The 144,179-nt window shown below is 31.6% G+C and overlaps 10 protein-coding genes across 16 annotated transcripts; 3 read left to right on the top strand and 7 right to left on the bottom strand.

Annotated features, from left to right (window-relative positions):
* Positions 1-291: 291 nt before the first annotated feature.
* On the bottom strand, positions 292-5,417 carry LOC126833656 (uncharacterized). Its single transcript, XM_050565103.1, has 6 exons — positions 5,238-5,417; positions 4,744-4,849; positions 4,280-4,365; positions 2,416-2,530; positions 2,252-2,319; positions 292-681 (listed from the first exon to the last, which is right to left on the bottom strand). Exons 1-6 carry the CDS (start codon positions 5,292-5,294, stop codon positions 427-429), a joined length of 687 nt encoding a protein of 228 aa, XP_050421060.1. The 5' UTR covers positions 5,295-5,417; the 3' UTR covers positions 292-426.
* A 2,956-nt stretch (positions 5,418-8,373) lies between these two features.
* On the top strand, positions 8,374-9,301 carry LOC126833866 (uncharacterized). The gene is made up of 2 exons (XM_050565425.1): positions 8,374-8,442; positions 8,570-9,301. The coding sequence occupies exons 1-2, from the start codon at positions 8,374-8,376 to the stop codon at positions 9,299-9,301; spliced, it is 801 nt and encodes a 266-aa protein (XP_050421382.1).
* A 3,177-nt stretch (positions 9,302-12,478) lies between these two features.
* On the top strand, positions 12,479-20,709 carry LOC126833255 (kinesin-like protein KIF15). The gene is made up of 13 exons (XM_050564471.1): positions 12,479-12,620; positions 13,342-13,420; positions 13,502-13,618; positions 13,683-13,844; positions 15,620-15,860; positions 16,136-16,219; positions 16,536-16,700; positions 17,207-17,349; positions 17,438-17,661; positions 18,034-18,204; positions 19,570-19,668; positions 20,361-20,537; positions 20,597-20,709. The coding sequence occupies exons 1-13, from the start codon at positions 12,556-12,558 to the stop codon at positions 20,616-20,618; spliced, it is 1,749 nt and encodes a 582-aa protein (XP_050420428.1). The 5' UTR covers positions 12,479-12,555; the 3' UTR covers positions 20,619-20,709.
* Positions 20,710-21,014: 305 nt separating this feature from the next.
* Positions 21,015-23,663, bottom strand: LOC126833256 (aminomethyltransferase, mitochondrial). The gene is made up of 6 exons (XM_050564472.1): positions 23,374-23,663; positions 23,064-23,309; positions 22,427-22,587; positions 22,042-22,364; positions 21,889-21,971; positions 21,015-21,574 (listed from the first exon to the last, which is right to left on the bottom strand). Exons 1-6 carry the CDS (start codon positions 23,420-23,422, stop codon positions 21,231-21,233), a joined length of 1,206 nt encoding a protein of 401 aa, XP_050420429.1. The 5' UTR covers positions 23,423-23,663; the 3' UTR covers positions 21,015-21,230.
* A 78-nt stretch (positions 23,664-23,741) lies between these two features.
* Positions 23,742-26,130, bottom strand: LOC126833257 (protein D3-like). Its single transcript, XM_050564473.1, has 5 exons — positions 25,682-26,130; positions 25,063-25,186; positions 24,607-24,744; positions 24,452-24,527; positions 23,742-24,093 (listed from the first exon to the last, which is right to left on the bottom strand). The coding sequence occupies exons 1-5, from the start codon at positions 25,844-25,846 to the stop codon at positions 23,955-23,957; spliced, it is 642 nt and encodes a 213-aa protein (XP_050420430.1). The 5' UTR covers positions 25,847-26,130; the 3' UTR covers positions 23,742-23,954.
* A 6,912-nt stretch (positions 26,131-33,042) lies between these two features.
* LOC126833756 (delta-like protein 4) lies at positions 33,043-41,167 on the bottom strand. The gene is made up of 6 exons (XM_050565270.1): positions 41,077-41,167; positions 39,238-39,289; positions 37,089-37,265; positions 35,536-35,709; positions 34,842-35,101; positions 33,043-33,786 (listed from the first exon to the last, which is right to left on the bottom strand). Exons 1-6 carry the CDS (start codon positions 41,083-41,085, stop codon positions 33,199-33,201), a joined length of 1,260 nt encoding a protein of 419 aa, XP_050421227.1. The 5' UTR covers positions 41,086-41,167; the 3' UTR covers positions 33,043-33,198.
* Positions 41,168-47,628: 6,461 nt separating this feature from the next.
* Positions 47,629-64,465, bottom strand: LOC126833600 (vascular endothelial growth factor receptor 1). Of its 4 annotated transcripts, none has more exons than XM_050565026.1 (27): positions 64,138-64,465; positions 59,557-59,687; positions 59,316-59,484; positions 59,047-59,177; positions 56,680-56,824; positions 55,961-56,121; positions 55,693-55,879; positions 55,460-55,586; positions 55,212-55,390; positions 54,977-55,140; positions 54,760-54,904; positions 54,487-54,648; positions 54,030-54,185; positions 53,830-53,960; positions 53,447-53,615; positions 53,263-53,372; positions 53,032-53,182; positions 52,721-52,945; positions 52,281-52,413; positions 51,967-52,201; positions 50,973-51,098; positions 50,780-50,909; positions 50,625-50,706; positions 50,443-50,548; positions 50,167-50,359; positions 49,903-50,014; positions 47,629-48,349 (listed from the first exon to the last, which is right to left on the bottom strand). In XM_050565026.1, exons 1-27 carry the CDS (start codon positions 64,199-64,201, stop codon positions 48,340-48,342), a joined length of 3,834 nt encoding a protein of 1,277 aa, XP_050420983.1. In that variant the 5' UTR covers positions 64,202-64,465; the 3' UTR covers positions 47,629-48,339. The 4 variants fall into 4 exon arrangements, with proteins under 4 accessions (XP_050420983.1, XP_050420982.1, XP_050420984.1 ...); XM_050565025.1 differs by lacking the exon at positions 56,680-56,824 and adding an exon at positions 58,093-58,252; XM_050565027.1 differs by lacking the exons at positions 49,903-50,014; positions 56,680-56,824 and adding an exon at positions 58,093-58,252.
* A 1,317-nt stretch (positions 64,466-65,782) lies between these two features.
* Positions 65,783-71,829, bottom strand: LOC126833290 (cytospin-A). 4 transcript variants are annotated; one of them, XM_050564538.1, is made up of 12 exons: positions 71,815-71,829; positions 70,850-71,230; positions 70,178-70,333; positions 69,991-70,100; positions 69,378-69,897; positions 68,415-68,855; positions 67,859-68,021; positions 67,619-67,795; positions 67,381-67,548; positions 67,131-67,241; positions 66,532-66,806; positions 65,783-66,306 (listed from the first exon to the last, which is right to left on the bottom strand). In XM_050564538.1, exons 2-12 carry the CDS (start codon positions 71,144-71,146, stop codon positions 66,217-66,219), a joined length of 2,508 nt encoding a protein of 835 aa, XP_050420495.1. In that variant the 5' UTR covers positions 71,147-71,230; positions 71,815-71,829; the 3' UTR covers positions 65,783-66,216. The 4 variants fall into 4 exon arrangements, with proteins under 4 accessions (XP_050420495.1, XP_050420494.1, XP_050420493.1 ...); XM_050564537.1 differs by lacking the exon at positions 71,815-71,829 and adding an exon at positions 71,520-71,762; XM_050564536.1 differs by lacking the exon at positions 71,815-71,829 and adding an exon at positions 71,295-71,489.
* Positions 71,830-73,518: 1,689 nt separating this feature from the next.
* Positions 73,519-75,142, top strand: LOC126833543 (nucleolar protein 12). The gene is made up of 4 exons (XM_050564953.1): positions 73,519-73,744; positions 74,039-74,144; positions 74,214-74,375; positions 74,685-75,142. The coding sequence occupies exons 1-4, from the start codon at positions 73,629-73,631 to the stop codon at positions 74,955-74,957; spliced, it is 657 nt and encodes a 218-aa protein (XP_050420910.1). The 5' UTR covers positions 73,519-73,628; the 3' UTR covers positions 74,958-75,142.
* A 31,986-nt stretch (positions 75,143-107,128) lies between these two features.
* LOC126833352 (meteorin-like) lies at positions 107,129-126,149 on the bottom strand. Its single transcript, XM_050564628.1, has 4 exons — positions 125,650-126,149; positions 113,702-114,117; positions 110,722-110,778; positions 107,129-108,535 (listed from the first exon to the last, which is right to left on the bottom strand). Exons 1-4 carry the CDS (start codon positions 125,781-125,783, stop codon positions 108,210-108,212), a joined length of 933 nt encoding a protein of 310 aa, XP_050420585.1. The 5' UTR covers positions 125,784-126,149; the 3' UTR covers positions 107,129-108,209.
* Between the last annotated feature and the right edge of the window lie 18,030 nt (positions 126,150-144,179).

Consider the following 144,179-nt stretch of genomic DNA (forward strand, 5'->3'; position numbering starts at 1 on the left):
AATAATTATTTTTGCCATAGATACTCATAAATAATATAATACAATTTTCGGATATGTGTTGACTATGGTCTATGTTCAAAATGTAATTTTCCTCTTTTTTGAGAAAATTGGGAATATTATAGCCCCATTTTAGATATACCTTCGGTCAAATTTTAACAAAAAAAGAAACCGGTAGGTTTTTTTTGTCACCTCTGGACAATATGTGTATAGCAGCTCTTAAAGATATGAAAGAAAATACATTTATATGATTTAATCACTAAAAAAAATCATAAGACAATTTAATCGTGTTTATTCAATTATCAACGTTTGAAATATTATATATAAATGTATTAGTAGCGTATGTATATGTGTCATTATTAGAGAATACTGTATAATAGTTAATAATATGAAATAGTGAACGGCTAGATCCTCCAAAGTTATCGGAACTCAATTTAACCATGCCTGGCCATTTCCCATTGGATTGCCCATATCCCTTGGGTTCATCGGCATTCTTCTGGGGCTAGCGTATCCGTTATAGCCGCTGAATCCCATCGGCCCACCAACTGGCCCTATTGGTCCCCCACCTGGGCCCATCGGTGGTCGTCGACCAGGTCCTCTGGGTCTGTGACCGTTCATCCACGAACCGAACGGAGGCATTGGCGGTACTTGGCCAGGTTGTTGTTGGTTGTGGTCTATTCCCATCTGTAAACAATATAAATGACGAAATGAAAAAATGTCGAGTGTGCTGTGTGATGGGAAATTAGATAGAATAAAGGATGAGTTCATTTGAGAATTGCGCCAGTGGAAGGTTAAGTGATCGAGAACAGATTGTGGCGGTTTGGGCATGTTGTTGGAAGGAAGATATATAACATATTAAATAGTAAAATAATATTGTAAATGTTTTAACAATAATATGGCTAAGACCCCTGGACACCGATCGTTTTTTTCAGCTAAAACACATCATTTTTTGTCTATCGCACAGGCCGAACCAGTGATCCGATAGCAATCTAAAAACAGATATGAATTCGTCATGAAGTTACTTGAGATCGGTTAGAGTATTTTTTTCAATTTTTAATTTTAACCATTTTCAAATTTTATTTAAAAGTTTGAAATTTTATAAAATGTTCAAACGTGTTTTATGCGTAGTAGGAATAAGATATCAAAATAGTACGCTGACCGATCTCAAGTTAATTTCATGACAAATTCAAATCTGTTTACAGATTACTTATCGGATCATTGGTTCAGTTTGTGCGATGGACAAAAAAATTTACAATTATATTAACTAAAATGGCTTTTACTCATAGGCAAAATTATTTAAATTAAAAATAATTCCATAAAGCTTTTACAAATTAACCGGTAAATTAATTGACATGGTCGAAATTTATAAAAACCCCTTTTTCTTAAATATTGCCTATACAAAACTCCTTAAAAATAGTCGGTATCCAGGTATCCAGAGTTAAAAATTATAGAGGTAGAAAAGTGGTCGGACAGAAACGACAGAGGACGTTGCATAAAGACATATGGGTGAATGGATTAAATCGAGAAATATTAACGGATATAAAAATGCGGAAGGAAAGTATTTCGTTTGGAGTAAAAACCAAACCCGGTGGAGTTTTCAGTTTTCAGCAAACCTCCCATGTTTGAAACCGTAAATTCATAGCAAAAACACTTAATAGGTTCAAAAAAAGTATAGAACATAACCTAATTTTTATAAGCATTAAGTTTTTTTAATTTTTTTACTACTAAAAATGGTTTTAAAAATTATAAAATTAAAAAAAAAATTCGTGGTTAAAAAATAAAAACATTAATACTTTTTAAATGATTAAAGTAAACTTAATTATAATTTTAACTGTGCAGATTCATGTTGATACCACTTTGGTGGGTTAAATTACAAAGTCGGGAACATTAGGTGTTTTTTTTTTTTAATCATACCTCCAAAAAAAAAAAAAATGTTCAAACATTTTGTACTATGGAAAAAATAATAAATTGAACATTTTTTTTAAACAAAATACTAATAATGAACTATGTTAACTAATTTTATTATTATATTATATACCAAGAAGTAGTATCAGAATAAAACCGGAAATTTTATTGATATACTTATACACACAATTTTCCTAAATAAAACTCATGCCAGTCGTATGGAACTTTATTAGTTGCATAACATGTGTTTGAAATAACCACAATGCTCTATTAAAGGTTAATTGAATCAATAAGTGTTATGACTTATATAACACATTATTAGATTTGATAGATTTGAAATGTTTTATACCTCTTGTTTGTTAGAATAAATACACCTTGTAAATTTTACTGCTCTTTCGCAACGGTCTTTGTCGTTTGCTGGAATCAGAATAAGGAAAACATTAAAATAATTTAAATATTATGATTTATGAATCATGTGATATGAAATTTAAGTTGTTACATTTGTATTATTACCCTCAATTTTGCATTTATCAATGTTGGATTTCATGTTAGCAGCTATATCGTGGGTCTTAGGTCTGCTCATCAACACTTGCAACGCCTTTTCATTATAGTCACCATCCTCGTTTGTCTAATTAGAAGAGTACATGTTTTAATTATATATTTGATGGTGCACAATAATTGTGGTTGTCTAATAATTTAATATAATTGATATTTCTAGTTTCCATTAACGCACTATTACAGCCTTTCTCTCTTGTCTATCATTATAGCATGTCTGTTCATAACTCACCTACCGCTCTTTCCTAATAAAACTTTTGGTACACTCTTTTTTTCCTGAAGTCTCTGTACATCAAATTTCGGTTAGTGCATAAGAAAACGTTTTCAGCCGAGTCTGCAACCACGAAAGAGCATTTTCACGTCTCGTTGAAGTACCGAATAAATTTAGAGTAGTGGTGGAATTATAGATAATGATATATTATATTAAGAAGCAGTAACAAGCTAGTATAATATTAAAACATCAAGTTTCTGGCTAATATTGTAGTGTTTAATATCTGGCTTAAAACAATTCATAGAGAATTTGGGCCCTTAAACTATTTTGAATTCATCATTTAGTTCTAATTTGAACGTTGAACGTACAACATATCTCTTATCTTCTATATCTTACCCTAATCTCCTACCCCTATCTCTCACTCCCTATCTCCCGACCCTATCTTCCACCCACAACCCCATTTCCGTGTGGTAACGCTTTTTTCGTTACGCTTTTTGACATTTTCATGTCTTAGCTCTGGCACATAACCAAAAAAAGTGTTACCAAAAAAGTGTCACCAAAAAAGCGTTACCAAAAAAGCGTAACCAAAAAAGCATAACGAAAAAATAACAAATACTATAATTGGAATGGGGTTGGGGGTGGGAATTGGCTCTGGCACATAACCGAAAAAAAAGTGTTACCAAAAAAGCGTTACGCTGATATCTGATAAGAGATATGTTGTACGTTCAACGGTCAAATTAGAACTAAATGATAAATTCAAAATAGTTTAAGGGCCCAAATTCTCTATGAGTTGTTTCAAGCCAGATATTAAAAACTACAATATTAGCCAGAAACTTGATGTTTTAATATACTAGCCACCTTAGATACTAGCTTCAGTATCAATAATTCCACCACTACTCTAAATTTATTCGGTACTTCAACGAGACGTGAAAATGCTCTTTCGTGGTTGCAGACTCGGCTGAAAAACTTTTTTTGATAACGCTTTTTTCGGTTATGTGCCAGAGCTAAGACATGAAAATGTCAAAAATAGTTACGTATGTCGCCTACCGGTACTCTAAGTTTTCTGATCTCCAATACACATTCTTTACTACCTTTTTAGATTTTGTTTATTGTGATTTCCAAAATCCACAAAACAAATGAGCCCATCAACAAATCAAGCACAGTATTTAATGTTATTCTCTAATATTTGTATGGTTCCCCCTTTGCATGTCCTTCAATTGACCCCATGCAACCCCAGCTTGTTTTTGTTTTTTCTAAGCATCTTCACAACTCGTCTCATACTAAAAATGTGTTCCTTTTCACTTTTCTTGGTTTTAAAATAACAGTAGTTGGTTTATTTTTAAATTATTAAATAATCAAAAATATAGAAACTTGCAGAGTTACATTATGTGCTGCTATTGTCTGTTTTAAAAATAATTGAGTTAACCGAGTTATATCTCTCTTTCTCTCCTCTCATACGTTTAACGTCCGTTATTTCCACCGATCGAGATTTAGACGGTTTAGATTTGGAATTTTTGGACTTACAGCTGGTTGCCTACCTAACGTTACCAAACAACTAACAAGTTGGCCCCATATACATAATATATACATAGGATTTTGTCATTTACATACCGCGTTGAATCTATACAGCATACAAGCCACGTAGCATTTCGCTTCACGGTCGTTGGTATAGATCGAATAGACGGCCACCACGCGTTCTAAAAAATATATTTAAGTACCTAATTAAGTGTTTAAGCACTAGCATTTATTTTATTGTTTTTAATTCGCTGTAATTTTAAGACTACTTATTGTTTGTTAAGGGTCAAAATAAAGGCAAAATTCAATAAAAAAACAATTATAATCGTGTCAAATAATTTTCAGATTAATTTATAATAGCATTCAAATTCAATTTCAAATTTATACAGCTTTTTCTATGATTTATAGCCATTTTGTTGGTGACAAAAGACTTTATCGCAAAACTGATGGCATCCTCATAGGATGTTTTGATTTTGTTTATTGTGATTTCCAAAATCCACAAAACAAATGAGCCCATCAACAAATCAAGCACAGTATTTAATGTTATGCTCTTTCTTTACCTATTGTAACGCGGTTTTCTTTTAGACATTCTTGTGACGTGTTCGTTATAACTTCAGAAAACTTGGAACGACCCTTTTTCTGAGGCGTCTGCTGCTGTTGTTGGCCCTGTTAACCAAATAATTAATCAATATCAACTAACCAAATGAACTAATCTACTGTTGCTACAGAGCAAACTTATTCTAAAAAAAAAGTTAGCATAATAAACATTTTAATAAAACTAAAAACAGATATATTTTTTCAAATGAAACTACACTGTGTATGTATAGTTTAAAACATTAAGCTACACGTATAATCTCAATAAAATAAAAAGTATAAAATACTGGTTTACTAATTTTTTTATTAATCATAATACTATTGATATGATGAGCTGAATCCGTTTTAATATTTCCTTCGTGTTAACACAACGTTTATTTTTTCAAACTGAATTGAATTTTAATAATCAAATTAATATTTTTCAAAGATATAATTTTTATAGAATTAAACTTTGTTTTACCTCTGAAAAACTAAAAGTTGTTATGAAAAATAGCAATAAAACGCTGTAAAACATCATATTTTTTTTTAATAAAAAAAAACACTTCAATAAGACTTTACCGACGTAAGTACTATGGTACTATAACGTTTAAATATAATACATAGCATATAGTATTATAAAAGTTTTGCTTAGGAATAATGTTGAAAATGTCACCAATTGCATATTGTGTATGATTTTATCTTTTTGATTATTTTAACCTTGTATACTTTTTTTATATTAAAATGTATGTACCTAATCATCCTATACTTCCACTCTGACTAACGGATATATATTATGTGTAGTCTACCTATTATGATTTATGAGTTACATTGGCATAGTCTGTTTTTTTGTAAGTGATGTTACATGATAACTATTTCAAATTGCTTTGTTATTGTAGATCCTAATTTATTGTAAATGAATAAAATATGTTTTACAACTGTACATTTTTTTTTTGTTAATTCTTAAAATTAAATTAAATTAAAGTTTAAGAACAAAAATAAAAAAAAACCAAATTTATCAATAAATAAATAAATTATTCCGTTACCGCTTCTTTTTTTAATTAATAAGGCATTAACATTTTTTTTACCAGAATAATAATAATTTTACTTAAAAAAATGATGATACATCCAAAATAAAAATCATTATATAACAATGATTATGTCCATCAATGAATTAATGCTAGAGATTAAATTGTTCTATGACTATGAGATACATCTATCTGCATATAATCCTTAAAAACTGCTTATTACTATTGAAATTTGAACTCTTATTTGGAAATATTCATGTGGTAATATATATACATACTAAATGATGTTGAAAAGTTTAAGCCCTCTTCATTTTTCAAAGTAGACATTTATACAAAATTGCTTCAATAATTCCGTTAAATCCTTTTTTGTCTTCACTCGAATTTATATAAAGCGTCAATAACGATCTTGCTACGAAGACAAAGAATTTCATTATAATGTTTGTTGTTTATACATTTTCTTTTATACCATACTGAGTATAACTTTTATTAAAATTACTGCTCGGCTACTGAATAATTAACGTTAATCGCTATAGAACTCCAATATCATGTTTTGTAAATTATTTAAACTGATATATTACTGATATATTATTATAACTGATTATTAACTGATACATATTACAAATATTACAAAAAATAAATAATACAAAAATATTTGCTGATAAATAATACAAATGTTTCTAAATTATAAATACATATTTGATTTTAGTTTATAACCGTAAAGCATGTTCTAGAAAAGTTGGAATGGTGCATTTTAGAAATGGTTTTTGATCGTGTATACAGAGTGATCAATTAATTTTTTAAGTGTTTTTTATGATAATTACATAATTATGTAACTTTTTTTTTTTTTTTTTTTCCACATGCACCCATAGAACACTGGGGGGGGGGACGCGCCCTGTGAGAAATTACTTCCCCCCAGTCTCCGATGCCATTTATTGGGTATACTAAACAATAAATACAATCATAAACTTAAAAACTAACACACCCACTTCGGGTGGTGGCCTAATAACAATATTCACATTAGGCCACAACGAAATTTAGTTACAAGTTTATTAGTCTATACAGGTTTATGTACAGTCGGTGGAATGTTTCCGGACCAGTGACTCGCGCACACGCCACCCTTGCACGCCGGGGCTCTCAATTGGCCGGCCGCTGTCTAGCCCTCTCTGCTTCCTCCTTCTCTTTGAGGACCGACTCGGCAAAGCGGGCGACCGCGTTCCACGCATCAGAACTTGCAATCATGTTGGCGACCAGTGTCTCCGGGACAACTTCGCCGACGACGTCCTGGAGGTCCCGCCTTTGGGACTCCCAGGCCGAACACTCCGCTAGTGTGTGATAGGCACTGTCCACCATGCCTTCACAGTGTGAGCATGCTGGACTGGGTGCTTTGCCGATCCTGTGGATGAATTCGTTGAAGCACCCATGCCCAGACAGCAACTGGGTTAGGCGGTAGCCCATCATCCCGTGCTTCCGTCCAACCCATTTCCGGAGGTCAGTGACGAGAGTTCTCGTCCACTCACCTCCTGTTGCTGTCCGAAGTCTGTCCTCCCACTTGCCGAGGGTAGCAGTCCTAAGGGGGGCCCGTTGTCCGGATCCTTCTTCTGCTTGCCGGCGGAGGCGGAACGCCTCTTCTCGCTCCCTCGCCAGCAGGTCGATCGGCGGTATCGCAGCCAGCACGTTGGCTGCGTCGTACAGCTCTGCGCTGCACCTTCCTCAATTCCCCTACTCTGGCTTGGTTTAGCCCGCTGGCCCAAACCGGTGCTCCGTAGAGGAGAATGGAGTGGACGACACTGACGAGTAGCCTCCGCCTTGGCTCACGGGGGCCGCCGATGTTAGGCATAAGCCTAGTCAACGACGTGAGCGCACCCTGCGCTTTGACCGCCGCGGCTTTGGCGTGCTGCTTGAAGTTAAGCTTGCGGTCGACTAGCATTCCAAGATAGTTGATCGTCTCTCCCAGCTTAACTTCTACCCCGTTCAGGAAGATACGCGGTAACTTATAACAGTGCAATTTTAAAATCACAAATAACATTATACGAATAAAAATATAATCGAATTTACTAACAACAAATTATTTGAATACATTTGTGCTTGAATAATATTATTAGTGGCTTATTCAAATAAATTGTTACAAAATAATTGTTATTTAAATAAAAAATGATTCGAATAATATCCAATTCTAGTTCGACTATACTTGATAGTGAAGTGGACCGTTAGTGTTGATAACGTCCATTCGTTTTGGAGTATCATTACGAAATGTTAACGTAACAGTCTCGAAAATATAATGACTTAAAGTTTGGACGTGTGAAGTGGATTGATAGATATTGCGTGTGGAAGTAAGACAATTTCTAAACTTTGAAAAGTGAACGGGTGTGAGACCAGCCTCCTGCAACTTAAGTATACGGCTATCGGATATCCTATTTTATGTACTTAGATGGTTGCTGGCTGAAATGTGTGTTACTATGCTGAAACGGCTGCGATAACAACCGTCTCAGACTTCAGTTGTTTTTCAGCTTTTCACGAGCAAACGACATTTTTGTTGGAAATACAGTTTTTGCGTTTCAAGTATTATATCTAATATTCTGAAATATGTGCTCTATGGAGAAGATTTTGTGGGCCGGCGGCGCCGTTCTAACGGTGACTGGCGGCGGTTACCTGCTCTATAAGGTACGCGTATGAACATACATATTGTTTGATGACATGTTCAACGACACACCTTCGACCAGGGCTCGCTGTTTTGTCAGTGTCAACACAATAGTTATTAGTTTAAATACAAATTGTTCTCGTGTTCAAGGCCAAAAAGAAATGGTGGGACGCGGCACCGGTAGAACCCGCACCGGTAGAACTTGCACCGGCTGAATCCGCACCGGTAGAACCCGCATCGGTAGAACTTGCACCGGTAGAACTTACACCGGTAGAACTTGCACCGGTTGAACTTGCACCGGCTGAACTTGCACCGGTAGAACTTCCACCGGTAGAACTTGCACCGGCTGAATCCGCACCGGTAGAACTTGCACCGGTAGAACTTACACCGGTAGAACTTGCACCGGTTGAACTTGCACCGGCTGAACTTGCACCGGTAGAACTTCCACCGGTAGAACTTGCACCGGCTGAACCCGCACCGGTAGAACTTCCACCGGCTGAACCCGCACCGGTAGAACTTGCACGGGCTGAATCCGCACCGGTAGAACCCGCATCGGTAGAACTTGAACCTGTAGAACCCGCACCGGTAGAACTTGCACCGGTAGTACCTGCGTGTTACTACCACGACAGATACGGGTCGGCGGCGCACAGATGTCGTCCTCCGTGCGGCTACAGGCCAACTGAGGCAGGACAGCCGGAGCCACCGTGTGTGTACCACAGGCGACACGGCGCGGATGCAGTAAACTGCATACTGCCGTGTGGATTTGCAGGAGTGCAGGAGTACGGCATAGGGGAGCCCGTACCATACTGCATATACCATCGGCGGTTCGGTCCGGAGGCGGTGAACTGCCGAGCCCCGTGTGGCTTTAGGGCCATACACTGAGGTAACACATTCATTAGTTTCCACAAAAAGCAACATACTGCAACGCGTTGATAATATTTCTTTGTCAGTCTCCTTTTTTTTCTCTCTGTTAATATTGAACCCAGGTATATTTAACTTGTTTGACTCTACTGAACTCATATCTACAGACTTTCAGGTGTGGAAAAACGGCCGTACTATCTTGTTGGAGACCACTACAATTATTAGTTGTCTACGGCCGCCGTGTTTGAACCCATCACGTGGTTTTTTCTCTCTATCTATTCAAGCTGTCATCCCTGTGGTCGCATTCATTTTGTTGGCCGCCGTCTCAGCCATCCTCGCCGTGGCCGTATTCATGTGGTTGGCCGACGACTAAGTTTTGTAAATTATTAGTTATTCCCTTTCTCGTGAAAACCTTAGTGATACTAATACACTTAATTAATGATCACCTAATTAATATATACTGTGTTAATACGGATGTTGTTGTTTAATATGTTAGGGAACTCGGGGCAATTTCCCTGGTGTCGAAACACTTAAGCTAAAATATTATGTACTTACTCGAAATAAGTTTATCGACACAAGGGCTTTAAAAACCAAGTCGCTATTTTACTACTTTATCTATTTTACTAGAGCTTTGCTCTAGCTGGGGGCTCCGCCCCCAGGCCCCCGAGTCGGGCGGGTAGGTCACAGATTTCTGGTACTGTACCCGGCTACGCCGGGCACGCTCACGTCCCCTCGCTGCAAAGTATTTTCGGGGAGGTCACAGATTCCGAGGGGGGTGCCCGGCTGCGCCGGCCACGGTGTCGAGCCATCGCAATACGTCTTAAAGGAATGACGTTATAATTCATGGTACCTATAGGCTGTATCTAGTAATCAGAATTCATACCTAGTTATGGACAAATATTTGCAAGCTAAGTACTGATTAAGTGTAGAGTAAGTCTAGCTATGTATCTGTAATTTTTTTAAATTTTAAATTGAAAAGAATAGTCTAGAAGTTAGACGATTAATAAATATCAAGTGTCCGGTGTTGCTTACTTGGGTTGCTACCACTTTTACCAATTTTTATGAACTAACAATGTCCAGTTCCTTATCAGCGGGCGGAATTCGTATTGAAAACTGATAAGGACGGCAGGTCTCCGAGTGTTTTGGCATTCACTCGCTCCGCCAACTAAAAATATCCTAGGTTTGTAGGCTACAGTCTATGAGGAGGTAACAGGTTTAAAATTAAGTTTAAATTAAAATTTTAAAAAGTTAAAGAGGCTTGATAAGAAGCTGGCCATTGGGAAAAAGTGTACAATGAAAATTGTCTTTGGTAAAAGTTGTTATATTATAGACCACGTCATCAATATAGGCCGGCGTCATCCCGCTTAATTTTATGAGTTGAAAACAGATAAAAATGTCTAGAGGACAGTCAGCTAAATGTCTGTTAAGGTTTACCTTTGTGAAACAAAATTTGTTTAAACGTAGTATGTTATATGTCTGTACACAGCAGTTCCGAGGGGGGTGCCCGGCCACGGTGTCGAGTCAGCTCACTACGTTTTAAAGTATACCGTTATAATTCATCGTACCTTTATCTAGTAATCATAGTTCATACTTAGTTTCGAAAAAGTGTTTTGCAAGCTAAGTACCGGTTAACTGTAGTGCAAGTCTAGCTATCTGTCAGATCAGAAACGTCCTACTACTAAAGCGAGTGTGCTACTTGCTTAAATTAACTACAATTTTAAATAATGTTAAACATCCTTAATTTTTTACTAAAAATAAAAGCGTGGGCCCTATTCAACAAAGTCCAAATGCATTGAGTTAAGTATTATGAAATGTATGTGTCACACTGTCACCTACAAATATGAAACTAAATTTAAATTACAAAAGAACTTACAGTATAAAACATTATCTGATAAATTTATTAGGGACTTTGTTGAATAGGGCCCACGCTTTTATTTTTAGTAAAAAATTAAGGATGTTTAACATTATTTAAAATTGTAGTTAATTTTCGGTTGCTTTCAAAGTAATTGTCATTTTAAATAAAATATGCTACAATTGATTGGTAAATTGTTCTTGTAATAAAATTATTTTTTACTTTTTAGTTCACTTTTTACTATTTTTTTTTTTTTTAGAAAAGCATGTTTTTAAAAAAGTTTTTTTTTATTTATTTATTTTATTTTTTTACTTTTTAGTCCTATTAAAGGTATTTAATAATTGCTGAATACATTACTAAATTAATTTTGGAAGATTTGAAAAAAAATGAAATTTTAGTGAAATGACCCCCATATTTGACCCTGTGTAGGGCGACCTGGATGTACGAGTCACAATATGATTACAGGATATTGTATTGTCATCTAAGATGAGTGTCTGTGCCAAGTTTCAGCCCTATACGACATCGGGAAGTGGGTTAAAATTATTTTTGCAAGATTTGAAAAATACCTATACAAACGTACGTACGTACGTGTTAGCGAGCTTAAGAAAAGCATGTAAAAATGAGTGCTATTTGAGGTGATTTAGAGATATTGAAAACCAAGTAAAATAAAATATCAAAGCCAATAAAAGTATAAGAACGTATTTATAGGCCTAAAATTATTTAGTTGATTTTACTGAATAAATTGTTGTATAACAGTATCGAAGCTAAAATATTAACAAATTTTTATTTAGATCTATATACCTACTCGAATATTTTTTTAAATACAAATAAAAATAATAATAAAATCAAACAAATATTTTATTTATAAACTTAAAAAAAAATTAATATTTGAATTGAAATAATTATTTCAAATAGTTAGGTATTATATGAAATAGACAATAGTTCAGTAAAATGTGCCTTATTCCAATAATAATAATACTTCTACTTATAATTGTTAATTAATATAATATTTTACTGTTCTAATGTATTTAAAAAAAAATTGTTAGATAAAAATGCATTTTAATAATTCATTATTTGCAAATTATGTCTTTCTCTACTTGGGTGCTATTAAGAAATGTTAAAAAAAAAATCCTAAATGAATTTTTGGACGCCCTGTCAAGCGTAGGTAAATGTAGTGACAAGGAAACAGATGTTGGACATGGAGGGTTCGACCAGGGTTGAATGTGGAGGGAGGTAAATTATATTGCCATGGAGATAATCGTATCTCGTCGTGTACACAAATCGCCTATCATATTATATTGTATTTTTTATTTTAATATTTATATTAGATTTGTTTTGTTATTTTTTACAAATTTTTACCTACTGTCTTAATATTATTTTTTAAGTTGCTTTTTTGAATTAAAAAAAATAATCATACCATACAATGTCGTTAACCGAAGAATGCATGGGGTCCGAAGGTGAAGTAGAGCCATGGGACGACAAGGCAAGGTAAAATTAAATTTATATAGCTATTAAATAAAATTGTATTACAATTTAAGATTTCACTATAGAATATAATTTCCTTGCATTTTATGGATAAAGAAAATAAAAGATTAATAAATAATATTTTTTGCCTCCCCCTTCACCCATTAATATAAAACTATATATAAATAACTATTATAAATATAATAAACATTAACATTGCAGTTGTATTGTTTTTATTATTATTTTTATTATTATATTACTATTTTTTATTTACATTATTATTTTTTAAATAACTCTAGGATAGTAACTCAATTTTAAAATAATTATAATAATACAATGAATTCCAATTTTTTTAACAATTTTGTACAATAAAATAATATTAATAACGAAAACTACCAATAAAAGTTTATGCAAGTATATCCTTTCGTCTTATCTCAAATATTCAAATCAGATTAAGTATTATTTTTTTTATCGTTTTTAAATAATATGTTTTGGTATTTATATGGTCTAGTCTGATTATATTAAATTGGGTTTTAAATAAAAGAAATTTTAAAAGGATTTTTTGTTTTAGCCTTTATAATTCAATATTTAAAAGGTTATAGCTCTAACAGTTGTTATAGTGTTATTAACATTATTACTATGTAATTAATATATTTTGGACATAGATTTAACTAGACATTTGCAAAAGATTATTACCGGTATAATTATAGTGTTAATTATAGGCGTACTGCTTTTTCTTTACTAGGGATATATCACTGGACGGTTTGATGCAAATGTCCCAGTCGTTAAAAACCAACATAGAATCGAATTTTAACAAATTTAAGGTAACGTCGACCTTTTTGGTAGGAATACACCTACTATTGTCCGTACTAGTGTTTTTTGAAAACGCAGTTTGTTTTTTTTAGCACGAAAGGATACCAATTGTCAATGAAATATCGAAATTGTGTGGCGTTCAAGTATCGCTTGAGCAATCAGACGTCACGGTCAGTGAACCCGTTAAGCGGTTAACCCTCGACTCGGAAGTACATAAAAACACAATATAATATAAGAATTTTTTTAAAAAGCCAAACGATAATATTTTTTTAGAATAACGATAACTTTGGTAGTTTCACAATTGATAATAATAACGTTGCGGTGCGCTGGAAGAAAAGTTACGAGACCTTAAACGGTCTGGAAGACGACTTGAAGACCTTCCGGAACCTCCTAAACGCCCAAGGGGGCGACTTTAACCAGTCGATACAGTCAAAGGTAATATAATTGAGGATTTTTTCTTCTTGCCAGGTACCTAAATATTAGTGTGATTGGGCGTAAGTAAATAACAGTGTTTTTTTTTGTGCAAAAGGGAAAATCCAATTTTTTGGTGCGAATTGGCTCAGTCATTAGACATTTTAATACCAGATCACTGGTAGAATCCTCACTTACTTACGTTGAATTGTATAATTTCATTGGGAACAGCAAATAAATCTAATTTTAATAAATTACAAATTGCCCAAAATAACATTTTGACATTAATACTAAATAAAAGCCGTAATTACCACGTCAAGAACCTGTATGAAGAATGTGTCATTAAATGTAACCTTTATAATCAAGAATAACCTAGCATAACCAATATGCAACTATTTTAATACCAGATATAAACTAAACAATATGGATTACCCCTAATTTCTAAAGTTCATAGATTTTCATCAGTCTTCTTTTTCGTACATTTGTCCAAGTATTTTTAATAGCCCTCCTAACGAATTGCTTACTTACTCAAATTACAATATATTTAAAATTATTTTAACTAATTGGCTCAGTCAACAAAATGTAGAATATACTCCTATACCTATTGTTATAATTTGTGAACTATTCCCCATATTGCAATATGTATTTATATTATCGTTTTATTGTGTGTTTTTAAATTTCTGTAACAATAATAATTTTAAGTAATGTCCCGGGGGAGTAGGTTCCCGGGCAAGAATAGGACCACGGAATGTTCCTCCTGTCATAAGAGGCGACAAAAAGAACCTGATGCAGGGTAGCAGCTGCATCAGTATCAAGCTAAGGCGGAAAATGAATGACATTGGAACGGCTTAGTCTTGAAGAAATGCAAGCAGAGCTGAGTACAGCGGTATGGTTGCATCACTGCGATGTGGAAGGAGACGGAAGACCCACCACATTATTAATTATTCCTAGTAAAAATCATCATGGATGCACAATCTGAGGCAATGGTTTGATTACAGCAACAACCAAGTATTTAAAGCGGCCCAAGAGACAATCCAGATTAATATGATGATTTCCAACCTCCGTTAGGAGAGGAATTCCAAGAAGAAGAAGAATGTGTTCTAGTTTATTAGCATTTATTATTGTAATAGATAAGATTTTATGGGCCCCCACATGAGCTTGATCAGTGTGGGGGCTCGTAAAGTCTTATCCCTGTGTTATAGGAAGTAGAGCTGAGACCTCGAATCGAATTTTTCTATTATTCGAATTATTCGAATAATCGAATAATACTATTCGTATGAAAATAATTCGAATATTCGAATAGTTGTCGAATAATTCGAATAGTAAAAATAGATCAAGAACACCTTAGTTGTCTCTTAATTATTATTTTTTAAATCTAATTAATCCTCCAAAGAAAATGATAAAATATTCGAATATTCGAAAAATCAGATCGAATATTCGAATAACCCATCGAATATTCGAATAAAAAATTCGAATATTCGTTATTCGAATAACGAATATTCGTGCGAATAAAGTATTCGAATATTCGAATTTTTTTTATTCGAATAGTCCCACCACTAATAGGAAGGCAAATAACTATGTACAGAAGATTTACTAAATAATCTATCCACTCATAATAGGTACACTCTTGGGACCGTAACGGTATGTTACTGTTATCTTATTGTTATTTTTAAAAATAACAATGTAAAACGAAAAAAATATATTAAAAATATGAGGATTGATTTTTCGGTATTTTTTTTAATGCATTTTACAACAATTTTCGATATTAGCGAATTAAACGATACAAATATGGTGTTTAGGCGAAAGAAGACGAACACCCATTAGTAGAAGAGTCACCCAAGCGAAAAGTAGACGAAGTGAACGGATTATTAAACAGCGAGACGTTTCGAAGCGACGAAATGGAAAAGTATAGAGATAACATGAAGAAGTTATTGGAAGCAGAGAACAAATGTCAACGTTGGGCAGACAAGTACGACGAATTGCATGCCAAATACCTAAAATTGGAATCCAAGTGCGTGGCTATCGAGAAAGTCAATTGCAGTAAGACGATTTTTGAATATTCAAACTATGTATAATACAACGAAAAACAACTTGACTGATAATTTTTGGATATTATATCAAATTAGAAAATTGTTATATTCATATAAAATTTTGCATTCACGCTTGACCCATTTAATTGCAGTTACCCGACTTGGCCATAACATTGTTAAAATTATAATACAAAGAATTTACTATCATTGCCATTAGCTAATTACAAAACATAATAAAAATAAGAATGTACGATATTTTTTTATAAAATTTAATTATTGTATTAGGTTATCAAATAGAATTAGCTAGGATCAAAAGTGTAGAAGACGAAAATCGACGTCTCAGCGAGTCAGTGGATAAGCTAGTCCGCGGTAATGTCTATTGTCTTTTTTAAAAATTATTAATTATTATGATTTTTTTTAATTTGCTGAGCCATTACTTTATTCTCAATATGTCCCAGAACTGTTACAGTGGCCAAGTTAACGGCGGGAAATTATATCTAAAACAATTAAACATTTTTTTGTTTTCATTTTCAATTAGTTTTATATACTTTGTTGTATTGATAAAACATTTTTTAAACGAAAATTAGTTTAAGATAACATTGCAACAGTAATTCTCGGATATAGTGTATAATGGATTTATACAAAATTTGATGAAATTAACAATTTTGGTTTCCGTTTATCACAGCGAGGAACGAATTGGAAGCGGCTCTGGAGTCGTGTCATGAAACTATGTATAAGTACAAATCAAACGAGGAGACTGCCCGGAACAAAGTCAGAGAAGCCGTGGAAATAGTAGAGAAGACTTGTTTAGAAAAACAACAAGCCGTCGATAGTTTAGATACAGCAAACGGTTAGCGTTCGTTAAAATAATATATACATATTAAAGATATCGCTAGAAGAGTATAATGCAAAAGTATTGGGTGTTATTTTAGAAAAGTGAAAGTGAGTTATAATAATAAACAAATGTAAGAGGACATCCGGGCCACGGTCCCAAACTAAAATTATGGTTAATATGGGGAAACAATAGATTTATAGTTGAACAAATTAACTAAACAGATCGGCCAACTATATAAATGTTTAGATAAAGCAACTATTTATATAATTATTCCAATTATATATTGTCTCCTTATATTTATTATAATTTTAATTAATCCAGCTGTGTATTTTTCCGTGTAGGGAATTTGATATTTAGCACACATTCAAAAGAAATACGATTATAATATTCTCCTGGATTTTTTGACCAGAGATTCTTTTATATAATTGTCAAGGGGGGGGGGGTATGGTGGACCTAATATCCACAAGTGGGCCCTTATATGTTTGTCTAAAGCTTTTTAATAAATCAGTCGTTTTTTGTAGCCGAGATAGAGCGACTGCAAAGCGAATTGAAAACGTTGGTACAAGAAGCCGGGGTCAAAGTTCACACTGAGGTGGAAAAGATCAAGGACATGTTCCGGGACAAGTTGAAGAACATAAATGCGGCCAACGATCTCTTGAAAACGGTGGGTTTGAGGAACATACTCTGCAGGCTAGGTCTGGTGTCTGGACACTTGCTGACCTAGATTACTTTTTTTCATTGTCGTTTCTTAGGAAAAGCAGACGGCCGATCGCAGGATAGAGCGGATGTCCAAGGAATACGCGGACTTACGAGAGGATTTCCAGTTGCTCAGCCAAAAATGCGCCGAAGAACCGATCGTCCACTCGAAAAAGTTGGCCTCTCTCGTCCAGCAAATCGGCGATTACGAAATTTGGTCCGAACAACTCACGGCCGACGTGGAAATCCTCAAGGAAGCCAACAGGAAGATCCAAGAAAGGTAAGCGCGGTCACTCCCTAGTGATGATTGCCGTCGATCGTACTTCATTTTGGCACTAACAGCAGCACCGGAAAGTCGGAGAGGTACCTAATGGGAAGTTTCGGAACTAAATAGGAAGCCAAAAATACTATAATATTCTGTCTCGCGAGAGAACGGCACTGCGCTGAAACCAAAACGCATTACTCTCGTATATGCCTGCGCAGACAGGAGTGAAGCGCTTTGGTTTCTGCGCAATACCGTTCTCTTGTGAGACAGTGTATACCCACGTGTAGGTATGCCGAATGTCCATAACCGGGAAATTCAATTACCTTCCCAACTTCCCAGCGCTATTGGGGAAACAAACACTTGTCTATGTGGCGTCTGTGCTTATAGTTATGCAAGGAAACGGACCAAGTACACGATGGAGATAGCGTTCCTTAGGGACACGGTGGAATCGCTGGAAGGTCATTTGAGCAGAGCTATGCGTCAGATAGCGGACGACAACGAGAAAATGGTGGATGCCACGGACCGCCTGAAAACACTGGAAATGGAAATGAGCAAGTCGTAAGTCCGCATGTTAATTTATTGGCCACAGCTCAAAAATATGTCAAAAGTTTAAAGTGATTATATTCAGGGGTGAAGAGCCCATCTGAAAATGAGAATTTTCTACATGGCAATATCATAATATTATATATTATAGTCTAGTAGACTTAAGACTAACCAAAACTAATATCAACAGAAGCTATTTGGACATGTTTTAATATGCAACTTTCCTAAACGGTGTCCCACAATTAAAATCACGTTTTCTTATTTTCTTTCCCCGTTATCTTAAAAAAAGGTTTTGAGTACAAAAATCTCACTCATTAAAAGTAGTAAAAAATCGCGTTTTTCACAATCGGACATTATTGCTTTTTGTACGTCATATTTTTTTTAAAGCCTCAGCAGCTGCACCTATTTTGGCTTAGAAAATAAATAAATTCTAAGGCAATATCATTGTAGTTAAATTAATTACCTACACCAATAATATATTTAGTTTTCATATCTAATTATAATAACTAAATAAAGGTAGTTCATATTTTGTTTCTTGCATATTATGTTAAAAATACAAATATATTATTTATAAAGAATTACCAATATTATTTACGCAAAGTACGTTTTCATAATTTATTTGTTATTATAATAACAATACAAATTTTTTTTTTAAATTTGAAAATTTTGAGCTGAAAAAATTGTTATAAAATAAAAGTACCGTTGACCATGGAACCTTAAAAATATTTTATAAACGTTTATTAGTCTTTAATAAAATTTTGTTAAAAATTAATTATTTTTTAAATAGCGAGAATTTTTTTTTTGAGATCTAGTTAATACAATATGTTTAATTGGCCTTTAACAAGTGTAACCTAACTAAGCCCGAACTTAGGTACAATTGGTTCTCACTCTGCCTCTGCCAGTATTGAAAAAAAAAAAAAAATATCAAAACCGAAGATATTTTATGACAAAACTAAAACAAAATATACTAGTTACCAATTAAATTTTTGTATTTATTTCGTGACCGGTGGCAAGTAAGCCCAAAATATTTACAACATGCACGATTAATAATACATAATAATAATAATGACCAGAACCCGAGGACAATGCCAAGATGATCGACTTCCTAAAATCAACTAACTTATATAACTCAATTTAAAAATTACACATACTCTTTCTTTGTTCTTAATTATTAGAATTCGCAAACATAATGTATACCTATTGTAAATGACTTTTGTTACACCTCATCTGAAACTAATGGCCATAGATGCCGGGTTGTATGTTATTACTAGATCAATAAAAAAAAAAAAAAATAATAATAATAATAATAATAGGTATACCATAAATATAAAGTTAAATTACTATAATCTATAAAACCGAATAATTTGTTCCGAGTTACAGTAGCAGAAAAAAAACAGAAGAAGACTTGGAACAGAAAGACAAGCAAATAATAAATGAACTCACCAAACACGTGGAAGCATATAAGCGAATGATGGACATGTAAGATCTTCTTCATTTCTTTTTAAGTAGTAGAAAATATAATACTTAAAAATATTTACATATTAATTAAACAATTGTATGCCGCGCTTTTACTTAATAAAAAATATATTTGTTATATTGGTCCATTGTCAATAAAATAAGTATATCATTATTGTTCGAAAATTAAAGAAACGAAAATATTTAGCTATTACCTTGCTTTAATATATTATTCGACCCAATACTTTCAACAGTTATATTTTAATAAAATGTTTAATTCAACTTTTTTGTGTTAATAAAAAAAAAATAATACTTGAACTATACCGTAACAACGACAATTTCTGGTTATTAAACACTAGACAGTTAATTGACACTGGACACAAAATAAAAATATAATGTGTATTTGAAATTAATATTAATAATAGCATATTTATAGTGTATTAATTCACAGGGAGGGGAGAAAGAGCTAAGAAAGATTTTAGACATTTTTTTACCAAAAGATTTGGGGGTTTTTGGATTGTTTTAGCAAATAATAATGGAAACAATCCTTCCGTTGAGTATGACCCTATATAGATTGCCATTAGAATTTAATTTAAAAAAAATTTCAACTTCAAAGCTAAAGTACTTTATTCGATGGGTAATGCCATGGTTTATAAATTTTTTTATTAAAAATAATAATTATACTTTTCATTTATTTATATTTATTAACAAGACAGATGGGAAGACGAGATTTACGAAATAACAAATGGTTTTAAAAATAGAATTATTCAACTTAAATCGCGTTGTCGACAGTTGTATCAGAAAAATTCAAAACTAAAAAGGATGATTAACGTTTACAAGGAAAACAAACGCTTGAAAACAAAAAAAACTTTTATAAAGTACCATGACAAGACGTAAGTACAATACATTTTTTTTTTAACAACTACTAATAGAACGAATGTATTTTATACAGGTCTAATTCAACATCAACGTGAAACGTCAACAAAAGACAAACTTTGATGTATAAATTATTAAAACTATGTGATACAACCAATTCTGTGATCAATACACTGCCTTAACAAATTCTTCCAGGTAATTAAATTAAATTATTTTTTTTACTATAAAAAATTATTTGTTAATTAATAATATTAAAATATTCATAAATCAAAATATATTCAAGTTGTAGTATGAAAACACATTATCTAGGTAGATAAATTTGAAAATTAAATATAACAAAGAAAAGAAAATGTATATAAAAAAGAATCAGTGTGAATAACATCATTCATGAATAAAAATGTATTGAACAATGTCTTTATTTAATAGCATCATAAACTGTTCATATTTAATATTGAAAATCATTATAACACTTTAATTTAATGACAAAAGATTAATTAATTTAATTTTTGGTACACTGTTAACCGTATGACTTCTAATTAGACAATTAAAGATTAAAATATAAAACATGATAATCTCAATTTGAGAAAGTTAAATTGTTTTTCTTAAAAGTAATTTTTTATAAAATTATTATATTATTTAAAAGTATATATATATATATATATTAACAAATAAAATAAAAATCTACTGTATTAAAAATATAAAAAATGGCATTATTTTGGTTGAGAATAATAATTTGATTTGACAAATGGCATTTTAGTAACAACCATTGGTATTTGTTGGCCGCGAACTACCGCCTTTACTTCAGTTTTCATCTTAGCTAAATTACTGTTCACATAACCCATCGCTATGTTTTTTAACAATGAAGGAGATGGACATCCACTGGTCACTGTTCCAACTTTTTGGCTGTCTGCATCGAGAATCACTGCACCGGCTCTCACGGGTGCTCCTTGCGATTCCTGAATCAAACCAACTCGCTTGCGTTCTACACCTTCACTGATCTGTTTCATAATAACTGACGCTCCGGGAAATTGTTTCTCATCTCTTCTTTTCCGACCTGTAAAACAAATTGTATTGTTAATTTACATGCAGTCTTCATGTTGTACTTCTAAACTAATATGAATTTTCCTCAATACATAAATATTACATGGCTGTTCAGTAATTTTTATGATTTTGATTATCTAATTTTCTAATCAAATAACTGAATAATTTAATTACCTCTTAGTCATTAGTTGAAAAACTTATTTATAATTCGAAAATTAACTAATAGGTAAAAACTTGTATTATTTAGGTATTAAACTAGTCACACAATACTACCAATTAGTTAAATTGGTAGGAGTAAGTCGATTCATCACTTGACTAAAAACTCACTTATTGTCCATACTAATGCAGCTTCTACTGGAGTCGTAGTGATGTCGATATCTGATCCATGTAAACACATTCCGGCCTCTAACCTAAAACGATTAAAAACAATTACTAAATCACATTATCACTAATAACTAATTAAATATTTGTTATTGGTACCTCAATGTATCTCTAGCGCCGAGACCGGCTAGTTTGACGCTTTCATTACCTAAAAGTGTTTCGGCAATCGTTGTGACCTGATCAGTTGGTACAGAGATTTCAAAGCCATCTTCACCAGTGTAACCACACCGATTAATACGACAATTTGGCACTCCACAAACTGTAGACGTCGTAGTGTTCATAAAATACAATTTAGACAAATCAGCAGAAACAACGGGTTGAAGAACAGTCATGGATTTTGGTCCTTGTAATGCCAACAATGATTGTATGTCACTGTCCAAGAACTCAATAGTAACATCGTTTCCTTTCGATTTAAAATCCTCCTAAAAAAGAAATAATTAAATTATATACTTAATCAAAATTGTAAAATATTATGCTATATCACTAGTTGTTCTGTAATCATTTTGACGTCTTGTTCCTTGCAACCAGCATTTGTTACCATGTATAAGTAATCGTCTTCCGTTTTAGTTACAATTAAATCGTCTAGTATACCACCAGTTTTATCGTCTACAAACAAACTCAACGCACTGGTTCTTTTTTTCATACCTATAACAAATAGTTGTTTTAAAAATAATTTGATTTCAAACTAATATTAAAATTATTTCTTTATTTGAAATATTATTTCTGTTTTAGTAAAAAAAAAATTTTTAGTTTAAATTGAAAATTTATTGAAGTAATTTGTTATTTAAATTTTTTCAAATAATAATTTATTTGAAATTATTGTTTATATTATACTTAATCAAATATAAAAAAAATTGTATTTATTACTTAAGTTTTTATTTTTAATAACTATTTGAAAAAAAATTGTTTAACTTAAATTTTACGTTTTGTGGTTTAAAAATATAATTAAATGTAAAAATAAGTCATATTACTTCGAAAATAAAAAAAAATACAAGTCTGTAATCTTTAATAAAAATATTAAAATATCCATAAAAATATTGTAGAAAATATGTCACTTTGAAAATGCAATTATTTTGTTGAAGATAAAAAATTTTTTTCTAGAAAAAACAATAATTACATACCTTGTATGTCCGTAACACAAATCTGTTCCATAAACTGCTCTTTGTGTTTACCGTAAATCTTTGACTGTAGCATATGTGAAACATCAAATAAGGAACACGACTGACGGGTATGTAGGTGAGACACTGTGATACTATCAGTATAGGCTAACGGCATATAGTAAGCAGCAAACGGTACCATTTTGCCGCCATTGTTAATGTGAAATTCATACAAGCCGGTTTTTTTTATATTACTTGCAAATGATTTTTCTACAAAGAACTTATATTATATTATAAATCAAAAAACACAAAAAAATAAAACAATCATAATTACTCAATGGTAATTGCTTGTTCAATATACTGGTCAACTTCTTCAAGCTCATTGTAAGTTGTGCGTTATTTTTTTCTGATCATAAAAATTGCTGTCTATAATTATCACACAATTTAAAACACTAGGTGAAGTTAATAGTATTTATTATAGCCTCAATACTTAATTTACCATTCATATTTTGAATTCAGTGATAATAACCTGTTATCTTGCTGTATATCATAATAAATAATAATAGTACATTAATCTCGGTGTTAAAGTTCAACACTATTTGATTATCATTAAAAGAAAACGATTAAAACTCATCAGTGCTACTTATATTATGTCTAATCAATTTTAAATTATATTTTGATATAAAACAAAAAAACAATGAATAATACTAAATCAATATTTTATTGTTACCATATCCAAAGAGTGACATAAAAAATATATGTAATTGATTGTGGAAAAAAAAATAAATCTATAAATATATTTAAAAAATCAATAATTATTTCAAAACTAATATGTATTAATTTTTTTCTATTCCATCTAAATATTTTGATGTTTTGAAAAAAAAAAAAATAATATTAATATTGTGTTAGTTGTGATTAAGCTCCAAGTTGCTTGTAGAGTAGAGGTACGTAGTCGTCGTATTGTGCCTGATAGTAATTTCCGGCCACCGGTGTTCCCAAGTTATACTTCTGAGCGAAATTTTTAATTGAGAATTTCTCACGTTTTTCTCCGGATCTTAAAAATATAAATATTTTAATTTTATATTGAAAAAAAACAAAATATAAGAGATGGGCATTAATGAATACTTTATTTGAACAATTTATCAGAAAAAAAAATATTTATGTGTTATTTCAGTTAACTATATTTGTATTTGTAAATAATTATATTTATTTATAAATTAAAAAAAATTGTTTTCAAGAACAACTGAATAATGAATAACCGAATAATAAATAATGAAGGAAATGCATAAATAATTTTTTATTTTAATATTATTACTCAAATAAAAATGTATTGATTTATCTATATCTTTGCTATTTATTTTTTATTATATTTATTTATAATTGAATAATTTGTGTACAACTCTGATAATTACTTGTTAGTCAAACGGGGTTCGTCGAATGTTAGCTTAGATGGCTGCTTGTACACCAAAAACACATAGCGATGGAGTCCTAAAAAATAAATAAATTAAAAAAAAAATATTGTAAGCTTCTTGATATATAGCTCTCGTCATATGCAAATTTTGCTTACCAGTATCAGGCGGTGGTCCAGATCCTACATATTCAGAGAGTGTTTCACCTTTGCTCAAGTCTGTTCCCGGTATGTTACCAACAAGCCAGTGATGCCATTCTCTAAACGTATGTTCCTTGCGACTTGGAGCATCAGGATCTATAACGAAAAATTTGCAATGTTAAGATAATAATAAGAAGAAGGGAACAGTTTATTAAATATAGAAATCATTATAAATAATTAGTCATTGATTGAAAAAGAAATAAACATTCTTTATTTTGGCCTTTTTTTAAATTAAATTTATTTTGTTTATAAAGTTTCAAACTATTTTTTAAAAATAATTTACTTTATAAATTGGTTGTATGATTTTCATCTAAAATTATTTAAAAAAATATATATCATTGTATTATATTCGCTGAAATCAAATTGTGGTAAAATGGATGATTTTTTTTTTTAATCAACCAAACTGAAACTTACCAGTCATGCACAGAGTATAGAGTGCATCCTTTTCGGCTTCCCAGCTGACAGTCGGTTGATCTTTAACTTGGGTAGGAGTAAGCTCGTTACCATAATTCACACTCACACCACTAGAATACAAAGCCTAAAAATAAAATAAAAAATGTCATTACACAAAGTCACAAATTAAATAAATACCTGCCTACTATCAAAAATAAACCTTATTTTCAAAGTACTTTAACATGGTACATTTATTAAATAATACTTATCTTAAATTTATGAACTTCAAATATATAATTTTAAAGATCTGTAAATAATTATTTATTATTATATAAAACAACAACTATTAAATAGGAAGTGTATTTGTTTGCATTATATACTATATTATTGTTTATTTATAATCCTTTGGAAGATATTCTAATAAATTGTCAACATGACTAATGGAACGGTGTAGCATTAACAGTACGTTTTTTTAAAAGTAAAAATTATGATGAGAATTGGGGACTCCTAGTTATAAACGACGTTTCAATAGGTATACTTTTAAAATTTTGAATAAGTACAGTTTTTTAATGGAGTTATGAAAAAACTCAAAAGCCATAATTTACATGATGATGAAAATAACATTATTAATATTACTTACCTGGATTTTCCCGGTCGGAGCAACGGGAATGACGTCCGGCACGACTTGGTCTTTTTCCATTGCTATAGCCACGTTAATAGAACTGCTTAATCGAGCGCCGACCTGAGGAAACAACTGAGACAATAACCGTGTGCACGTGACAGCGGATTTCGCGAGGAAAGCCATTAACGCTAACAACAATAAGAAAGCTCCAGTCTTAACGATACGATTATTCTCGAACGACTTACTTATATTTTATAATTTTACTGTACACTGGGAAATGGGATTACTATTTATCAGTGTTGCACAACGCAATAAACGATATATGTATATGTTATATTATATCAAGTATAAGAACACCGGGTCGAGATAAGAGAGTTAAGGCTCCGCACGCCCGTTCTGCTGCTTTTAGTTGCGTTTATAATATTTGAAAATAATTTTTACCGTTGTTGTATCTTATATCACAGAATGTAGTCTTTTCCATAGACTTATAATAAAGTCTATGGTCTTTTCTGGCTGTATTGCGTCCGCGCGTCCATTGTCAGCGCTCACGCTATCTATACCGCCATAACTAAAAACAGTAAAAAGCGCTCTACAACGGCAACAACGCGCAGAAAAAAAATACACTTGACACTTGATAGTCGAATAATATTTTCATTTGAAAAATTTATAATTCGAATCAACGACAGAACATTTTTTTATTCTAAAAATTATTATTAAAAAAAAAAACTGATTCAATTAGTTATTCCTAGTTTTTTTGAATATTTTATTTTTTTAGGCTAATTATTATTTTATTGTTGACATATTATGTAACTAAAAATTTGAATGTATTACCTCTGAAAAACTAAAAGTTGTTATGAAAAATAGCATTAAAACACTGTAAAACATCATATTTTTTTTTAATAAAAAAAACACTTCTATAAGACTACCGACGTAAGTACGGTGGTACTATCACGTTTAGTTATACATAACAATATGTAGTATTATAAAAGTTTTGCTCAGAATTAATGTTGAACATTCCACCGTAATTGCATATCGTGTATGATTTTATCTTTTTAGTTATTTTAACCTTGTATACTTTTTTAAATTATAATATATGTATCTAACCATCCTATACTACCACTCTAACGGATATATATTTTGTGTAGTTTACTTTTTATTAATTCAGAATTACATTAGCATAGTTTGTAAGTGATGTTACATAATAACTATTTCAAATTGCTTTGTTACTGTAGATCCTAATTTATTGTAAATGAATTAATTAATAGATTATTCGTTTGAATAAAATACTTATTTAGAAAAAATAGTTATTCGAATAAAGAGATCATTCGAATAAATTAGTTAGTATCGTTATTTAAATAAAAAATGCCTAAATCTGTTTAAGATTTCCATAAAAATTGGGTTGAACAGCGTACACCGTACACGACACACTGTAAATTGTTATAATAACGAAGCATAGAAGAAAAAACAGTTAATTTTTTTAGTCAACGAAAGAACCCACTAAGTGTATTTGAAATCTGACGGGGTTAATGTGTTTTTTTCATTCTAGAAAATTCTTTTTGCGTTCAGATTTGATGAATAATAATTATATTGTTATAATATTATTATTCATTTACTTAATAACTTTGTACTAACGACAGCAGATTACACGATGATTCGTCATTATGTAGGGCATACCAATCTCTCAGTCTCGAGTTTTTCTTTTTCATAATATGTAATATTCCTACCAGTGAGCTGGCGGAGATGGATAAATTACTAAAAAATTAACTCGATCTCTAAACACTTAACATTTTGTATTAAAACGGTAAAATACAAAATAGTATGACAATTGACAACACGTATTTGAAATAAAAACTACAAAATGCACAACTGACTATGTACGTTTTTTGCACATAAATGATATTAATAGTAACAATAATTATTATTTAGCGTGTATAAAAAGCTTTAGTATCGAGAAAACTGTTTTCCAAATATTTATGTAGATGTAATTACACCGAAAAGGCATAACGTCATTTTCATTATGAAACATTGTCTTTGCAATTATTCTTAAGAGGGCGTCGCACCAGTGATTTTCAGTGGTAAAAATATGTTTACGCCAACTGAAAATAACTCGCTTAATTTTGGGTTTAGATATAAGCGCCTATTATAAAATTAAAAGAAAACAATATTCCGGAGGGCAAGACGGTGCGTTTTTTTTTTAAAATTCATTTTTTGAAAAGTTACAGTCATTTAAAAATGTTAAAATAGTCATTATTTCTAAACTATGTATTGAGCGTTATACTCAGAATAATGAAAAAAATGCACCATCACGCCCTCCAGAATATTGTTCTCTTTTAATTTTATAATGGGTGCTTTTACTCTAAAACCAAAATTAAGCGAGTTATTTTCAGTCTGCTTAAACATGTTGAGATGAAAAAACATTTTTAAATCGCTTTCAAAGATGCTGTGATAGTTCAAAAAATAAGTTAACTAATATTATAGAGTCCTAGTTATTGAACTAATAATTACACACCACAGTTTAACCTTTAAATTAAGATTTTGTAAAAAATTGCCTATACTTTACTCCTTAAAAATGGGCGGTGCGACGCCCTCTAAACACAACAATACATACTATTTACTAATATACTATACTATTTTTAAACTATCTCAATTAAATAACTAATAACTATTTGTTAATAAATTGAAGTACTAAAAACATAAGACAATTCACAATACGTTTCTGTAGAAAATAAACTATGAACGACAATGAAAATTGCTTACGAGTTAGGAACTCTTTGAGCTGTTACCATCACATGCAAAGAATATCTCGTTGTTTGTATAGTGTACTATAGTAAAAACCTATAAATTACATTAACAGCCAATATTTACTCACCACTCTAAACCTCCTACATAGTAAATAGGACAAAGTATAGTCTATACGTTACAAATAAGCTTATAAATGTAATTCATTAAATAAATTAGATTTTATTTCGACCAAATTCTATTATTTGGTCCAAGGTGTTATTTGTAAGGTTTTATGTGCCCTACTTTATTATAGTTATTAGTTGTATCATGTATCATTGTAAAATATAATATGACTATAAAATATATTTTGATGAAGACATGAGTGGCGTAGTTATACTGTAATAAAATTTAAGCTGTGCGAGTTAAAACGGTGACTAAAAAACTATATAATCGCATAGTTTTTGGAGTGTTTAAATGCATATTGTGGGTTTTAGAATAAAAACTTACAAAAAAAAAAGTAAAAGTACAAGATATATTTTTTATTTACGATATAATAAATACAACGTTTATTACTTATAAGTTATTTATAGGTGGCTAGAAAAAATTGAATTTACGTTTGGTTATAAGGGTCATTCCTCGGCCTATGTCATTTACTATACTAACAACGCGTTTTTCTTCGCATTTATGTCAACCACTTGAAGTGATAGTAAGCACTTTTCGATGTCTTTCACAGTTTTATTAACATGCATATAATTTTAGCCAAACCTAGCAAACTGTTTCGTATTAACATGAATATTGTGTTGTGAGTCTATCTTGAATTAGAGTCATTAATTTTATAACAGACCATTTTGCGTCGATAGTTTTGCCACACCTCACACTAGTGAAAGTGAGGTGAGAAAAGTAAAAGTGAGAAGAGGAAAGGAAGAAAGATGTAAGGGGAGGTAGAAGAAATCATTGAAAAATGAGGGAAGATGGGAAGGGACGGATGGAAGAAGAGATAGGAGGAGAGGTTGGGAAAGACGTTGGGAATAAAGGGAGGGAAAAGAGAAGATGCTTTTGAAATTGAAGCTGGTTTGATCGTCGTCTAAGCCCAAAAATATATCCCAAAAATAAAACTAGTTCAAAAGTCTAATACTGTATTAAGTATATTAGTAATAGTTGTAATAATTATAAGCCATTTATTTTTTGTTTTCTTTGTAAAATGTGCAATTTTTCCAAACATTTTTCTAAACATTATACATTTTCCGTACTTTTATGTAACATTTATAATACACATTTTCTTGTAACAACTTAACTACCGAGAATGTGTGTCCACCTCTGACCTCGGATCTGTTTGTAATAATTAAACAATTATTATTTCATATCGGTTAATAAAAAAATACTAATTAAAACCGTGTGCACAATATTAAAAACTTCTGCCAAATAATTGGCACATTATTCATTCAAAACTAAATGGTCTGATTGATATGAATGTAACAATAATTGTAAATACATTTTTGGACAAATTTAGTTTTGAAAATCAGGGTTTTTCAGAATCATGTTTTTTAAAATTGCAAGAATAAAATAGGACAAATTATTGTATCTGTCGATTGTTTCTGAGTGCAAGAAATAAGTAAAACTTGAGTAATATTGCATTATTTTTAATTTTTCACCACAGCAAACAACAATTAAAACATACAATTGTACAATAAGTATTCTACAGACTCTACAAATTATAAAGGTAATTATAGTCAATAAATAGATTGTTTTTTACTGTTACTAAATTAAAATGAATACAATTAATTTTATTTAAAAAAATTGTCTCCTAAACAAACAATGTTGCCTAATTAAAATATTAATATTTAATCTGGAAACAGCTAAAAAAACTTAATTTTACTTTTATATCTTTATAAGAATCCTGATAAATAATTACTTACAGTGTAATTATTTTAATTTGATCTTAATATTCTTTTATCATTCCGAAAACATCGCTTCGATTCTCTCGATAATTGTTGGCGTGTACTCCTTATAAATGTCCAGCTACAGGTGCTCCAAAATTATATTTCTTAGCAAACATGTGGATTGAAAATTTGATTCTACCATCATCTGAAGACCTAAAGATCATTATAGTATGTATGTATATCAAAACGTAATTGCATTCAATATTGAGCTAATAGCCTAGTTTAAAAATATTACTCGTTGGTCAAATGCGGCTCATCAAAATACGACATAGACGGCTGTTTATAAATCAGGAACACGTAGCGATGATTTCCTGAAATTATTTCAAAAACAGTATTCGGTAAAAATATTCTAGAGCTAAATTATTTACTAAACCTTTTTAGATTTAGATTTTATGTCTTCTAAATTAATTATCTAATAATCAAAGTATTAAAAAAACAGTGTGGCTGTGTCACATGACAAAATTTCAATATACTAATGATATAAGGACTGTACATAGAAAAAATACCGATGAAAAAGTGATAGCTTTTAAACGACTTTTTTCAATGCTCAAAAAAGTATAACAGGTGTTTAATCATATTTTAACTTTTTTATTTAGTAGTTGTAATCAATTTAAATACAGGATTGAGCAAAATTGTGTATTGAATATGTATACCGTATAAAACCAAGTTTCATCTGGTTCAAATCAGAATCTGTATTTTCGACTGGGAAAATAATTTCCATTCTGAGTATTTTAATTCGAAATTAAGACTAGAAAATTTGACATATTTGTACCATAAATCGACTGTAGTTGTGTTTCAGACCCTCTTTTAAACGATTTAATTAAACGGTTATTTAAATAAAATTTTTTTTTTATTAAAGTGATTTAATTGATTGTGATATTTAGTTTATTGTCGTTTGTTTTGAGGTCGCCGTAGTGAACCGGAACAACGTTGAACGTCCATTCCTAATTTAAACACCAAATTATACCTAATATTATTTATAATATTATTATTATAATAACGGTACAGAATGTTATTATGATATTTTCATCGATGCAATAGCATTGAATAAAGATTATTCGTCTTATCGCGGTTTAATCTCGTGAGAAAAAAAGCAAGAGTCGTAAGTAGCAGACGCTGTAATATTATTAATATATTATGCAATATTACATTTGTTAATGATTAAATAAATTATAGTACATCATTCTGAAAAATGAAAAACAAAATTTTTCTAATTTACTTTTAGCTTAGCCATTAGTCAATACCACTGAGCAGTGAACTGAATACATGGGACGCGTATTAGACGTAAAAAAGTCTTCATAAAAAATAAGCTAACCAAGTTGAATAAATATGAAACTTGAAGGCAAAGAATAACAATTATTTATTTATGATATTTTACATGATACTCCAAGTACTTTAAAATTCCATTTAATTACCCATGTCATGTTTTTACAGCATTTTACTTATACTAAATCAGCTCTAATAATTACTACATTAAACGTATAATTATAGTTAGAGGGCAACTCTCGAGGCCACCTTGAATCTATTAAATAATTTATATTTAAGTCATATTTGTTAACGAAACACCTCAACGATTCTGTTTACATTAGAAGCTGCGGCTGCGTTTAGACAGCTAGCTTATTAAAATATAGTATATATATATATATTTTTTTTTTTATATATATATTAGGGTGGTTAGAAAAAAAACCTTACTTTGGAATTTTATTTGCAGCATCCTCCCATTTTTTTCTATATTACACACACACACACTGTTTTGATTGACGTATTTTTGGACAAAAACGACACATTTTAATTTTAACCGTACTCTGAAACGCGTAATCCGATAATATAGTTTTGAAAACGGATACAGATTTTTCAATGTTTGCTTGATGTATTGGCCGAAGTACGTTTTTAATTTTTGTATTCAATGTTATTGTAAAAATCATTGAAAAAATTAAATTTTTCTCAAAGAAATTAGTAAATTGACTAAAAACAGTTTTGAAATTGTGCCACGATTGATACCTCGTATATGTTATGAAGAATCCAAATGTTTTTTTCAAAAACCTTAAATTTGATTATCTTTAATAACGTTCTGTTCGAAGTAGAAACATATGTTTTTATACAAAAATTAAATCCGACAAGCGTTATAAAGGGTGTCCCAAAAATAGCGCAACCGTTTAAATGGCGCAACCATGTTAAAAGTTGCGCTATTTTTGGGGCACCTATAGAAGTGAAAAATTGCCTATACAATGCGCCTTAATCAATAATGCTAATGTATAGTGTGTAGTATAGGCCTATTTACAGAAGATGTTACTAATAATAATTACTTACTATCAAGTTATTGATTCAATATTTATTATATATTCTGAGAATCTCTCAAGTCCCGGTTATATGTGCCAGTAGAAAAAGAAGAAATTTAAATTATTTTGTTATTGAATATTTTCAATGAATATTACCTATATGAATGGTCTCTTAACTAATGTAGTTTGTAGGATTGTTCAGTTTTGTAAGTTATTTACATCTTGGGGAGTGATTTAACACTGAAGTAAAAAACTACGAGTAGGTGAACATTTAGACCAGATTCTGAAATAACGAAAAACATAATTGCAGATGTGTTTTGATTTTTGTTCAAAAACCATCTTGTCGAGTGCTATTATAATAATAAACAAAACGCTGATCGTCGTTTGAACGGTTTTTATTTTTTTATTTAATAAATATGTAAATATATATATATATATTATATATAAAAATGACAACAGTATTAATTACAAGTTTACATTACTTAATTACGACTTAAAAAATAATTAATAATAATAATATGTAAAAAAAAATATTGTGTTAAATCGAAAACGGAACGAAAAATAAGGACAATGACAATCATTATTGATAAGGATTTCATTTCTTATTGTAGTAAACGCGGCCAATTCTGGCACTGCCGCCGGTCTTGGGATAACACCTGGTCAAAGCGTCGCCGGTGTAACCCGGCGGACACGTGCATGTGGCCACCCTGTTCCTGGCATTGCACTCAGCGTCCACGCCGCACTGTCCGGTGCACACGTTCTTGCACTGGTAGTCGACGCACGACTGATCGAAACGACACTCGATGTCGGCCTGGCATTCACCGCGGCGGCACCGGGTCAAAGCGTCGCCCACGTATCCTGGCAGACAGGTGCACACCGGCCGCTCTTTGCCGGTGTTGTCGTGTCCCGGTTGGCACCGGGCGTTCTCGCCGCACGGGTTGGGTTCGCAAAGATCGGCCGGTTCGAACGGCCTGCACCGGACAAACGGATCGCCCGTCATGGTCTTGGGACAACTGCATATGGGAGTTGCGCCACGGGCCTCGCAGTTGGCGTTGACGCCGCACACACCGCCCGAGCATGGGTTAACGCACTTTTCGCCCAGACAGGCTGGACGGTCGGACGGACAGTCACTGTTGGTCAGACACTCGGCACGGCACGATACGTAGGGGTCTCCAAAGTAGCCCTACGCACAAAACGGATAACAATTTATATTTAATTATTATCATTAACGAGCAAAATTAAAATTAAGTGTGTATAAAGTAAGTTTATATATTGTATAATGCCTTTGGGTTATACAACTATATAGACTGCAGTATGGTTGTTAATTTATAATGTATGACAAACCTGGGAATTTTTATTTAATTAACAATTAATTGTTTGAAGTAATGAGTTAAGTACTTTAACTACATTTTTATTTACCGCTTCGAATAACTTATCATTTGGTATTTAAATACATTTTAACAATTTGTTATAACATCATAATCTCTTCATTCAACTTGATATTTTTACTCTATATATTTATATTTTATACAATAAAATATAACCTACGTTTAAATTGATAAAAGTTACAAGAAACGTTTTCCAATTTTGTTTTCTCTTTTACATTATCTCATACTACTTGTTTACAATTAATATTTGCTTTGATTATCTATTACAACTTCGGGTGATCTTTAACAACGGACATGTTTTAGTCAATTAAACAAAATTATGATAATTGCTTAGTTATTTAACTGTAGGAAAATGTTAAACAAATTTTAATTTAGTTTTTATTTTATGCAATTACATTTTCGTTTTTGTTTGTAATTTTATATGACCTTTTATGTGTATTTTTACATTTTATTCGGTTTTTTTAAACGTTTTGATATCTGAATTTTAACAATCATAATTGAATCTAAAATCAATGTATTAATGGGAATTAATGTGGATAATAAGTGGTAGATGGATCCGAACAAAAAAATAATATAATGTTGGTTGGTGTATCTGAGGAGTTGATGATAAAATGTTTTGAAGGAGACTGAAAATGATGTAGTTAAGGTAAAAGTTTTTTTTTGCGGTGTTTTGATTTTAAAGTTGTTTTTTGATTGTTACATTTTCTCGAGGACTTCATGTATTTCCTATTAACGACTATAACCAGTGCCCAGTGGCGATAAATTCCTTACAGCATGGGCGTCGGTTGGAAGTACGGGTTTTAAACAAAAAATATGTGTTTCACTTGAAATTTAAAAGAGCATGGTTCACCTTTGGACACGAGCAAGTGGGTCGGTGGTTGTGGACGTCGCAAATGGCCGTGGACGCACAAGTACCGACAGCACAGGCCGTTGTGCACTTAAACTGTTGACACATTTGACTGGGACTGCAATCGTAGTCGGATTCACATTCATGACGACAACCGGCAAACGGTGATCCTACGTATCCGGGCAAGCACGAACACACAGGAACGTCGTTGATCACTTCACACTTGGTGTTCTGGCCGCAGGGACTTGGGTAACATTGTTCTTCTGTAAAATCAAGAAGCCAGAAGGCTCATGTTCATGTTCACGTTCGTGTTCGTGTTCCTCCCCTCCCTCTATCTACAATCTCCTACACCCCCTTAATTGGTCACTGAATTCTTATCAGCTGTCTCTTATCACTAATATTTTATCAATTTGTTACTTATCACTGTCAGGAAAGTGATTTCGCTAATTTTCGACCGACCCCCAGATGAAAGACATATTCATGTCAAAAATGGAATAAAGATTCAAGCCAACAATAGTTGGTTTTAATAGAAGGCGATTAGGATGATGAGAAGTTGATGACCTCTCATCTCTCTCCACCTTGTGCCTATAGTTTGAATAGTCATTAGTTGACCTTTGGAAACCGGTTTTGGAGGTACTCGAGCCATGTCAATAACTAAGTGTTAATGTGATGTCACTGTAAATGATAAAAGGCTTACGTGGATCCATTTGACGACAGGACACTGACGGGTCTCCGGTGTGACGCGCCGGACAAGAGCAAACGGCCACGTGATTTCTGGGCGTACAGTCCGAATTGATTCCACATTGTCCGGCACACACGTCCTCACACCTGTAGTTCCGGCAAGACTTGGAACTTGGACAATCCTGGTTGACTGTACGTGACAAAAAAAAAATGTAATTTAAAATAAAACAACGTCTGTAGCAAACATTGCACCTGACTTGGGCACCTTCAAAGCATATTTAAGGTGTACGAGAGTGCTTATAAGTTATAACCTGTTTTAGATGCAAACTCCTTTTGGAGATTCTTAAACATTTCAACGTTAAACAAATTTGTCTAAACGATATTTTCGTCATATCTTCACCTCCAAAACAATTGTGTCTCTATTCGTTCCCGATCAAAACGAATAATTATATAGTCAAAAAGACAAGATCGTTTAAGATTGTCGAACGACAAAAAAGTGGTAAGTCGAAATGGGTGTAAATACACCCAGACATATGACAGTGGACTGTAAAGATACACAGCACATTTGTGAGCACAAGCCAAGACGGAGAAACTAATATAAATACCATGTTCGTTATGAAATACCTAATAACTGCCAAAAGGTAAATGGCTCTATGTGTTTTGTTTAACATGAATAATACATAAATCCACAATGACACTGTGTACAATATATTCCAGAATGACTGTTGCAGTATTTATCTGTCCAGTATATAGGTACCTAAGAGTTCGTTTAAATATTCATTCGATTTAAATAACTTTTAGCTTCTATGCGGAGCTAAAATGGTATTTGATTCACGTCAGTAACCTAGGGTAACTTTTTAACAACTAGTTTGATTTTTTCGGAGGTTTGGTTTATCGATTAAATGTAAATTATCCAACATATGGCCAAAGGTTAAGTTTGGTAAGGTTAGGTTTTCTATTTAAGAAAAATACACTAAAAATTGTGATATTTTATAATTTAAAAGTACTCTAGTAACTAACCAAATGTATTAAGGGTAAACATAAAATATAGAACTACCTACATTTAATAAGACCTGCGACTTCCCTAACCTCCCCCGCCTCTATGCTCTATTCCCAAAGTGTTAGATTTTTTTTTAAAATGTTTAATCATATTTTTGTTTAAACGAATGTCCTTTTTTTAAAAACGGCCAAAGAATCAATACCTTCAACGAACGATTGTATTCACTGCAGCGGCCGTTCTAGAATACACTGCATACACTGCAAGTCCACAAGGACATGCACAAAGACTTGAATATATTAAAACAAGTCTGTAGGCGTTACCACTGTATGGTTTCATTGGCATTTTTATATGTAAAATAACGTTAGAGCGTTGCATCGGATCTCCATATTATCATAATATAATAACCTTACTTTTTAGTGCGAGCTGTGAAATTATTATTTATGTTTAAAGTAATAATTTGTCTTTTTAGCTAATAAATTCCACTAGACATAACGGGGGCCTTCAAAGTATCAGTATTGTCATAGGGCTCTCGGTTAGCTACTCAAAAACGTTATTCTAACTATACTGACCTTCGCATTCGCCTCGTTGACAGTAAGTCAGTGGATTTCCCCAGTGTCCTGGTAAACAACTGCACACAGGTCGACCGTCAGCTACTCGGCATTGAGTGTTGGACCCACACGGGTTCGGTGAACACGGATCGTTGTACCGGCCCAAGTTGTACGATGTCGGATTGTACACGATCATACCTGAGAAGGATATCAGTAATTTATTTATAAGTATATTTTTACCAGAAAAACTAAATTATAATGTGAAATTAAATAGTTTTTATTTTTTTTCAAATATATTACAGTTTTATTATTTATTACTAAGTGACTGTTGTGTAATGACTAGATTACAGATCAAAGTTTAAATATGAATCAAATAGAAACCAAAATTATTTTTAACCAATCAAAATTGACGGTTTAAACATAAGCCATAATCAATAAATATACTCAATTTAATATAAGTTAATTTTTCAATATTTCATATTCTTAACCTAAATGGCATGGGTAACAGATTGAGACATCGGAAGGTAGAAGGATTTTTTAAAAACAAGAAGAATTAAAACAATTTACTAACAGTTAATATTATTGAGAACGAGGAGGATAAAGGAGAAGGTAGAAATAATAACCTGTTGCGCTTGGCGGGCAAGTGGTGAATGGAGCTGAGAAACTTACACATTGCTGATCAATTGATCAAGAGAATAGAGGACGTTTAAATAAGAATAAAATGTGGTAGAAGAAGTGTAAAGTGACAACAGGTACAAACTGCGAATGTGAATAAAGTTCATAGAAAAATGTAAGAAATTATTTAACCGACTGATTACATTTGTAGAGGGATGAGACAAAGAATATACGTTGGTTTTATTAGCATTTAACTGCTAGTGTTTTAAGATGAAATTAAAGTTACAGATGAAAAATTATCTTTAATTACGAGATGAAATACACATGGGACCAATGGTGGAGGACCATATAGACTATAGTTATTAATTTAGAAACTGTGTATGGGAACAACAGGAAGTATAACAGATAATAGTGGCGGTAAAATGAATATGATGGCACAGTAAATAAACTAAAGTGTAGTCCAAAACACAAGGAGTATGTAGGACGTGAAGAGACGTGGGTGGATGATATATTTGAATAACACATTTCCTACAAAGACGGGGTTACAGTTATGCAATATAAGTACATCTAAGCGTTGCGGAACTCTCTGAGCATAAATCATACATTGATGACACCCATAGTGGACACTCTTTCAACGTTCAAGGTCTTAAAAATAAAATCCTGTGGGAGGGACGTTTTTTTTTGCTCAGTACAATAATAGGCTACGAGATCATCAGTATAATATTTTTTTTTTCACAGCTCTTTTAGACAAAATTAGATTAAGTGTAATATAAAGACGGTGAAATATTTTTTTAATTAACATTTAATTTTCAACTTTTATAACAAAAAATTAAATACATAAAAAAACAAAAGACAACTTTTATTTAACTAGTTTCCATAATAAAATTAAAAACCTCTTTTTAAAAAATGTTTTTTTTTTTTAGAAAAACATCCTTCTTAGACCCTTTGGAGTAAATTTACATTTTACTTGTATTATTTTATCTTCGACGCATCTTAATACAAACAAAACTGGTTTTGTTATTGCTTATAGATAATATTATATTAAAATGTTAGAATAGGCGAAGAAAAAGCCAATGGGAAAAGTCTAAAGGACGCTCTTGCTTACATTTCGTTTTAATTTTACTAATATATCAGTAATGTTTTGAACGTTATATTAAAGACTGATTAACATATTAAAACACTAAATATCCCCAACGACGAAAACCGGTTTTTTATAGCATCGAATCGAAGAATAATATTGGTTTTTATCATAATGCATTACAAAACAATGATGAGTCATATATTTTACAAATAAACACGTACTCGATGAGAGTAATAATTGTTAATACCTATACATGGGCTTTATTCTAATACCCATTTAAAATATATATTTAAGGCTGGTTTAATTATTTCATTTTAATCCGCTATACTGTTCAAAAAAAATATTGAAGTAACTTATTTTATAGGTAATGGTTTAAAATATAATTTACTATTATTTAATACTGGGAAGTTAGCCACGAAATTAGAAAACATTGGACTAGGTGTAATAAATAATGACGTTATTTTAGTAGCTTACCTTGTGCAATGGGGCCGACCACTGCGGCCAAAAGGCCCATCATCCGTAAACACTATAAATAACAAACAAAATTCAAAATTACTTCAAGAAAACAATATTTTACTAATTTATAGAGCAATTTATAATTAACAGAATTTACAAATAATATAACGTGCAAATTCAGACATTGACCTACATAAAAAATGTATACCTAATACATCATAATATTATATTATTATGTATTATATCAAATTGACAAGGTCGTCTGCTATACTCATCCTGTAACTTGTTGTAGTAATTATTGTTATATATTTTAGGAAACAACGAGACTCGATGAAATTTATTTATATCATATTTTAAAAATCGAGAATTTTTCACCTAAAAAGTTATTGCACAAATTTGAATTTTCATATTACATTTCTAATGCCTAATTTACGTCTAAAATTACTCGTGGAAATAATTTTAAACAGTTTTAATAATCGAAATGCAAATAAATGTATAAACTAAAATCTCAACAATAAATCTTTAATTTTTTAAATCTGAAACACTGAAAAAATTGATTTAGTTTTTAAGTAATTTGAAAAGTATCTACTAATAATTTTTAAATCCCAGTTCTTGTTAACATAATCTAAGCCATCCGTTAAAAATTCAAATGTTTTAACTTATAACTATACTTCTTAACTAACCGTGACACAAATGCATTTTATATGTGGTAAATCAAACAGTTTATTTTATTTTTTTGAAATTATAATATGTACTCGATACTATTGTAAAAAATACAATTCAACTCCTTCTTTTCTTTATTTTAGATTAAAAGTTTAATTGACAGTTTATTTGTCGTCCAAACTTGCAGATAAATATGACCAAAGATAGTTTTTTTCATTTTTTTTGTCTTATAATTTTATCATTTATTTTGTGATTACGAAACTTTATAAGTTCCAAAATGATTTATTAAAATGCATTTCTTATTAAATACAATTACTTCAAAAATATATTTAAATGTACATTTAAAAATAAAGTAATTATCGAAGTACATTTTCCCGAATATTTTTACTCCACCACTATACTATATTATATTATAGGGTGATTCACCAACTATGAACCAGTCAATATCTCAGAAAGTATTAGACTTTTGAAAACTTTTTTTTTTCATACTATTTTAGTTAATAGTTCGCCAAAATTTAATTTATTTTTCAAAAGTTTAACGCCATCTCTGCTAAAATCTTTTAAACGTAAGCTTTTTAGATGGTAAAATATGTACTTTATTAACTATTTAAATTAAGAATTATTTGCCGAAAATGTTGACTTTTCGAAAACGAAATTTGGATAATTACTTTTAATGTTATTAAGAGTCTAAAAAATAGGATGGGGGGAGTGTAGTATCATTTTTATCCGAGCCCATTACTCTATCACACTCCACCTCCCTACCTAAATTTTAAACTTCAACAACTTAATATTTAGTTATTCAAAACTGGTTGTCGCCCAGTCGAAATTTTCAGAAAACTATTCTTCATTTAAAAATTTGAGATAATATATATTTACCACTTAAAAATCTAAAGTTCATACGGGTTTAACAGATAAGGGATGTGATTATATAGTTGAAATAAATATAAAATTTAAGCTAACTAATAACTGTGAAACTATGAAAAAAATGAACTAAAAAAAGTCTAATAAGACTTTTAAGACGTTGACTGGTTCATAGTTATTGAATAGCCTTGTACAACACTGTTAATATGCACACAAATTTGATTTAAACGGTATAGTAGTTATATGTATAGGCACAAAATTTACTGTTTAGTAAAATAATCATAATAATAATGATAATAATGATAATAATAATTGATTAAATCTCAAACTCACCACAGTCATGTTGTATCCAGATTAGTCACAGCACAACCGTCTACTGACCGAGTGTTTTCATTCACATGTTCATTTATAATCATCGGTCGATCCTTGCATTTCATGGTCAGAAGTCGAAATATGGGTTTGACCGGTATTAATGTAAGCGTGTGTGTGTGTGTTTGTATGCATAGAAACACATAACTTGCCCGCCTTTGGGGGTTTACCTGTACAATATATACTTATATATTGTACAGGTATACATCTGGTCAGCCCACGCGGAACACCAACCGAACAATCGTTTTGATAATTGACCAATTCAATGGCCACCAAAACATACGCCTACAAAACAGTGGTGATACAAATAAATAAAATATAATATTATTATAAACCATAATAACAATATGATATATATAATATTTATCCGGCACACATTTGGCTCAGCCGCCAGCTAAGACGTGTAGGCTAGATTTGCAAAAATAAAAACAAGAGTAAAATGTAAAATTGCGCACTTGACTTGGTTTTGTTTTCGACGTCAGACAATACCAGATTTGTACATGCATAAATTATGTATGTGTATATCGTATATAGACTGTAGTGTGACTATAGTTGTTGTAACGATGAGAGTGAATCACGACAACGAAATTCTGTTTTGGGCTATTTCAACGGTCTAATATAGTAATAAGTGAACTGGTGTTGTTGTTGTGGTAGTTAAAGTCTCCAAACAGTAAACGTTAAGCGTTTTGCCCACTTTACAAATCTAGTACTATGTAAAGATTAGGATGACTCCGTAAAATAGAATTTTGCACTATATGTATGAATCGTTTAAATGTTATTTACAAAAATATCTTTAAACATATTTGCTGTAGATGACTTAAAATTTATGAGTATGACAAAAAAGTTATTACATAAAATGTATTATTTTCTTTTAGTGGTTTTTATTAAGACTCAATATTGACTTTTTAAAACGATTTAACAAATGTTTATTGTAAATGTAAGTGATTGGAATATATTTGTATGCTCAGTATCTAATTTACGAAATCTTACAATTAGACAAGTAATTTCTAATATGTTTATCAAGGTACTGAATGAAAACAATTTTAAAAGTTTACAGTAGCAAGTTTAAAAAATAAAAAAGTACTTTGTCTATTAAGTATACCTACTTCTTATTATTTTTAGCCAATTTTAATACTTTAGTATCTGTATATTATATTGTATTGAACAAGATGTTGAATATTTTTTTCTTTACGATTTTTTTTTTTTTTTATTAGTTAGTTAAGGCTTTGACAACTAAGTCATTAGACATTTTATGATTTTTATGTCATTTAAAATTGTTTGTATATTTTAAAGAAGTAAGTACTACATAAACAGTTTTAAACTACATTTCAAATTTTAATAAATAGGTCGAATATAGATTTTTGACTTATACGGAGGAAAAATATGTATTTATAATATTTGAAAGCAACTGAGGTCAAGGCTTAGTAGAGCTTGGGAGATTACAAAGGTCTTTATAAGTTATAATTGATGTTTAGCCTGACATTTATAAAATTACACTCATGCCTCAAAAAACGTTTCTATGCAAATCTGTTCATGGTTAACATGTAATACGTCAATAAAAATCCCTTTTTAGATAACAAATTTGTGTATTATAACCTTTTAATTTATTTTTTCTCAAAACAATTTTTTTTACTTAACTGACATTCTTTTATATATAATAGCCTATACACATTATATATACCGTCGGTCCAATTTTCAAACCCTTAGTAAGTTAGTCCTAAATTTATCCCCAAAAAATCCAAATGGTAAACTTCCGTACTATATGTACGCGAATTTTGGGTTAATTAGATTTTAAATTACATCAACAACTTGAACAAAGTAATTATTATAGTAATTAATATTGATTTTTTTATTTTTATCTAGCCGTAATGCGTCATGAGTTATTTTAAGTTGTTTTACAATCTTAATCATCTTAAGCTTATTCTATAACTCCTTTCCATTCAAATGTATCATCAATCATATTATCATCTAAAATCTCTATATGATAATTAACTATACATAATATCATATTGGATGTTATTCCGTATTATAATTAAATCATGAGCTTTTAATAATGTTGTTTTATTTTTTTAATCAATGACGTATGACGACTAAATGACGTAAGTTATTTAGTGCTATAAATATTCAATATATTATTTACTGGCTTATGTTCTTGAAGGCATAACCAAACAACAAGGATAGGTACCATATTCAAGTGTTCAAGAAAAAAAACTACATGCTCACATGAAATGAAAAAAACACAGTTAATAAACGGTCTACCAAATCTAATGTTTTACAGATTTTTTGTAACTTTCGGTAATTGAGTTTTACATTTTGTATTTCCCATATAGCGATATTAAACACTACTAGTGTTAGGGACGGGTTTCTATTTGGGAAGTCGTTGTACAATTATAATACTGTATAATTACAATCTACTACTAGCTGATTGCTCAGCCTACGCCATCCGCTTGCTATACATAAAGCATGTGTCATTGTTAATTGCTTCAACTGTGTTAGCAAATTAATCGAAAGTTAAATTATATGGATTATATTAATTATTATTTCTCAATGTTTACCAATCATATATAAAGTACTTTGGCCACAATATTATGTATTCTAAATACTTGTACGGGGTTTACTGACTATATACTAATGGATATGGATGTTGCGAGGACACGTTGTAGATAGATCAGATTATCTTATTACTATTGCGTCACAAAACTAAATCGTATATTACCATTATGTTAGTTAGGTATCAAACGAATAACGTTATAATAAGACCTATTCGAAGAAAACGAATCTAGTGTTGAATTATCGGATGAAATTCAAACACAATTATTACGTCCAACGGCATTCGTAGACGAAGGCTTTATAATTAGTGTAATGCTTCTATTAGAATAGGCAGCACAACGTCGAACAAAACTTTAACTTTTATAAGAATATATTATGAATAAGACAATATACGTATTCTGAATTCATGTCATAAAAAAAGATATATTTAACCTTGTTTCCAGACAAACCGCCAGAACAATTTGCTATAATCATGGGTTGTGCCGCTTTGGCATTACTTACAAATGTATTAACTAAAAATATTTTAGTTAGGTATAAATCTAGACTACCGGGCACACTTTTTTTTCTATTCTTTTTAAAATCGATAGTACTTTTACTGTTAATTACGAATCTGCAAACAATTTTTGCCGGACGAACTTAGTTTGGGAGTTATAGACATTTGATGATTGCCGATATCGACATACTGGGCTACTCTGCCAACGAGTCTACATCCTTGTCTACAAATTCGCATACAAGCGTTTATTTATATTATATAATTCCTTAAATTTATTTATAATAATTCCTGAAGACCCGTGACCTCTCCGACCCAATATTTTCCGTTTTCCCTGTGCCCCGACCCATGGCATATGGGACGGTCTAATGTAGCCCGACTGCTCCTGTTTAGTATGCAGTTTTATAATTGCGATATTTACATTTCCTTAATTGCAGTTCATGCAAACTGCCTACACAACCAAGCAATGAAATAATTGTAACACTACACACTGCTGTTGATAATACTTTAAAACGGAAATGTTTGTAAACAAAAATATGAATAACAATATTAAATCATTTACTAGCTATTACTATTGTAACACTGTTATATGTTACAAAAGTAATTCGATTAACGCCTTAACTTGCAGACAAACCTGGTATTGGTACAAATAATGTCTTATTTTTTAATGATACAGTATTAATAAAAATATGCTTAAAATAGCTCATTATATTATTATTAAACATCTGAATAGTTTCAAATATTTGTTTGTTATTTAAATAAAAAATGTCCAGGTTTACTATAAATACTATATTGATATATTTGTCTTTGCCGAGTTTCAGAGAATAATAATACGGATGTACGTTTAGCGCTTTCGGAAATACCTTGAAAAACAAATGTTTCTAACAACCTCCTTAAGTCGATATGATATAAACTAGTAGAAATAAAAAAAACACCATCCTTGAACTCAGGTCCATTTAATTATGTGTTGGGTAGTCTCATTCATCTCTCGAACTTATAATGCGCATAATCCTTTTTTTTTAATAATGAAATGTTCATATTTCATACAATATACTTAGAATAATATTTAATGATCGTTATTCGTGACTATACGTTTTTCAGCGATAGTTATCTAGAAGACAATATTGTGTCTAACGTAAACCTATATGTATATTAATAGCCAATAGGTACTTGTTATGATCATTTTAACAACTTAATAATATTTCCACATACAACGATTTAAATATTAATACAAATTATAAACAGGCAAATTATTATAAGTTATAACTATTAATAATCTGATTGGAATACGTCTGATACGATTTACTTAAAAACTAATTGAAGTTGTTCCTATACTCGTATTCACTACAATTATTTTAGCAAATACTAATTCATTAAAAAAAAAACCTTGTTACTATAGGATTTAAAATTCAAATTTGGTCACAGGTTTTCTCTAGATTTGTTTTTAAAATCGCATTCAAATTTGTAAGCAACTTATATAATAAAAATCAGAATTGGGTGTTTTTAACAACATTTCTAACGTACAAAATACGCTTAAAATATCACAAAAGTTTTTTATATCTGAGACTAGATATTCAGATATAAAAATCTAAAAAAAACAGTTTTATTTTAGTTCTTGTTCGAAAAAAATCTTGTTGAAGTCTTAACTAATTCCTAATATCCTCATAAATATACGTTTGTTCATATTACAGGTAACTTTACACTGATTTTACGATAAAACTAATACAATTAGTATAATTTTTAATAAATATAAATTTTATCGATTTTTGTTTTTAGAATTTTTTATTATATTACAAAGCTTGAATGTCTTAATTAGGCTCCTATAATTTAAAAATGGTGTTCGACTGCATATTTTGTTTTATTTCAAAAACTAAATGTTATATTTTTTAAATATAACTGATAACTATAATACGTTTCTAAAGCTTATTAGTTATTGATAATATATTTCCCACTTATAGTAAATTACTCTTTGAAAATTCTATTTATCTTACCATACCAGGGCATTTTTTATTTGTATGTATCTTTGTTACATACCTACTTTAAAATTTAAATACCTGCTTACTTTTGTTACATACCTACCTACTTTGAATGACTTCAAAAGTCTCAATTGGTTTTTACCTAATATGGATTCCATAATTATTTGGGGCACTCAAGACAACCGCTGTGTAAAATTATATAAGTGCACAGTATTCCTATTTCTCATTTCACAATTCACCAATACTTGGCCAATGCATTAAATGTCATATAATATAAATAAATATGCCATTTATATTACACCCTTTTCCATTTTTGACAAGGGCAAACCACGCCTACTTGTAAGTTGTAATCACTTAGATTCATAGTTAGTCATTTTTCACAATGTTATGAAATATCTCTCAACTTATTCAGTTTTTTCATTGTGTCCATTTCATAGTTTGCCAACCATGATGATAAGTTTCAAATCATGGCATTAGTGAAAAAAGAACTGTATCGAGTATGGCAATTTTTACCTATAGCCTAATTGTCTAAAAAGTTATAATTTAAAAATGTAAGGTGGAATAATTAGTCCTTTCTACAGTCTACTAGTTGTAACAATATAAGTGAAATTTAATAATTTTGAAAATATATAAAAAAACATCTGCCATTTCAATAAAACTATATAATCACTGTATAAATAACTAATTGTAAGTGCCACTGGTACTTAAAGATTCAATGAACTATAAAAAAAAAAAAATGAATGTTAATAGACAGACAGTGATTGACTGTGTCATCACTTTCAGTTTAAGAACTGCCTTGACCTCACGTTGCTGATTTTTTAAATTTCATTTCTAAAAATCAAGCAATCAAGTAACACTGCAATGAAAAATTAAGCAATTAAATCTAGACTAATTGTTTTTTTTTATTTCTTGGAATTTACCATTGTTTTTATTTTTAATTTAACAACGATAAAATCAAAAAATCAAGGAATCTATTTGGTTGTCGACAACTTTTGTATAAGGTAAGGCAGGAAAAATAAATTGTAGGTTTAAAATACTAATAGTTGTTTTTTTTTTTTTAGTAAATTTTGTTTTAAATAACAAGTATAAAAGTTGTTGATTTCTAATGACACAATACTAATAATACTAAAAAAAATATATAATCATTTTTATTTTACATTGCAAAATAAATATTTAATAATATACAAACAAAAACTTAATATATTTCCATAATATGATTTATTAGCTAAAAGTCCGATATGTATAAGTTAAAATCGTCTAACATGTTTTATGACAATACAAATAATAAATTAAAAAATAGTGATAATTAAAGGATAGTATCAAGCATGCATGTAATACTAAATAGATACTGAATTTGGCAAATGAAAAGCCCCATTGTAAAATTAAAATAGATAATGTGAACAATAGCACCAATGTATACTGTTTACAAGAATAATTCACTAAACATTTATATTCTTGTCTAATTTATTAAAGTGTTATAATTCACATAACAATAAAAAAAAAAGTTTACAAATACTTTATTTAATACAAAATAACATATAAATTGTCTTTTGTTCACTTTTGATAATTTCAGAAAAATAATAATAATATACAAACAAAACAAAAATAAAAAATATTAAAACCTAACATACTATAAAGAATTAATAAATATTTTTTTACATAAATTATCAGTACACAATATAATATTTGGAAATATAGCAATTCACTAGATTTACGAATGGAACATGAATACAATCTAGTCTAAACTAAAATATAATACATGTATTTATGGATGGAATGAGTAATTCTTTTTAAAACAAAGAAAATAAATTAATAAAAATAAATATTTCAAGGGAGTCAAATAAAATATAGAATATACAATTTTCGGGTAACAGATTCAATTTGATTATTATTTTACTATTTTGGCATTATTGGCACACATTGTATACAAATACATTATAATTACATTATTGTTTGCATATCTGAGCTGATATAACTAGGTGTAATAAATACATCATAAATAACTCACGATCATAGTCAGCCAAATTGTTACCCTTTGTTGACTAGTTATAACAATTTGTCAAATACTTGTTGTTTTTCAAATATCACTGAATAGTCAATCGTTTGACAATCGTCAGAAATTATTTATTTTAATGTCTCAACATTTATCGCTCACAGCATCAACATCTTGCTTTATGACATTGGCAAATACCTTATGGCTTTCTTATTGAGTCATACAATGCTATAAAATAAATTTAACATCAGGCAAAATTAATTTATGTCTAAATTAGAGAGTAAACTCAGTAAAAACAAATTATTAATTTCTAAATTTTAATAACAATTTAATATAGCTTAAAGGTGGCTTGTAATAATTAGCCGGGATCTAGATTTGTTTTTAGAAATAATAACTATTTTACCTTTTAGGGTTACTTTTTTCATTAATATTACTAATATACAATAATTAATATATACATATATGTATATAAACTTTTCATTTGTTATAGAATAGTATGATTATTTGTTATTCTCTGTTTGAATAAAAATTGTTGAATGTATATAAAATTATTTTTATTTTTATTTATACAAAATTCGGAGTTATTAAATTAAATTTTTTTGAAATTAATTAGTCAAGTAGTTAAATTAATTATTAATACATGAAAAAATAACATTTTATGTTTATTTTAGTTTTATTCTTTTAAGTAGTTTTATTTGTGTGAAATATTTTTTAATCATAGAGTATCCGATTTACAGAGAATAATCGAGAATAAATCATTAATGAGAGGGTAATAGAATCCTAGAAAAGGTAGAATCTATTATATTGTTTTTTAAGTTGCAGTTTTATAATTTAGGGTCTGAAAAGTAGACTGTGTTGCCCTAAAACAAATACAAATTTTTCGAAAATCTAATAATCTAAGATTAATAAACTTAATAATCTAAGATTAAAAATACAATAATTATTATAAAAATGAATAGTGTCCCCTGTTGATATTTACTTATTGTAATTTTTGTTGATATTTAATTTTTTTTGTCATATTGTATATAAGGAGATTACAGAAGACACGTAATTTTTAGAAATAGTAATAATTTTGTAGTTTTTTAGGGTGGGGGAAGGTTATAGTATTATAAACATAACATAATTAAATAGTTGAAAATTTCAATATCTTATTGTCAACTTAAAAGTTAGTAAATACATGTCACCATATTTTTAAAAAATCTACTTTACACATATATATTTATTAACATGTTTTATTGTCTATAAAATTATTTAAATAATTTTTACCATCTACAGTTTTTGCTTTGGTTTTTTTATAGTGATTTTATCATTTTCAGTTATAATAACTACTAATGACTTATGAAATCTCCAACTTCTCTAAACACCGAATCCTATGTACTAGCTTTTTAAATTAAATTAGAGAACTGGAGATTTGTTACATAATGTAATAATATATTTTTTTATTAAGAACTTTTTTTGTCACCACAACACATATTATAACAGTTAAAAATTAATATTAATAAACTATAGGATTTAAATGTGTCGAGACAGAGAAAGAAAAAATTAACAGAGATCAGACCACAAGAAATTATAGGCAGACATTTTAAGAAGGAACAGAGGTGTGGACTAAAAGTCATACAGTGAGATTGAAAAAATGGAAATAGGGAGAGGATTTTCGTGTTGAAATCTGTTAAGAGATAAATTACAATTTAAAAAATGTATAAATGTCACTACAACTAAGAGTGATACATACAAATGTTTAGATTATATTATAACAAGCATATTATATTGAGTCAAAATACCTTGGACATGGCGATTGTAAATATGGTCGTTTGTCAGATTTGTCCACAACAATATAATGAGGGTTAGAAAAAGACGCAGGTTTTGTTATGTTTACAAACCCAGAATACTTTACTAAAAAAATTATTTAAAAATAGTAACATAAGAAATCAATCAAAGTACACCGAAGAAACCAAAATGTTAAACAACAATCTATATATTATGTAAGCCAATTAAAAGTTAATAAACAGCACATTTGTTTAATGTATACGTCCAAATTAACTAACTTGGATTTTCAAGCATAGGCTTCAGTTCAAAATCGTCTTTGACTTCCGAGTGTTCTGATATTATCTGAGAATTATTCTCTGATGCTGGCGAACAATTTAAATAGGTCGGTGCAGTCAACATACTAAGGTAGTCTGTTGAATGTGAACCTTCGGTATTCATTCTCAAGTAAACTTCATTTAGGTTCATATAATGCTAAAATTAAAAAATAATTAATTTATAATAGGTACTCAAATATAATTTTTAACAAAAAAAAAAGTAATTTGTCAATGACTCACAGACTTTGTACTATCTTCTAACAAATTGCCAAGGCGTTCGGCTAATTCATCAAATGACGGTCTAGTCATGGGATTCATTTTCCAACAGTCCAACATTATGTTGTAGCTAAAAACATTATATTGGTAAATTAGTTAACCTCAATATCACTTCTAATTTAATAAAATAAAATGTTAATTTATACATGTCCGAGTTAGCATATTTGGGCTGTTCCATGCGGTAACCTTCGACTAGTTTATTAAAAAGTACTTCAAATTGTTGAATTTCTAATAAATAAAACAATGTAGTATTAATAAGAAATCAATACAATGTAGAGGATGGGGGAAATAAGATACATACTAGGATAAGGTGTTACAGCCAATGAAAATATTTCCCATAGTACGATGCCGAAAGCCCAAACATCGGATTGCGTAGAGAAAACTCTATCGCGGAGTGATTCAATAGCCATCCATTTTACTGGCAAAAGATCCTAAATTTACATAATAAATTTAAGTAGTTTTATTATTAGTAACATAAAAATGTAATTTTATACTTTGGCAGATTTTTTCTTGTAATTTTCTTCGTTGTACATTGTTTTTGCAAATCCGAAATCGCATATTTTCACAATATTGTCTTCGGCCAGCAAAACGTTCCTCGTTGCCAAATCACCATGTAGAATCTAAAGCAAAGAAAAAACTCGCTCAATAAATGAATAAAAAAAGATCAAATTAAAAAAAACAATGTTTTTAGGAACAGTAAATATTTTTTTTAGGATTGAAACAATTTTACAGTCAATGAAAACATAATTTATAAATTAATATTGTGCTTATTATATTATACAAATTATTTTCAAGGGTTCATTCTTTATTAAAAAAACTATTTTTACTTTTATTTAGGCAAATGTATTTTTTATTAGTTTATAATAATTAATTAAGGTAAAAATATGTTCTCTATAAATAACAAGTACACAGACCTATTATATTTTGTTAATTTGCAAATTTTATTGATAACAAAACAATTATTTACTATCCACTTTAAATTTTACACCACATTTGTGACATCATCATAATCATCAAGCTTAACGGGTCTTTAAGGCCTAATACTGCCATCATGAGATGATGGATTCTAGACAGATTCGCGAGATGGGTGGTCGAACCATTGCCGGAGAGGGGATGACAGTTCCTTTTTACCGGACAATTGCTTGCCTGGCAAACAGAGCACCCATGCCCAAGTGTTGAACCGGCGATAGAGAGCGCTAACACACTGTCAAATTACACTCAGCCACTCCTCCTCTCACGTGTTTGACATATTATAATTTAATGTTTTTAATTAAAATAAAAAAAGTTGTCAATCATTTGATGACAAAAATTGTGTTTACATTTGCTGCACCTTTGTAGAGTTATCCGATTTGCCATGTGTAAGTAATTAAAGTAATTAGTAATTGTAATTTTTGAATTTATACTATTAAAATAGAAAAAGATGTAGTCCACATTTTCATAAATACCTCTGCCTTAGCTAACATACATATGGTTTTATACTTAACATACTTTTCTACTAGCCAAATACTCCATTCCTCGGGATATTTGAAACGACCAACATATTAAATCATGCGTACAAGTAGGTTTTACGTTGAGATTTTTATAATCTCCTCGATAGTTTGAGCGCCATTCCGGTTCAACTTCATCTGGCACTAAATATCCATCGGAACCAATCTGTGTTCCGCTGTCTTCATATTTTTGTATAGAATTATTTTTTTGAGGAACATTAACATAATAGGGATTCCTAAACAGTTATTTGCATTATATAATTGTTTAATGACATTCATAGTACAGTATGTTTAATTTATAAATTTAGTTTTTACTTTGATATCATTTTCATGTCAAAGTCGAGGTAACCATCTGGTGTAATTTGATTGATAAAACAGTCTCTCTGTTTTAACAAGTAATCGTGTATGTTTCCAAAGCGACAATACTCAACAATTACCATTAACTCCCCTTAAAAATTAAAAAAAAACTATTATTATGAATAGTAAAAAGAAAAAAAACTATAAATGAGCCGTTGAGAACAAAAGTGGTGCAAGTCATATTTTCACATAATCTGAAGTAACACCAACAGGCGATAATTATTCAATCTTCAATCTATTGCTTGCAAAAGTGATGTGAGTCCTGCTTTGATTATTTCCGCTAAATGGCAAAGGAACTTATCCATTTTTTTAAAAATGTATACAGCATTTCTACTTATACAACCTTTCATAACTTACACCACTTTGACTTTGACAGCTCAAATATCAAAATGTAATACTTTTATTTATATTTCCAGTATAAGCTCCAAGCAAGTTGACTACGTTCAAGTGTTTTCCTAGATGGATCATAATTTTGAGTTCAGACGCCAAAGCTTTCACGTACGAAGGATCAGTATTCGGCTTGACCATTTTCACGGCAACTGTAGTACTAGTATTATCGTCGATAATGCCAATTGCTTCGGCTTTGTAGACGATACCAAATGCACCAGAACCTAGTTGCTTGCCTGATTCAATACAAGATTTAAAACATTTTTATGATGCATTTCAATACAATTAATTGTTAAATATTGATATGTACTAAACTGCTCACCTAATCTTATTTTATCTCTGGGAAACTCCCATCGTTTGTCATAAGGTAAAAGTTCCGCCTGCTCTTCGATACCCAGATCAGGGTTCCAACTTTCAACAGCACCATTTTCAAAATGTAACAACCCCGCAAGGGCTAATTCCCGTTTTAATTTCTACAACAATAATAAAAATTGAATTATTTTAATACATTGATATGGTTTTTTATTGAAAATTAGTGTAATGTCGTTATTACTCTTTCTTTTTTCAAATGTGTCGCAAAACAAATCATGAAAAAACCAACGAGTACAGCTAAAGCGGCACAAACTGCGATAAAGCCAAAATGTTCATGTTCTAGAGGTTTGTCTGGAAACAAAAATAAAAAAAAAGTTTTTAATGACATGATTCAGAAAATGTATATTGTCTTATTCATACTGTACCTATGAGAGTTAAAGTATTGGTTGATGTTACACTGCCTATTCTATTAGATGCATTACACATGTAAGCACCTTCGTCCTCGAGTGCCGTAAAACGTATTAACAGTGTTTGATTTTTGTCTAATAATATAACTCTGGATTCGTTTTTGTTTAAACGAATAGGACTACCATTCTGAAAACAAAAAAACAGATATTAAATAAATAATAAATAATATTAACATTAACCTGAAGTAAAGGTTAATATTAAAATGTTGGAAAGATTTTTTAAATTTATTTGCTGTTGGTTGAAATGTGCCGAGACCTTCAAAAATTGTCTAAACCCTTTTTATGAACAGGCCCAACATCAATTAATTACTACTTGCTATATTTTTTACTTATTATCTCACCTTGAACCATGTAATGGTAGGCAGTGGCATACCGATTACATAGCATTTCCATTGTACAGGGTTGCCAGTTTTTACTTTCCAATCGCTCGAATTCAAACTGGACGAATCATAGAATTTAGGAGCTTGTGCGCCTAAATATTATAAAAAATCAATGCTGTTTTTCCAAAAAAAAATTTCTTTTCAAATATTACTATACTTACGGTGTACTGAAACCCGAAACAATATCTGTACTACACTTACGTTGGCTAGTTCAGAAATCACGCATAAATACTCTCCATCAGCTACATTTGTTATATTTTTTATTGTCAAGTTTGAACGATATGAGTATTTAGTTTCGTTTTTCGTAATATATTGATCTATAAAAATAAATATATCTCAAACACATTATTTGTTAAAATACTTAAAAATCCGTTTTGTTTTTTATTTACATATTATAACATGTGGGATTTATTTTAGCTAGGTTTGTGATGCAATGATTTATTAGTTATTAAAATCTATAATTAGATTGGAGCGCAATTTCTCAAATTACTATTGTCATGAACACATTTCTTTCACGTTGGCACTCAATCTCTTTTTAACTTCGTTTTTTTTTTTTAATAATTCTTTTTACAATATTTTTTTAGCTTAATCATTTGAATAAAATGGTTAACGACTTACTTTTATTCAAGTTTATTGGTTTCATTATGTTATTAGGTGTTGTTCTATGAATCCATTCGATGTTTTTAGTATACATATATTTGGATGCACCACATTCAATCATAACATTGTCCCCTTCAACAATGGTCTTAGGTCCTTTGATTTCCAAACCTTTGTTAACATCTAAATAGTGTTGAAAACAAATAGTTAATTTAATAATAGTTTTTTTTAAACTTTCATTGATATGGGTAACAAATACTCAATGTGAAATGGCAATAAACACAAACAGCATACCTGTAACTAAAAATGTGGTATCGTGCTGAGTATTTCCAAAGTCATTTGAGGCATTGCATACTAAAATTCCAGTAGTAGTAGCTGTAATATTTACGACAGACATGAGAAAGGTCTCTGTGGTTGATGTTTCTCTATACATATTTCGCTACAATACACAATTTCATTAATTAAAAAAAAAAAAATCAACAAATAATACAATATTTCTAAAGAAACATACGGGCATTGGCATAAAAGAATCTTCACATTCAGGATAATTTGGACAATTTTTAAAACTCCATTCGACAGCAGGTAAAGGATATCCTGCTATGAGACACTCAACAACATAAATTTGACCGACTTCATAAAACATTGTGTTGTTGTTTATTTGCACGATTGGCTTATCTAAAAAATACATAATTATTTTTACAAAATTTAATGCAACTGATGTACTAAAACGTTTTTATTGTTTTTACCTTCGACCAAAAGAGTAACATTAATTCGCTTCTTGTGTGCGTCGTTATCTGCGATTAATTCATAAATACCAGAGTCTGATAGCTGTAAATCTTTTATGACTAGTTTGGACATGCTTTTATCGTTTTCGACATACATTTTGTCCGGGTTTAACCCGATTTCTTTACCTTCGGGATCTCTCCTAAAATGCACAAAATTGATAACTACAATAATTAGCTTACAAATAATTTTGGCTGTGATTGATATTAACCATATTAGAGTGGGTTTTGGATAGGCAGATACTTGAATTATCCACTGTACTCGTCGGAAACCAGCCCTACGGATAATTTGATAAACACCTCCTTGAACGGTTAAATCCAAATAAGTAACATCGGGAGCTAAAAACCAAAAATATTTTAGTTAGCATACAAATTAAATGTAAAACCATAAATCAATCAATGTATTAATACACAAAAATGTTTAGAACAAATTTAATCTACTTACTAAATGCCTTTAGAGTATATGTAGCACTGTTTTTGTTGCCAGAGTGAACGGTAACTTCACAGACATATTTTCCATCATCTTCAGTAGTGACATTTTTTATAGTGAGTAATGTGCTGCCGACACTTTTGCTAACACCTTGCTTGACACCACTAAAAAACTTTTCTTTGCCAATTATCACGTGCCCATTCTGAAGGGCGAATAAAGATAAATTATTAATAGTGGGAAAATAAACAACTAAATTAAAAATCATAAGAATTTCAAATCAAACCTCTATTTTTTTCGCATCGGGAACTTTCCAATGTAGTGTAAATGAAATCCCAATATCCATATTTATTGAGCAATTTAAGTGTAAATCTTCACCCACAATTAAATGTTCAGAATGGGCACTGCTACTATTTATAAATGGCATAGCTACTTTTTCTACTTTAGCTGAAAAATGTAATTAATTAATTGATTTTTTAAGTTTGACTAATTGTATTATTCAAATTTAATAATGCAAATTTAGTGCTATAAGCTTTAAATGTTGTATGAAAACATGCTATTTAAATTTATTAATTAAATTATGATGATGATGATGTTGAGAATGAGAATGTGATTAACTAACAATTTACAATGTAATAAAATTGCAAACAAATATTACAATTATTAAATTGTGTTAAATTTTTATGAAATAAAATAAATGGATGCAATAAAATGAATGTCTAATATTTTTGGCAAAGTGGTATAAGGCCCCAAACTTAGTACTGGAAATACTGTGTTCGACTCTCGCAGCAGATATTTGACAAAAAAATATTTAATAATAAAATAACTATTTTAATTTAATTATAAGAACTCGATTTTGAAACACAAATAAAATAATTAGTAAAATAAAATCATAATATAATACAAATATATTGCAAATATTGACGTAATAAAAACAAAACCGACACAAAAACTTTATAAACCCGATCACCACAACTGACATAATTTATAACAAAACCAACTCACGATTAATGGACACGGTTAGAGTTCGTGTTTCATTTATAGTGTTTCTTTGTGCTTCGCAAGTATATTCCCCAGAATCTCGAACAGATGGCGACCTAAGGGTATACCCTATTTTTTGATCGTAAATTAAATTCGTACTTATCTCAATCTGAAATATAAATGTACATTACACTAAAGTAACACAGCAATATATACAAACATATTTTCACTATTTATTTAAGCAAACTTTACAACTATTAATAGTTATTATTAATGAGAATGGAGTGTTAACAAAATATAAATTTAACAATAAAACTAAACTTGAACATGGGTATAAAAAAGATGGAAAGAAAAAGTTAATATAGAAAAAACTTAAACATTCAATACAGTCAATATTTAAAAAATATCTGCTTAGACAACTAAGAATCCAACCTGTTTTTAATTTTTTTTAAATGAGGTAGAAGTTATTGATTATTTTACTGGTCAGAGCTCGTGACTCGTTATAATATGTTAATTTCTAACTGTATCATTAAATTTGAATTTTATGACCAAGTTTGTTTTTCTTGTTAAATACTATTTATTACACACTGAGCACCGATAAAAAAATACTTTTTCAGTATTTATCTTGACCCATGCCCAAAGTACCCATTTTTGAAAGTGTTGGAAACTAAGGTCATCAAGTAATCAAAATTATTTTTTGTACAGAAAATACACATTAAAACAAACATTCTGACCTCATGGTTTTTAATTTACATAATTTTTTTAGTAAGTTATGTCAATTGAAAAAAAGTATTATTGACTACCAACAATTGCACCTACAAAATACACAATAATAAGTACTTTGGGAAGGGTTCGAGATAAATATTAGAATAGTAGTTTTTTAATGGTGTATAGTATAAAATTCAAATGAATTAAGATTTGGTGTGGACTGTGGAATAAACCCCATTAAATATGTATATACGTGACCGTCCATGGAAAAGGTATCTTATCTTCCATTTTTAAAAATTGGGATTTTCGCATTTTGTTATAGTCGATTAGCTGCTAATTACAATGGTGTCTCGATCACATTGATATCTCGATCCGTTCAAAATTTATGAAGTTTTCAAGTTGGAACTCCTAATAAATTAGTTAGTTAGTAAAAAGTTAGTTTTGGCTCTCCTGAACAATTTGCTCCGGGAAGATGAGGTACCTTTTTCCATGGACACATAATGTTGATAATAGTAGTATGTAATATTATCTACATTTTATTGTACTTTGAACAAACTTTGTCAACTTACCCTCTAGTTGCACCCCTATTATTATTAAAAACTAAATAATGTGTACATATATGATTTGTAAAAGAATTAAAAATGTAAAGCCAATCAAGCAACAAAGCAAATAAAATAAAGCAAGGGCACACTTTTAATACATATTAGTACAACATCCAAATTCCCTTACACATAATATTAAGCTGGTAGGATGCGAAAGATTCTCTGCCTTTGAGCTCGCCGCGACATTGGTAGAACCCACCACTAAGTACTGTCACGGAATAAAGTAAATATCCGTACTTGATATCGTAATGTACCTCCATGCCGTTATACACATCACCGGACAACAACTAGATTATTTTAGTTTTTTTTTATTTAGATTAAATTGACAAATCACATAATATTATTATGTTAGTAAATTTCATAATTTATAGCTATATAATATATGGTTAAATAAAATTAAAAAAGTATATTTTGTAAAAAATTGCAAGCAAGAATAATAATACCGTTGTGTTACATTTAAAAAGTAAAACATTACAACTAAATAGTTTTAAACACTTCTCTACACTATTTAAAGAAAAAGTAAATAACCTATATGCTATAATTAAAAATATATAATAGTAATTATATAATTAATTATAAATTTTGTAAAAAATATTCTCTTAATTATTAATTTAAATAATAGTAGTTAAAATAAGCGTATACGATTGTTAATACTGTTTTGGAGAAATATTGTAATCCAAATATTATATTAAAATAAAAACAACGGTTTTATATATATATATATATATTATATCAAACTGATTCTAAAACAAGTATCTAAATATTGGAGCTTCTGAAGAACAATGACCTCACTGAAAAATTCAATTTTTACAGAATAGTGAATTGAAAAAATACCTTTTTTAACAATTTTAATGTACAAATAAAATCCGGATAATTCTGACAGATTAATTAGTAATTCTTAGCAATCTTTATTATTGAATTTATAAATTTATTGATCCTACTCCAAAACCGCAAAAAAATCCATTTTTAAAAACCTTATATTTAGATCGTTGTTTTTCGGAAGCTGCAATATGTAATTATTGATCGATATATTTATTTTAGTCTCTAAGTCTATACGAGAGAGAAAACAATAATTATATACCTCTTCTTCGTCTTTGGTCAACGTTACTTTAACATCTGGTGCTGTTGGTCGACATGGTATGATGACATTACCAAATTCGTCTTGTGATAATACTACTAAATCCTCCGGAACGGCTAATAAATGTGATTCGTCTAAAACAAATATCTAGTTAATTTAATGGAAATCTTAAACTATTTATTAAAACAACATTTCGCTTTAGATAAAAAATATTTTTTTTTTGTCAAGTATCATTTGAAAAATAGTAATTTAATTATTATGTATAGTATTACGTTGAATATATAAGTATATTTTTGCAGAATTTCCTTCCTCGGCTTCTAAATCTACAGATACCGGATCACAGTAGTAGTATCCCGTGTCTAAGTAACTGGCTCTGCTTAACGATAATAAAGAAATATAGCTATCATTTTCCAAGCCTTGTGAAATAGATATTGAGGAACTCTACAAAATCGAAACAAATGATATGTAGTTTACCAAGATGTTCATTACTCTAATTTTAATTTATTTATTTACCACATCAACATTTAAATTTGGGTCATACTGAGAATGGTTCCATTTGACAGGCACGTCACCTATACATTTTAATGTGAGATCAGCTCCTGATGTCAGGGTAAGCTCAGGAACATCTGGCCATATGTGGATATCTAAACAATAAAAATAAAAATTATTATCTCATCAAAATATACATTAATAATAAAAACATAAGAACACCGTTATTTAAATTGTTATCTTTGTGAAATTATTTCATTACAATTGACATAATGTGTGTTTTATAGCAGTCACTAATTTGTAGAAGGCCACAAATTAATGATCAATTAAAACCAACTCGTTTCAAATGCACAATATATTTCACAAAATGTGTGGAGGAAAATCTGTAAAGGTTGTATTTTTAAAAATGTGAAACGTTTTTAATTTTATCGTTTTCATTTTTGTTACCGTTTTTTTTCATTTAACCTTTTAAAACATGTTTAAAGGTTAAGGTTTCGTTTGACTTATTGGTACTTCTGTATTATATGAACCCGCCTCTCTATTTTTTTTTTTTAAATATCAGAGGTTAAGGCAATTAAATAAAATTATATGTTTTCAGAGTAGATGGAAGTATACTTAATAGGACATTAACAAAAGTTTAAAAATTTACAAACTTTGTGATGTTCAAAAGTCTGCGAGGTCGGCGATTAATACTTCAAACGCATCGCTGCAGTTCTCGGTTACCGCCAAGCGCTAATTACTGCTCATTTTTTTTACTTTTTTAACTTATACTTTAATTTAAACTAAACTTAACTTTAAACCTGTGATATCATCCTAGATTGTAGCTTGTAAGCCTAGGATATTTTTAGTTTAGCGGAAGGGGGACAAGTAATCACTTCATTAGGGACTTTATTAATGTGTAGTGTGATTTATTTTATCTAATTACCCTCCAATATGAAAAAATAGGGGGGAAACACTAATTAGAGAAAACAAAGGTGTCCTTGATTTTTATCTTTAAAAGCATTTTTAACAAAAGCTTCTTTCAGTTTTCCAAGCTTTAGCATAAGTGTGTTTTCAAAGGATTAGGTTTTAGCTGGATCCTTGGCATTTCTCTATCATCATTTCAGAACTTTCAAGTTTCTAGTAGAGCAGAAAAGGTATAGAGTATTTGGGATGGTTAAACTAAAATATACATATAAATAATTATTTTATAAATTAATAACATTAAGGATAAGTGGTATTTTCAAAAACCTAGATAGTTCATTTTTCATAACACTGCAAGTTAAATAAAAATTTTAACAAGTTAAATCACACTAATTCAGTATTTATATGAAGGTTAGAGTTCATCAATTCCACACCTTCCCTAAAATTTAAAAAAGCTCTAATAAAAATACATTTTTAAATTATATATAAGTTAGTGAAAAGACATCACATTTTTTTTTAAAGCTTATTCAAATTGAAATGTAAAAAATTTACACTTTTGACTATAATTAGTGTTTAATTTTAGTAAATAGTTAAAATATAGAATCACATACTATCAATAACACAAATTCGATTTTTTTAAAATTTATTTTAGTTTCTTGGCTTTAGGCCATTGACAGTTGAAAATAAATTAAAAATTAAATATTTACATATTGTTTATAACTTAATCAAGTATAACATAAATGATAATAAACATTTTGTTTTTATTATATTATGCTAATAAGATTTAATTCTTAAAAATGAAAACATATATTATTTAATGCTGAAATCGAGAGATACATTCAAAATAGAACCAGAAATTTACATTGTCAATTAAAAGTATACATTTGCATTTTATTTTGATTTTTTCAAATCTTAGGAGTTCATATAACTTTATTTAGTTTTTTTTGTCAACACAATGATTATAATTATGGGTTTTATATTATACACTATTCCCCAGAAGTGCTATGGATAAAGTCTATATCACAGAGATAAAAAAAACATTTATAAAAATGACATTGCGTTATCTTATCAGAATAACACATGTAGGCGTTAATTATTTTTAAGGCGTCCGGAACTAGTGTCTTTTTTTTGCTCTACTACATACATTGTGGAAAAAAAAATACTTACTTTTAAAATATGTCCAAAATTTGATAATTTAAAATGTTTATTATTATTTTCCTTTTTTTAATATCAACATATTATTTATATTATGTATTTTTTATACTGTTAAGTTATAATAGTGCTTATACTGATGGATACATAATTACTTATATATATATTGTTGTGTATTATAATTATTAATTTACCTTTACGTAAGCTGGCTTATATAAGCAAGAGCTGTCAAGGTGTGTTTCACCTTAGAATCATACTCTATACCATTAGTACCAAGTTTGGTGCATTATCCACTGCGCTGAAGTTATTTTAAAAAAAAAACATCGTCAGGAGTGCATTAATACTATTTAAAAACTATATTATTATTAAGCTATAAAATTCTATAAACAAATATACATATATACGATATACCCAACGCAATTCTTCTACCAATAATTTATTTTTAAAAATGCATCTTCAGTATAGAATAACATTCAATTTTCAGCAAAATGAAATTATACTAATAATTAACTAAAAAAAAACCACTGTGAAAAATTCTTAAATTTCTTTAAAATATGATATAAATATGAACATTTAGTGTTGCAACTTGCAGTAGTCTAGTAACTTCATAATTCCTTGTTCATTTTCTAAATTTTTCTCTTGTTTCATTTTGAATATTTTTAAAGGAAGATTAGGTTATCAAACCATTGCACACATTTGTTTTTAAAAGTCTAGACAAGATAAATTGTAATGTTTAAAAAAACCTGCTACTTTATCATATAATTTAACTTAAATTCTGACTAAAGCTGTATTAGCCTAGTAGTTAATGCTTGAAATCCTTAGTAGTAAAATACTAGCTAATAATTAAAATGTATAGACATTTTTTATTACAAACATACTGTTATTTAAAAGATGCAAAATAAGTTGAATGTAAATTAAATGACAAATCAATAGGATATTGTACGAAGGATATTAGATATATCCTATAGAGCAGCGGTTCCCAACCTTTTTGAGACTATTACCCATAAATCAGGTTAGATATTAACAAATACTCCTCCCTCCCAAAAAAAAGGGGGGTAATTACTAATTACCCCCAGGTTAGGAACCGCTGGACTAACTGATAGTTAAAACCATTAAATTAAATATTAATTAAAAAATAGTTTAGTCTTTACCCCTCAAAAAATTGTGTTTTACCCCTTGGGGGGTAATAATTACCCCCAGGTTGGAAACCACTACTATAGAGTAGCCTTTTGGATTATTTTGAATGTCTTAGTCATTTGAAACTACTAATAACAATAGATAGAAATGCTAATAAATTTACAAACGATAAATGGGTAATTATGGTTATCAAAACAAATAATTCTTTAGCAACTTATTTACAAAGTTCATAAGGTCAATTGGTTTATAAAGTATTAATACTGTAAAAGGTACAATCAACTATAAATTCTTAAGTACAATTAAACTAAATTATTGATTGGACACTGGAGTTAATGAACATAGTATAACTATGTTTCTCATGTATGAATTGTATTAAATACATGTACATAGGTACTTATATTATATAACATAAAATGTTATAATAGTTTTAATACCTAGAACTACATTATTGGCTAAGATTATTGAATAATAATATGACAGAAATTATGTGGATAAAATAACCTAATTGGTAGGCAAGTATAATAAAAATACCTGTACCTATTATAAAAGTGATCATGCATAAAATAAGAAACAATATAAAAGAATGGTTCAGTATGTATACCTATAGACTTGAATAAAGGTAGACACTCACTTACTATCAACCTATTAATAAGAAATTGAAACCTCTTTAATTTCTTATTAAGTGGTCATATTTGAACAATGTAAGAAACTAACAAACCACTAACATCAATAGTCAATTGACTTCCAATATAATATATTAAAATTACTCAACAAATATATCTTTCTGATTTTTGAAAATATTTTAATATTATATTATAAACTTTTAGAACTGGAATACTGTATTTTGCAATTTTCTTCTTTTAAAAGTCAATTAAAGAAAAATGCAATTGATTATTTGAAACATCTTATATACAAAACCAATAGGTAACTTTAATCTTTATACCTTATAATACAATTAAATGTCGAGTTTTTTCCTTCTTATAAGTAATCAATAAAATATATATCGTTAATCGTGGAACTTTACAATAATTGTCAGTTTTTTTACAAGGATCAAGCGCCAACAAGTTTACCTTGATGAATTCGCTTTTGGTCTTGGAATTTCGCCATTGAAGAATTATGGAAAATGGACAGTACCTATACATAATAATTTGTCGGTTGTTTTAAGACTACATTGTATGATATTTTTTTACTAGAAAATTATATCGAAAAGTGGTAAGTACACACACCGGCCGAAAGACTTATAACCAAAATAAAACAAACTCGTAATGGGTAAAAATCTTTAAACTTGGCGTGTACTTCCCATGAGTAATCGGCGAAGGCGAGGACGGGTGTAATGTGTACAGGTTTAATAACTGTACACCGTTGCATAATAACAATTGTAGGTACCTTGTAGTTGTAGTAGTAATGACTCACTTGTTGCTAGGGCCGCCCGACCTAGGAGGGCGACGAAAAAACCCCAGTAGAAGAAAAGTGGCATTTTGCACAGGCGAAGGGCGATTACATTTTATTCGGAAACCTCATCTAACCTAACCGTGTGAAGACTTTAATGCGAGGCGAGTAATCCAACAGGCAGCACGTGACAGACAGAGGTAGTTCCCGAATACATTTTCGGTGTTGATTTTGCCCAAAAACGGTCGGACAACAGTGACTCACATCAACAGGTAGAGCAAATACGTACACACACGTCAACCGCACAAGGACACAACGGTAACAACAGACAACCGATGTCGAGTCGACTCGACTGCAGACTGAATAGCGAATACTGATAAAACGATAGGAATTTCATTTTCACCGCGACTTTGACGAGGTGTACCAACATGACGCACTACCGACCGTCACGTTTGTCACGCGCGCGTTAACAAACATTATTATTAAATATTAAAGTACAATAATATTACATACAATCCCGAATCCACGGGAGTGACTTCCTGAACAGTCTCATAGAAAAGAGATAAGAGTTTCCACTTTCCTGCACCACTCAAAATGGATGACGAACAGGTTGAACCAATTATTAGCCCTCGGCTCTCAGCTTGTATACATACAGCGAAATCCCTTCCGCAAACGAAGGCTAGGCTGTAGGCACCAACTACAATTGGGGGGAGTTGAATATCAAGTTAGAAGGCAATATGCAAGACTACATAACTTATAGCTTTTGGTAAAAATAGTAATAAAATGATTACAGCAATGCCTTCAACGCAACTGTAAAAATTGACTACTTTCCCAGCCTTTCAAACATTCAACAACTGGTAGATACACCGTACCATTCGAAAATAACAAAATATTTGAATATTAGACCATATAACTATAAAATTTAATGCGAAACATATTGTTTATGAAGGAATCGCAATCTTTCATCTTAAGGGGCCTACACTAGCATTGATTAAGGCGCATTGTATAGGCAATTTTCACTAAAAATAAAATAATACATTTATTATTTGTTTATATATTTATTTAACACCTTAGTCATAAGGTAGATTGCTATAAACAGATGTAAACAATAAAGAAGAAGAACTATATATATGGAGTAGTGTTTTAATTTTTTTGATGTCTATACTAAATATTTTATTTATAAAAAAAATGTATCTATACGAATCAATAATTATGATTATCAAAAAACTAAAAATGCTACCCCACAGATAACGTTCTTCTCTATTCATTGTAAAAGTTTTATACGGTTACTGTAAATACCGCCCTCACATTCTTGTTCCCCGTAAAACCATTTTCCAAAGATGGAAAATCCTATATTAAGGGTGGGTAGTGTCTTCTTAAGTCTTGTAACTATTTCATTTTTATTAAAAATCTACTATGATCATTTTCCGCCGCAATCCTTCAATTGTTATAGACAGTAATAGTAGGTATGCGAATCATTATTTGTTGAATGCGCTAGTGATGCAGATCAATTAAAGTAATTAATGTATGATAACATTAAATAATTATATAAATTGGCACAACATTAAAATTTGTTTTTTTTTTATTAAAAATAAATATAATAAATCATAATAATAATACGGAATATTTATTCCACAAAAATATGTTCAATATTTCAATATTTTTATATCAAAACTTTTTTTTTTGCTCATGTTTGTTTTATACAATTGATTTAAATTTACCCGTTCACAATTGGTGGGGGAAAATGTTACACCTACATTAAATAAAAAGTTTAAAAAAGATAATTTAAATATATATCTATAAATATATATTATGTACACAATAATACAAAAGAAAATATTAAATACTAAAATACTTTTGAATGAAGTGACTAGAAAACTTCTAGAACATACTTTCGTTTCTTCGATGTTTATAAAACTATTTAGTTGTTGTTCAAACATAAAACATAATAATATACGGTCTTAAAAAATAAAATCATTAGTTAATTAATAGATAACAGAAAAATTCTAGAAGTCTTGTGTTGTCTCGTATTTAGGAACACTAAATTGTGTGATTTGTATCATTTATCAGTCTTTCAACATGCAGTGTCAAAATTAACATAAATCACGTTTCAAATTGTTTGTATATTGCAGTTACATACGACATAACCAAATTCCAATCGGGTCGTTCTTGCGATATCATATCATTAATATTCTGTAAAAAAATATACAGTTTTGTAATAAAATGTAATAATAATATATAATTATTAAAACATGAGTAAAATAAATAATGATATTTTAAATTGTTAGTAATCCGTCATTCGACAAGTTTTTAACAATAAAAATGCATTGGCAACAACTTTGTTTTTTTTTTTTTATTTCATCAAGCCTCTAGTTTCAAAGACAATAATTCTGTTTTTAAAAGTAAATCAATACATACTAATGTTGTTGGTATCCCGACTGATTCAGCAGCTTCAAATGCTACAGAGAAGTTGCGCCGTGTTTCTGCAGGACTCAGTTCCGAGTATGGTATTTTATCGGGAACGTAAGTGTGCAGAAGAGCACATAAAGCTAACCCATCGTTCCACGAACTACTGAAATTTGTTATGTCTATATTGGGATAACCGATTGTTCTATTCTGGCACCATTTCAGCAAAGCATTACGTTTCGAACCACCATTTTTCACTAAGGCTTGTAAAGGGTCACGACGTTCAGCTAAAATCAAAGGTAACATTTTTTTAACAAATAAGCGACAAAGAAAAGCAGTAGTAGTATAATAGTTAGGGTCCAGACAGCATTTATATTCTTAAAACTGCACCACTCAAAATTGGTACTCGTAACTAGATGATATTAAAATATAGAAAAACAATGATACTAATCACATTTAAAAACCTATTTTAATAATGCTTAACATAGTTAAAGGATGAACTAACTTTGTTTAAATATTGTGTTGCACAATATTAGTAGTATCAATACACAATGATAAACCAAAATATTATTAAAAAACCCTCTCATTTTGACAAAAGTAATAATACTCACGTATTTCAGTGGTTCCTCCGAGTCGTGCAAATGTATCCATATTTCTTGAAGAAGAAAGTATAGATCCATTAGGCCTATTATAATCTTCGTTTTGGCACTTTTTTATGGGATCTAAAATAACATTGTTTCGACTGTATTAATATTTCTATATCAATTTCCCATGTGACAGATACAAAAGCCAAATTTTATCAAAACTTATTTTTAATTTACAATTATTTTTTTAAGTTTATTAGAATAAATAATATTTTACCGGTTTCTTCACAAGGTGATATAGAATTATTATCTACTGATAAAGAATTGTGTTCTCTGAGGGGCGTATTAAAATCACAATCTCTCGTAGTTTTACATGAAGACTGGTTTTCGTTTTGACCAATTAATCCATTTAAGCTTGAAGTAGAATTACTTCTGGTAAATTCAGCTAAAACAATAAGCGTTCTAATTATAATGTGTGATGAAAATAGAAAAAAAAAATTGAATAACAACTATACCTGTTTTAGCTTGTTTGGTAGCATTTTCAATGCTTTCAATTAACGTTTTTACAGACAGTTGACTGTCTTGACGGGAGAGCTTAGAATGATTGTTACGACGACTAATCTCGTGTCCAATTATTACTGGATTAAGAATGGAATTACCGTTGCAAGACAACGCTCTAGGTTTCTCCATGTCTGCTTAAAATCAAAATAAAACATACATTTTAATTATATTTGAAAGTTTAATAAAATTCTCACGTTTCAGCTTATCAAGTTGATCTTCCAAAGATTTCACTTTTTCTCTAAGACGTTTATTTTCTGATATAATTTGTTCCATATCTTTCTCTACGATTTCTTTATAATCGTTGGCCACTCTCACAGTAGTCAAAAGGTCTTCTTTAAATTGATACCATTCTTTTCTCTAATCAAAAAAATATAAATAACACAATTAATCAGTGTTTTGAAGTTTTACTAATATTACCAATAAAACTTAATCACATTCATGATCAATGCTAAAAAAAAAAAAAAATATTTCCAAAATGTACATATGTGTTTATATTCTTTAAGAAAATTAATGCGTTTATTAAAATTGTTTTTTTAAATAATTATTTAAGTAAATACATTGGTAAGTAAACCAATATATTTCTCAAATGTTATAGCTGGTAAAAAAATTTCGTAGAGAATAAAGAAATATTATAAAGTTATCTTAAATTATTTTTCAGTTATAAATAGTCGCTGGCATACCTATTTGTAAAACTACAAATATTAAGGTATGCCAAATCAAAATAATGACATCATTACGGTTTCTACTCACCTCATATTGCATTTCAACTTTTTCTTCTTCTAGAGCCTTGCGTACATTGGCTAGACACATTTGAGTTTCGGACAATACATCTGCTAACTGCCTTTTTTCATCAACATATTTTTGACACAACATTTGTGTTTCAGCTTCGGCTTCTTTGGCTATTTTTAATTCCGCAGTTAATGCTGCAACTTCTTCGTGCCATTTGTCTCTTTGCCATTGAAGGTCTATAAGAGCAGACTTAGCGTTGTTAGTAGCTACAGTGCATTGTTCATTAGAATTTGCTAATTGTTCTTTGAGCCGATCAATTTCACAAAATGCCCTTTGCACACGCTCTTGTAAGGACGCCAACTGACTTTCCAAGTTATCTTTTTCACGCCTAGCTTGGTTCAACAATTCGTCTAGTTCAGACTTGTCTCCAAGCTTGTCTCTAGCTGCCTCCAATTCTTCAATCTAAGCCATAGAAATTGAAATCAAATTAAATAGCTCATTCTAGCAAAAACATTGCAACTTATAATTATATATAATACAAAAATTAAGAAATAGCTTATTGGCTTTTCCGATTTTTTTTCTTAACCTGTTTTTTGAAAACTCGAGTAGTGTTTTTTTTTCTTGATAGTGTAAACATTGAAAAATTGAGAAACAATAAAAGATAAAATTTCAACTTTTTTATTTTGATGTGTACCTTTGTTAAAAATTAAAAAAAAAGTTTTTATTTTAAATTTAAATTGTATTACAAGATGTATTTAATAATTTATATATTTAAGACTAGTCTGTTTGTAAACAAATTTTATCTATTTTTTTTTTTTAGAATACAACTTAAAAAATATTTTGTTGCAAATTGATTTATGTTTTCTTACATGATTAAAATGTTTGACCATAAATTTGCTATCCATATTTTTAAATAATTACTATAGATAAGTAAATATAAAATGTAAAACTATTTAATACCATATGAAATGTTAGTAAATATACCTTAGCTCTTGCGTTGTCTAACAACATTTGATTTCTATTAATTTCAATATTTTTTGAAGATATTTCTTCTTTTGCCGAAGAAAGTTGTTCGTCAAGTTGTTTAACTTCGGCAGTTTTACTATCGACAGTACATTCCAGAAATCGAACTCTTTCTAACAGCTGATTTGCTTTTTTGGCTTCATTTTCTGATGCTCGTTTTGATTCATTAGCTTCCCCAATCAGTTCCTCTTGTTTAGCTAACCAAGCCTCCCGTTCTGCTTGACCACTCTTTAGTAACTCGACGAGTTTTTCTTCTCTTTCAGTAGATGTAGAAGGAGGGTTGGCACCAGGTACGAGAAATAGTCCTTGTAAGGCATCAACTTTAGTGCGAGCGTCTTCTAACTTTTCTGTTTGTTGACACAGCGACTCTAATAATACACCTTTCTCTTTTCCTAAACGCTCGTTGTCATGCTGAAGGTCATAAAGTTGAGATTGTAAATCAGCTAACTCTTGAAGTGTCGCTTGTAATTCTTCGTTAGTACTAAAATTAATATAGATACAATTATTAGTATTACTTATTACAAATTTAACATTACACTACTAAAAGGAAACCCACTCTTAAATTAAAAATTACCTGTAGTGCGTTTCTTCCATTTGTATAATCCTGTCTTGTAAACATGCCACGGAAACCTCACTAACAGAACTATTTGAATGTTTATCCCAGTCATGAGTATCTAGTAATTCCTGTATGTGGAAGTTTTAATTCAGTTTAATAATAGTTTATGCAAAATGTATTCTCAACTAAAACTGAAGATACTAACCTGGCTAGCAGAATTTGGCGGAGCTATTGAAGCAGGAGCGGAACTAGGATATCTTCTACGGTCATCTACTTTGTTATTGGAAACAGAGCAAGACAATACATTTCGAGCACTTTCAATATGCATAGCTAAATTTTGTTCTGCTTCGTCTCTTTGTTCCTAATAAAAAGATTTTATTCCTATAAATTTTCACATTTAAGTACATATTACATAAATGTATATGATAAAAATAGTACACTGAAATAAGCCTTACAATTATAAAATCCATAAAAATTAATAGCCTATACAATCAAACGTTTATTAAATGACATAACTGATTACATAGACTTTATTTAATGAAATTTGTTTGATGATAAAATAAATGTTATGACGATCGAACCTATTACCCAGCTAACAATTGGCAATTGACATATCTCACTTTTTATCTAAATATTTAGTTTACTAGCAATATAAATGAACAAGCGATCTAAACATACACAAACAATTACGCAGACTACCCAAACAAACAAATTTTGAAAAAAAATAAACAAAGTACATCCGAAGAGGGACATAAGATAGAACAGACTTACGATTGAAATTCTAATAAAAGAGTAAATCAGGTATGACATGTTTTTTTTTATTAGTACTCAGTTAGTATTAATGAATGTTTTCTGTAAATTGATTGAGTTCACCCACCTTCAAGACGTTAACTTCCATACGCAATTTCTCCAACTCCGCCACATACTCGTTGTCACATCGGTCTATCGATCCAACCGAAGAGGAAAAGCCGACTGCTGTAGCACCGCAATTGTCCATGGCTTCCACCTTAGGCTGCAGCTGGTGTTGGAGTTTTTCCGTTGCCTGTGGCTGGTTGTTGTTTGGCGGGAAAACAGCTGATTCCATTGTGGCTGGGGGTTGCTGATAGGATCTCACCCCATCGGACGAAGGACTACCCTGGTTGTGGTTCCGCCGGAAAAGCGATTTGAATTTCATCACGCGTAGATAATGGTAATATGCGGAACTCGATTAAGGATTGTCCGATGCGATGGTAATGGTTCGTTAAGTCGCACTGGGAAACTACAAAAAAAAAAAACTTGAGAATAAAATCGTTCACCGCATTGCCGATATGATCAAACCGCACTGTGCAACGTCAACGGACTAGTTTTTTTTTCATTATGTTATTTGAGCGTCCGGTAAGGTAAAAAAAATGTTTATTAAAAATTATACTTATGTATTATTAACCTATCCTATAAACAAAAATCGTAACGGCGAACAACATGATACGACAGCAAAATTCCGATAGTAACAAAGTCATAGAATTTTGAAAGACAAAAAAAAACACACAAAGATAATAATACTTGCATACCTAACCGGTTAACGCTTAACAGGTGTTTTGGACAAGTATTGTAGGAAACGGTCGTCGAGGAGAGAAAACTGATAACGGTAATATAAAACACTAAACGCGGATGTTGTTAGACTGTTACAAGAACAACGCTGTTATTTAAATTATGCTAAATTTTAGCTTGACACGAATATTATATTAGGCTAACCGTACAAAGCGAGTAAAATATAAAAATACAAGTTCTCAGGTACAACCAAACTAACGTTCGAACATATTACACAAGAGTATACGTTAGACACAAAATATTATAATCACTTACTATTACTCAATACAAATTACGTTGAGTGTTGAGACTGATGACCCATCATCTTGCAAACAGATGCTTACAGCTGTGGTCAGTGGTGTTTTTTAAATAAACATGATATATATTTTTTTTAATAAGTGGGGATGAAATAAGATTTTTTTAAGGTAAAAAATCTATGGCGGATTCCATAATATTTCGTCGGTATATAGTATGGATTTGACCTAAAACGCAAGATAATAAATCCAAGTAAAAAAATAATTGTTTACAAAAATTATATGACCAATTTGTGACAGATTAAGTATGAATCATAAATAAGTTGATTAATGATTTTCACAAAAAAACAACAGACACAAAGACGATCTCGGTTCATTCCAAGTCCCCTCTCTATTTTATTCTAATATTCCTCAGCTACTTTTAATTTTCAAGATTTATGTTTAAACAGCTACCAATTATGTAATATTTTGAGTACTATTCAATAATGATGAGACCTTCTCGTCACGAGAATCACGTATGTTGTATGCATTATGATTTTTAAGCCTCGACGATGACACTATATTATCGTTTATAAATCTCAAATAATTTTTAGATAGTAGTTTTACTTTAGGTACTCATCTTTTTCTATTTATCATTGTCATTCGATTACACATCAATTATTAAGCAATATCTATTCTGACCTCGTTAAAAAAAGATAATTGTACAATTGGATGGTATCATGCTAATATTTATAATACTTATTGTACAAGGAGTACAGTTGATTAGTAGGTAGGTATACCTATTGAAAAATGAACACTCAACATATCATATGTTAGTTTAATTTGTTTTAATATCCTATTTGAGAGCGGGTCAGTTTCATTTATTTATATGTAACAACACAAATCTTAATTTTTTTCTCTTCTCTATTTTTGTCTGTATATTTTAGTTTAAAATAGTGTGACCGACAACCCATAAATTATATAAACAATGTAAACTAGTATATACTAGGTATGTGTAACACGGTCGATCCTTTGATACACGTGCCGCCAAGGTAACGGCTAATTCCACAATCCCACCACAGGCCAACCGATGATACCTACATACACCCTTAGGAGCTTCTGGTTTAGGAAGATGATTTCCGGCAGCCAAATCAACACTTTCATTCCACCACGTTTCTCAGACATATATTTCTATACTGGCCAAAATAATTTTACGTTCAATCAACTGTTTAAATTGTACAAAAAAAAACTAAATAATTAATATTTTAATTCTGAGTGTTTAAAATTAATAAACATTCTCTACTTTTCAACAACAAACACATTTACAACAAGGTCAATTATAAAATTAACCGTTACTCAGCCGGTCAGCCCTTCAACATAAAAGGGTCCGTAACAGAATGTAACAAATTTTGATGGTGGTACCCCCCTTGTGTTCTTATGAACTTGTAATTTAAAAAAAAAAAGGGCAAAAATCCAAAGAAATAATTTAAATAGCGCGCTAAGAAAATTGTTTAAATATATTTTTATAGACGAAAGAAAAAATATGTATTGTTAAAAATGTACAATTTGTTTTTAATACTTTTGAAATGAGAATTAGAATTTAAAGCTGAAAAATTGTAAAAAAAAAATATTTAAATTTTCATTCACAAGTTTAAAAGTATAGTTGGTCAACAGTTGGCTACCCTGTTCAATCATAATAATATGGTAAATATTGTTATCTCTTATCAGTTATTTGTGATAACCCATTGCAAAATATAAAGCCGTCGACATGTGAGTTTGATTCGGTCGTGAAACCAAATTTAAATTTTGTTTTAGTCCAAAGTAGAAAATACCAATGTATCAGTAAAGTAATTTTTGATGATGGATTTCGTTGGTAAAGAAGATTTCAACGATCGGACTAAAGTAAAACGGCATCGAAAACCGATTAATAGAAGGACAAAACGCACGATAACTTTTGATGAAAAATCTAGATGGTAATTTTGTTTTCTTTAAAATATTTTTCACTTTTATATTTTTCTTATACATTTACTGATTAATGTAATATTTTACAAAATGTAATATTATAAATTTCACCAAATTATGTTGGGAGTTCTGGACTTGTAAAAGCATTTCAAAATACATTTTGGCATTTTAGTTTACGTTTTAATGATATACTTATTGCCACAATATATTATAAAAATAATCGTCTTCATGTTGATACATTTAAAATTTACCCATGACTATTTATTACATATTTAATATAACAATGGAAATTGTACTATTTTTAGTGACTTTTTGACTGGATTCCATAAAAGAAAACTAGCAAGACAGAAAAAAGCCAAAGATGACTTTGAAAAAAAACTAAAGGAAGAAAAAAAACGCATTAAAACAGAGGTAAGTAAATTCTACTCTTTTTTTCTATCTCATTGAAGATGATAAATTATTGTGAACTTTTTATCATAGGCAAGGGAAGCATTTAAAAAACTGACTAATGCTCATCCGATTGTCCCAGAACCTTTGGATTATGTTACTGAAGAATACAACTTAGATAATCATACTGTACAAATATGTGAATTATCAACTGATGAAATTGCAAAAAGCAATAATTGGATTGGTTCAAATCAGGTAAATTAAAGTTATTTAGCGATACCATTATGATTGTTGGAATCATCGACCTTTCTATTATTTATTGTACATAACAGTATAGTATTACATTCTGTTCGTCGAGAGATGACATCCTGTCCACTTGTGTTGCCGATGGGAGAAGCTAAATGGTATAAGTGAAATACTAAAGCACTACTTAGTTTTTGTTTATATGTAGAGGTCTTCTCTTGGTCAATAGAGTATTTAAACTATCATTTACTATTTCAACTATTATTAAGGAAAAATTTGTTCGAAAAGAAAGATTTTATTTATGTGTTTTGATTATTTCAGGTTGTGTATGATGACGATTCAGACGATGATGATAAAGAATCTGAAAAAGGAGACAATGAAGACGAAAATGGTGTGCCCGGTATGAATTTTGGTTCAATTAAAGAAATAAAAAAAGCTATTAAAAAACAAGCAGCCGAGACTGTTCAAAACAGCAAAATATTTAAAATGAAAAACAAGATTGAGCGAATTAAAGATAGGAAAAAAGCCAAAAGAAAGAAATTGTTAGAATCTAAACGACAAAAATGGTTGAAGAAAACTGGAAGAAAAAAATAAATTTATAATTTAGACTGTGTATAATACACTTATGACTTATATTAAAAGTTATTATTGTTTATAATTTATCTGTTAAGTACTATAAAATGTGTTAAGGCAGTTTTGCCGTTTAAAATACAAATTTTTTAACAACACACAAACTAATTATTTTACGTAAATAATATTATAAGAAGTATTAGTCCTGATGTTTCTGCTTATAGTTTTACAAATTCTTTATTAATAGTTGAAGAGCTAGTTTGTGATTAATATATTTTGCGGTTATTCCTACTTGAACAGATTGACTGGCCTGCCAAAGTTTCAGAATACTTGCACATGAGACCTGACAAATACGTTACAAGCAACATCAAACCACAGCCCTGTAGATAGAATGTGCAAGTATTCTGAAACGTTAGCAAACTAGTCAATCTGTTCAAGTGGGACTAACTGCAAAATATATAAAAAGTGTAAATAATTATTGATGTTTTAAAATTTGTCTTAGACCTCATCTACAGGTTGGCTTACTATATTAAACAAATATAGTAAAAAGTTTTCTCAAACTGTTTAAATGAAATAACTACAAGTAATAATTTATTAAAAAAAAATTAGTGAAGTTTTGTTGAAAATAATTGTTTTAACAAGTATTTATTCGATTTTATTATTTGAACTTTTATTTTTATACATTTTTTATCTGCATTACTAATTTCATTTGTCAGAAATTATTTAGTTAAAATAAAATTAATTTAAATAACTATTATGAATCATTATTAAAATTTTCTAGACAAAAATAATATTAATTTATTATTTGAGTTTTTATTAAATTATATTTATATAATTAGCATAATTATTTAATACTTTTCAAAGTTGCAGTTTTAAATTGTAAAAAAACCTAAACATAGCGTCTTAATTTAATGGGTTAGATAAATTATATACATTTTTGCTGGTTTGTTGGTAGGCAACCTATAGAAATTAAAATGCCAGTTATATTACTAAATATTACTTATTAGATAAAAACAAAAGAAATGAATGGATTTCTAAGTATTATTAAAATAAAACGTAAATGTTATTTATTTCATGGTCTATCATTAAGTTTTGAAATGACAATGCAATTTAAATATTATAAAACACAATCAATTATAAGTGATTTAAACCATTATTGTGAATTATAATAAATTATTTGTATGTATAGTTGGTTCGACAAGTCCACTTTGTCAATTGAGTTGTGGTAAAAACTAAATTTACTATTATTTGTTTACTAGGTATGATTTTTTAATTGTGAATAGTCAAAAAAAGCCTAAATTAGTATTAATCTGTATTTAAATTAAAATTTAAAAAAATGTACCCAAGTATACATACATAACCCATAGGAATTAACTCAAATACTAAGTAAGTATAATTGCCAACAACTTTCAGCTAAGCTCCTTCGACTGGTCGAATAAAAAAATAATAAAACAATTGCACAATTCCCAAATGTTTTTTTAACAAACAAAAGACAGATTATTTGTTTGTCAATATCAAACATAATATATAAATCAATAATAATAAAACCTAAATTATGTCTAATATTAAACACAATCTTATATAGAAGTATAATTAAATGTATGTATTTTTAAAAAAAAAGTGTCTTGAATAGTAAATTGTTGTAATTAATATATTATTACAATATTGATTGACAATGAATAATGATAGTAAATTTATAAGGATTGGGGACGTTCACTGATTTCATATGGAATTTAAAAATCAATTAGTATTACATGTAAGATAGTGGTACGTATAAGCGTTAAGATGTTCCATTATTAATTAATATTTATTGGATAATCATTTTTGAATTAAACGGCAATCACTGACGATAATTTATTTAGCAATTAAAAACATTTTCACGTACAAACCATCGTATATTAATATTAATGACTTCGTTAAACGTAAAAAATACACTTGGGAACGAATCTTCAAAGAATAATAATATTAAAATAGATAGGTAATAAAATATTATTGGTTGATCAGTCATAACTGCAGCCGTCCTATGCTTATGAAAATCTTATGAAAAGTTGACTGTTGACCCAATTAAATACTTAAGAGTCAAATTCCACATATAATTAAAATTTGTTTGAACCATAACAAAAGTTTATAACTTTTAAACTTGCCTAGAGCAAAATTTGGTAAGTTTTTATTGTTGTATGCTACTGTTGGAATTCATATATGTTAAGAAAATCGAAATTCCAATTACTACACATCGTTCAAAACCTAAAGGCTAAAAACTGGACTTTCTAAAAAAAATAATACCATGATTTGGCCCTCAAGTACAGAAGTATACCAACTGGGGTTTTCTCTAAGGAGTTTTGAGTGTATACAGACTACCTATAGGTACAGTATTTTATGACATAAATTACTCAGTCGTAAAACCCATAAGATATATATTGTTGTATACATACATGTGTACAGGTAAACACATATAAATAGCACAAAGGGGTAAGCACTTGGTTGTACTGTGGTCTTCTATAGTCTACTTGGGCATATTTTATAACTCATAAGGTTTTACGATATTTGGTCAATAACTTGGTGCGGTAGCTGCCCGTCCGACTACCGGCGGCCAAGTTAAGTTTAAGATTTAAAAAGAATATTAATTAATTTTTAAACTTATTATAAGGGCTATTTTAATTTTTTTTTCACTTGCTATTAGTATTGTGCAAATTATTGTTCGAATAAATATGATTCAAATAAAACATTATTCAAATAATGTTTAATAATTATTATTTTTCATATACAAAATTATTCTAATAATTTGTCACAATTTATTTACATAAAAAATAATAAATTATCATACTATTCTAACAGTTAAATAGTAATATTAATTTGTTTCTTTATTTATAATAATATGTAACATAATATATTTATACAAAATCGTGTTAAAAAAAAATAGTTTAAAATCGTACTTTAAAATTATTTGCATAGTATATGTATATATTAAAGTCATTCGAATAATTTTCAATTGAATAATTTGTTATCAAGATGATTATTTATATAACTTTGTGGTCAAATAGTGCACAGCTCTCCTTGCTATTTAGTATTATGTATAGGCTGGTAACATTTTAGGAGTTGACAGTCAAGTCGTACCCGGAGCCGTTTGAAAAATATCCTGCCAAATGGAAAACTTTTGCAACAGACCAGACCTTATCCATGAAAAATCTATGTGGAAGCCGCTGCCACCCTCACAGCTTGTATCTGTGTCCGAGATGAACTGGATCCGCCTAGAATGCAATACCGCCGTACCATTGTGCCGGCAACATGTACAAACATAATAATATATACAATATACATACATAAAAATATAATATATAAATGTATAATATAAGATATAACATTGATTATTATTACACGGCGACGACCCCCAGACCCGGGCCGATTGTTCTCGCCATGCGGCTTGCTGCTGTGTTTCTGATGGAAAAATTCATATCCAAAGGTGAACTATCCAGACCCCGGTGTGTTCATTGTTTACCTATATAATATTATGTATATACATATGTTATATAATTATTATTTACCGTCGACCAGCGCCTTTTCAATACACTAATAATATGATAAAATAACCAAGACCGAGGAAAAGAAGACGGCGGCGGCAGCAACGATGATGAATCTCGAAAATAATAAATAAATATAAAAGAAAAAAAAACACTCCCGGAGTTATTATTTTCCACGCGACAGATTTATAAAAAAATGTCCAGAGTAATAATAATAATGACGACGAGTATATAGGTACCTATACATGATGAGAGAGAGAGAGATAGAGAGAGAAAAACGTATACATAAGAACAAGAGCGACCACCACTTGTAATATGTGTAAGGACTATAAGGTAGGACCTATATGCATATATATATATATATATGTTGGAAAATCTAGAACGTGTGTCATGGTATAAAAGCGCACGTGCGTCCGTCTGACGTGACCGCGACACCTAAACGTAATCCTTCGCCTTTATAATAATATTATATATATAGATATATAATAAAAACAACTTATACATACCTACACATATAGATATATTATACTGTATGAATAATCACCCGATGGACGAAATTCTTAATTTTTTTTTCTGATCTTCCTAAGCGTACCCCTACTTCTCCCCGTTCCGCACTAAAATGCATATATAATGATCAACGCCTTTACCCCCTTAGAAGCTGTGACGTTTTCGCGTAGATCCCAAGCAATGCTTTTATTACTTTTGTTTACCCATCTTCGATCAATACATGCACATTGAACCATTAAAAACAAGACGTTTGTTTTCTATGAAAAAAATTAGGATTTCGAAAACAACTCATTAATTTACCAAATTCTAATGAAAACCATAATCATAATTTTAAACATATTGAGCCACATGATTATGTGCTGTAAAAAAACGGCTGGTCGATAACCAGTTTTGATCGATCATACTTGAAATAATAATTAGCATATTAAAGTATAGGCTAGAGGGTAAGTCCGGTTGTGTGTAGTGCTGACAGAAAATAATTATACTGCGCTATACCACAAGTTATAAAAAAAAACTAAAAAAGATAAAACTTGAAAGTTTAATAATATTGTTATAAGAAGTTGCGAAAAAAAATTGTTTTTTAAATTAATTTTAAATTTGACGAGACTGTATTTGGTACTGTTATATACCCAAATTTCTTAACACATTTTTACAAACAACTTAATTTATCACTTATCAGCTAACGAACGTCATAATGTAGAGTAATACACTTCACAATTCGTTCAAATTATTAAGAATAGAAAAACCATTTTTTTTTTTTTTAACTTGAATGGTATCGTCCAAAGCGGTTTTAAACCTATATTTCACTTATACCGATGTTTATTATTTGTTAAAAGAGTTGACTCAAGTCAAAATCAAAACGAGCTAAGACAAAATGCATAAATGTGGATTCACAAAGATGTGCGTGCGTTTACTGAGTATTACTGCTGAAAATTGTATGTACTTAACTTGACACTTTTTAACCGAACGCCGAAGAACGCCAATACCAACGCTAGAAAAACAATAAGGTAGACAAAAAAATATATAATAATAATAACAATAATAAAAATGACCGCCTACCGGATTTCATTATGACAACACCCGAGTGTTATAATCGAGACTCGTGCGAGCTACCAGCAGCAGAGCTCAGAGCTCCTATACAGAGTCCGGCCAGCACATATTCGGTGAATTTCTGATCGTTTATTCATTATATTGTGCTAGGTGTAAAAGGTTTTTTCTTTATCTTACTTGTAAAGACTAGCACGCGAAGGCTACACGCGCCCATCGGACATCACACATCCGTTTCACCGGACCCGCCAGCTCCGGCGTTCTTCTCAACTGTATTGCTTGTTGTTATCCCTTTATATACACATTAATGTGGTTGCCAGCGTTGAGGTTTTCGAAGGCAGCGTGGGGCGTGCTAACCTTTTGGAGGCTAACAGATCATACATAAGACCCACTGAAGTTGTCGACCTATAATGAGAACAGATTGATTGATATTTTTAGATATTGTTTTTTAACATGCCTAATTATTAAGGATTCAATTTTTTTTTATAATAATTAAAATTCGATGTCGATGAGTTTTCCATAAAGTGTTCTTATGGCTTGTTGTCCAGTGCCCACCGTCGACATCACCTATAATAATAATAATACATGTCTTTCCAAACAAATGGCCGCACGTGTTCGGCGTGAATCGTGATACCTCCATATCGTTGTGTATACATCAATATAATAGGTATAAATAATAATATATATATATATATATATATCACAAGGAGATGGCATATATATATTATTCATGTACCCAAGTCTAACATCATAAATCGCCCATCTCGATACTTTATCAAAACATAATATGAATAATATATTACACAGGTACTAGGTGGGGTTTTATAGGGCACACGCATAATGTGACAATGTTAAATCCACTGGCGTATAATATTTTACGGTTCGTATCGGTTCATCTCAGGCAGAAACTATAATATGAACGTATACAGGGTGATTCACTTATTTGTGAACCAGTCATTATCTGATAACTGAGATATTAGACTTTTTTAAATTATTTTTGTTCAACGTAGTTTTACAGTTATATTAGTTACCCTAAATCTATAATGCGTAAACACTATGCTCTTAGCATTTTTAAATGGTAACGTACTATATATTTATTAACTTTATAAATTAAGAACAATTTCCTGTAAATGTTGACTGGTCGACAACCAGATTTGGATAATTACTTTTAAAGTTTAAAATGTATGGCGAGAGGAGGAAAACGGTAGAGTAATGCGCGCAGATAAAAATAATATTTCTCCCGTCCAAAATTTTAAACTTTAATAACTTTAAAAGTAAATATCCAAAATTGGTTATCGACCAGTCAACATACTAGGAAAATTATTCTTAATGTTACTGTTTAAAAAGCTTAAGTTATAAGGTTTTACACATATTATATATTAAACACCCTTGGCACCTCACCAATCCAAGTTTCCATTTTATCCAATTTCAATTCTGAAAAATGTCTGATTTTCTCTTTATCTCTTCCGTGGTTTGACGTATCGGCTTTAAACTGTTATTATTTTCTATTATTTTAGAATAGTTTAAAACAATTACTTTACAAAAACTTTTTTACAACGAAAACAAATAATAATAAACAGTCGACACGTCAAACGGCAAACCACAGAAGTGATAATGAAGAATTAAAAACTTTTTTTCAGAATCAAATCAGATAAAATGGGAACTTGGATTGTTGGAACTAGAAACGTATGTTTTTGTACAAGAATAAAGCTTGAGGTATAGAAGTTGGAAAAAAATATATAAAAAGAGATCCTGCTTTCCCGTGTTGGTATATTTTATGTTTAAGTTGTTGTGAAAAATTGTCTATACAATACGCCTTAACTAATGCACTTTTATCACAGTCGCGAGGCCTCCATAGGGGTTGGGTTATATTTTTAAACATTTTATTTAAATTGGTCGAATTATTAACAGCTATACCTACAAGTATAAAAAAAAATAATTTTGAAAGTCTAATCTATTATGATTGGTTCGTAGTTATTAGTGAATCACCCTGTATTATACTGTCAGACTATAATAAACTGGATCTACGGTTTTGTCGTTATACAGCTTACAAGAGGCTACGACCAAGAATACCGGTAAGTATAGCGCCTTATGTAAACGTTTGACTGTTAGTATAAAGTGACCCGTAGTATTGAGTGCACGTAGGAGGAACAATGGAAACTGTATTATACACTTATATATATAGTTCTAAGCTCATTAAAAACCATATAATTTACATAAAATACCGATACACTTGTCCTATTTTCCCCTATGTGTGGAAGTTTATATAATTGGCGGTATAAATCTAAAAAAGAAGAAAAACCACAATTGTGTACATAGAAATCACAAACATTTGTTGGCATTTCCGTTTTTTTTTAACAAGTCTTCCCCACTGTACTGGATTTTTTACATATCAAAAATAGTGGAAAAACAAGTAATAGCACCTGCTTGCTAACTAGTATGTACACATGATAATTGGACTTCTAAGTCCAAAACACAAGTTTTTTTTTTTAATTAAACCACCAACTCGACGAAAAGCAAACCATTTTTTACTCACCATTCGGACTTAATAATAATGACATATTTTACAATTTAATATTATATGTATAGTCTACAATAAATCTTAATAAGTTGTATTAAATAATAATTAGGTGTTTTTTACTTATTCCCAACAGTTTAATAGTATAAATTTAAATCATTACAGCTCGATTACACTAATATTAAAAATAACATCTTCAAATTTATCAGATTACCACTACATTATTATGTCTATTAATATCCGTTAAACATGCAATATTATGTATTAACCAACAATATAAATGATGCAGTACTATAAATATACAATGTATTTATTTTATATAGATACTTTCAAATTATAATTTGAATTATTACTTTCAAACCAGTATTAGATAGGTATAATTTATCGCAAAATATAAATGTCTTCAATATTTTCCTCAATAACGAGGACGAATGATAATTAAGATGAAATAAGAACAATTTTTCCACCTTAATTGACATTTGTTACATAGTAGGAAAGGATTTTTGAACATCAATTCTGCGTATACTGCTCGAATAACTAAGTAATTGGTTTAGGTAGAAAGGAGCCTTTTTAAGCATTGATACTAGTTCAATTTTTTAAGTCGTATTTTTGTGTTTAATAAACTAGGGCATTTGTTATAGTGACCTAAATGTAACCCAATATAACTACTAAATTTATTTAAGGGTTATTAGATTTTAGCGGAGTATTGTTAGGTTCATAGGTGATTCGACCCAGAGAGGTGTGAACTGAATTTACATATCCACCTAACCCGACGGTTTGAATGTGTGCAAAAGTTGACGGAGGAGAAGGTGGTGCCGATAAAAGCTATTATCCTCCTAGTACAATGGCAATTACTACTTATATACCTACTACTACCTATATAATATAGTTAGTCCTGTCAGCGTTGCGGGACAAAAAAGAAAACCCCTCAAAAATATATTAAAACCATTATACATTACCTACGAACCTAAATATAATACACGGAACGTGACTGTTACAAATGTCTATTTCATCGAATACGTGACTATTTCGTCCGCGCTGGGACGCACAGTCCGAGTACAAAACGTCTTATGTGTTATATAATAATAAAAAAATTATTTTTAATTCCGACTAGAAATCAAAAACGATTTGTAACTGTGCGGCGTTTACATTTAAGTATGATTTAACACGGCCGGTTACCGCGGTGTGATAGCATGCGATCGCCTTTTTTATACAACACCACGTTTCCTATATATAATAATAATAATAACGTAATGAATACCCAAATCCCTTGATTTTATTTTGACCCGTGTTTATAACCATTAGTTTGACACGGTTTACTATTCGTGTATTATACACCCCCCTAGAGCCGGGTTAAGGGAATCACGACGGCGGTATTATATTAATAATAATAATAATATATATTATATACTTAAGTATACTTAAGACTCGCCGGCGCAAGGGTGGAAATCCTCACGGGTATGCGTGATGTAATGCGGGCGTTGTGTGTGCATTAGTTTACAGTTTACAACCCCGTATATATGGTAGCCGCCCACCGAAAAATAAAAACCCAGATAAATATAATACTTAAGGGAAAATAAAATATATTACATTATTATTATTAAAAAGACTTGCACGCCCGCTACAATATAATCCGCCTACTTTGCTGGCGCAGGTCCCTGTACAAAACGTCTGCATCCCTTTTTAGTAGACGTGTCTGGAGCGTTTTTTAGCTTCCACGCCAATTCAAATTACTATTAGTTCATTTTTGGAAAACCATCTACCCTAAACTTACCTTTTTTTTCTCTAAATAGTCGACCTAACCTAACCTAACTTAACTGAAGAGTAAACCTAATCCAGCCTAACACACTCAAGTCATATTATGCGGTTGGTACTTTGGCGGGCCAAAAGTTGGAAAAGTCTTTTAAGTTCTGATGTCCTCCTATCACGGGACACGACCTCTGATATATTTTTTTTCTATTACTCAGATGTATGATCTGTAGAGTTATTTGTTAAGCTTTGTATGTTTTGTTTGCACATTAATAATATTTCTTTGCTGAAAAAAATTTAATATTCTTTTATTTTGCTATAAACATCCGAAAGGAAGTAGAATATTATATTATTTCGATAACCGAAATTTCCGACAACGATAACGTTTATAATACATATTGGTCTCGCGGTTATTTTTTTGCATAATGCGGTTTTTTATTTTTCAATCGACTCCGACATTGATAAGACCTAACCGGATACAACTATATTAATCACCAATTAAAATATTCCACGATAGCTGCAACTTGCGAACAGATTAATCGTGCGAACTCGATTTTTAGGGTTTTCAAAGGAATGTTCTTGTAAACGACAGAGGAGATAAAAATCTAGCAATTACATTATAGTACACAGTATATAGGCACCGGCGAAACAAATCAACGGGTCTATATTATATTGTTTCTAGAGCCGGTTGTCAATGTTGATATGCTCTACACGTCCGTTTAAAAACAGTCTACAAGATAGTTTTTAGAATATAATTTAAATACAATAAAACAATGTATACCGCAGTGTCTAAAACAGAAGAATTCGTTAATGGCCGAAGAATGTAAATCAAATGCCTGTATAAAATAATATATAAAAACACTATTACGTTCCACGTGCAGGTTAATTGACGAATCGCCTGCACGATAATTTATTCTATTTGGATATAGATTTGTTCTATTTGGAAGTAGGTAGCATTCGTAAGTATTATAATAATAATAATACTAATATTATGTGGTGCCTTCGGGCGTGTGCCCCCGTGCCGTCTCACTGATATTGTGAGGAATAGGTAGAACGGTACCAAAATCAAACCAACCCCGGAGGGATGATCGTTTGAAATATCACATATTTTTACAAAATCAAGTAGCGTTTATTTTTTCATTTTTTTTTTTTTTTTGGGCATTCATTGGCTATATTATATATGTTAGACGTCGATAATTTTTATTATCCGGTTCAAACGGTAACCGAACCGACGCGACGCTAGCAGTACTATTATTAACGCCGTTGTCGGATGCCGCCGGCGACTATATGGACCTGTACGATTGTATATGATAATGTATGTAATATAACGTATAATGTGTACATACGCGCATAAGGTATAAGTGGTACTATCAAAACGGAGGCAGGTGCTTGGCGATGGTGATTATAACATATATCCTATCAAATATGATTTGACCGTGATCGTTTTTGCCAGTTTGGGGATCTCACGAACATAACACTCAAAACAGTGATATTAATCCAATAATCCCAATCAGATTCCCGTATACAGTATACACCGAGCTCAATATAAACTAGTAACGAGAAGTTCTAAGAAAGTTTAACTACTACCCCCAGGCTGGTATTAAGGGGGAATGGAAAATGGGGCCACATCTTAAAATACACTGCTAACAATAATTTTGTAGGGGACATGTTTTGACTTCTTCAAAAGTTTAATATGTATATGTAAATATATATATATATATATATATATATATATATATGTACACCATCAACCCCCGATAAGCATGACAGAAATGCCATGCGTCCTCAGGCGACCGAACTGGCATAAGTTAGCTATAACCCTCCCGGTCAAATACGCTATACGATTATTATTATTATTATATATATATATTGGCCTTACGATTTTTTGAATAATGTTTCTGGTGTATAATTAGAACAATTTTGGATAGAGTTAAATATTATTTTTTCTGGCAAATAATTTTAATAGTTATAACTAATGGAATTAAATAGAGTTATTTTATGTTTCCGCGAATATCACAATGAATTAAGAAATAATATTCGAAGAAAAGTTAAATCAAACTTTTAAAAATAAAATGTTACAAAAGAAAACGGTTATAACCGATCAACTTTCAAATGTATATAATACTGTACCTTCAAACCAGTGGTCGACCTGGCAACACCTCGCTATCGTCGCTCCCGTTATTTAATTTAATAATATCATTAATTCTACGAGTTCATCTTGTTTTTATTTATGATAATTATTGTTTCTCGTTCTTCAATTAGTTGCCCACAAACTGCTCACATGAATATCGCAATAGTATGTTAACACTCTGCGACGGTCGACTTCCGCGGATTGTCTTCGGCTAAGTTATTTAAATACCTACTTATATTCGTATTATACGAGTACATACCTCCACCGGTCCTATGAGAAATAATGGGATTTTCGAACCAACTGTCTTCTATATAATATAACCTATCATACATCAACAGCGGTTTAGAGTGCAATACGATTAATGACTTGGTTTGCTAATATTGATTGTATACATTATAATATATTATTATGATACGCTACGGCCGAGGACGGACGTTAAGGCGTTAAGTACGTGTCCTTTTGTACGGTCAGACAAATCTTTAAACAGACTGGACGGTCTGTAAGTAGGTACAATGCGATCCCAACAATAATAGGATCTTTACATCGAACGGGGCGTGCGGTAGGAAATGTATATATCATATCCATATGATATATTATTAAAGTCTCTATTGACACGTTGCAGGTACGATTGACGATTCAATTGCGAAATCTTCGGGTTTTCGGGCATAGACTCGGCGTATTATATTATTCTTAAGAACGATAAATAATAGTAATAATATATATGTATATTATGGTGTTCCTCAAACTACCTAGGTAATAAATACAGCTCCATCTCCCCAACGGTTAGCACTGTTGTGGCGTCGCGCATATCCACACTGCACACACACACAAACGATATCTCCAAGTCGGCGACACGGTCACGTTTTATTTGTACTCGATAAATAATGACTGAAAGCATGGGGCATATAATATTTATAATATATATAATAATAATGTAATGTGAAGTCCGAGGCGTATACCGAACATACGTACAAGAGATTGGCTGGCTTGTATGGATGTGCAACCGAGTCTTGCGGAGTTCGTGACGATTACCTTATAATATTCAATTGACTTAAAAAACGCGCATAATATAATATGTATATATGTATATACAATCAGCTAATGCACTTTGATTGATCACTTTTTGCTCTTTGAGCGCAACAACAACAATAATAATAATAATGATAATAACGACATTGACGGTATAGTAGTATTATGCTTATAATAATAAATGGGTATATAGTAAAAATATTACCTAGTATTATTATACCGCACGACTACAATATAGGTAATAGGTATAAAAGACGGTTCGCCTGTTGTGTGCGTTGAATAAACTAGCGCTGGAGGTTTGCCGGTATAAAAAAAACACGTTGATTAATTTATCTAAAAAATAACATACAATTTCCAACCATTTTTAGATGTTTGTTTGAATAGGTACAACCTCCATTTGCAATAATTTTCGGAATAGGTTATTTACAAAAATCGTGGTAATCTTTGATGAATTGCTTTATAACGAGTCTAAGTTGAAAATCCGGCTGCATTAAATGGCACAGGGGAGAAAGGGTATTTGTCCATTTTTTTCGATTTTGAGATAATCGTACGATTCAATGAAAATTAAAAAAGATTATAGTGGGGCCAACTTAACGGCTTTAAAACGGTGGCCACTTAACTAACAAATTTTGTTTTTTTCTCTCCTGAAACCCTAAAACTACTACCATTCTTCCCCTGTGCCCTTCATTTTATATCGGGGTCGAAGGAATTGACTTTTTCAACTTCTGACCGACCAAAGTTTGGACCGATAGAGATAAATAGGTTCACAGTAAAAAAAAGTTATCGTTACTGAAACATCATTATAAAACCAATACCTTCTTGGCTTCGCATCGAAACTACAAGGGTTATCGTATAGCGCGACTAATAATACAATACACAGGGTTTCACTGGATAAAGCATGAACGGTAGTCTTTATGTAGTATAATATACATTTTTCCTTTTAGTTTTAAATCTTCATTTACAATATAATGTCGTACTCGTAAATTGTTATTATAAAGATAAGATTGTTGGGTTTGTCACCCGCTACATAATAATATTCTAGTGACTGTAATTTATGGTCCTTTGGAATTTTCACTCGACAAAGATAACGCGCGTACAGGCAAACACCATTCATTTGAAATCTTATGCGTTAAGATCCTTTTTTTTTTAATCTCTCCAAAAACATACATAGAACACTCGAATGCACTATTTAGCGAGTTTCCGATAGTGCATAATATTATAACAATATCACGCTACTATATCAATTATTATATTTTGTTAAAAAAAAAAATCACTTCTGAAACAACCAAATATTATTATAATATTGAATAATTATTACCTACCCAATGGTGTTTGCCGTGGACGTTTCCCGTGTAATCGTGATACAGTAGGAACTACCAAGAGACCACCACGAAGTAAGTGTGGGTTCGAACGGGCTTCGGGGTAAATACATTTTAGCAAGTATTTTTCGATACGCTTTCAAACAGCCACTTGACCGCCTCGATATTATAGATTTAATAGTATTTAGCTCAAATGTTACATAGTGACCACAGCCGGTGTGTTTCCCATACATAGAACATTTTTTACTCCAAGCAGCTGCACAAGTAAAAAGCCCAACGCCATAAGGTCTTGTTGCGTTTAAGTATATAATAGGTATATTAATTTTAAAATTAATGAGAACCCGCGGTTAATAATTTACTTGGTCCGACTAACAAATGAACGACGTTTTGTAAATTAAACAGGTATGTCGAAAATGGTCACGGTGTCGGACCAGGTATATACATATACTAACCGACATAATGACACTGGGAAATGAGCCGTACGGAAATCTATTAGGCTACCGACTACCGCCGTCGTTCGAATGGTGTGTGACTTTCCCACGTTAATTTTCTTGTTATCATAATTGTTCGATTTATGCACAGATCGTGCTACTTGGACGATGGCCCACAATTAAACGCTATATTATTAAGTTAAGCCACCATTCAGGTATACAAAATAATATTATCGTATTACACAAGATGGTAGTCACATCAACTGCTGTTAACTCATAGGTGTGCTTATCAAGACATTGGAACAAAAACCAAAATACATCTATTTTTGGTTTTTTAAACCGCCTACAAAGTTGTTGAATATACAGTTTATTTAAACTAAGTTCTGTACATTTAAAAATAGTGTATTTCAATTAGAGTGTTTATTTTATTTTATATTGAATTCAGAACTGATGTCAAAATTAATGTAAAATTTTCAGTTTTTTTTATATACAAAATCATAATATGTATTATAATATTTAACTCTGTGGAAGATGTTCCACTGGGAGGTCTCTTCAATCTGCTAGTCTAACCTTTATTTAAATACATATATATATATTAGGTATACATTGTGCTTATTGTTCTGCATTGTAAAAATTTGGATAAATACAAATTGAATAAGCAAACAATTTTATTGGAAAAAACTAGGTTTTCACGATATTTCAAAGTTTGCATATCTCTTTAAAACTTTAGGTTGTTAAGTCATTAAAGTGTATATCTGTGTATTTAATATACACAGCTAAACTATGTAACTAGGTACTATGTGTAAGCGCAATCATGTCGAGCAGTATTTAACGATTAACGTGTGTTTACAGTACCTATAACATATTATTTAAAAAATAATAATAATGGCCATTTCCCGTTAAGTTTATTTTGGAAAGAAGCTGCATGCATTGTGTCAACCGAAAGAATCTTTCTTAAACGCCGCCCAACGGACACGGCCATACAATACAACGCGCGCGCAAGCACGTGCTTGGTACATTGTAAAGCCACCATTGTTCGGTAATGTCCAAGGACATGGAATAATATGTCAACTCGCTTAGCCAGTGCATAGAGAACAACAAAAACAATAGTGTCTAGTGTTAGCTGCTGCTGTCGTTTGCTATATTATAACAGCAAGGGCATTGAACACACCAAACGAGATTTCATATACAATAAAAAAATAAAAAAATAGATAATATCCCCGATGACATGGCGATGCAGCTCTTCGCGGCATTCCATATAGGCAAACGCCGTACCAATATTATGTGAATAATATACTTAATATAATACTATCAATACAGGTGGCCGTGGCGCATGCTCAAGCCCGACAACGGATGGGCTAGTATACTGCGGTAAAGTGAATAATTTATTTTTGACGTCCATTCTCATGTTTAGGTACCTATACCTTCGGTATTCGTATACTGCCAAGGAGTAGCAGCTGCTCTAGGGGTTTACGTCTCGAGGAGACTGGACTGCCGGTAAGTTGGCAAGTTATGCAGTTTGACGTAGGGTCCAAGTGTGATCGGACTATGCTGATATCTAAGGGTCGTCCGGTCTAACAAGGAACCCGATGGTTTACACGAATTTTTACAAAACAATTTTACATGGTTCTCGAGAAAAATAAATCAACCTCAACAGGATAGAGAGCCGAGGAGATCGGCATCGGCTATCGAATTGAATATTATGTAAACCATTAACGGACGCGATCAATTCATTGAGATTGAGAAAGTGTATACATTGTGAAATACAATCCTTCGATATAATCCTTCGAATACTTGTTAACGCTGGTAAGGTTATTAGGTGTACAGATAAAACCGAACGACGACCGAGATTTCTTTAGTGATAACCCTATATATATATATATATATATAGGGTCGTTGGGTTACTATATGTATAAATTCAATTTAATTCAAACAAATAATCGACGATCATTTTTTTATTTTAATTGAATGATTTTCGAAGTTGATGTATATGTGTTAACAATTATAATAAATAAATAAATGTCCCAACATAATATTATGTATATTTCCAATTCGTTTTTATCACAACTTGACCAGTGGAGCCTAAGTTTTGAATACTGAAGGGAAGATATCATGGCACATGCCCACTCACTAAAATCTACAGTCTACTACGATTCAGACATGCGTTTAGTTAACAAAGTTCGCAAAATATACTTGACCGACTCAACATTCTAATCTAATTGTCGGCTTTGATATGGAGCTGAGAAGGGTTTAGTTAAAGGCAATAAGGTATTATTTCTTATAGACAGTCTATAGATAAAAAATCGTACAGCAAATATAACCTATAAAGTACCTCATATTATATGGTTGAAATTAGAATAAGCTTATTTTTTTAATAGATATTTTGTTTAATAATAAAAATAATAAAAATATAAATTTAATAAAATTAGAATACATAATTTCATAAACCTATATACCTACTTTTATGCAATATAAATAAAAAACCTAAGCACTATTTAAACTAATAAAGCATCAATGCAGTAAAGTAGAAATTCATCAAAATTCGAAAATAGTACAGAAAAAAGTATACAGTCAAAAATTAGCATAGAAAAAAAACTATGCTTCATTCCAAGCGTAACCACTGTAACATTTTAAACATTTTCATATGAGTAGTCTACAGTTAGAAATTAACATTAATTGTACGCACATATTTTATACTATAAGTATAGTAGGAGTTTCCCCATAATCCCCCTGGCATAGAGAAGTTAAATCATTTCAAATCGCGTTATAATCGCTTTGAAAAACATTTTTAGAGTAATTGAGCTAAATTTGATTTCAGAGAATATTAAATCTCCCCAAACCACTTCTGATCACTGCCCCTAATATCCAGAGTGTTCCCAAAAGCTATAGTTTCGGATGGTGAACCGGCCGTGCACACCTGGTCCTGCAGTATTTTACAAAGCGTGTACGCTTGGTGGTATTTTAAGCAATACTGTGGGGTCAAGGCGGATAGCTGGTACGCCCGGGGGAGACCAATTTAGAAAAATTAAATCTATTATTATTCGAAAACCGTGTAAACAAGTTGGTTGTGGGCGGAAGAATGCGAAAACTCGACATTGCGGATGCCGTTTTATTAACTTCACACACCACTCGTGTGTACCAAGACCAATGCTATTCTCGGACCCGGTTCAGGTGTAATCTGGAGCGCACTCGGTCGAGTCTTTCGGGCCCCCTGCCAACTCCAGAAGGGCTTATTATGTTAGATATTGTGTATGTCTTATGTAAATGGCCGCGTTAAATCGAATGACTGATGACAGTCATTTACATGATCCCGTTTCACCCGCCGGGGCGATCACGGTGAAACCGGTCCCCACCACCAATTCCACGACCGGCATCTCCTTTACCGCCTCCTCTTCTTAGGCAGCATTCTGTCTTTGGCCGACGGCTAGACGGGCTCTGGACATGGCGTGCCCAATGATTGACGGCCGTCGATTAAGGAGCTCCGAATCGATATTTATTCCGTTGCCCTTAGATGATTTATGATGAATAATAATAATAATAATAACAACACCGATATACATAATACAGCGCGTAAGGTATAACATGTGGATAAAGCCCATATAAATAAGTGCGCAGCAATCTGGAGACACGCACGGGGCCTGATACACTTTGGATACCGAAAGAAGCGAAATTCCTAATCGCCGTCGACTCGATCGTTTTTTAAGTACCTTCAAATACTTATAAGCAAATTAACTAGTATTACTATGTTAAGTTCCTCGCCGTCGATAGTGTATCAATAATGCATATAAATGAAACGTTGGCTTTTGTATTTTAATTCAATATTTTGCACGGTTTGAGTAAACAAAACAACTACAACAGGCTACTCAAATTTTGGTCGTTTTTTAAATACTTAAGTACCGATTGGCTAACCAGTTGGTTAACGGGTGGCTTAGTGTAATGTTTTCAGGTCGTAACACCATCGTAATGTATTTTTTATGAAAATAAAATGCTATTAATAATCATCCAATACAATTAATCCTAAAATTGTTCTGAATAAATGAGGCGAGATTGATCGACGGACAAAAATATTTGATATCAAAATTCAAAGTCACCCTAAATTGTCTATTAGTTAGATAGCGTTGAATTGTAAATTTGATGTATAATTTACTTACTAATTTACAAGAAAATTGCAATGGGCATGACAGTATATGAAAAAAAAAACTAAGAGCATTTATGTGTCGCCGGATCGTTTGTATTGCCTACCGTATAAAATGTAGTATTTTATACCTCATTATTAAATACTTGTACGGGTACGGTTCGTTGAACAAAGAAAACCTACCCCCCTCCTCTTTCGTCGTGGTCGTGGGCTTTATGACCATGTGTGTACCTTATAGTAGAATATCGTGTTCGCATGCAAACTGGGCAGGATCACCCGGGGCAAGATCAAAATTCAAAGACCTAAGTAAAAGTTTTGATTAAGCTGTTTTAGTATACCTCTAGTATCTTTATTCTAATATATATTATACCCTACTAGGAAAGATAACCAATTGTTTTAATACATATGTATTTGTAAGTTTATATTAGAGTAACAATTACTAATAAATTCATAAAAGTTTTATCTTTTTAAGTACATGTTTATTTAATTAACTTATTCAATAGGTACATAAAATAATTGTACAACGTCTTCAATAACTTTTCCTTTTTGCCTTTCAACAATAGATACACATAGTATGTACCATGAAGTCATTTAATCAATTTTGAATATTGAATTACACATTTATGTTTTTAACCTTTTTATTGGACTGTAACCAAATAATATTTAATAATAATTGTGTAAGACATATAATATAGATTTATTTTTAACTGGAGAAAATAATTTATTATTTAGATTTAGAATTACATTCATTAATGAACATTTCTAAATTCTATAGTAAAAACAATCAAATGATAATTTTTCTACTCGTGTAGAATTTTTTGATAAATAAAATTTAAAAAAACCTGAATGATCTTTCAACGCCACGAGTGAAATCGCCATCATAGCACATATTTTTATAGAAGGAAGTAATTCTCATGGCACGAGTCATGAACTTGTTACTTAATTCGACATTTAAAACACATACAATTATACATACAATCATTCCAAGAAGTTTTTCGACTGGCGCGTATCCGGTTGTCGAAATCCAGTTGAACGTTATAATAATCTTATATTAGTATACTTGTTATTATTATTATAATTTATAGTAGAACGTGTACTATGTACACCGAAATCCTTCAACAAAACGTGACGTCAATACTTTATTATACGCACAAAATGCACTTAGGTCCAGTGGTTGTCGGATCATTTCTTCGTGAACCTTTTTTAAACAAACGCTGGCCTGACCTCTTCGTGGTTTTCACGGACGCCTCGACATTGACAACCCATTTCCGACTTTTCAGGGAACATAATGCCGATTAGGGAATTTAACGTACACGGGCTCTAAACAATTATTAAATCAGCCGCACTGAATAATGTCTAAGCAACAAATCCAATTAACCTAAATAACCTAACCGTCCTTGTAAATCGAATTTCAGAAATGCGGTCCCTTTTTTCCCGATAAAAGTGTCCAGAGGTAAACTAGGTCAGATGAAAAGATGTCCAAAATAATAATCATTTTATTATGTCAAAAAAATGTATCTGAGTTTATTCAAATAACCAACTTTATGATAAATCTCGATTATTTCCATAAACTTTTACAAATAATTTGGAATCGTTTCGGTACTTTAAGTAAACAAAAAACTGGTAGTCGCGACAACAGTAATGTATTGAGTTAAGTGATCCGAAGATTTGTCGGTTGTCACAATAACAGTGCCATTTTTATTCGTTATTAAATTATTTGTTATCAGTAACTTTTAATAACTAATGTTAGAAGCCTTTTATTATGAGACAATGAAATGCTAATTTTTATATTTTTTCGATTATAAAATATATTATCTGTAAATATTTTCTACTAGTTTTGTAAAAAAAAATATGTATCATGCTTGCCCTTGTGGCTTGTATACTGTATAGGACGGCCCCAGGACTTATTTAATCGAGAAGTCCAAGTCTTTTGACCGGGGCGCCAGGGGTCACTGGTCGGATAGATAATATTATAACGACCCCGCCGGTTACTATATTATGAGTGTGCAACTGTGGAACAGCTAATACAATGCGGTTGGTGTACCTCGCACACACATAAGCCCTGGGGAGCGTTGGATTACATGCATAATATAGTGTAAATCATAAACATTTTTATCGGTTGTTTGTTGCGCTTTAGACTTATTTTTTATCCAACGAGCAGCTGTTGCGGAAGAACGGAATTTAAAACAAACATTTTAAGCTAAAATAAAAATAAAATTAAAAAAATTGGAATAATTAATATTTCTGAAATTGAAATAATCGCATCACTGTCTGAAGTTTACATTCGTTCTTTTAAAATTAAGTTCTATCGACGAATTTGTTTGTATTATTTTATTATAAATATGTGACTCAGTATCTAATAATGCTTGAGAATCAGACTAACTGCTAGTATGGCACACTAGCAGAGTAAAACACGTATCGACAACTATACATGTTCAGCATCTAATTTTAATAATAATTGATGAAATGTATAAACGGATATTTCTTACCTCTGCTGTCAGCCATAAAAAAAAACATGTCCGACCTCTATTGACCATTATACCTACATTATAGTGCTTTGGCAACGTTAAATATTATTAATTACAAACTTAATCATGCAAACCTTAAAAAAAAATGTACTACTAAATAATGTACTGTTTTTTTTTACCGTTATGTATGTTCTCTGTCAGCTGATTTTATAGACACAGATCATGTTTATATATTTCATTAAATACATTTTACATACTAGTATAAATACTAGCTATCCGTGTAGCCCGCTTTGTCCGGGTTAATAAATACAGTTGCAACTTGCAACATAACTTATATCAATTATCCAGGGTTAATAGATTTTCTCTTAACTCCATCCCATCCACACTCATACCCTTCTACATTCCAGACCCTCTCAACTCCCCCTTGAATCCCCCCACATCCCTTCCCCACTCCTCCTCAGACTATAATAATATGTAGGTATGTAGATAAGAAAGAGAGGAACTTTAAAATGTTGGGCCTTGTAATATAATTCTTACCTATGGACAAGAAGTTGGTCCAGTGGTTAAAAAGCTATCGTATGATGAACTCACTTATCTAAAACTCTTTCTCAGCTCTGCAAAGAAATTTAAAAAACTCAGTAACATTTATTTTATATTCACTCATTATTTAAAATTGTATATAATATACTTTTGTTGTGTATGAATAATAGTAAAATCAGTTGTTTACAATTTTGATATTACATGAATTCAAACGGATTTCAGGACAATATAAACTGTTTATTAACGACTTTTTTTTAGTATAAATATTATTATTGTCGTTTTGGGAACCACAAAGAATCTAACATTACATTATACTCCTCATATTATTGTATGACCTTTGACTATAGAATTTTGAGGGGGGGGGGCACACATATTCTGGTGAATTACACGGTTTGTGTCGTTTATGATATACCCGAAATGTTTTTTTTCCCAAAATAGGATTGTTTGTTTACACAAGAAAGGCAGACGAGATATAAAGGCAGATTTGTATAATATTATTTATTTTCCACATAGTGTCGAGGACCCGAATTCGGCGCAGTCATCAAACACTTCCCATCGGTACACACCTGTTGCGCGTCGAGTTTTTAATGTCGTCCTATATGAAAACCGTATTGTGTGGACCACCCCGCCGTGGGGTGTGTATATGAATGTGATAAAAACTTTATATATGGACACGTCCGTGTTATAAGTGCCGAGTGGATCACAAGAGGGTGAGAAACACTAAACAAACACTAAATGTTTATGGTACGTGCCGGTGCCGGAGTACTTGTACAGTATGTTGAATGTGTGTATAAATAATATGGAAGGTCTTTTTCACACAAATACGCCATAACGAATGGGCTATTAAACTCCACTAATAATATGCCATACCATATTGTGTGTGAGCTTTTTTTTTTACTTGTAAACAACACCGTCTCTCTTTCTTACCCTCCCGTATTTGTTGTTGATATTTAGCTTTGAAACGAGTGACGGCCTCGGGCCGAGAGTGTTTTATAATGTTTAATTAATTATCGTCGCGTTTTAACCACAGACACACGTTTTCGTCTCCTTAAAAAATTGATTTAAAGCGGTAAAAAATAAAAATAGAAATACAGTTTTATCGAGTTTAAAAAAAAAACAATCTTGGCCAGACAGACAGGGCCAAAGAGTTCCGCCGCGAGAGAAACATAAATTTATTGCATGTTAAAATTGAAAATCATTAAAAAAGAAAGTAAAACATTAGCGTACGCTTGTCAAAATACAAAAAAAAAAACATACAAATTATCAGAAACATACAAGTCAGAGCTTTGAACCGACAAAATGTATTTGGGTTAGGTGTGATGTAAAAAAATAATAAAGAAAAGCTGGTATTAAAATTTAATATATCAATTCATATTTAATTTATTCATTTTTAATATAATTGTTGAGATATTAATGTTGTTATGTAATAAATCCCCCAAAAAAATGTATGTGTTTTAAAGTTCCCAAAAATTGTCAGGTAAACTTCCAGTAACTTAATCTCTATTATATTCTCAGGGTGGACCACCAGTGTTCAAATTTAGAGAATATACCCGGTTATCTTTAAAAGTTTCTAGTAATATTGTCTACAATACTTCTAATAATACACGCATATTCCTTTCGAAAAATACTCGGGAACTGTTCACAATTATTTTTAAATTCTTCGGAGTTCGCCATAGCAATTTGCTAGAAAAGGACATTCGTCGAGAGACCATATTAGGAGTAAAATCGGAACTTTACGACTTCCTGAGAGTAATGCGTCTGCCAGCTTGGACTCTGTTGGAGTTTCCATGGAGATACAAAGGGCTCGCTTGTGTTGTGTGCAAGGTTAACGTCATGTCGACAGTGTGTCTGTACAACAATTACTATTGCATATATAGCTGGAATCTGTGCGACAATCGTCGGTCGCAGAGACTTGCTGGTACCATATTATACTCCGGTAATTAGTAACCGCCGTCCGTGTTAGGTATAAGCCAACGTTGGAACGTGTCCGATTTCTGTAGACGAGGTCGAGACTAGAATATCTAATGTCAACCTATAAAAAACCGTGTAAAACGATACACATATTTTATACCTGTACTTGGCCAGGCGTTTTGTACCGCCGCGCTCGTTTCTCTTATCTATACTTGTTTCTTCTTCTTTTTCTTCTCCTCGTTCTCCTTCACTTGCAACCCGTGGAATAATAATAATTATATTACCATATATATACAAACATAATGCGGGCACAACCGGTCTATAATAGCGCGTGCCGTACATACACACACTCATTTACCGTGTACAGACCATACATAATAATATACAAAGACCATATTATACATACATTTATGTTCCACCGTGTCTATTGCCTCGATTGTCCGGATTGAACGGGCTCGATTCAGTTTTTACAGAGCGAAAAAAACCCGATTTTCCCCTCCTTCCTAAACGTGCTTTAAATATGACATGTATTTGTTTCTTCCCCTTTGGTACACCTGCATAAGGCCTATTTTCGTTTTGATCTTATATAGGCACCGCCGTCGACGTTCTTCTTCCATAAAAGTAATACAAGTGTAAAAATATTATTTTATCACGCCATTGGCCGACAAGTCCTTTTGCAATTAACCGCAAATTCCGAATTAGATTAGGTTTAGGTTAGGTGATTACTGTGATGTAAGTCCGAACAGTGGTCAAACGTTGCAAACATGGTGACTGAGTTGAACGTTTATAGTTCGCTAATATCCCCATTAAATTCTATATAATACATAGCGGATTCAATATAGTATTGTGAAAATATAAATTTAAAACACTACTCAAATACATTAAATAAGTACTTTTTAAAGTGTTTGAATTACATTCAAATACTAGCCAAACAATTTTAGTTTTAAGAAATATAACTTGTTTTTCATCTCAAAACCACAATATTAAATAACTAGTTACATCTATCATAAAGCTATTCTGCTAATAGTTAATCAACAATTTAATTATTTTCAGATGAATAAAATTTCAGTTACAATTTTCATGCAAGTCTATTTCATAACAAAACAATTTTACATAATAAAAGAAATATGAAAAACAGTACAGTAGTGCATAGAATGTATAATGTATACCCTAAGTTCTTCTATTTTCACCACTGATTGTGTTTCTCGTTTATGAATGTATTATAAAATGATAAAAGTTAAAACTGATCTTATTTGACATGTACCTTTAATTGCTTAAGTTTATATCTTATATATATATACTTGTTATAAGTATAATGTAGAATATAGATATTTTAATGTCAATCACAAAAAAAAAAAAAAACCATAACCAAACAGCAATCAAGTTTTTTTAAATTTAAATTAATTCTATTTATTCTGTTAATGTAAAACTCCCCATCGAACATGAAATATAATTTTAAGAAAAAAATAATACGTGTTTAAATATTTTGAAAGTCAATAAAACAAAGAGTACCTATGTAAAGACTAAAGTGTAATAAAATTTCACAACTATACAACACTGCAATGTAACACCATAAACTTGTTTCTTATTTTAGTGCTATCACTTACTGTAAAATAGTCATAAACAAATAAATCGTTGTGATTTGTTTGAATACTTCTAAATTTTAATTTAGAATAAAATTCAATTGAGTTTTTATGTTATTTTCCTTGTAACTATGTAACAACATTATTCTGTTGATGTCCGATCAATAATTCATTGCGGTGTTCGAAAAAAAAAATTAAGTGGGGTTAAAGTCTAAGTCGCTGGTGTTAAGGTCCTCGTCGTGGATATGATTAAGACTTCAAACACAATTGCTATTTGGTTTGACTAAACCGCTCAGATAAACTAAATACACTTAAATCAAGTTGGTTTTTCTATTCTATACACATAATGACTGACACACTTAGGCCGTACAATTTATTATTTTTGTACTTGAACATTATTGAGAAAATAAAATACAGTAAATCTTGTATATCACGAAGTTCGGTTGACACAAATGATATTGTTGTTTGATTTTGTCTCTTATTCTTTTTTTCTTTTTTTTTTTTACAAGTGTTAAAACTGGTCTGGGAATATTTCAACGGTCGATTTATGCGCGGTACAGACACTTCAAAAACTGACTGGCATAATATTTTACGATTGTTTATTTTTCTTTTTCGAAATGATCACACTTATTGTAGGTTTACTATACGCATGGTCATGGTGATATTTACGGTTAACCTAACCGCTAAACAATAATAACATTACCGCGGATTCTGTACCACGCGAAAGTCAATAGAGAAATAGTTCTCATAAACAATACGTATTGAATAAAAGTGTATAATAAAATCAACCGATTAAAATAATAGGGATAACTGTTGCAGACCCCCGTTAGAACCAGGAAGCCACAAAACACCTGTGAGAAATAAAGGTATCACACAACAAAAGCAAACGGAATGACGGTAGCGTTGGAATGCTAAAAACAACATTACATTTGTACCTAATATGCGAAAGCGTTTATTGAATGTGGGGAAACTAGGCAAACGATAAAACTGTTTGGAATTTTGAAATTCCGTTAACAACGCGTTGTTTGCCGATGATAGGTTAGGAATGGCAAATTTCATACACAACACTTAGGCATATATCATGTAGCAAAGGTAAAATTGTTATTACATAACGTTTCCCGGGTAAGTTAAATAATTGTACATAATTGTTTTTCACAATCAAGAAACCAGAAAAAACTATTTATTTCCAAAAGCTTAAAACCTGAATTTAACAAAAGACTTAAAAGTTATTTATTTAAAAAAAAACAATTTAAAGTAGTTGCAGATGATTCGAAGGCAGGTATCTTTCAGATTTAGGCAAAGCAAAAATAGATTTGTATTAATTTGAATTGTTCCCTTTGTTTTTAGCTGTGGCCCGAAGCTGAGAAGGTATTATTTTTTTCGATTACCTTTCATTCTTATATGAGACAACCAAGCGTACACCATAATCTACTGGCGTGTTCGGGGTTTTTTGGGTTATGAAATTATGTTAAAGTCAAAACGTTCTTTTCAGTTGTACATCACATAGATGCTAGTTGCCCGCCAAACTAACAACGCCTATAATATTATACACACACGGGCGTCAAAACGATTTTTAATTATTATTTCAACAGTCGTTTAGCGCGGCCGCGTTGGCGTGGCCCATCATCGATTCGGTGATGGCCGGTGTCGACGTCAAGTAGATTTTCGAATTAAATTTACGCGTTACGGTACTTTCTATCCTCGGTATCGTTTGCATAAATAATCCGTCCATTTATCTTCTAGCAAACCACCACGTGTCAGACATACCGAAAGCGAGATGGATTTACCCATAGATAGCAATATATCTGACCGGCCACCGATCGCATAGGTTTTCATTAGGCCAACACACGGAGACCGTTTGGTACGCGATACAGATCGGTGCAACCGTACATTATATGCAAATATTGAAAAGGTAACGATTATTTAAAAAAAAAAACACTTTTTTTTTACCTTACACCGCAGCACAATCGCCGAGAGAGGTGTCGGCGGAGGACACGTAAAGAAACCTCTCTCCCGTGTTACTTAGCCGATATATGCCTCCTTTTGATTTATCGGATCCCATTATCTTGGCACTGCTGATACATATACACAATACAGGTACGCTTGTGTTACACTATTCCAAATGCTAACAAGGGCTTAGGTGTCAGAACCAGTTGCACAATCGACGGGTTCGGTCAGTCACTATACGCCGTCAGCTCAAGTCGCTGTATGCATAATTTATACTTATGCTTTGCACGGCCGTCGTGTCGACTGGCATCGGTGTTGATCATATAAAAGTAAAACATATAGAGCTGTAGCCTGTAACATCATATAGTGTTGTAATATAATTTTCCTAATTAATAGGTTCTTCAACACTGCGCAGTATAATTCTATTGACTATACAGATCAATAGATAAATTCGAATGTCATATGTTAATGTGATAATAGGCTTAAACGAGTTAAAACATTTGACTAAAAATCTAAAAAGTCCATGGTAGAAGCGAAGTATAATGTGGCACATTGAAAAATTAGAAGATTTGAAATATTTCAAATTATTTTCTAGAAAACCTCAAGAAATACTAGGATTAGGAATAAAACTGAAACCAGGGTTTTTTGATGTATGCGGATTTAAAATTGATTCAAATCTGGTGTATCCAGATTAGTATACAATTATGATTTATGGTTTACATTGTTTTCTCTAATCCAAGTTTAAAACCCTAATTAATTAAATAATATAATTACTGCAACAAATCGTGTAAATGCCTACGTTTAAAACGTTTGTCTAAAACAAAAATTGTACTATTTAACTAAATTTAAAAAAAAATGAAACCTTGTTAAACTTTTGAATCCGAAGATCATTATACTAACTCGCCATTATATTTTATTTTTCGTGTTTTATTTCTGTTACCTTTTCATTGTTATGTAGATTCCGGCTGCCATATGTTTGACGTTTTTGAATTATTACTATTGGTCGGATGGATTTCAAATACACAACCATTACAAAGCGTTCACGTTTTATCGGAAACACAATTGTTACACATATTATACAGATACAGTATGTACCAGACAGCCTGTATCGGTGTGTTCAATCCGCGGTTTCAAGTCGAAATTCGTGAAGTTTTCTAGCTAATTTCCCCTATGACAGACTAAACGAATTATCTATAAAAAAAAAAAGAACTATCTTAAGAATATTTAAAATCATAATAACGTATAACTGTTGAGTTCCAACAACTAGCAGATTGTTATAAAAACAGTGCAACACCTCTTCAGGGACACACTGTATATTATACACTTATACATTACACAATCGTTTTAAAAATAAAAACGGTCGACTCATTGGTCTCTTTCAGTTTATTAAACAGTGTAGTCACCGCGGAGGTCCTTAAACGAACGCGCTAAACCTATTAAAACACAATGTATTCGTCTACTCACAAGCAGAAGGAAATTGATTTTTTCCATTGAAAGTAATATGTGAATATCGAAGAAATTGATATAAACACGAGAGAGCCCAGTTTAAATAGAGTGAGGGTTTTCAAATAATATTTGATTTAAAACATATAATTTAGTATATTTTTTTAAACTCGGAAATTGTATGTTGTATGTTTATTATATGCCGGCACCTATACCTATACCCGTGTCGTCTTCGGATTATTCACACACGGATGTCACAAAAATTACTGCCCACGCTCACATACAGGCTTGCCGATACTGTGTGTGTGTTTTACGAAAATATTATTATGCATATACAATATACATAATATTATATGTATATATATATATATATAAAGCGTAGGACATACGACCGTGCCGGATTTATGTGAGCACAACTGCACACAGACGACGCTTGTTGAACGTTCGATCTCGGGTCCTTGTCGAACACACCTTCCATTAGCAGCGACCCGCTTGTATAGTTATAGCGGTAGTGTCCGTTGCCTAAGTAGTTAATAATTTCATAGTACCTGACCACACCTATATACAGTCATCACACGATGCCGGGTACATTATTTTTAGTGTCCGTCCGTCATTGTCTTCTCTCTCTCACTCTCTCTCTTGTCCACCACCCGAAGTGTTATTTTTTCTTTCTACCTATTCTTTTGGAAATCCATTTGTGTGATCCCCGAAATAAGAATAATACATTATAATAATCTCTTATTTGGTGTAAGTATTAAGTAGCCCGTGTTGGTACGCACACAGTGGTCGTCGCGTACAGTCGACGCCATCGCTTATTACCATAATGCATTGCAGTAATAATAATATTATGTTGCCCGAGCACCGTCCGGACTTAATGACAAACAATTAATAGCGCATATAGACAATGCGACCATTACACGAATTTGCATCCTCTTGTACAAATTATACACACTAATGACTAACCCCAACAGAAATGTCACGGTCAACATGAGATCAATAAATTAAAAAAAAAAACACACAATACTACAAAAACAATAGTAGATACAATCTGAGTAACTATTTTACACGGTATTATTACTTAAAAAAAAATATTTATGTACAAATTTGACAATGATAGTATATTGTGCACATAGATTCGGGGCAGTGGGCAGTTTTTATTTAAATAAAAAATTATAATTTTCAAAATTATGGTTTATTCGAGGTACATGCAGGTATTTTGTTTACTGTTTCAAATAATTTATTACAAAAAAAAAATATTATTTAGTACTTTAAATAAATATATTTATGATATTTTTTTTTAAAACGCGTTTTGAAACTTTTTTTTTAACACTTGCGTTTATAAGAAGTGTTCAGTAATCTTGTTCTAGCCTATGCTTCAAAATTATTACCAAAAAAACCACTTATAATGAACAATTTGGCTGAAACGATACCGATGTTATGCAATTCCCAAAACTAAATAAATCCCATAAAACGGCTTGTCGCATTAGAAATTTGAGCGGTGGGTTCTTTATGTGTACAAAAAAGATTAAATACACGGTCTTTAAAATAACCAATGTGGCGATTAAGACAGGATTTTTACTTATTGGGTTTTAAAAAAATTGGGGTTTACGTGCAAATAAAGTATCAAAAAATGTACCTCTTTCAGTACTTTTTGGTTTTATGACAGTCACTTCTATAGTATATAATATTCTTGTTCTTGGTACAAGATAATACTGTCTTTTTTTTATGACGGACATATTTTTTATTTTTGATGATCTGGAGAGCTAAAGAAAAAAAAACAAGAGTTTGAGTAGAAAAAAAATGTTTTGATAATTTATTTTTGTAGAGGAAGGAGGTCAAATGTAACATCCCAAAATGTCTATATATAATATTTTATAAAGTGTAATAAAAGTTATCAGTTTTTAATATTATTTAAAAACTCAGGTGTAGTTGAATTTCAAGCAATCCTTCTACGCTGTGTGTATTAGTTTTAAATACATTTTAAGAAAATGTAATTTATGTTTACAAATTGCTAACAGTATATACTCCAAAACTGCAAAGAAAACGGTTTCTTATACCTACTTTATTTTTTTTGTAGCCCCGCCTTATTTTACTCAACTCTCAATCAGACCTTCTTTCACATTACCGCAAAGTGCTTACTTTAGAATGACTGGCAAAACAAATGGTCCTCTCTTCCACTTAACTGTATTTTCTGGCATAAAAGTACATATACCTCTATATTTTATTTTATTTTATTTTTGAAACCCTAGTTTTGGAGCAAATTTCTTGCTGTGTACGTCGTTGTTTCTTTTGGATGGCTTTGCCTTTGACATAAAGATTTACCTTCCAATCAAGCGTTCGGTTTGGTAAAACATTAATTACCACTGAAGAAACTTCATTACCAATCAATGAACAACTACGTTTTAGCTGAAAACTAAGATTCTGCGTAAAATTGCTTACATTAAATAACTTGATAAATAGCGTCTTAGGTTGTGGCGTCTTTGTTACCTAACTTACCATTGATTGTTGAAAAACATGCATGTTCTGATTTTACATTCAACAGAATAGTGTAATATTTAATTATTTTTTATCCTTTATGCAGTTTTATGGGATATGGTAAGTATTTGCAGTCCAGTTGGTCACACGATTAGAAATTTAAAAAGATGATTCTAATGTGAATGTGTTAGTGATGTCATAAGTGTGTAGTGGAAGTTAACCGCGCTCTGCTATCCAAGGAAAAACGCTAAATACGACACCGTTCGAGACGACGCGACGGTGCGATGGCAGTAATAATAATAATAATAATAATAATAATGGAAAAAAACCAAAGCAAACACGCATGCTGGTCAGAAAAAGACTCCGGGCAAGGACATACCCGATGACACACCGATGCTCCTTTTCGGTTGGCGGTGGCGGCGACTGTGGTCAAACGAGTCTCGTCGGTCGACAGGAATGCACGTGGAAACTGCCCCAGCGCAGGACGCGGGTCTGCTAATTAGAGGACGTCCTGGCTGGCGCGAGATCGGCGCGTGTTCTAAATAAAATCGGACTTTAATGAGACCGGCATACCTCGCTGAACCCTGTATATATATACATATATACACACACAGCATATAACATTACTATTATTATACACAGGCACACCAGCTACGCCGCACAGAGACCAGAGTGTATGTCTGATTTACGACCGGGTTGTCTTTGGACTTTTTTTTTTTACTCATACTTGCCGTTTGGGACCGTTGTTGTTCTGCCGTCATCGGCGAATTCAATATTATATTATAAAAAAAAGCAGCTATCTGGCGCAGTGACCGTCTCCATCCGACAGAGGCGGCTTCGAAAATACCACCCAATTACCAGATATATAAGACAGCAGTACAGTACAATCTCGAAAAGTCTACCAATGTCTAAAACCAAATGTTTTTATTAGGGCAATGCGGTTATTGTGCACAACAAACCGCTAGTTCTGGCCCAAACCCACCAAAGCTCGTTCCGAGGTAGATTATATTATTAGATGCCATTGCACAAACTGCATAGAAAAAAAAATGATAGGAACGATTAATAATTAATAATATAATAAGTCAGCGGATGAGTTTCATTGAACAACACGTATGTATATTTTCATCACTACAATAATATAATTAGTAGACATTTTTTAATTACAATAATATATATTTTATGGTTTAAATAATAATAATAATAATAATAAGTTGAGATCATTATACAAAAACGAATATTTTTCGAACTTATAAAATTTTACATATACACAGAAAAAAAATAACAAAACAAATAAAAATAATAATAATAGTTTTAATAATAAGAAATAATAATTGTAAGTTTGTTACGTTCTTTGACATTGCACGAATTTCTTTTGCGTTTACATCAACCGAAAACGTAATTAGTAATCGTTATGTTTTATTCTTTCTAAAAATATTGTACCTACTTATTTTGTAGTTACTTTTTTTTACATTTTTTTTTTTTTTTATTCGTTTGGCACATGGATTCACATATTGTAAAGATACAATATATTACACACGTCGTACAGTTGTTGTTTTTAAATGAGATGAGGAGAGAAAAAAATACCTTTAGGGAGATTTTCGGTAAACCGCCCGACGCTGTTACTACAATAATATAGTAATAATATTTACAGGTTGGGTTGCAATTATTTCTGTTGCAAATTGACGACGATTCGGCCCGACCGATGTGATCAACAATTGCGGTGTGGTCGATAAAAAAAAAATAACGTCAAAAATATTTTAAACCGGTCGAACCATTTTTTACTGTATTAACAAAAAAATACCCAAAGATGTCTAATCTATAGTCGGTAGCAACAGCGGCGGTCGTTAAAGTCTCTGCAGGAGCGATACTCATCGCGGGACTACTAACATGTTGTTGGCCCGGGTGGTACACACACCCAAACTACAGAAACATTAATCAAATCATAAACAAAATAGTTGGAACAAGTTTAATGAAAAAGAGTACGAGTCAATACTTGTTTGGTGAAAATAGCACAAGTCATTCAATTTGTGATTTAATTAGAAAATGTTTTTGAGTCACCTAAAAACAAGTCAAATTCGACATGTATGCTTCTCCTTTACACTAAAACCGTCCAGTTGTTCGTATAAAAAAAAAACTGATTTTTCTTCGCTTACATAGTATATTAAGCTGTTGTACAAATGGCAATATAGTATGTACCGCAGTTATCCTCTCGAAATTTTATTAATAATAGTAATTATACAAACAAATCTAACCAAAAAAAAAAAAACTTTGATGACTATTATAATGTAAATTAAAAAAACGTATGACGTATCGAGCTTAACCTAAAAAAAAACTTTACATAACACGTTTGTACACAAACACAACTGTTTTGGTAACACTGTATATACAGTGTGGCTAACGAAAATTGTATAATTGTTTTACACACAAAACGTATGTAAATCTGACAAAACTTCGTGACCAACACCATATATTATATTTATAAAAATACATATACATGTATATATATATATATGTCATAACGTTAACTAGTCGGTCAGAATGCAACTAGGCGATTTATCAGCTTTGGCAGCTTGCCTCCACTCTTCCAGTCGAGGTGCACACCTCAGGGCCAGCTCGTCGAACTTGGCTCGGGCCATGAACACAAATTGACCCGGTCCGACCGCAGGCCTACAACCCCGTCCGAAGGTGATGGTCAGTGGCTTCTTCTGTTCTGGGTCAGAGCTATCGTCGCCCATGTCCTCTGCCACCTTATCGTCTTCTTCGGGTGGCAGACGGTGTGCTTTGGTCGGCTGTACCCTTACCCTCGACACGTCCCCGTCGTATGAGACGCCCACTATTGTGCCTTGAACCACTGCAAAAAGAAAAAAAACCCACGTTATTTCGATGGTGTATGATGCTTAAAGATATCCATGGACCAAGTTGTTAATTTATAAGAGTTGCAGTTAATAGTCACTGATCATAGAGCCAAATCCAATAGCAAAACGACTGAAGAGTTTAGAGTTTTATGAGAATAAGAGAGCATATAGGAGTACAGCTTAATTGAATGTGTGAACTGAGTCATTCCGAATAGCCATAGTCAGACAGAAATACAGTAACACGAGTATATATGAGAAATAGTGCGTTTGAAGAGCAATAGGTAAAATAGAATGGAAAACTTTAAATATTTGATTATGCGAGAGAACGGAGAGGTATGAAAAGAATGGTGGAAAGTGTAGGTAATAGGAGTGTAGTGTGTGACAGAAAGATGTCACTTAGAGTGAGGCCAGCAATGAAGTGTGAAAGTGAGTGCGTTGGCAATTGTGCATAAGCATGATGGAAAACGAAAGTACAACTGAAATGAGAATGTCAAAATGGACGTGTAAATACGTGACTAAGTTTGATAGAATTAGGAATGGAAGAGAAGATTGGAAGTTGTACTATAATGGCATATTGTAGAGATAGACCGAATTAGTAAACAAATAATTTGGGACGGATAGGGATTTGTGAAGGGCAGAATTTGGGCGGCTAAGCAGATTTTTATGGGATAAGATGAAGAAGGAGTAGTTGAAAAAATAGCCCAGATCGATTGTTAAATTGAGTAGTAAACGAACTAAGATGGTCAGAGATGAAATGAGAGACCGCACATTGCCTGGTCTAAAATCCATCGCTGAAGGTGGTCGACCCCGCGAATACTATTGGAAGAAGAAGAAAATAAGATATTTTGCATTTAGTTTTATTTGATCGGCGTCAATGGGGTCATAGTAAAAATTGAAAAACACTTTATATAACAAGTGAAATTGGTCTTCTTTGTTATAAATAAAAATGGTATTTGATAAAAAAAAATATGGGAAATCAGCAAAGTGTAAAATTGTAATACACATTGGGCGTTAGTTTTAGGACATACTGTATTAGTATATTATATTACTCAGTATGCGTCATGTATGGTGGAACAATACAAGACTCAGCTCAACACAAAAACTCGGTGTTCTCCCGCATTTTTTATTCTTTCATACTCGGCCATTGTTTTTGATAATGACTTTGGGTTTCAATTGAAGCAAAAAACAGACTGTATAGTTAACGATCATGCGCTTCTATGTGGGTATACTGCGCACCGACTGTATACGATATTATTATAGGTAGGTATTATGGCATTGTGTTTTTAATGATGCATAGGTCGCGGTCTATAATACAATATTATATTATAGACGAGTATATGTATATGTATATAATAATAATAATATTATATGAAACCATGTAAGTAATATTTAAAATAGATCGTAATTTCATATATGAAAGGCTTTGAGCTATAATATAATATAGTAATAATAATAATAATAATCATAAAAAAACTACACACTACAATACACGCATCGTGTGTGAGTAATGACAGATACATAGAAGAAGAAAAATTTGGTACAAAAAAAAAATATATATATATATAATATACTATACAGTCGGTGTTAGAGAAATATTATATGCGCGCTTTCATGATGACAATATAAAAACCTGAAAATGCACCCCGAGTCTTTTTTTTACTTCTACGATAATGTATAATATACATATTTATAAAATATAAATATATGCATTGCATGATGGATTACAAGCGTGTTAAGTGTATAATATTGTATGCATGTACAAATTAAAATTTTTTTTTTAAATGGGTGGAGTTTTGCAGCATTTTTTTTCTAATAAGGCTATTACGTTTTTAAACCGAATAAGATAATGCTATCAGCAGTTGTCCCTTATTGATACGAGAGTCAGGGGTTCACTAACACAGCTTACAAATATATCAGTGAAACTTTCACGGCATATCTAACATATCTTACGCTTATGATAAATACCACAAACAAAAAAGAGCTAATGTGATCTGTTTATGTGTCATTTACTCCAAAAAATCTTTTTATATTGCTTCTGTTTTAAATTTTGAGCGTATAAGAGTCATTAGAGACTAGCGCCTCGTCCTGAACAATAGATATAACGTCATGAGAGTTTTTTTTTTTAGAAACTTAATATTATATTATTATGATAATATTATGATGTATTTGCGAAGGAACTCACCTAAACTACTGGTGCAGTAGGCTTGTGTCATTTCTTCCACGGTGCATGGGCGGCACTCTGTAAAAAGCAAAAGAAAACAATATATAATTAAAATCTTATTAGACAACGTTAAAATATTTTTGTTCCCTTGACAGGCAGTACACTTAATATGGATAACACAGTACGATGCCATGTCCGCGTGCTGTGTGTATAATTTTCTATTATTACACATTAATGCGATGGACGATGACCCGGCAGGAGTCGTTCGAATGTCATCTGTAATATTTTTATTTTATCTTTCTTCAGTAGGTATGTCAGGAAATCTACGGTAGGCGGTAATCTCGGTTAACGCGTTAACGGGTCAAAGGGTGCAGAGAACGGTTTTTTTTTAATGCCCTACCGGTGCCATGCTGAGGTTAAAATCGTAAAAAAAATCAACCTATTGCGGTGGTATTGCCCACCTTCCATTGTTTACAGCGGTAGTGATAATAATAAATGAATAATAAAATTAGCCGTGTAATAAAAAGCGACTGAAATATGAAAAAAAAGCGTACTGATGTGTATTTAATTTTTTTAATGTAGGTGAAAACCGGTCTTGGCCGCAGTAAGGTTCGGTACAAGTGTACGGCCTTCTTTCTTTTACTATTGATGCGAAGGTGAAAAGATGTTTTGTTTACCAACTATTACATAATATGGTTGCGTTATATTTATGATAATATTTGGCAAAAATATTTTTAACATTAATTACAGTGGCTTTGTTTAGTAGGTCTCATAATTCTCTTAAATAATAAAAACATTAAATCGCTAATGGGATTATCGGACTGAAGTCCCAACGCTAGATCTGAAATAAATGTATCGAAGACCAAAACGAAAGAAATGATCTCGGTTTTAACCAGTCAAGTTTATTTGGATCTTAGTTAAACCACAATTTAGAGGTTCAAAAACGTCGAAATTTGTATCAGTGTTATCAGTTACACGCGCATCACGAATTGGTCGATCTTTTGTAACCTAACAATTTTTCTATTATACAGAGCTTAAAATAAATTGTGTTGGCAACACGCTAGAACTGACAATTCATTTATAGGATCTAGATTAACTGCGCGGATGGATTAGGTACAGCTTCGGTTCTTTTTTAAAATTTTAGCTTTAACGAAGCTACCTAAGGAGGTATTTTCCTCTTGTTTCCAATTAATTTATCAAAAGAAAAATATCGGCTGTTTGAAGAAAACGAATTTGTTTTTTCATGCTCCCATTGTGTGTTGCTATATACGAAATCTATAGATGTTGCTGCTATAAAGGTCGACTCGGATGTATTATAATAAACCCGAAGCATATAAACATGTACGGCTCACATTGTTCGGCTGTCGAGTTACAAAGAAAATTAGGGTCAGTCATTATTATCGTGTGTCAAGAACAATACACATCAGCTATACCAGCCATGGGGCACCTGCCTGTGTATTATAGTGTTATTTATTCTGAAAAGCGTGCGCGCTTTAATTTATTTTATTAAGGACTAGGTACGAGCAAGTCAACGGTCTGATCGTGTAATTGATGTACTCGATTCGGTTCGGATAGAGAAAACAATTTTTTTTTAGCAAAAACATGTTGCAAAAATATCGGGTGATGTTAACGATTATTAATAGTTACTCTAGAATTGATTGTTTTACAATTTCACGGGGCATAGCCATTGATCCGCCCCTCATTTATATTGTCATAACGGAAAGAAACTTAAAACGAAAATCGTCGGTTGTCTACAAAATCACAGTCCAACAGACGAGGGATAAATTAATTTGTCAAACCGCCATGGCAATGAAGTTATTTTTAGTATATTTTTTTAGTGAAATTAAATTACAAATGCCATAAAAAAAAATTATTAGCCGACACACTCATAAAAACCGCTCGGTTAGTATAATTTTTAGAATAAATTACCGTTTTTTATGTTATGCATATGCCAGTAGGACATTTGATGTTATACACGGGCACTACATCAACGGTCAGAACCGGTTTGTAGCCGGTGACAATCCTCACGCAATGACCATTGTAATCTTCAAAATTACCAAATACTTAAAATATAGGATCCGAGATCTCGGAAAAGAAAAAGAAAAAAAATTTACTCGTTTTTTATTAACTGTGGACAGAGTAAAAACAAATCCTCATTTGCCTACACAATATCTAATTATACATAAAGAAATTGGACCTACTACTCTAAACGAGAAGACCAGATTGTCGAAACTGACTTGTACTACTATTGTTTTTTCATGGGAATTTATCAAATTTATTGTCTCCAATATTAGCATTCACTCGAAGACGATCGGTGTAGGTTCAGAGCTTGTCCCAGACTGTTTAAGGTGGTTTGAGGCCAAAGTGACTAGGTATTTAAATAGTCCGAAACAGTACCGACTACCACCAATAGAAACAGACGGAGATAAAGAATCAAACAGTGTGAAAAATCGATTGGTAACTAGTAAGTAATTGTTTGTTTCAAATCGTTTGATTTTCCGTGTCAACCTAATTGCCATGATAACGCGACAAGTTCATGCTCAATTACGATGCAAGAAAAAAAAAAAAAAAGGTATTAATATAAAAAAGAAGCAAATCGTTTGCCAAACGGTCATTAACGGTAATTTGGTCTTGTCTATTTTTTTTATATAAATACATTGTTTACCAATCTAATCAAATACACTAACCAAGTTGACAAATAAGTACACAGAAATTACTCTTTTTTATTTTTTTTATTTGTTCGACCATTGCGATTTTATGATTATTGTGAAGTGCTAAACGAAGAACCAACAAAACTTATGATATAACTTGCATACATAAAACGTGGTGGGTACATGTATGATTTATGTGACTTGTTCGTCCAAACCTTCAACCCGTTTGTATGAACAACTTTTTTTGAAAAACTGGTTTAAGCGGTGGACACTAGCCAAAATATGCTTGCAGGATGTAAACTGAGCAAATGGTAATCAACGGTATGTATATGTGTATGTATGACACTTACCGTCGTCGAGATCGTTGGCAGAGAACAGCTCCGGCACGGGTGAACCCAGCGGCTCGAGATCATACCGGAACCGGACGGCACCGCCAACGGGCTGTTCCCTGGACTTGTCGGCCTCCACGTAGAACGCGGCCGTGCCACCGACGCTCTTGAAGCACCGGGATGGTGGCGGCTGCGAGGACGTTGTTCGGTGGTCGTAGACGGTGATCAAGCGTCGCGGCGCGCTGTCCAACAACACTCGCACCCCGTCCAGCCTGTCCGGTTTCAGGCACACCCGGAACTCGCGGCCGCCGCCAGTGCCCGTCAACCGGAAGACAACGCGCAACGCACCCCTCGGGTACGCCCAACGCACTTTACCGGCCCAACATCGGTCCAGCCGGACGGGCCGCACCGAGTACTCGGAAGAATCGGAAAGGCCACTGTAACAAAAAAAATAAAAAAAACATTATTATTTGATTTTATTATCATTATTTAAAACAGGTCTCAAAAAAAAAAAACTTGAAATTTAAGTTATTAGACTTAATAATTGTCAAGGTTTAATAAATAGAGTAGAGAAATTTAAGTGTTAGATTTTAAGAGTTGGCGAAAAAAAAAACCCAAACCCAATAAATGTACCAAAAAAAGTAATTTCTATTTGGTTTATAAATGATGCATACCCAAACAAATGAACTGGATTGGGGCTGCCATCAATGGAGGTGCATGGAGTGAACAAAGAAAAAGGGATGAAAAGAGGATTTGGTTGGTCGAATTATAAAAGCAAGTATACATCCGGTGGATAACCAAATTTCTAACGTTGGGTTTAAGCTCAGATCCACAGTATTATTATTATTTTTATGCATGTAGCGGTAAAAATTTCGTTTCCAATTATATTTAAACGAGATGTGTGTATTTCCGTGATTCGTCACGGTATATTATTTGTTATTACTTATTAGTTAGTAGGTATATGTATATCATAAGAATCCTACAATGTAGGTATTCGACGATAACCCTAACGAAAAATAAATAAAACTTGTTTTTCTTTTATGGAATACATAATTATCCGGTCATTCAAACACCCGGGTGGCACTTTCATAGTTGGACTCGTGCCCAGTAAAAAATAAAAATCATCATATTTAAGCTATTAAAAACAATACTATAAGGCGTTCTCATACGAGGAGTACGGATTATTAGCCTATAAGTTATTTCATAGTAATCTCATAACATGTCCGGTACAGCAATAATAAGGAAAGTGGTCATATTTTGTCTTAAGTGTTTTCAAATGATAACGAGAAAATATTTTTCAAAAACGTTATTTGTTTCATCGATAAAAACACTTAAAACAAAAAAATTTATACTATTTTACATGAATAATTTTATTTTCAAGACGCCAAACAAACATTATAACAAACATATTTTTCTCCATATCATTTGAAAACATTTCTGTACACTCTTATGGACCTGACTGCTTTTTCAACCACTTTTAAGCTACTTGACAGGTTTTTGTTGTGGCAGTGTAATAAAAAACACCGTTTTTCGACAAAGTGGTAACGGGAATAAAACAATCTAAACCAGTGACCGAACGACAGCAACAGTCGTAAAAGCCCTGCCTGCCTAATTGCAGTGTAGAAGAGAAACAAACGGTCAGGTCATATCCGAGCGTGTCGGATTAATTCGATGATTTACGATCGACCGAAAACAACAAGACCTAACGGTCTTAACAATCTAACGCCTCGGATATTGAAAAATCCACTGGAAACGACGCTTATAGTGTAGAATGTTATTATTGTTTCGACGGTAGACCCCGATCGAAGTGGTTTATTAAATAGGCAACTATATTATAAAATATGTCCTGTAATTATATATCTATATTCGCGGACCGCCGACGCACAGTACCTGTCTAAAACGATAATAGTGATAATAATGATAGAAAAAAAAAATAATTAAAAAACGATAGACTCCTCGGACCACCGGAGTAGAAGACCCAGCCGAGGCTCTGCCCGAGTTCCGATTATCCCTGGACCCGAACCATGCTCGACGGCGGATTGATGATGTCAGTACACGACACTGTCAGCTTCACCGCAACAACAATAAGGTAATAACACAATCGAAATATTATGATAAACGACCCATCGCGTCACGATGATTAATATTTGTCACTCGGCACTTCGTATTCATCCAAAGGACAAGGAGTAGGTTTTTTTCCTTCTTATACTGTTGTCCTGTGACTTCTACGTTTGGTGTGCGGTAAACTCATATCAAAAAAAAAAAATAAAAACATAGGACCGTATTCGACAGGAGCTCGAGTGTCAGCTGGTAGACGTATGTCCCTTTGACGACGAGTCGAGTTACGTTATGGGTTTGAGGGTTAGATTCACAATAGGAGTCCCGCACAATACCGGCGACCAGAAATCTATTTTTTTTTTTAATTATATTAACCGTACAAACCATTAAACGACGATATGAAAACACCTATCTCAAGTTTACACTATTCATCATCATCATCGTCATCCTAATACATAATATATAGGTACAATATTTTGCCCGCAGTGATAATAATAACGCGTGTTGTGATTATTCGAGTATTATAATAATAATATATTATGAACTGTTTATTGTGCGCTGGTCGTTGAATGCACATTTTATTGTGGCCATCCCTCGTACGGTTATTAACAAAACACTTTATTGCGGAGACACACAGGTCTTAATGGGTATTCGATGGTCGAATATTATGATTCCACATGCCGACGACGGCGATGGCGATGATGATGACAGTGGCATTGATCTCTTTGCCATAGACAATGCGGTCTGCGACATTATCCCCTGGGAACGAAGAACGAAATTATTTGACGTTTACAATGCGGCGAATTATAGAGATATTTACACCGCGGTTCTCACGTATCTTCCTTCCTTTGCCGTTCCTCTACCCGCGACAAAGTCATTAACGCAACACTGGTAAACATCTTGTCGGCTCGCCACACTCGGTGCATCGAAGTACGTTTAATCGTTACAAATCTCCTCTCGAGTGACACGGGAACCTGACAAATGACTGTTCAACTGTGGCTGCTCGGCATTGCACTTATATAATCAGCAATTGCACTGCGGTGATTGAGGACACTACGCATAACATTGCATCTGTGAACGTATGCATACAGTTGGAAATCGTTGGTAATTTTTTTTGTTTCAAACCTTCACAATAACACGGTGGTAGGGCAAAAATGCCACTTTGCCTTTCTCTTTTTATCCTTGTCACACGCAAACGTCTACTCCCAACCGCCCACGCTGGTTATCCAAACGTATGTATACGTGCTCAGATGCAGACAAGAGGGTGTTCGAGGATTGACCGTTGAAGGGTATGACGTTTGGAAACCGGTCGACGGGTCTACCGAAAATGTATTCACCAACAGTAACACATAATGATCCACACACGTTCATCACGCATTTGAACCGTTGGGTTAGGTTAGGTTAGGTTGTTTCAGTGCATGGGGGACGGCGGCGTGTCAGATTACCTAATGGGTTTTCCGACCGATTACTCTTGTGGATACTGTTATTATTTTTTACCTACCTTCCACCGGAGTATCGTTTTTCCGTACGATCCACGCAAAGTCCACTGGATTGATTTTTCCAGACGAGTTGGCCGCCGCCGCCGACTGACCACGTTACCAAAACATGTAGGGAGGTTAAGAGAAAAAGACCATGTTCAATAAACGGGTGCCAAAATAATATAGGGTTACACGAACGGCTTGGTAAAACACACGAGATGACATTTAAAAGCCAAGACAAGCTATTCGGAGTAATCACACCGCGTGTACACGTTATTGTCCGTGAAGTCACCGTCTGCGATTGTTATAACGTACAGCCTAGAGTGTAGGTAGTAGAAATATTATGATAGTAATGGTTAAAAAAAAAAAATCATCACAATCGAAAGCCATTAAAACAAAAAAAAAAAAATAAAAACGACCCGAAGAGAACACAAGAGAGCGAGATGCGCCATTAAATAGACCTTTTGTTGAGTTCATTAGTGGCAGTCTGCGGTGGTAATTTGGACTGATTAGCCGCAGACGCCCAAGAATCTGCCGGTTAATACTTGTGAGTCGTCAGAAGTGTGTGTGTTTTTTTTTGTCCTCCTCAACCACTTGTTCGAATATATATACAACAAACCCCGAAAAACCTGCCTATGTAATTAGCGACAAATTTTTCTACTGCCCTTTTTCCCCTTCTGGACCACGCCCACAGTCCTGCGTACAAACTCCAATTCCTATAAAACGCCACATGTTGCTTCTATATTATTATTATTATTATTACATGGGGATTCGGTCACCACCGCGTTACACATGTGGTGCCGGGTTCGTAGTTCGTACCCGTAAATCGGTTTAACGAGTAACCGGCCTCTTGCGGGTTTGCGACCGTCGAATGCAAGTCCCCCGTCGAATGGCGCCAAAAATCAAATACTCATAGCACAAAACGTTTGCCCGCCCCTCCAGGCTAAACGGCTCACGGTATCGGTGTACAATTTGTTAATATTTCATAATCGATGGATACAATAAAAAAAAAACCACCCCGATCGACGTTTTGCTAGCACTTAATCAATAATAATAATTACACACTCACATTTGATCCACTAAAACCAAGAAGAAAAAAAAGGTCTATATAATTTCGTACCAAAACGGGATCAATTGTTATTATTATTCTAACTGGTATATCCTACGCTTCGGGCTCTGCGATAACGCCATTCGGATGGATCCCCCGGGGGGGTGGGGGGACGGCTCGAGAGAAGGGTCGGTTCTTGCACGGAAAAAATCGTGCCAAGTAATCGAACCGAGGCGGGTCCATTGTGTTAAGTCCGTGGGGTCCCGCTGCGATCTCTCCAATATAAGAAATACACGCGTTTCCATTAATTTCCTACCGCCCAGACGTTTTATTTTTTTCGGTATCGGCAGAGATCATTACAATTATTATTGCAATTGTTACTATATTATTATTGTTATTGTGATTTCGAACCCTCGAGGAAAATTAATTTCAGCGACGCCCGCCGGGTAAACGCGTCACACAACGCTGCCGCCAATGGCCATTGTCACAGCAAAGACAACAAACACTTTACCGTCTAGTAATATTTTGGCGCGAAAAAAAAAGACACCTTTTATCGTCCGAGTAGAAATACAAATTACAAATATTTTAAGAGATCATCGTGACAGTTTTGATAAGTAAGATCAATAATTTTCCTTGGCACTAAAGAAAACATTGTGTAGAAAATTAAATATAATGATGCCCATGATAGTGATTTGACAATATAAAAGAGTGAAGACCCAACCGGGGCGAACAAAACTTGATCCAAGTTTCAAACCAGCATCGACAATAATGCGTCGCAGTTGAAATACTAAAAAGTACAACTAGAATAGTCAAAAATTGACTTTTTATTTTACAATTATATTATTAAACCGTAATAATATGTAATCGCAGAAAAGTTTGAACTATTTTGTTATTTAATTGACACCGATGCATCACATATCTAATAAAGTCATTGTACTTGGTACACCTGTTGGTATTTTTTTAGCTTCGATACGAAGTGGAGAAGGTATTTTCAGTAAAAACAAAAACAGGTTAAGTTAGGTAGTATCGTGATATATAGTGTCAATTTATAGTAGATACGATTTTGTTTTAATTTTTTATAAAACGACTTTGGTCAGAGTTTTAATGTCAAAAAAACGTGATCTCAAGTGGCGCACGCGACGAGTTATAGAAATTTAACTATGGTTTAAAAATGATCATATGTTTATACACACGGACGATAACGGCGGCGTTAGAGCTTGCTAATACAAGTTAAATGATTATAAAAAAAATCTACAACGTCGACCGACAAACAACAAATCGGGCGGTGGCCTAAGAAATCTCGGAGCCTAGCCGCTTATCTGTTTTTCATTAAAAAAAAAAAAACTCATCATAATATTATTGGCCTGTATGGGAACAACAAATACAACCGAACCGTTTGTGTGTAATACATTTGAATACTATATTGTTGTGGTCCTTATCTCGGTGTGTGCCGAGCGGTGCAGACCTTAAACGCAAACAATAATATTTTCACAAAAACACACCACGTGCACCGGAGTCTATGCGGGACAGTACAATATTATTATTAAGAAGATATTATTATGTATGTATGTAGAGAGTTGGTCGCCACCTGTTAGACGTCTCTCCGTCACTCCCGACCAACATTAACCCTCCCTCCCCCACCGGTGGGGTTGAAACAATATTGTCCCTCATATAATATACTCCAGGACAGACGTATCGTTTTACACACCAAACGGGAGCGATAGGTCGGGTTAAGACTTAAGGGTTTTAGAGCAAAGTAAAAAAAAAAACCTGCCGAGCAAATCGGATATAGCAATTATTACAATAGTATGATCTTATGGCAAGCATATACTAAAATGCAACAACGGTAGCCGGTCGCTAATCTTCACACACGGGCAATAACGTATACTGATATATTATATAAGCAATAGTAATTGGATACGTGAGCGGTGCACATCCACATCTCGTTCCGTTGCATAAACAAAACTCTTAAAAATATTGACAATGTATACATGTGTGTGTGTATTTTTTCTTTGTATAAACTGGTTCCTCCTCCGTGCGTGCTTAGCGTGAGGAGAAGACCCGGCGCCTACCTATGAAGTGCGTATGGAAAAAAACAAGACATTTTCGACATAATAAACGGGAATATTTCACCGATTTCTTTCTAGAAAAAAAAAATTAAGAAGAAGAATATTGTGAAATAACTGGCTTCGGCGCGGTGTGTCGACGGTCAAAACATGAAAGATTTGAAAAAAAAAATAATAATAATGAGAAACAGTTCCAAAACTCTTCGGTAACAAACGTCGGTTCCGATGCAATTATTGAGGTAGTTTTTTTTTGGTGTCTTTTTTTGTTGTTGTTGTTGTTCTCCAATCCGCGTTGCATCGCTTCCACGTTATATATTATAATTACACGGTGGCCGATTATAAAGTGTATAATATATACACTGAGACTTCTGTGTGTATAATAATATTATAGACTCAGAGCAGAGCAGAGTCGTCGGTGCTCAAGTACAGTAGTCACGACGAAATCGAATTAAATTTCACACGCTTCTTCTTCTTCTCTCTTCCGATGATATCCGTCGGTTGGAACGAATGCGATTGTGATATAATGTGTTTTAACAATAATAATACCTACTCTAAAACGTACCCATCTCAAACGATAAATCGATTACACACACTGTATGCGGTTAGGTTAGGCCAAACCGTGCAATTAAATATAAAGTAATCAAGACATGATGAAAAAAAAAATTGGTATCAGTATAATTCTATTGAAAAGAGTTATCAAGTAAAATACACAATTTACATTGGGTTTATACTTTATACCGGAATTGGTTTAAGTCAAGCGTTGGAGGGGAATTTAAGTTGTTCGGTTGACTTCGGTTGGCGCTCTCTAAAATTTAATATGGAAATTCTAAAGGACAATGATTGGGAAAAAAACTTCACACACTCTGACGACCTGGACCGAGCTGTGGGGGTAGGACCGTCAATTTCCTAAACCGTTTCTTTACCTTGTTTTGCATCACAGTAACAAGTGCACGGTTCGAGTTGATGCTTCCTATGACGAGCATGGGACCCGTTGAGATTCTATCTGGTCATAACTATTAGCGCATCCTCGAGCAATAGTCGAGACTGTGTCTGTATAGTAGTATTTTCTTTTGCCATTCCGTGACGCGACGTTTAATTATGACTTGGACGGAATAACGCACCGAGCACGAGACGATCACGAACCGGAGAAAGTATACCTCCTAGTAAAATATATATTTTTTCCAACCTGAATTATATTGCAAGTATGTAAGCGTTACGAAACCAAGTCGGATCGTCACGAACGCGGGTAGGCCGCCTGGGGACGGTTCTTGTGATCCTAAGAAATTGCACCGACGTCGCTGCACTTTCGTGGGAACCGATAGGCAATAATATTAAAATATCGTACCCGCGATGGGAAATAATAAAAATTAAAAAAGAAAAACACACGAATTAAGCGCTTATTCTCTATCTGACTGTGCCCGAATTGGCCGGCCAAATCGTGACGTTGCATTTGAAATGTGAAAAGTCTACTACCAGTTTGAACGAAATTGCAATTATAATAAATGGCCAAAACGAATCACAGCAGAACTCGATTTAGAATTCGATAACCCCTACAGAAAAGAAATGCATTTATGAATATCACATTATTGAGAATGAACGCTGAAATTTGTAAAAAAAATGGTTCTTTAAACCTAAGTTTACAACAACTTAAAAACTTTAAAATAAACAATGAATATTAGACCTAGAAATGCTCTAAAACGTCATTAAATGTCATTACATAGTTTCAAGGATTTAGCTCGAGGCAGAATTTAGTTAATCCATATTGTTTTGTAAGTCTGTAAGGTCAACATAATGTTATTATGATACATATTAACATTATACCTATTATTTCTCAATATCGACCCATATAAAACGATTCGTCGACAAGAACGCGTAACACGATATTTAAACACAAATCACATTACTGTGATCTATATGGTATATCACCTACATAATACATTACAATAATTAGTGAACCGGAAGTACATTGATAGTTTACATTCTGCGTTTAATTAAGAGCTGGGTGTGACCATTGGTCCGATGGTTTAGCTAAAAAGCAACAAAATACATCACTCTTCCCGCCTAACGCGCGGTGTATTCTAATTAGTGTGAGTGTGTTTGGAAAGAAAAGTTCATGGTAAATACCCAACTTGGTCTGTAAAGTATCTGTCGGTCCGGCAGAAAAACAATACACCTACATAAGCCGTGCGAGGGACATAACAATACAATCAGCCGGAGAAGAGGTCTTCGCTGTGCTGTCACAATGAAACGCTGATTGACCGGAACTATGCGACGGAAAAAAATTAAACATCCTAAACAATAACCCACCGACAGTGCCAGCCACAAAGCAGGAAGCCGTCGTTAAATGGTCCGGTTTTAACTTACACAATCGCTTGCTTACATATTTTATACACCATGAAACTTCCACGAAACTGTCGTTTATTTGTGAATGGTACAGCGTGATTCATAAAGTGATTCAACTTCACTTAAGACTAATTGCCATTTTGTAGTTTTTTCTTTTTGGAGACACATTAGCTAATGTTATTTTACGTAACGCATATGAGTAATTAACTTTTTAACAAACACTAAAAAAAAAAAAAATAACTACAAAAATCAAAATTGCAATTAGTTGAAGAAAAAATTAATGTCTTATCCTTATCGAATCGCCCTGTATACCATAGATGGGCACGCGCCCCGCATATTTTCACCGACACGGCATTATTTTATATATTTATTATGATTATGTCGAAATGTGGCAAACACAATGTAAACATGCATTTTTTTAAAAAAGTCTATGAGTAAGCATTTTTTTTTTCCAACAATATAGCATGCATGTCTTATGTGCGGCCGATAAGGTATTGTTGACACCGCCACCGAATGTCTTGGGGACCGTCTATATTGTATAGGCTACCGTATTATTATTGAAATAAGTAGGTGACGTTAGGTCAGGTGCACGTGAAATTTTTTAACCAGCAGAAAAAAAAAGTCGTCCGCGTTTTTTATATTGCGTTTTTATCGAGCGGACAAAGGAAATGCGATTGTCTCGGTACAAATAGAAAAAGAAGAAAAAAAACACAAACAAACTGGTCGGACAAAACCAATACCGAATTTGGTGAACCGCCAAGGTCTGGTTTTCATATTATTATTATTGTTTCGCTCCTCGGTTCCGTATACGGCCAAAGGTCTTTTTTTCATCCCCATCTAACTTCATACGCACCTTATTTGCTTTGTTATCTTTCCCTTCGCCCCACCCCCTTTAACCAAGTGCACGTGTACACCGGAATGGACACATACACTTTTCTGCAATGTGTACAGTACAATGTTGTTTAATTAAAACCGCAGTTGTCAGTGATGGCTTATTTGATGGAAAATTGAAGAAAAAAAATTGGCCAACAGCCATCTTACCAAAAATATAATATTTTATAACAATTGTTACACTATTTTTTGTACTATTATTTATTTTTAAATTAAATTTTTACGTGAAAATCGAATATTTCAAAAATAAATTATTCGCTTATATTTTAGTATGGTTGGCGCGACCGGTCACTAATTACTTATAACTTGGGCTTTTAAAATATTTACATTTTATTTAAAAAAAAATCTAATAAAATTAATATGTAATAACTTAAAAAAAAAAAAATAGTTAGATAACAACTGAAGAGCTGTTATTTGTTTTTAATCAAATGACAACTTTAATAAGGTTCAATATCAGAAGATAAACAAAACATAAATTGAATCGTTTGAACTAGACCATTTGACCTAGTCCAAGCAGACAATTATAGATAGGTAGGTATAACATCATGGCTGAGCTTTAAGTGAACTTGTTTTTACCTGAGCACAATTGACAATGAACTAAATGAGAACGTATTAGTCCGTTTGACGGTATTACAAAAGGAATTTTTAAAGAAGTAATAGGTATCGATGATCGTTGATTTTCAAGTAGAAATATATTTCTCTCTCTCTTCACTCTCTTTTCAATTCCTTAAGATTACTGTTATTGCATGGGTCGTTTTCATCTGTTGCGAAATTTTTGTTTTTTGTTAAATACATATAAATCTTGTCAAGTATAATACTTCCTAAGACCGACAACCCGACTGCCCTAACAACAGCTTCTGTATCCGTCCGAGAAGACGTTGCTAACGCGATAACCGCTTATCGTGATACATGTTTATCAGTGTAACCGGTTGTTTATAAAATGATTAGATACCAAAATCAATTGTATTATTATAATCACAAAAAAATATACATAAACATTTTTTATTCTAATGTATTCCGACAATGCATAATTTATGACTATATATGTATAGCTCACATGCGCCGCATGACTACAACTATAAACATTTCAGATATAATCGAAAAACTGCTAGTGTTTGCAGTATCGAATCCAAAGTATATTATAATTATAATACAACATTTATTATTATCGAGTACACAACCGTCGTCATTTGTTTCTTTTCCTATTCGGTTTTATTGCACAACGACCGGCAACACGACAAAAAAAAAAACATAATTAAAAATTGATTATAATATGTTCTACGCGAATTTGACCATTATAAAGTTAAAAACTTTCAGCTTATAATTTTTAAAATTGGGTTTAAATTAAATTAGTTGTATTTTTAACTACTGATCAACCTAAATAATAAACTCCATGTTTTAGTCTTTACGCCATTTTTGAAAATAATCAATTTATAAATCATAAGAATTATCAGATTATTTATGATCGTTCTCAACAATTCGGCTTAACATATAATTCAAAGATTAGTCTATAATTTTAGTAATTGTCAAGCTAAACTGGTGAGAATAACTATTATTCAATTAATATTAGGTCTTGACCGTGTTCACTGAAAACGTAATTGAACTTAACTTAATACCTAATTAATAATAATAATTTACCATAACGTTTTGTCTCTGGCAGTAAACATTTCAATCTTTAGCTTACATTATTTGACCCATCTGGTGCATAAGGCTGTTAAGTAGGTATTTAACCAAAATTTCTAAAAAAAAAAAAACACTCGTACGCTATGCCTGAAATATTGTCGCTGCGTGTTTCGTTTAATTCTCGTAATTGTAAACCAAGACGTCTCGTTTAAAGGAAACAAATTTTTTCAAAACCAAAATCAAAGTGGTGTATATTATTTATCAGTGTACCGTGGGTGTACGTAGACTTATGCCACTATTTTTATAAATAACAATTGACTATGACTTACGTCATTTGTGCATTTAACAGACAACAGATTTGAATAATGATTTACATCATAAATAGTAATTTTTAAAAAATTTGACTTACACCACTTTGCTTTCGAAGGGCTCATAGTATTATAGTTTTCTTGTAATCCTTACCTTCCACTCCAGTCACAGCTGTCGGACGCCCAAGACACCGGCACAACGGTGGCCAGCAAAAGGGACGTCACGGCCACGAACCTCAGCAACAGGTCGCGGCCGTCCGGCCGGCGTGGCCGCCAAAATACGGTCATTCCGATGGTTCGCCCGCACTTTTGTACCGGTAGTATTTGTACAGCCACATATATGGGTTTGCGTCGGCACACAATAACACCGTGGGTACTCCAGAGGAAGGGTGGTAAAAATGTAATTACTATGTAAAAAAATTGGGTTGTTGTTGAAATCGAGTTCACTAAAAAAAAAAATCACACACACGAATAATCCACACTATAAGGACGGCGTACACGACGTGCAGAGGAATATTTTTTATAATCCAAAATCCAAGTACAAGATAACAACGATAATAATATTATGAAAAAGAGGCAAGAGCGACCGACAGAACATACATATCACCGTGCGGGTCGCACTCGAACAACTGACTGCCGAGTGCCGACCGCCGTCGACCTCTCCCGCCGGTCGACCGAGAGCGCGCGTTCCCTTTGGCCCGCCCTAATAGGTCTTGTGTAAGGTTCGACGGGGCCAAGCAGACAAGATATTGTTTTTTTTTTACATCCCAACCGGTTTGCCTCCGCCGCCACCACAACACCCTTAAGGATATACTTACTACCTCCGAGAACCTATTTATTATATTTTGAATTTCCAACAGCCCAAATTCGAGACAGACAAACACGTCAACCGGGTCAACACGAGATAAACCCTCGGTCAGAACGTTCTTGTCCGAAGGGTGGATTTCCTTTATACCACAATCGACGTGTACGCCTCTTGGCGTCAGGTACTTGGAAATGTCAAAAAAAAAAACACTGTCATTTCCGATTTCTAAATTTAATATAAGAGTACAGTGGCGTAACCGAGGACCCAATCTCGTCGGGATTGCAATGAAATTATCTTTGGTTCCAGGCGAAAAGCTATCGCGAAATGGACACACTATGTTTTTAAGACGCTGAACCGATTTATTCATATGACAATTTATTCTAATGATCAGAAGATTAATATTTGAACAATTAATTTTGAAAAAACACAAAACTCTTTCCGGTATGGTGGGATACCGTATGTCCCACCAGAAAAAAAAGCGTTTCTGCATGGTGGGACGGAAAATAAGTAATAACCCACCTTTTATTTTATTTTTTGACTAAATATTTTTTCAATTGGTAACTTAAGAATGATTTGGTAGCATATTCCAATGACCTTGATAAAAAATATACTGTCTAGGTCATATTTATAAGGGTTTATTACTAATTTTGTCTTTATTTTTTTTGACGATGTTTCCGGTGCACCCTATTTATTTCTGTTTTGAATTACTCGGTATTTAGTGGACCGATTTGTTTGTTTTTTTTTCATTCTACGTATTTATTAGTGAACATTATTATGGTCAAAAAAAATCGACTGACATTTTTAGTTCAGAAAAAAACCCACCGTGCAGCAACGACAGCAGTCAATAACGATTTTAAAATGAAATAAGTCGGAAAGTTTTGAAACTTGGCAGAAATGTTCTGTATGATTTCTTGGTTGACCAAAAAAAACCGCCACCCCTTCGAAGACCGGAAGTGTCCGCCATTTTGGTTTTTAAGTATGATTTTTAAGATTTTAAGTTTTTTTCTCAATTATTTTACAAAATATTAATTTTACGGCGAAAGTAGTTCTATTTAAAAATATAGCTAACAACATTTTCAACAAATATAGTTCTATACTTTTTTCTGTCAGTTGAATAGCAAATTGAGTATATCTCACCGAGCGTCGTAATATTTAACGACGCACGCTATAATGGAGTGTACTATAGGTCGATAATTAATTATTATTACCTACATAATTTATCAGAAATAGAATAAAAAATAAATATAATAAAATTTTTTTTTCAATTATAATTAATTAATAATTCTAAATATTATACTGCTCATAAAATAATCTCTTGGTATGCATGGTGGGACACATATAATCCCACCTACACTAACTCGTGTTTCCATATATATATATATATATATTTTACTTAATAATAATTATATGTATGGAATTAAAAAAAGATTATAATAGAAGTTATAACAATTAAATAAAAATTTGGTAGGCTGTGCAACAACGGGGTAGAAGAATCTGAAAAACGTGTGCTGGAAAGAGATAAACAATCGCATGATATTTCCACTGACGAAATGATATTATTATCAATATATTTTATAGATGGTATTATCCTATGACATTTTTATTAGGTTAACAAAATAAATATCGAATCGGGATATTTTTAAATAACACATAAATTTAATCTTTGGCGGGAAACGGCTAGGGTGATAACGGCCGAGAGTCATTTTGGCGGAAAACGGTGACGGCCCAAAAATCTTACAAGAACGGTACTGTAATATCTAGCCCGACACTTAGTAGCCAGTGCGGTAGAATGTACAGAATAAACCAAGAGGTTGAAATAGGCAGAGAGTTATAACGAAACAACACAATCGTTTATGACAATAAGTTTGTATAATGTAATAGTTGCACTGTAGATAATGTACTCACTAAAAGCTTAATCTAAGGTACTACTTTATGGGGTATTTATATGAGTGTTTAACAATAGTAATCCTAGGTGGTAACCGATAATAAGTCTGCACACGTCGTCTTGCACGGAAGATGTTGTCACCCGTCCTTGCCTCGTGTCGGTGCATCGAAGTCCCGATGCACATGCAATAGTATATGCATGTTGGACGTGATCGGTATACATTACAGTACTTTATCGAGCCAAAGATTTTAAAATTCACCCCTTCCTCTTCAAAGTCGAAAAACACCCAAAAAAATGATCATATTTTTCAACTTAAAATCATGGAGTGCTATAACTTTTTTAAAATTAGCGGAATTAGACATACATTAGAGTTTAGACGTAGTACCTATATACTTACGTTGACAAACCAAATAAATATCCAGAAAGACTTTCCCGCAAAAAGAGTAGAAATATTATCTTTATTTCATTTTGTTGGATGTAGTTTTAAGGTCGGTCAAATAAACTGAATGCAGATCTAAGGGAGGCTATAATAAAAGGTATTCAATATATTTGTTTAGCCATTAGCAGATTAGCTACTTAAGTGGTTTTTTCTTTTTGCTTGGGAAGATGACATTTTCGTTTGTTCTCTAGTGAATTATTCTAGTAAGCAAGAGCATGCAATATTCATACAATGTATAATGTTTATTCTGCAAATCTTTCATTTGATACAATAAAAAAAATCCTTTCGTTTACCATAGATCCTATTACTTTCGAATGTTTTACTTCTCCTAATACTTCTGAATTAATTCTTAATTAATGACCCTTTAATGTGCTGTGCTTTTTCGAAATTATTATAAAAATAAATTACTAAACTCCTAACATAAAAAATGATAAATATCTTTGAATTTGATTTATCGAAAAATAAAAAGTAAACACCAATAATCATTAGCATAAAAAACATTTGACCTCTACATTCCAAATGCATTCCAACAACGCTTCTGTTTGTGGTAAAGTTTTTCGTTAGAAATTCCTCAAATATTCTTCAGCGCAAACCCCTCTCATAAAATTATCGATTGTAAAATACAACTGTTGTTAGACACATTTCAATCGTGTCTATAGAATTTTCCCGAAAAAAAAATAATAAGGACACCGAAGGAGCTTTAAAACCGACTAAAATTACAATTCAACTGGGGTGAAAATATCCTGCTATAAAGTTGTAATCGTTTGAATGTACCTAGCTTAAATTAGATATTTAAGTATTAAATTAATTTTATAATTCAACTAATTTTATTAGTAACAATGAAAATTACCTCACTGCAATATTTAACGAAATTTAATAATTTACAACTCAATTTGACTAAAACACATATTATTTCAAGATTACTAATGAAAATGAAAAATATCTTGAATGATATAATCGAAAATGCATTAAATTAGAAATGATAAAACTGTCATAAATACTAAATAGGTTTACCGAGGTAGACTATAGACAGATAGGTTGGTCTTATCTATACATAATTTGCTCTTTGAATAATACAGTATTGAGAAGTAGATTATATATGAAATATAATATAGATGCACACAGCTCACGTTTAATATTATTTGATTAATTACTACGATAATTTGTTGTATTTATATGTATTTGTTTTTAACATTTTAAAGATAATAAGTAAACCGTGTTTCAATAACAAATAACATTACTCAAACCATAATAATATTCATTAATTAACATAAAATACACAATGGCCAGACAATTGTAAACAAACTATATTAGTCAATTAATTATCTTGCAAAGAACTTAAGCGAACGTTTTGGTATAAATTATAACCAGCTCGAATCTAGGACTTTTTTTTTTTTAAAGATTAAGGTATGTACTATGTCTTATTTCTATTTTTGGTATTAGTATTTTTTTATTGCGTGTCATTCACTCTACAGGAGGTTGGTGCATCGTAAAAATTAATGATTTTTAAAATAAATGTCAAAAAACTTAATTATGCGTAGAGTTGTATAAATTCAAATTCGAATAATAAGTTGGCTTCTTTTATTTACTGGTTTTATATATTTTTTAAATGTAGCATATATTATATTTATACGAAATAATGGTTTAAAATATAATTACTTAAAAAAAAGCACTTACACACACTATTTAAATAATATGCTTTAAAATGATTCTAATAACTTGTAATTCGAATAATTGAACTTCAAATTATTCAAATAATTTTCATTCGAATAATTAATTTTGAAATTATAGTTTATTGTTGACTAAAATATGAAAACTTAAAAATAAGGAAAACCTTTGGTTACACGCTTATACTTCTGTTCGAGATTTAAATACCACCAACTGACTTAACCTGACTTGTTCTTAGTTCATGTGATATTTTTCCTCCATTGTTTGTCTCTTATATTAAAGATGTATCTAAATGTCTGATGATCGTGCAAATCATAATACCACTTTACCATCTTAGTAGTATACCTATGAAAAAAAGCCAGCTTAAAAAAACATTTCTACACCGGACGCTACCTAATTACATTCTACCGCTGAATATATTTACTAATGATATATACTTATCCTTGCCGTCATCCATGTTGTTTTCTTATACCGGACACATGTGATTGTTACTTTATTTACTTTACTAAAAAACAAAGAGAAAGCGACTTTTCCACGAGCACGCAATAACTAAATCAAACGATATAAATTGTTTTAACATAAAAACAATACTATCTCATATGATGAGGCTAAACTCTACTATCTCATTTTAGTGAAAATAATAAAGATAAGAAATTCGAACAGTAAAATTATTGTACTTCTGGAAAATACATTAAATTCAATTATTTAATTTACAGTAATTATGAATAAACGTTATATAATAATAATAATAATATATTTTTTTTTCAAAAGTTTATAAAACAGTTAAGTCGTAAATCACCACGGTGCCTTTTAATCGGTACCAAATTAGACAAAACAAATTACCTAGTTTTTAGGTGTATAGTAACGTATTTTATATATAATACAGTTACTATAAAATCCAGTTAGGTTACCATAAAAACCGGTTTTGTAATATAATAATATAATATATGAAATGTAAAAGATTCTTAATTAAGTTAATGGAAATTGGCAAACGCTGTTAACCTAATTAACTTCACTCTTCCAGCCATTGGAGCTTCATCATTGGATGGATCATCATCCGATCTTTACACACGTCATACATTGCTAATTATATATCTTTCTTATTGTACCTTATGCTTATTGTACCAATTTTTAACTGTACAGATTGTATATTTTTCAAATAAAAAAAAATCGAAGGAAATAAATCATATAACTATATTATCACTATATTAAAGGAACCGATTTTCTAATTTCATTAAAAGTGCATACCGAAATGCATCAGGTATAATACATACTGAATTACATCAGCGATAAATCAGGTATAATGAGGTATAAATATATTTATGTAAAATATATAAAGCTTAAACTGGTCAACTACCTACCAAACTATAGGCAGACAACTCGTCTAATTATAATTCTTCTAATTAGATTTCTATTTTGCTTTCGATCATCGTATTCAATGATAACTAACTAGCATTACCATACATAATTGGACATTTTCCTACGGGCTTCTTTACCCGTTTATTTGCCCCAAAAACTTCTTTGCTTCTTTTTCACCAAATCCAATCACAATTCATTCTATTGGCCATATGTACCAAACCGCTCTATAAATAAGTGCAAAATTGTACAAATAATAGAGTCACATTAACATGGACTAGTTTAAGAAACTACCAAACCACGTTAACGGTGAGTCGATGATCGTTCGTGAAGCATAAGAAAGCAAAAATCTTCATAGAGACTAAATGAACATGACTTGGGGACAATTGGCAACAACCGGACATGTTCATTTTACACCGACATCCCATTTTCACTAACATGATCGGAAAAAAATGCGTTTTGTATTATCTTTGTAAGTAGTCAATCATTATTATTGTTTGTTTCGCCAAAATGTAGATACATTTTCCATGAACGTTTTTCCATAAAAAAACAATTTTTGATAAATTTTTTTTTGACATGTCTTTTGGCCGTTGTTGCGCCCAAGTCTTCAAATATTGTCAACGCAATAGGATTTTAGACTAAATAAGGAATCCATTAACCGCCGGCATGACCTTCCAAGCTACTTCTCGTATCTACTCTTCTCTGCATACACAGCTGCCGGGCGAAATACAATATATGCAAATATCGAGAGAGAGACAGGGAGGGAGGTGGCAGGGTGGGGTGGTAGTCGTTCAATATAAATATTATTAGTAGTATAAAACACTCTACCGGTGGCGTATAGTAGAAGTAATTTATCGTACGGATTTATTTTTTAATTTTTTTTTCCACGCTGATAACACTGTATTAGTCGCGACGACCATAGCGCACATCACGTACCGGTACGGTGTTGTTATTCAATATTAACTCAAAAACGGCTTTTTGTTTTGGCTATACTCGTTTGTCCATTAGACTATATGCAGTTCCACGTATTTCTCGTATGGCAATACACGTCTTGTGTATAATGTAATAACGCGTATAGGTAGTAACCATAGGTAAATGTATAATAGTGTTTTAGCACCGTCGGTCGACCGAGTCAGGCGACAGGTCAGTACGTGGGTTTTTTAACGTTCCTCGTTTAACAACGTCCTCGAGTCGCGACCGTACACAGCGTATAGGTGTATTTTACGGTCACGAGAAACCGTAGAATTCTTCTTTTTTTTTTTTTTAATGTTTTCCGACCATAAACGTGTTTGGGTCACTACTCTTTCACACGTCGTTCGACGATTATTGCCACTACTAATGGCGGATAGGGCACGCGGCACACACACGCACACAACTGCTCTAAAGGGGTAGTGTTGTGCATTGTAAAACACAAATATTGTATTATATCACGTCATGTGACCCGGACGGCTTACAATTTTCAAAAACTATTATATATTATTATTAATAGTGTAGCGTGTTCTTCCTAGGAAACGTTCGCTCATTAGATTGTTATGACGTTCCGGTTGTAAATATATAATATACACGTGTGTCAGGACAAAACCCTTTTTCCAGGGGTCACGTCGTTTGGTCGTCGCCGGCATGTGACACAAGATTATAATGTTGTGAGTATGAAAAAAAAAATACAATGCTTCGGTCACCGTGACAAATTGACTCGATCGTTTTTCGGGAAACTGGGTCAAAGGATTAAAGAATAATACAATATTGTCGTGTGTGTGTGTAAAACTACCTTTTCATTCAAAGGCACCGTGTCGGACACTTCCTATGTATTAAGTAGTGGCTTATGTTCAATAATAGGAAGTATCATCCCCTTGTTGCTCGAGTACACGTGGTCGTTCCCACGCCAAAGGTTGTTAGCGTGCGACTGTCCGTCGGCCATTTATTCTGTACCATCGTGAATCCTTTGCAGGATCCGAAGGAGTCACTGTGTGACTGGAGAGAGCACCGAAAAAGCTTATCAAGGAGTAACGGTGCACAGAGAAAGCCCAACGGATTGCACACAAGTTGTACAACGATAATGCATAATAATTTCTAAAAAAAAAAAAACCAGTGCAGTAAAGTTGGGGCATAGTAGTGACGGTGCATATTGGGTCATAGGTCAATCTGAATTATTACAACTGAAAGTGATTAATCACTTTTAAATAAACGTTTCGACGACAATCTGTAATGGTAGACATACAAATATCGGTAAATCAAAATTTATTTTTAGTACTACGGTGGATACGATTAGGATTGATCATCCGTCTTTTTGGTTTGTCAATGGTTAAGGGTGAGATTTTTTAATTTTTGGCCCAATAAAATACCTTTCAGGTCGAATTTCTGGTCCATAGAGTTGTTACTCGAAGAAGTCGGTTCAGCGGTTTAGAAGTGGGAAAGAAAACATTAACTTTCAACTGCGCATCGAAGCTAAAAAATATTATAAATTCTCGAGTGTAATATTATTATAATGGTATTCTATTACTTAATTATTCAAATTAAAAATGGATGAGGTCTGGCCAAAATAAATATTACAGCTGACAACTAAAACGAGCATCACGTGGGCAAATGTAATTTCTACCACGCAAGTCGGGTTTCCATATTGCCATTAAATTATAGTAATTGTAAAATATTAAGTATAATCGAATCCGACGGATCACGCGAAAATTCTTTGGAGATTACACACTCTTTTTGTTTACCCTCCGACGAACTAACTTAAATGGAGTGCAGAGTTCTAACCGCAAATTTTATCTTACACGAGAATTAATGTTACAGAAATGACTAGACCGACAGCTGAACCGTGTGACATGCCCTTGTGTATAACACTTGGCTATACCGTGTGATTTCTACACAAACATACCGTAAATTGTGTACAGGGTAAACCGCTATAGCCATTTTCCAACATAATTGATCTACCCATAAAAACGTTCAAACATCAGTTTAAGGGTAAGCCCTTAATGCACGTTTCTACAACCCGACGTAGAATCATAATCGGATGTCCCTAGCGCATAACAAACCAAAATCTTCATAAACACTTATATCTGTCAGTTATCTATTGATACTTTAACAAAATACACACACAAATATCCATTAATATCTCACTTGTCCTGGTTATTAAATAATCCATAGTTTAGGTATCTATTATAGTTTTATAAGTCTTGCCCTCCCTTTAGTTAAGTAAGTTTATGTTGATTATAATATTATAATGTCTATCTCAGAGCATAATCTGCACTACCCGTGCCCAAGTCAAAAAAGTTATGAGTCCACCACGTTCAAGGTACAATACTTGATATAAGATACACATTAATTATTATGTACTAGCCTATCACCTTATATACGTGGTGCGGCCATTAGCCAGTACAAGCTATACCTCGCAGAAAACCCGTTTATCCGTATGTCACATAGATTTTTTTTTATTCTTTAAGTCAGCAATTCTTGAGTATAATGTTATATTAATGGTTTACGATATTCCTTAGTCGAACCAGCTAAGCGGCGTCCGTGTTATGGATATAATATACATATATTATATTATTATATATACATTTATGTACAACGACGGTTTTGCGATAACGACCAGAGATGTATAGTCGATAAGGGCACGAGAGAATGTATAAAGACATTGTAAGTTATAACTTCTTGAAGTCATATACTACACAGTATTATTATGCACTAAGTATCCAAGAAAACGCATAAAAAAAGTGGTTTTGACCGTTTTTATACTTATAAATTATGATTAGAATATTTAAACATTTGCCGGCCGTTTAGTCTGTGTATGACTTTTAATCCGGTAACGAACAGTACCGATGAACAAGATATTGTATGCTCAAATCTTAACATAATTCAGCCAGCCCCTGGTCTGAAAACGAAAATTCATCCAGGCCAATAAAAAATATTTGGTTAACAGGAACTAGAATTACAAATAATTGTTTTTTTATTAATATTTTAGGAGATTTATGTTTTACTACATCCACGATGAAAAGAACTTTCAATATAGAATTTGTTTTATTAGACTAATGCCTACTTTTTTTGGATAAAACTTTCATAATCCAGTTTTATAAAACAATGATAGGTGTGACTATGTTAATGTGTTAAAAAATTTAATATTAATATTAAAATTACTAAATAAAAAGTAATTAAAAAAAAATACGTTTGAAAATAAAAGCTGAATGAGAAAATCGATGAAATTCAAAGTTTATAGATATTTTAAATTAATTTTGAACTTTTAAAAACGTTTCAAATCAACTAATTTAATTTTGAATAGGTTTATTAAGAATATTATATATTTAAAAAACGATTTTTGTGAAAAAGATGAACAAAAATGGAAGTGACATAAATGTGAATGTCGAAATAAATGTATAGAGTGACTTAGATAAGACATGTAAGGAATGAGTACATAAAACTAGAAAAAATTACTTTGAAAATGACGTGTAAAAATAAGGTAGGAAAGTGAAATAATAAAATAGTTGAAGAGAACATGGTGTAAGGGTTCAGAAGTAGAGATAGACGATGAAGAATTGAGGAATATGATAGATGAAGATGTTTGGTGAAAAGAAAGTTAAGAAAAATGATAAAAAAAATAGTTATAATGTTTTTTGCTGCGATAAGATTAACAAATTATTACAGATATAAATTTAGAATCGTTTTGTCAATTTTTGATAAATTTTATAACGCCATAAATTTTAAAGTATAAAAAAATGAAACATTTTAGATTTTTACTAATTTTTTATGAGGAAGAATTGCATTTTATAATCTTTGGCCCCTATAAATTACATTCAATGACCAATATCTTAGCTATTAATTGTGTGTATGAAAAAAATCGGACCAGTAAATAAAAATGTATCTTTGAGTCAGCCAAAAAAAAAACCAGTTAATTGTGAAATTAATTTTTTTTCGAAGGTGCGAATAATTTGTAATGAACTTAATATTTATATGTATAATATTAATATTTATATTTTCGCGTGGCTCGTTATGTGTATTTGTGATAAAAATTCAGCCTGGAATGACTTACAAATAATACAGTGAATACTGACATGAACGTTGTGCTACAACAAAAATCTGAGACATAGAAGCTTCTCACGAATGTATTTTTCAATTCCCATTTAGTATTTAAATAAAATATGCGTAAAAAAATTAGTGGCAAAAAAACCGAGACATCGAGTTAGTCTCCTCGTCGATAATAATAATTCTCACACGGCTAAAACATAGCATGGGAATAGTTTTGGGTTGCGATTCCGTCGGAGAACTATTCCGAACACGTGCTTGTCTTAAATAATAATTATTAGTATACTGAGACGTTGTCGTGTCCCTTTGGTTTTGTTTCACAAAAAAAAAAAATGGTGAAAAAACGAAAGAAGTAATAAATAAGTCAGCGGCAAAGTTAGACGATAGTACAATGTGGGACAGACAGTGATTTAGATCAATTTGAAAGTAAATTCTGGGATCCGAAATTAACTCCAGCATAAATAATTAAAATTGTACCCTTCAAACAAAAAAAAATTCTCACTCAACACAACAAATGTATAAATATATTTTTAAAGTCCAATATAGATTTAAAAAAAATTTTAATATTTTTTAAAAACTTTTACTGTACTGAACAAATAGTTTTACCAAGATTTTCACAAATTACACTCTGTATATATAATATTTTTATTAATTTAAAAGTAAAATATAAGTTTTAAAAATGTAGACCTCTTTGTTTTTTTATTTGTTAGTTAATTTTCTGTATGTTAAACGCGATTGAAGAAAAACATTGCCAATTATTTTTTTAAGTCGCTAACTGTCTGCCAACTGCGCTGAAGGTTTTTGTTCAGGTTGTTTTTATTGGTTATACTTTATGGTCACTGAGCACGGTTAATCGTCAAAATAACATATCATAGCACGGTCAGTAGCGCGATATCCATTTTCAGAATCGTTCCATTCCATATGTATGCAGTATGTGTAGACATATACATATGGATATATAGACAATGTAGGCATAGGTTATACTTACCTGATTTCATTTTTTAATCTGCGGAATGGTTGGCCGTGCATTTACACAATTGCCTGGAAAAAAAAAAGAATTATTTTGTCGAAGAACTTTCCAGTACAACTCACCGATAAAGACATAGCAAGATGAAAACCGGAGACTTCAATAGGGTCACGTACTCATATATAGTAGTAGTAGTACTTGTAGTAGTCGGTATTCCACATGAACACATTTATAATTTGTAATTGTCGCATGTTCGCTGGAACTGTCATTTGCTCTCTCTAACGATTACAACAGTAATAATAAAAAAAAAAAAACGAATCGTGTAAAAGAAAATGTACTTTTAAGGATGAGCTTGATCGTACCTATAATAATTCAGTGTGTGAAATTCCTATGGTTGTTTTGTTGTTTTTATAGAAAATATTATTCTATAAGATGGTATTCTATAAAACAAAATTAAAAGCAATGTAGGTATATACTTATTTGGGCGTAATAGTAGTGCCTAACATAATAAATTACATCATTGAATTTAATAATCGCGATGGATTAATATATGTTTTGTTGTGTTGTTACTTGTTATCGTCCGAATATAATAAAATATTTGAATGTAATTTTCGATAAAAATGCACGCGTTGGCATCACATAATATTATCTGTCAAGTCTCAAGTCACATCTATAAGTACACCAATAAACAAATTATTCAACCTTTGTTTTTTTTTTTTTTTTAGTTATTAACTGGACGTTTGTATTTAACTTTGCTATTTAATTATGGACCACGGTGTACATCGTTATTGTCAACGATAATATTATTTATCAAACATACTATTTGAAAATCATTAAAAAATAAGTTCAAAATACAATGTTGTTCGTATCAATCGTTCTGGAATATAAGACTTACATAATAAATTTAATATTAACAATAATGATGTAACAAAGTTAATCTGTTAATAATAATATATGTAAAAAAAGAGAAAAACTGTTTGTTTTTTGAGATTTATTAAAAAGAAAAGTACCCAACACAAAAAAAAAATGTTCATCTTTGTTTTACCGAGTCAAAATGATGAAAATATCAAAATTCACAGTGAAAACAAATTGAATTGTATATGAAAATGCTTGTGTCGATTTCACATTGTAACCCTCATTATATACACACAATTCGTTTAAACACATGAGCTAATAAAAAACAATATATTACATACATTTTGCTTTAATTGACCGTAACCCTTTCTGCACCACCGTCGGCCATTAGTCTCCACCATGTGCAGACTAATAGTATTTTATGAATGATTAAAATATGTGTGCGTTTAAAACTACTATATTAAAATAATACCATACTGGGGTTCGGTGGTTCGCAGTCTAAGTGCTCGCATTTGTTTTTTATTTTTATTTAGACTATTTTTTTTTATTAAAGAGGCGACAGTACGTTACATCACCCGTCACAGTGGATCGATGAGTGTGTCCTGTTGACACGCAGCGCACTAATAACCTAATGATCTAATATATTATATTGTTTTTTTTTTTTTTTACATCCAGTGTAGAACAAAACTTTTAATCCCGTGGGAGCGGAAAGGCGCTTTATTGATGTTAACGGGCACCGCAGAGGAAACTGGATGTAAGCGTGTGTGTGAGTATACTGTATACATGACGCATAAACAAGCTGGCATAATAAAAAAAACCAATAACATCTGCGACAAATTTTAGATTTTGGTGTGTTATATACATATATATAATGAGTATTATTTTCTATTTGTTTGTCATGTGGTGAAACCTTTAGAAAAGTGGTGTATGCGAGAAAGAAGCTAATAAGGTTATAACACCCCCCCCCCCTTTGCCCTATTACGGTATGTTAAAACTATTATTAGAACTTTGTTAAAAGTGGTCGATAACATAGTTCAATCAAATCTATTTTCATAAGGTTAAAAACTCCTTTGCCAAATACTACATTCCACAAACATCTTTATCAATAGCCCATTACCCTTAAATGTTAAATGGGAGTTTCTTGTACTTAGCCTCTTCGTATGTTTTATTTTTTATATTTCTATTGTCTTAATAAGATGGAACTGAAATAAATTTAACTCATTTATGGTCACAGCCACATTGTAGGGAAGTATTGGTAGTATTATGTTACTGTGTGATGTCAGAAGAGTTTCATTAAAGTATAAACCTATGGGGTGAATGTGAATTAAATTTGTTTGAAAGGAGACATCTCTTAATTTAAAGGGTTGGACTATAAAATCTCTATCGACAGCTCTTTAATCATTGAAATATAATAACATCTTCAAGATGTAGGTTAAAATAAAAAAAACATGTTAAAGTTGTGGGTTATTTTAACAAAAATCAAGCAAATAGATCGAAACAACATTAAAATTAAAATAGTACCTATGTCAATAAAAAAACTTAATGGCAAGAACTCTAGTGAGCTTATAAAACCACACATGGGAATTAACTGAACGTTTTCCCATCCTAGTGTATTACATAAGCTAATTGCAAGAGCCTGGAAGTAAACAAACCTATTATTTATGTTTTGAGGTAATTTAAAAATATAATAAAAAATATATATGTAATTGAAGTCGCAAATTATACTAAAATATAAATCATGTGATTACAATTTATGAACGAGTAGCTACGTAATTGGGAGGGGGGAGAGTAATAATTAGACAGATTATTAGTAAATAAGGCACATTTACATTTGCCTTGATAAACTGTGGTCGATGAACCTAAAATGCACATAATTTACTAAACCGTACATAACATATACCTACATAATATGCGATACTATTATGTGTTTCCCCCGAAGGCGAGTTTTCGAATTTCTTGCTTTGTGCACAATTATTTTTGGTATACTCCTAAGGTATGGTTAATTTGTTATGCGCGTTTCTTACAACTATTCTTATGTATGAGAATCCAGTGGAACAGTTTGGAAACCAGTTTTGTGAAATACTCTCGTTGAACAAACATTCTACGCTATATTATAATCATTAAGTCGTATACTTCATTCTAAGACATAAAACAAATTTGTGACTTATTAAAACAAATTAGTCAAACAAATTAAAACGTTAATTGTAACAAAAAAAAAATCCCGGATAGGTGTAATCAGGTACTTACAGAGGTATAGGTACGCCCTCAACCCAAACGTTTTAAAGTACCTAATTATTCATATTATACTTCTTTGTTTTACAACTAAACCCTTCATTATTTTTTTTCTACGCGAAGGGCGTCAACTAATTTGACGTACACTATGGGTTTTTAAGTAACGATATTATTATTATGGTCGTCATCATCATCATCGACTAAACAAAAACTGTAATTAAAAAATAAAAAATCATATTCTTCGAACTCTGTGAGGTGTATTATTAAAGGGCACGAGAGCGTTTACTTTATACAGAGAAGGACATATTATGAATTCCATTAATTAAATCGGTATGTATAATTATAAAGTAATTATCAGTTATCTAGAAAATACAATTTACCCTATTTTAGCTTCGATGCGGAGCTGATAAGGTATTGTTTTTACAATAATGTGTTTTTAATTTCAAAACAGAAATCGTACCTAGAAGGTGCTTTAATGGACCAAAAACTACAAAAAAATCACATATTTTTCAACTTAAATTACGATGCTTTATAACTTACCTTAACGCTCCTCCTTAAGTGTTTTAAATTACATTTTTTCTTTTAATAGTTAAATAGTGAACACTGATTCTATAGTTATCAGGCACACATGTAACGCTGTGTTGGATTATAAAAAAAAAAAATCAGCAATAACTTTATCAACGTGTTGGCTATGTTAAACGCAGGGGCATTGTATATATAAAAAAAAAATGTTTTAAAAATTATTTTATATTACAAGATTAACATTATGTACATTTATTGCACTGTACTATAGTATGTGTATTCTGTATAATAACATCATGGCTAATAAGAAATTGTTATGTTTTTTGTATATAAATCTAGTAAACACAATTATAGCACATACATAATAGTTATTTATAAATAATATTGACAAAATAGATAGGAAAATATAACATTTTCAAAATTCAGAGAGTAACGCAGAAAATGCGACAAATTGTCACACAAGTGAGTTTTTTTCGTACTTTTGTTTTAATGCTATACGTCTTTTGTTGAAAAAATTGGTTCATCTCACTTGTGGCACTTTTAAGCTTTGAGGTTATTATTTTCATTCATTGAATTTTATACCAACCACCCCCTCAAAAAAATGTGTTGTGAATATCCATGCCACCGCCCAATAGAATATCAAAATCCAATTTACTTGAACAAAAAAATTGTTTTCAGTCTTTAAAATATGTTTTACAATTTATAACCTTATATATCCAACTTCAAACGTAATATACTTAAGTACGTAATTACTACTTATATGTTTATTTGTATTACTTCCAAAAAAAATGTCTTAACTTTAGGAACTCATAAATTTGGAAATCTTTTTTTAAAACGTGTATGTAATGTTGTGAAGTTTGTCTAATAAAAAGAGCAACTATTCAGAAATTAATTCAGTTTTCACAATTTTAATGTATAAAAAAAATTGAATTTCGAATCGATTTTTTTTTAATTTCTCAATTATATTTTTAGTTTCTATAACTATTAAAAATGCTACTAGATGATGTTTGCAACCACCCTTAAACAAATTTAACATTTTAATTAACTTTTTAAATAACTCAGTTTTTTGGTCGTTTCAGCAAGTTTTGTATATTTGTATAATAATTTTAAAAAAAATGATTTTATTTAAAGTGGTTTATAGGGTAATTGTAATCAAATATTTTTCTCATTAAAACTTCATTATCATTACTTTTATACATTACCATTGTCATCGTCATAGGATGTAGATTCTTTATATTCGTCTATAAAAACAATTTTGTAACGCTGTAAAACTGGAAGTACAATAATATTTTCTTTTAGTCAGGAAAATTATATTTTCTTTGAAACTCTGAGTTTTTTTGTAGTACAATATGGTTTTCGATCACTTAGGATGTGAGAAAAGCCGCTCAAGCCACTCTGAAGCTCAAAAGAAAATGCGGTAAGAAAGTTTTGCGACTTATGGGAGTTAATTCCAAGGAGGAAAAACTGAGAAAACTTACTTTCAAGATACTCACCAGCATACCGGCAGCCTGCCAGTACACCCGACAACCTCTCTGCCGGTACCTATACCCAGCATTTGGCGAACATGCCACGTTCGAAAGGCCCAGACTTAGAGATGGCAGCGTTTTCGTGGACATTGGTCCAAAAGATTATGGCAGAATTAAACGTCTGATGAAATTAAACAAAAAACTTTTTAAATCCGACAATATCTGCACAATCGAAATCAACGATAGGCTAACTATAGATTACACTTGGGTGCATATATGCGAACAACTCAGTTTAATAAGAAATAAAGACAGTTCAAAATATTTGTACAACTCTATTGATACTAATATTAATCAAGAGTAATAGTTAATAATAATAATAATGGAAAAGTTAAATTTGGTTTAGGTACTCTTGATAATAATTACTAAAATATAGAGAAAATGTATACATTGGTAAGTAATATGTAACATTCATCATATAATAATATGAAATCAATACAACTATTTTCACATTTTAAATAAACCCAATTAAAAGTATAATTGTACGATTTTAGCTTAGGAGTATTTATCGTCCAAAAATGTCAACATTATTCTCAGATAAATAAACTAATCATATAAGATAAATACATGTTAGATTTTGGGAAAATAGATTGTACTGTATGTATTACCAATTGGTAAAAATAAAAAGATAAACTCATATCAATTGAAAAAGTTTTATCTTTTAAAATACTCATTTAGTTTCTGTTCATTAGGCAATTAAGTAACGTAATGAATGTAATTAATCTTAATAATTTGATACAAAACAAATTATGTTTGATTTAATAATTATTTGATTATTTACCATAAATGGATAATTATTATTCGTTAATCATTTAAAATGATTCACTATTTTTTGAACTTAACTATTTATTATTTTCGGATAATTAGATTGATTTGTTATTTTTAATTTGTTTGAAGGATTTTAGTATATAGATAATAGACATACCTTTATAAGCAATCTAAAATGAAAATAAATACTTAAGATGATTCATTTTATGTAGTAAAAAGTTACTAAGAAGTGAAAAAATATGTCATATTTTATATTTATAAAAAGTGTTTAAATACTTTTGTAATCATCTAAGATCATTTTTTATCCATGTATAATAAATATATAGTATGCATTATCTTTTACCTGTAGGATTACGAATAAAATTATTCGACGGATAAAAATTTGCCCAACCCTAATACTGACTAAATAAATGTATCAATTTTTAAATAAAAAGGCCTGTAGTTATTACTGTAGTTTTTGAACTGTTCACAGCTTGTACATTTTCAACCCTGGACCACACTCTCATAATCCCCAACCTTTTATAATTTTATAAATTTAAACAGTGGGATTTTCGACGAAGCTGCTCTAAAACGTTGAAGTATGGATGTCATTTTTCATTTCAAATCGTATCGACAAACATTCCCTAATTTGTAACAATCATAATATTA

This window comes from Adelges cooleyi, unplaced genomic scaffold (genome assembly GCF_023614345.1).
Source record: "Adelges cooleyi isolate 19-005CV unplaced genomic scaffold, UGA_ACOO_1.1 ACOO_flye_CR_arks_rails_tigmint_CR_PRNA_2, whole genome shotgun sequence".
In the NCBI taxonomy this organism is placed as follows: Eukaryota; Metazoa; Arthropoda; class Insecta; order Hemiptera; family Adelgidae; genus Adelges; species Adelges cooleyi.

Coding starts and splice junctions, on each gene's coding strand:
- LOC126833656 (XM_050565103.1), bottom strand. CDS start 5,294: ATGATGTTTTACAGCGTTTTATTGCTATTTTTCATAACAACTTTTAGT. Junction 4,366..4,743: donor AGAAAACCGCGTTACAATAG/GTAAAGAAAGAG, acceptor TATATTTTTTAG/AACGCGTGGTGGCCGTCTAT. Junction 2,531..4,279: donor TGCTGTATAGATTCAACGCG/GTATGTAAATGA, acceptor TCTTCTAATTAG/ACAAACGAGGATGGTGACTA.
- LOC126833756 (XM_050565270.1), bottom strand. Junction 35,710..37,088: donor TCAACGAGGCGAATGCGAAG/GTCAGTATAGTT, acceptor TGTCACGTACAG/TCAACCAGGATTGTCCAAGT. Junction 33,787..34,841: donor CCACTTGCTCGTGTCCAAAG/GTGAACCATGCT, acceptor TTTTGTGCGTAG/GGCTACTTTGGAGACCCCTA.
- LOC126833256 (XM_050564472.1), bottom strand. CDS start 23,422: ATGAGCTTGAAGAAGTTGACCAGTATATTGAACAAGCAATTACCATTG. Junction 22,365..22,426: donor AAATGATTACAGAACAACTA/GTGATATAGCAT, acceptor TTTCTTTTTTAG/GAGGATTTTAAATCGAAAGG. Junction 21,575..21,888: donor TGCATTAGTATGGACAATAA/GTGAGTTTTTAG, acceptor TTTGTTTTACAG/GTCGGAAAAGAAGAGATGAG.
- LOC126833255 (XM_050564471.1), top strand. CDS start 12,556: ATGTCGTTAACCGAAGAATGCATGGGGTCCGAAGGTGAAGTAGAGCCA. Junction 13,421..13,501: donor CGAATTTTAACAAATTTAAG/GTAACGTCGACC, acceptor TGTTTTTTTTAG/CACGAAAGGATACCAATTGT. Junction 15,861..16,135: donor TATCGAGAAAGTCAATTGCA/GTAAGACGATTT, acceptor TTATTGTATTAG/GTTATCAAATAGAATTAGCT.
- LOC126833290 (XM_050564538.1), bottom strand. CDS start 71,146: ATGAAATTCAAATCGCTTTTCCGGCGGAACCACAACCAGGGTAGTCCT. Junction 67,549..67,618: donor TACCAAACAAGCTAAAACAG/GTATAGTTGTTA, acceptor TTATTGTTTTAG/CTGAATTTACCAGAAGTAAT. Junction 66,307..66,531: donor TCGGGATACCAACAACATTA/GTATGTATTGAT, acceptor ATTTTTTTACAG/AATATTAATGATATGATATC.
- LOC126833600 (XM_050565025.1), bottom strand. CDS start 64,201: ATGCCACTTTTCTTCTACTGGGGTTTTTTCGTCGCCCTCCTAGGTCGG. Junction 53,373..53,446: donor CAATACTTTAACTCTCATAG/GTACAGTATGAA, acceptor TTTTGTTTCCAG/ACAAACCTCTAGAACATGAA. Junction 50,910..50,972: donor ACAAGAAAAAATCTGCCAAA/GTATAAAATTAC, acceptor ATGTAAATTTAG/GATCTTTTGCCAGTAAAATG.
- LOC126833352 (XM_050564628.1), bottom strand. CDS start 125,783: ATGACCGTATTTTGGCGGCCACGCCGGCCGGACGGCCGCGACCTGTTG. Junction 114,118..125,649: donor AGCTGTGACTGGAGTGGAAG/GTAAGGATTACA, acceptor TTTTTGTTACAG/TGGCCTTTCCGATTCTTCCG. Junction 108,536..110,721: donor CTACTGCACCAGTAGTTTAG/GTGAGTTCCTTC, acceptor TTCTTTTTGCAG/TGGTTCAAGGCACAATAGTG.
- LOC126833866 (XM_050565425.1), top strand. CDS start 8,374: ATGGAGAAGATTTTGTGGGCCGGCGGCGCCGTTCTAACGGTGACTGGC. Junction 8,443..8,569: donor GCGGTTACCTGCTCTATAAG/GTACGCGTATGA, acceptor CTCGTGTTCAAG/GCCAAAAAGAAATGGTGGGA.
- LOC126833257 (XM_050564473.1), bottom strand. CDS start 25,846: ATGGCTTTCCTCGCGAAATCCGCTGTCACGTGCACACGGTTATTGTCT. Junction 24,745..25,062: donor CTATACTCTGTGCATGACTG/GTAAGTTTCAGT, acceptor TTTTCGTTATAG/ATCCTGATGCTCCAAGTCGC. Junction 24,094..24,451: donor GAACCCCGTTTGACTAACAA/GTAATTATCAGA, acceptor TATATTTTTAAG/ATCCGGAGAAAAACGTGAGA.
- LOC126833543 (XM_050564953.1), top strand. CDS start 73,629: ATGATGGATTTCGTTGGTAAAGAAGATTTCAACGATCGGACTAAAGTA. Junction 74,145..74,213: donor AAAAACGCATTAAAACAGAG/GTAAGTAAATTC, acceptor TTTTTATCATAG/GCAAGGGAAGCATTTAAAAA. Junction 74,376..74,684: donor ATTGGATTGGTTCAAATCAG/GTAAATTAAAGT, acceptor TGATTATTTCAG/GTTGTGTATGATGACGATTC.